The sequence below is a fragment of the Leptinotarsa decemlineata genome, unplaced genomic scaffold (assembly GCF_025532065.1).
Source record: "Leptinotarsa decemlineata unplaced genomic scaffold, Ldec_3_MD MMD2_tig00026282_RagTag_RagTag, whole genome shotgun sequence".
NCBI classification, from domain to species: Eukaryota; Metazoa; Arthropoda; class Insecta; order Coleoptera; family Chrysomelidae; genus Leptinotarsa; species Leptinotarsa decemlineata.
Window position 1 is genome coordinate 3,205,172 of NW_027412668.1, and position 121,896 is coordinate 3,327,067.

Here is a 121,896-nt window from a genome sequence, read left to right on the forward strand (position 1 = left end):
AGTGATTGATTGAAAACAAGCTTTTGTTGGGATTCTTGAAAGAATGATATGGAATAGTCCTATCAACAAGTCAAAAACATGAAAAATAAAGATAAAGGTCGTGAAAATATAAGCGATAGCTCATACGATTCGAATCACCTCTAGAAAAATGTTTTGAAGGATTTTGGTGCAGGTAAAAAAATTGCAATTGTCATAACAAATGAGATTAAAAAAAATGTTATTTGGTTTTTCGTTAATAACTCAAAAAATATTAATATTTAAGCAATTTTGAAAAAAACTTGTTGAAAAGAAGGAAATTTCCGATAAAAAAGTCCCCAACTCTCGAAAGTCTATCTCCAACATTTATAATTTTAATTTAAGAAATCATTTTTTTATGATATAAAATGTCATTTTAAAAATTTGAAAAAAATTTAGTATCTTCTTAACACTTGAATGAATCGATTCCCGTAGAAAAAAAAGTTTCATCATTTTTCAAAAAGCTATTCAACTGTTATCTAACAAATATTTTCCCAATCTCCCTTGGCATAAATAATGGGATGAAAGGTATAAATAATTGGCCTAAAAATGTCAAACTTCGTGGAGGAGCCCTTTTAATATATATATATACTTCATACTATCCTGCTATAAAAGTTCATAAAAATTTATTGATTTGTTAATTATGATTTTTTATAACTATTGCAAAATGAAATATCTGAAAATTGTTGATGAATTTTTTTTTCAATTGATATTGAGGTATGTCTGTTTTCACATTGAACAATGGCAGTTATTAACAGAGGATATGAATTTTTTACGTAATTTGTTTATCAAATAGTTTTTAACAAATAGAGAAATTCAATATTTTTGAAAATATTTTTTTGCTATTTTCTTGTGGTATTAATAATTTTTAAATTTTTTGTGGATAAGACCCACTATTTTCAAAATAGAAAGACATACTAAGGTCACAATTTTTTGCTTCACAAATAATGGGCGGCATGAATCCCTGTAGCGAGCCTTGCCTAAATATCTGATGGATCTTTTTTTGTAGAGAGAATACCATATTGAAACGAAATTGTGCACAATTTCCCCAGAAACAAATTCTATAACGTAAATAGGACTCAATTTGTGCAAAATAAACTGATCTTGTTTTTCTCCAAATTTTCAATTTTAACATATTCCAAGTGTACTTCCCATATGTTATATCTAGACGTGACCACATTTGTTTTGTCGAAGTTGAATGATAAAATATTGAAATCACACCACTCTTTCACTTTTCTTATGTCGACAATGATTTGATCAAGTAAAGTCATTGACATAAATGAGAAACAACACCGGTCCCAAAACGGAACCTTGTGGTACCTACTGCAAATGAAACGTTCCTCTGATGAAATTCTATCTAATAGAACATTCTGCCGCCGATGAGAAAGGTACGTCTCAAACCAATGTAATGCAGATCCTCTAAATCCGTAAACTTTTAGCTTGCGAAGAAGTAGTATGTGGTATACACAATCGAAAGCCTTTGTTAGGTCACAAAACATGGTCGCCGCAGATTCTCTGTTATTAAGATTGGTGTACAGGTTTTCCAGGAGTGAAAATATGATAAATAGTAAATCACTATAATTATAATACACAATCTACACGGTTTTAGTAGCTGCTAGCTAATACTTAAAGCTAATACCTTCCCAAAGACCTACCAATATCAGAATAATATTGAATACAAAACTAGTTTATTTTCCATATACGAATGATAATCAAATATGCATAACATTTCCTTTCAGATCGCTTGGCTCATCTGATTAATGTTTACGCTGAGATAAGAACATTATTGAACAATCTTCATCCTCAATTGACTCGCCACCTTAAAAACAGTTGAAGCACGTTTAATTGGTGCCATCAATTGAGAGAACATTATTTTATCGAAATTGAATAAACAATCGGTGTGACAGTGACCAGTCACTGAGAAATTCAATTGCGAACCGTTCAGAAACTGATTATCAACCAAAATGATGTTGCTCCATTTATTTATTCTCAGTCCATGAGATAACACAGAAAAATCAAAACTTGTCCTCATGAGTAACAAGAATGCTTCGTTTCAAAAAATCTTGGGCAGAAAAATATTCGGATTTTTCAATTTGATTTGCTATCAAGTCATGTGTGCTCGGGATTCGATAAAGTCGATGAAGGCCGTTTCTGCTTGGTTCTAATTGGCGAAGGTTTCACCTGTGAGTTTGTTATCGAAGTTGACCTCCATATAGTAACCATGGTCTCTTCTTAGTGAGTTTTCCCCTTTGGAAAGTGCCTAGGTGGTCATCGATGTCCAAACACTGTTGTCGTTGAAGATCCACTTTTCATCATCACACGTGAAGATCCGATCCAAAAAAGGATAGTTTTGGTTGCCCAAAAGCAAAGAAACGCGACAATTTTTCGTCGATCGTTCAAATCGAGGGTCACCCACTTTTAGAGTTCATTGACTTCTCCAATACGTTTCATAATAATAATATAAATGTTTATTCATCATCACCATTGGTAGCCAAGCGGTTCGACGTGGGTGCTTTCTTCACTCACTCGAATTGACTGCTTTGTTAGTCGGTGGTTCATTGACTTCTCCAATACGTTTCATAATAATAATATAAATGTTTATTCATCATCAGCATTGGTAGCCAAGCGGTTCGACGTGGGAGCTTTGTTCACTCACTCGAATTGACTGCCTTGTTGGTCGGTGGTTCAAGCCCCAGTCTGAACGATCGATTTTCACTTGCTATTGTCCAAACACGTGTTAGGAATCACACGTTAAAAGGCAAGACCTCGTTAATTCTCAGCTCGCACAAGTTTCTACTTCTGAGGGTTGTCGTTCGTAGGGGTGCGACAGCTGGTTAACGGAAAAAACAGATTTTATATATCATACGTGTATACATTTTAAGCGTAAGCCTAATACACTGTTCCAGGTGATAGAGTGGAGCCTATAAAGGTACTTTAGTTATAGGTATAATTCAAGTAAAAGATATAGTGCCCCTTATCTTCCAGCAGTTCCCTTTGATAACACACCCAACGCGGTACTCATCGCTACATTCTGTTGGTCACCATAACATGGCTTCAAATTCAATTTTATGACTCTTCAGCCAATCATAAAACTCGGTTAGTAAAAATTATCCAATACAAACAGCCATTCCTTCAGTCCACGTGGACTAATTCGTTGCGGAATAATTCCTTTGTATGAGTTTTTTTGGCCTTTGACTTCGCCGACACCTTTAAGATTACTATATCGGTTACTTCGACTATACTATCAATAGGTCCATAAGTGATAGGGCCCTGCATCGCTATGGGATTCAGTTATACAAATATGTCTTTCTTGTTATTGTATGTAAATGTTATATTTGAAGCTTCATTGGGTAAATTACTTTTTTGCACTAATTCGGCGATTCTCTCCTTATCAGCTATTGATTTCTCAATATATCCTTCAGCCACTGCAACAGACTTCCACCCACCGTGCCTTTTCAGGCTTAGTAAGTTTCCTCCGTTTTCTGCGAGAAGTATTGCCAAGCTAAGTCTTAGAGAATGACCAGTATAACACTCAGGATTTTCTAATTTGAGATAATTAGCCACGACATATGGTACTTTAGTAATAGTATTGTGTCCAATATTTTGTTCAATATGTTTACCTTCACGGTATGAAATAAATAGTTTTGTAGTGTCAGTTGGCCTATTAGCTGGGTATTTTTTAATAACATTAACCCATTGTAGCTTGTAGCTGTTCTTTGAATTAAGAATATTTATTATGATAATATCATCGCAAATATCTAAATCGTCTAGGAGCATATTGCATAATTCATCTGTTCTGCAGACAACGGCAACACCAATTACCATAACATCCTAAATATCATTCCATTAAAAAATTAAACACAATCCAATAATAAAAAAGTATACCTTTTTTGATAAATATTCGTCATCAGGAGTTTCCTTCCTTTGTAAATACTTTTGATTTTTTAGGTCTATAATTACTGTTTTTTCGTTTTGAAAATGCTACAAGTTTGAAAAACTTTGAAATGTCAATATTGTCTTTTATTGTAAGTGTCGATTTTAGCATGGGAAAATTTACCCATAATGTCGATACCTTTTTGCCTACAGATTTCTCTTTGAAATACGCTAATAAAACATTTTCTGTTACTTTAGCAACTTTCCTTTCTTCACACCATGTTTTCAGTTGGTTATATGCATTCATGTACAGTCTCTTTGATTTTTCTGGCAATAAATCACTACTTGTACTAGCTGCCATCACTCTAACTTCAGTCGGGGTACACATCATCTCTAAATCATCGTCACTTGATTTTTCACCCATTTTTCAATTAATTTATTAACGTTTTACTTATATAGATCTTTTAACTTCTTCAAAATGACATATAAATTTGAATTAAAACCGCATTTGACAAACTGACAGCAATAATAATCATTGTACAGTGTTTGGTTGTCATGGAAACGCCGGCAAACGTTTTCATGGCCTAAGTAGATGTTGCACGCTTATCATCGACATCGTATTCAACATGGAAACTGTACCGTTTCAATTTGACATGCAACAATTCATAGCTGCCTTGGGTTATCATATAACCAAGGAAATTCATTCTCACTATAATGCAGAATTGAGAAATTCTAAGTTCTAAATATACAGAAGCGATAAGAGAAGTGAAATATATCAAAAATGCAATGAGATATTTCCTAGATTCATATCAAAATTTGACACATTTTCCTAGATTCTTATAAAAATGCTCGGTAAATAATAGCTCACTTCTCACCCTAGGTATATAATATACTATTAAGAGTATTTGCAAGTCGATGTTGGGGCATAAGAAGATTGGACGCATCAGCATAACATCGAGTGCCACATGTACAAAACAGTCGTCTTGGACTCCAGAATTTTGTCTACCCGTTAAAAAAAACAGTATATCACGGACTTGTTACGTGAATTACTATCGGAATATTTATTCCCATCCATAACATGTATCTTCATTTTATTGAAATAATCCTCTTCAAACACACAGTGAGATTGATATCAAAGTATTTATGTGGTAATTATCAACAATTACACGATTTGAAATCCGATAAGACGTATTTTTAGCGCTTTATCAGGTTTTAAGCTGCCGCTCTGAGGATTAGAGTGATCGATTGATTTCTTAAAGTGCCATTTCATATTCCACATTAAATTGTATTTAAGGCGTATCGGATTGTTAAACCCGCAATAAAATATATTGGAGATTCACATTGACTATTGATCTTTTTATTTCTCGCCAGAGATAAAGACGTGATAGTTACACAAACAAGCACATAAAATACCTATGAAATGTTCTTATCTCTTATGCGTATCCAATATTTGTTTGACTCTATCTATAATTCGATGTCTTCAAGAGTTGAAACAAAAAAGGAATTTTTGTGCTATGGCTCAAGCTGAATTTTGAACTTCACAAAGGCCAGATTTTCAAAGGATGTGCTAGATTGATATATCAAATTGGTAAGAGTACATTTATAGGAAAGAATATATCTGGATCCAATTCTTCTTATCCTTTTCAATAATCCTCTGATGAAGGGAATTACAAGCACTGGTTGTGACGGATTCTCCTCCTTTCTAAGCTACTGCTGTCTTTCAGCCAAAGTCTGTTCCACCACCCCTTTGGATTAGGTATTCCGTTGAAGATCAATTTTGATGATGTCTAGTTCTTTCTCAAAACCTTCCCTCGTATTACAGAGCTCGTAAACACGGTCTAATACAGTCTTGATGATTCCTCTTTTAGTCGATTGATCGTGGTTGGATTCCTGGTTTCTCCCACGAATTAATAAACCAGTGATACTTTTTTGTTATATTTCATATGATTAATCCTGGTTAATCCTTATATACTAAAATTTGTAACCTGTATGGAATTTCTCGGTAATTAACTACCTCTGTAATAATAGCATTTCCTGTAACTGGGTACTCCTGTTGAAAATAAATCGCTTTTCTCTCTCTATCTAAGCATCAATTCCTGAATTTTCAGGGTTTTCACCACTGAATCAAGAAATGCAAAGCCGATAAGCAGGCAATTTTACGTTTTTATGTGAGAGTATGTCAACGATTAATAGCGATTTTGTAAGGGAGTGTACTCTTTATGGCCCTTAGGGACGCCGTAATTTTAATCTGCGACTAATTTGGAACACAGCGCACTAAGTACTCTAGTGGGTAGCTGTCTAACTGAAACTGAATGCAAGTTATACCAGGTGTTCGAAAAAGTTAGTATACTAACTACCAGATGCCAATTGATTAATTAGCCTTTAGTTTTCATTTCGATTTCCATTGACTCCATAAATATTGTGTTATCAAAACATCCGTCATAATGTAAATATGGCTTCATCTCAATGATAAATTTTATGGAATATCATATATACATTTTGTTTGCCTGAAAGGTCAAAAATAATTTTTTGGAACAACTGTCATTAAAAGCGACATTTTTAATGATTGCCAATAAGATGATGTTTACAAAGTAGCGTGTTGAAAGTATTTTTAATACGATTTTTTTCGACCAAATAGCAATAAACAAAACATGATTATTCAATTTTCAAGGAAGTTTTATTATCAACAATAGACATAGATACAATTAAATTCTGTTACAAATGAATTATATACATTAATTACATTATTATTATTAGCTTTTAACATTAATATGAAGAGTACAATTAGAACAACTGCTGATATTAATGCATTGCGATGTTGAAGAACTTTATAATATAAATAGCTAAGTTGACAATTTCATAGGAATTAACATTTAATTCTTGAAGTGAACAGGATGTTGCTTTAATGCTGGAGCTAGCTGTTGGAACTATTGTTTGGGCAATAGCCTTTTTATCAGAAATAGATTGATCGATGTAAACTTCAGCTATTTTTTTAGACTTCCATCCTCCTTGCTTCTTAATATTCGTTATATTTTCTCCTGATTCTGCTAGCGAAGAATCCAACATTATTGCAACAATAACTGTTAAAAATTTGACAAGTAAATCAACAACTTGACACTACAATAGCATGCATTTTGTTTGTCAAGACCTACTTAAAAATTTTATTCAACGTGATTAAGCATCTTTATCGCCCTAGTTAGTGTTTATAAATAATCTGTAAATACTGAATTTCGAAATTTTAATGTAATTTCAACTCTATAGTAATTTTATTATTACTCATTGCAGTTTTTGAGTTGTGTCTACTTTTTCAAAATTGAAGGTACTGACGTTTTTTTTAAGAAAATAGCCAAGTGATTGAAACTTTGCACCAGTCATGTTAAAATTTTCATAGCACATTTTTAATTTCTCTCTGAAAATGTGCGTATAAGTAAAAATTTATCAGAAAAGTTAAGCTCCATGATGAGTTTGTTATGTATACATGAATTGATGACAATTGACCGAACTTGTTTCTTAAAATAAAGCAAAACGTTAACTCCATCCTAGTTGCATAAAATTTGGCATATGGACATAAAATTGCCATAGACACAACTTTTTCAAAGAACTTTTTGTTAAATTCGATCTAGAAATGCACTTTTTCAATTAGCTCGCACATTCTAGTTTTAATTCTTAGTTTTAATCTTCCTCTTTGAAGATGATCACTTGGTGATCGAAACACGTGTCGAGGTGTTGGAAATAACGATTTGGTGTTGGGAAAAAACTGCAGTAATATTCATTACTACACCAAAGGTTCCAAACAGTGCATCATAAACCGAATGAATAGTTTTTTTGTTATTGGAATCACGCTCGCCTTTTTCAGTTTTTCTACATAACGATACTTGAATCGAATGAAAAGTACCGAAAAAAACACGGAAACCGACATGCAGGAAGACACTTCGTTCAGCACATACATAGGGGTGGGGAAAAGGGCTCGTTTTCAACGGCAATTTGTTCGAATGCCCCACTCGGTGCTACACTTTTAATTAACAGAGCCAAATCGTTTAATGCGTCCCCAGACGTTACTTTAATCTGGTGCTAATTATAACATCCCTTCCACGGTCCGTCCTCCGCCGCATCCCCAGCCGTTGTTGCCGGATATCGCCACCAGCTAACTGTGATGCGTTTCTACACCAAGTCTCTTTCCTCAGACCAAGCTGAATGTCTTTCAATCAAGCAGATGCATTTGAATTGATGTCGACCTGTAACTACAGTTTTCAATTATGAATGGACTGACCCATTACTTGATGAAAATTAATAACACTTATTTTTGATGATGATTATAATGAGTGATTTTTTGCTGGTGTCTTATTGGCAACACTGTGACTAAATTTCGAACCCAGTTAACATTATCGGACATTAAATCACCAACACGCATACGTAGACCGAAGAAAATATTGCGGCTGTATCCGCCAGTGTTCGTGATGACCGTGAAATGTCGATTCACCGCCGTTCGCAGCAACTGCGAACCGTGTGCTACCGTATGATGATTGACGACTTTTTGTTTCCCAAAATAGAAGAATTGAACATACCTGACAAGACGGTGCCACATGCCACACGACACGCGAAATAATGGCCTATATTCTTATAAGTTAGATAACAATTTCATGGGAGCAACCAGAATTTTCACAAACCAATATGCACACACTAGTTCAACTTGTCTAGATTATATGGTTACTAATCTCCCTCAATCTAGCTACGATATCAAGTTAATGCAGCCTAATATAGCTGACCACTTAGCTCACATATTGATGTATCGAGTACAAAATAATACCACTCACTCCAATTGCAATAATTCCTCGTTAATGAGGCGTCAATTACATCATTCAAATATTGATGAACTTCAGTACAGGTTACTGAATGAGGACTGGAGTCAAATTTATCATTTGCCAATATATGAAGCATTTGAACATTTTTCCAATACACTACTCTGGCACTTTGATGTATCCTGTCCATACAAAAAGACTTCCATCAAAAGGCCACGCAAGTGTTGGATATCTAATGATATTATTGAGGAAGGAAGGAATCTAAGGGAATATTCTGGATAGTCTCAAACTCTGAGGAAACTGAGCCTCATTTGCTCGAAGGATATGAATTGAGATTGAGAAATCACAAAAAAAATGTAAAATCAGCAAAAAAAAAAGGTTTTTTAATACCAGAATTTGCGATTCTGAAAATAAAACCAGAGAATCGTGGAAGATAATAAATCATGAACTTGGAAGGAAGAATGGTAAATCAGATACTCAAATTTCTTTACTTAGGGACAGTGACTTAGTAACGGATCTTCATGGTGTTTCGAATCTATTTGTTGAATACTTTTCCAAAGCAGCTGTTAATGCGGCATCAAATCATTTTGGCCAAAATTTGTCTCTTCCATGTACTACCTCTAAGGCATGTAATCCAACGGAACTATTTCTCTTCCTATTACCGACTATGAAATAGTCAGTACTCTTGACGGAATGAAAAACAAAAAATCTGCTGGATATGTCGAACAATCTGTAGTTACCCTGAAGAAAATAATATTTGCTATTATTAAACCATTAACGTTCCTCATGAATCAATCTGTTATACAGGGCTATTTTCCGGAGGCTCTCAAAAAAGCTATTATCATTCCTGTGCATAAAAAAGGAAGTCCAACGAACATTGAGAACTATAGACAAATTTCACTCCTGAGTTCAATTTCCAAACTTTTCGAAAAAGTAATTGCAGTAATTTGGAATATAATAATATACTGTCTGATTCACAACACGGATTTCGGAGAAACAAATCTATCGAGACAGCTTCGTATCACTTACTAAGCCACATACATGATGAAATAAACAAAAACAAGTGTTCTATCTTTATTTTTCGACTTATCCAAAGCCTTTGATATGGTGTGTCCCGAGTTTCTTAGCCGTAAACTTCAAGACATAGGTCTTCCGGGTACTATTAGAAATTGGGTCTTATCTTTTGTGAGTGAGAGAAATATGATAGTCAAGTGTAACGGGACATCCTCTACGGCCAAAAACGTTGAACTTGGCGTACCTCAGGGCTCGGTACTAGGTCCACTACTGTTCCTCTTATATATCAATGACCTACCCCAAAATATAGTAGATGCTCACCTAACAATGTTTGCTGATGATACTACCATAACTGTTTCTGGAAATAATGTTGAACAACTCTTCAGCAAATCAGACATCATAATCGATATATTCAGTGCATGGTGTCAAAGAAACAAACTTATTTTAAACACGAACAAGTCTGTATCGTTGAAGTTTCACTTTAGTAGAGATAACCCAGTAAATCCGATCATAAATGATATCGAAAGCTCTTTTGAAGCTACCTAGACTCTCACTTAAACTGAGAAAAGCAAGTCGATCACACTTGCTCTAAAATGAATACAGGTTACTACGCCCTTAAGCAACTGAAACCAAGTTTAGATGAATCCGGCCTGCTCAGCATCTACTTTGCTATGGCCTACTCTCATATGAGCATAAACATACTTGTCTGGGGTATGGCTAAAGATTTCTCTCGAATATTTCTAGCCCAGAAAAGAAAAGTAAGACTTATCTATAACATAAGCTACAGGGACAGCTGTCGACCTATCTTCATAAAGAAGAAAATTCTTACAGCTCCTTCCATTTTAATCTTCAAATCCATAATGTTTTCCAGATTAAACCTACACCTATTCAGAGAAAACTCCTCCAAGCATTACTATAATACACGTAATGGTGACCTTCTTAGAATTCCCCAACATAGAAAGACACTTTTTAAGAAGTCTCCTCAGTACAATGCCATTACTTGCTTCAACAAGTTACCAACTGAAGTTAAACGAATTAGAAGCGACATAAAATTTCAGGCAATCATAAAAAACATTTTAATAGATAAGTGCTATTATAGTCATCAAGAATTCTTGAATGACAACCTCACAAACAACTCATTGTGAATTTATGTTTATAGATATATATGTGTATGTGTGTAAATATATACCTATATTTTCAAATGGGTGTGTGTGTTTACGTGTATGTGAAATTTTAAGTTATGCGTTTTATAGACCTAGATTTAGGTACCTTATTTTTACATAAATATACCTGTGTGCTTTATATTTCATATATTACATTTTAACATTTAAATTTTAGTTTTTTAACTTATCTATGTGAAATTTCTGGCTGACGTACCATATATACTAATTGTATCATAAGTGGTAAATAAAGATATTATTATTATTATTATTATTAAGAGCCGCCTTCGGGGAACAGTTTATCTCACGTTTCGGCCGCCTAGATCGTGTGATTTAACGCCTTTGGATTATTTCTTGTGGGGTCATGTTAAGGCTCATGTCTACAGAGATAAACCAGCAACGATTGACGCTCTGGAAGCTGATATTGAAGCATTTATACGTGAAATACCGGTCGATATGTTAGAGAGAGTGTGTCAAAATTGAACCTTCCGCATGGGCCATCTAAAGCGGAGCCGCGGACAAAATTTGCATGAAATCATCTTCAAACATTAAATTATATTGATCGTTCTATAGATTCCAATAAAGATTTTTCAACAAATCACCAGTTATAATTCTCACTCGTCTCGAACATTAGATGACAGTTTCAACTGTTTAGCGTGTAGCAAGAAGACACTGTGAAGATACTTTGTGCCTGCCCTGCTGCGGGCCAATCAGGTTTTCAGAGTTTGGCAGAGCCACATTCTTACCCTTTGACCTGAAAAACTACTCACCACATAAACTAGTCGTCTTCGTTGAGAAACCGGGTTCATTTGGTCGAGTATAAATAGGTGTGAGCCACAATAAACCCTTGCGGGTTGCTGTGGAGGGTAGAATAGATCCACTCTCTTTCAAACTAACCCAGCCTAACCCATTTTGTAGTGCAGCATATGTTTTTCGAGATCTACAGACGTTATTGTAATAAATTCATCCGTTCAAGAGAAGAGTATTTTTTGAAAAAATCTTACAAGCTTAATTCTCCACTTTGAAAGTCCTTTCATTGAATTACCTTAAAATAAAAGGCGATATAAAGTCGCAATGTTATGAAACAAATGTAACGGATTGTAGTGTTATCTTAAATGGTGCTGATGGTGAGATGAGACCAGAGTGTCATCCCGAAACTTCGAAGTACATCGTCAAGGATGACAGTGTTCCACGTAAGTGAAATTTTTACTTTTTATTTAATATACTGTGTAGGAATCCTGTGAATGATATCTGTTTCAATTCCATCACGAATATTTGTAGTACAAACTGAATGAGAAAAAGAGTTTTTTAGTGTGAATTTCTGTGGATGATCTACTTGTGAAAAGTTGTCTTTTCTTTCTTTCTTTGGATAGATAAGAGCATTTATTAATATAGGAATCCTAATATACATAATACTGTTATAACAATCACATTTTGAAAATACAAGCAAAAGTATAACAAGAATAATAAAAATAAATAAAATCAGAGGATGGAGTGTACAACTCCCGATAGACCAATGAACATATTTTTCTTTCAGATATTAAGTTAGACGGTTTTTAAAAATTAAAATGGAGTCACTACATTTAATATCATTGGGAAGTTTATTGTAGTCCAAGAGACCCTTGTGGAAAAGAGAATTCATTGTCATGGTATATTTTGTTCGGGTAACATATAAGTTCTTATTCCCTCGTGTAGGGTAATCATGGATTTCATTTTGATAAGTTATGAACTGGTTGAAATAGGTAGGAAATTTTCCAGTAATAATTTTGAAAATAAATATCATGGAAAAATAAGAAAGCCTGTCTTTTACAGATAGCCAATCGAGAACCTGAAGCATGATCATTATAGGGGTGTATCTATTACATTTTAGGAGTATACGCATACATCTATTTTGTAGTTTTTGCAAAGAGGATATAGAGTTTGCATCAAAAAGGTTGAGAAGTGTTGGACAAAATGAGGTCGAATTATCGTACTATAGACTGTAAGTGATGTTTCGTGTTACTAATTTTTGTAAAGAAGTATATTTTTTTAATAATTTTGTTATGAATGTAATTAAAATGTTTTTTTAGGCTCAGAGTGTTGTCTATCAAAAATCCGAGGTGTTTGAATTCCTCAACCAATTCAATTGTTCCACTATATATTTTTATGTTTATGGATTTTTTGTCGATTAGATTATATTTATATTGAGTGGTTATGATCATTGATTTGGTTTTGTTTATATTGAGTTTCATTTTATTGATATTGAGGAATTCGGATATTCTAATAAGCATATTATTATTTTTTAGACAACATTCGTTAAGCTGATATCGCTTGCTGACAGCAAAGTGTCATCTGCAAAGAGGTTTATAAATTCACAGTCCTGAATATGATTGATGTCATTTAGATATAAAATAAACAGTAACGGATCTAATACACTACCTTGTGGAACACCGGATTGATGGCTTTTTTTGTTGAAATGTAGTTGTTTACTTTTGTACACTGTGACCTCTCTTGTAAATAACTAGAGAACCAATTGAAAACGTTGCCAGTCAAACCATAGTACTGTAGTTTCATAAGTAGAATTGAAATATCTATAGTCTCGAAAGCTCGTTTAAAATCGAGGAACACTGCTACAATGTACCTATTTGCATCCATATCAATTTTCCATTTGGAAAGTGTTACTTGAAGAGCAGTTTCACAGGAATGACCAGCTCTAAACTCTGATTGGTATTCCATTAAAAGTTTATTTGTATTGATGTAGTCAAGATTTTGATCGTACACAGCTAATTCAAGTACTTTTTCCAAGCTTAGTAATGTATTCATAGGTCGGAAATTAATAGCCTCGTTTGTATTTATTATTTTGGGAACTGGTACAACTGTACTTGTTTTAAGCTGATGAGGAACAACACCAGTAGTAAGTGACGTATTGATAAAGTTCATGATTATCGGACCAATCACATGAAAGATACTTTTCAGCACTTTATTATTCAGAATATCTGAATTGCACTTGCTTTCTAAACTATTTACTAAAATATTTAGTTCATTCAAGGTTGAAGGCTTGAAAACTACCAGAGTGCATTCGATTATTGGAAGGTTATGGTTTGACCGAGGGTGGGCTAAGGGAATACTATTTTTAATTGATACTATACTATCAATGAAAAAAAATTGAACATTTCTGCCTTGTCGTAATCTAAATTAGCTGTTGTTGTTTCAAAAATTATTTGGGTAGGTATAGGTGCATTATTGGGTTTGATAAGAGTTTTGAGTGTTTTCCACATTTTTCTCGGATTTCTTGAACAATTATCTATTTCTGTTTTATAATAAATTTAATTTTTTTATTTTGAGAAGATTCACCACTTCATATCTGTGGTTTTTATATACCGGGTGTCCCAGAGCTTTTAGGCCAGCAGATATCTCAGTCACCTGCAGAAAAAAATTGAAAAAATATATGTATATCATAGAAGACCACCAGCACTTTCATGTAGCAGAGCAAAATCCACCCCCTCGCGAGCAACCCCTGCGAAACCACCCCTAACTTTTGTTTTTCAAATGGCAACCCCATTTTGTTTGTCGTTCAACTGACAGCTCTTGTTATTTCTCAACCAACGATATATCATAATTGTTCGAGAAAATTGAATACGTTAGTGGGTACTATTAACTGGACTGATCGAATTGTTCTGCATTGTAGACGCCAGAAAAAGTGGACGCTACGCAGAAAAAGAGGCGATAGAATGTTAGAACTTTTTGTGCTTCCTTTCATTCCTCTGATATCTGGATGACACATTGCCATCAGTCGTGATATTGTTGTTGTATATCAAAATGCCTTTTACCTTCACTCCCAACGAATACGTTGATATGCTTTTAATTTTTGGTGAATGCCGAAAGAATAAACGTGCTGCGGAGAGGCTGTATGGGCAGCGCTTTCCTGATCGTCGACAACCAGGTCGTAATACGTTTTCGTATGTAGAAAATACCATGCGAACGGGATCATTTCCAGGAAAAACAGATCAAGTACATCCTACTCCCGTGCGAACTGAGGAAAATTGCATAAATGTGTTGGCCTACGCCGAAGCACATCCTCATATTTCGGTTCGTGCATTGGCGGTAGAGATTGGGATCAGTAAGTCATCTGTGCAAAGAATTTTCAAACAGTACAAGTATCATCCCTTCAAAATTCATTTACACCAAGGACTCAGACCTACCGATTTCGAAAGACGAACGGCATTCATTGCTCACATTCAAGTTTTAGTCCATGACAATCCAAACATCCTCAATCAAATCTTGTGGAGTGACGAATCCCGCTTCCATAATAATGGTACTGTTAATCGACATAACATGCACTATTGGTCACAGGACAACCCTCACTGGATTAGAGAAACCAATTTCCAAACAATGTGGGGTGTGAACGTGTGGTGTGGTTTACATAATGGACGACTCATCGGGCCCCATTTTTTCCAAGACACTTTGACGGGCCACCGATATTTACATTTCTTGGAAAATTGTTTACCTGCCCTCCTGGAAGATATTCCACTTGAAGAACGACAACAAATGTGGTGGCAACAAGATGGTGCTCCTGCACATAACCATAATGTAGTTACTACATTCCTCAATGATACTTTTCGAGACCGTTGGATTGGAAATAGTGGACCTGTGCGATGGCCTGCACGTTCTCCAGATCTCACGCCACTGGACTTTTTCCTGTGGGAATATCTGAAACGAGTTGCCTTCGAAACACAACCAATGAATATTGACGATTTAACCCAAAAAATTTTAGAGGCTTGTCATACCGTTACTCCGGAAATGATTAGGGCTTCCTGTACTCGCGCGCTGATTCGGCGACTTGAAGCATGTGTGGCAAGTGCTGGCCAACATTTTGAACATTTTCTGTAGTATCATGTATCAAAATACAGATGACCTTAAACATTAATATTTCATTTGTGTTTTTATTTTCTATGATTCTGCATGTCATTCTACCTACCATGATACATCATTGACCGAGAAATGAAAAAGTTGAACCAAAACAAACATGGGCGTGCCATTTGAAAAACAAAAGTTAGGGGTGGTTTCTTGCGGGTTGTTTACCAGGGGGTGGATTTTGCTATGCTGCATGAAAGTGCTTGTGTTCTCCTATGATACATATTTTTGTTTTAATTTTTGTTCTGCAGGTAACTGAGATATCTGCTGGCCTAAAAGCTCTGGGACACCCGGTATATTCCAGTTCAATTGTCTTTCGTTTACATCAATGCTACTCCTAAATGCTTTGTAAGCCCTATCTCTGTGGAAGGTTCTCACATTTTCTTTTCACGATGGAGATAACAGATTTCTCCTGAAAATATCCCTTATCTCAATTCAAGGAGAGAGTGTGTTAAAAAAATGAATACTTTGATTTTTGTTCACTTCAATAGTAATAGAACAATACAATCTCATTAACCCTTATCGAATTATAGTGTGAATACTGTGTTTAACTCAAGGGCAAGTAGGAGATGACTCCTTTCTACGAATTAATTAGTAGTTTGAATTCAGATCGACGCTTCGGCGTTATGGCGGCAATTAGCGTTGTGGTATCCGGTAATCAGTCTGAAACCACGGTTGTTGTGCTCCTTACTCTCCCGAGGGAAACATTCGGTTATTATTGATAATGCACGGCGTTCGGGATGATGAACTTCATCTACACGAAGGGAGAACTAGCGAACCCAGCGCCTTCGCCATATTATTCCGGGTTGCCGTTTCGGAATGGGCAGTTTTTTATAACGGCACACGAGTTTTATTCAGTATTGTCGCTCCAAAATCAGTAGTTTTTTATGAAGACTCACAAGTACTATACAGGGTGCAACTGAATAAGTGTAAAACATTTAAGGAGGTGATTCCTCATCGAAAAAAAGATGGGATCTTTCAAATAAAGAAACTTCATTGAAACATCTCTTGTTGAGATACAGCCTCTTGAAGGGGGTACATAAAATTTGTATAACAATTTTTTTCACAAGCATTGAAAAAGTTACAATACTGAAATTAACCTGACGTTTTGTACAACCAAAAAGACACTTAGCCAGTAATTTATTTGGTTTGCCCCATGGTTATAAGGAGTGGAAAACGCAACCCCTAAAATTTATTTCTAATGAAACTTTTTGTCTTATTATTTGTTTACCATTCAAAAATGTATTTCCGATAGCCTGTTTCATTCTGAACAAAAAATGTCTCCTGGGTTTTTTGACCAAAATAAACCAGTTCGCAGCAAAACATTATTTTACAAACAACTACAGAGATATATTGTCGCAAATGCGAACTTGATTTATTGTTATTTTGTAGTCAGTACCTGCATTAAACGATTGAAGGATGATAAACAAAACTAATTCATTAATAACAAAACACACAACTTGTAGAAATCATAGTGAAAGTTCAATATGTCTACCTTCAGACATTGCGCATGCGTCTAGACGTCGGCGCATTGAGCCACGTATTCGCTCAAATATTCCTGGAGTTTCTCTGATTGCCCTGCACGCATCGATGATGCTGTTTCTTAAGTCCTCTACATCGCGAACAGTAGTAAAAGAAACGAAATGCTGTATATGGCCCCAAATAGAGAAATCGAGAGGATTGAGATCCGGGGATCGAGCGGACCAGTTCTGTGGTCCTCCTCAACCTATGCACTGATTTGCATATGTTTCAGTTAAATGCTGACGTGCTACTTGACTAAAATGGGCGGGAGCCCCATCATGCATAAAAAACATATCCCTTCTGACGCCCAAAGGAACTTCCTCCAGCAGTACTGGATGCACTTTTCTTAAAAATTGAATGTATGCCTCACCATTCAATCGAGGAGCTAGAAAATGAGGCCCAATTAAATTATCCCCAATAACTCCGAGCCACACGCTAAGAGAAAACTGTTCTTGATGGTTAGTTTCGACACTAGCGTGAGGGTTTTCATCAGCCCATATGTGGTAATTATGAAAATTAATAATCTTGTCGCGAGAAAAACTACATTCGTCTGTGAATTCTATCGTCATATGCTATCGTCTATGCTAGATAGTGGGGATCCCATCGCCAGTCCATATGTTTGTTTATACATTTTCCCTTCAGATTCGAAATAATTTTGATTAGGTATTGTATCTAGACTGTGTTCCATTTGGTTAATGTAGGTTTTGTCTATGTTTTGATGTTTTAGTTTCTCAGATTCTCAACATACTCAGATTCTCTCTCAGATTCTCTTATACATACTCTGATTCTCAACATACCAGTCAACGAAAGTTGACTGGTATGTTGGAGTACATGTTTTTTATGTCGAACGAGAACAGTTTAGTGTTCGGACTGATATTTATCGTAGAGATTCTGTCTGTGAGTTCCATGCTTCTACTTGGTTCAAAGCCATATCTGTGTCTAAAATTAGACAGAGATGGCTTTGAACGTTGACGATGGACTGTACATATCACAAAACAATGGAATAAGAATAGAACAAATGAAAAAAGAAATTAACGAAATAAATCAAAAACTATGTTTCAGCATTGAGGAAGAACACAACTCAAAACTTAACTACCTGGACATAACCATAGGATATAACTACAACAAAACACAATTTCAAATGGCAATATATAGAAAACCTACACAAACAAGCTCCACCATACCCGCAAGTTCAAACCATCCACCATCACACAAAATGGCTGCCTAAAACGCATTCATCATGGATCAATAAGTCCCGAGACTAACAATGAAAACAACATTTTTTTTACAAAATGTTTTTTTATTCATCAACATAATCTCCTTTTAGGGTGATACAATGGTTCCAACGCTTTTCCAATTTTTCAATACCATGTTTATAAAAAAATGTATCTTTCGCTTCAAAATAAGTTTCAGTTTCAGCGATGACCTCCTCAATTGAGCCAAATCTTTTTCCATGGAGCATTTTTTAAGATCAGCAAAGAGCCAGTAGTCACTGGGGGCTAAATCTGGTGAGTATGGGGGGTGGGGAAGCAGATCAAAGCCCAATTCGTTAAATTTTGCCATTGTTTTCATCGACCTGTGGCAAGGTGCATTGTCTTGGTGAAAAAGGATTTTTTTCTCTGCATGTGTGGTCGTTTTTTTGCGATTTCCTCCTTCAAACGTACCAGTAAGTCAATATAATAATCACTGTTGATCGATTTACCTTTTTCGAGGTAGTCAATGAAAATCACGCCATGCGCATCCCAAAAAACTGACGCCATCACTTTGCCAGCTGACTGCTGCGTTTTCGGACGTTTCGGACGGCTTTCGCCAGCTGTGCGCCACTCAGATGACTGCCGCTTTGACTCTGGAGTGTAGTGATGTACCTATCCATGTTTCGTCCATGGTCACGTAACGACGCAAGAAATCTTTTTTGTTGCGAGTAAATAGCGATAAACAGCTTTCTGAATCATCGACTCGTTGCTGTTTTTGTTCCATCGAAAGCAATCGCGGCACCCACTTAGAAAAAACCTTTTTCATGCTCAATTTTTCATGAAGGATAGTAAATACACTTCCATATGATATCTGTGTCATCTCAGCAATCTCACGGAGCTTCACTTTACGATCTTTCATTACAATTTTTGTCACTTCACTCACATTTTCCGGTGTAACAGCTTCCACAGGTCTACCCGAGCGTTCTGCGTCATTTGTGTCGGTACGACCACGTTTAAACTCGGCAAACCACCGACAAATCGTTGCTTTTGATGGACAAGAGTCCGGGTAACATTTTTCAATCCATTCTTTCGCTTGCACGGTGTTTTTACCCATTAAAAAACAATGTTTTATCAGAACACGAAACTCGGTTTTTTCCATTTTTTAAACAAACTACAAAACGACTTTACTCTAACCTCGATAACTCAGCTGTTTCTGGTCCGATGGGATCAAGCCACCCCAACAGACAAAACAACACAACGATGGACAGCATTTACGTACGTAGGACACCAAACCAAAAAACTAACAAACATCTTCAAACCACTGAACATCAACATCACATACAAGCCGAACACGAAGATAACACAAAAAATAAACAACTATGAAAAAGAAGAAGACAAAGACCAAAACGGGATATACAGTATACAATGCTCGGAATGCAACAAATTCTATATAGGCCAAATCAAGAAAAAACTGATCCAAAGGTACAATGAGCACAAAAAGGCATACATAAATTCAACAGTATATAAATCAAACCTTGCAACACACGCCATGCAAAACAAACATAATTTCCCCCCACCAGAGAACATAAAACTCATAAAACAAGTCAACAAGGGAAACCGCATGGACATTTGGGAAAACTTGAACATCCATAAATTTAACAGTCATAAATCACTTATCGAGGAACAAGTACAAATCAAAACGCAACAAGACCTCACATTCAATATATTAAACAAAACCATACAATCCTAGAGAAGATCTAACACAAAGAAGAGTACATGATGCAGAACAAATACAGGCAAATTTACCTAAAGTACCTGAAATACCTGAGTTAAGACGCTCTGGCCGTATAAAGAGACAGACAACAGGATGACCAGTTCAGTTTGAGGGTGCCTAGAAGATGACAGTACTACCAACTGTCGAAAGCGCTCGCAGATAATTAATAGAAGATATAAAGCTTCAAATCCTTTTTGTAGAATTCAATATTGAAATACTCAAAATAAAGGAAAATTAGTTGCATCAATCAAAATAATAATAATATATAAGAAGGGGAAGTTTGTTGTTAATCTTGGTATAGAACTCTTGTTGCAGATTTACGATATTGTTAGCCTTTTTTAAAATTGTATGTTTATGCTATATTTATTATCGATTTATATTTTATATATTTGTTTTTTTAATATCTAAAAATTTGTTCAGAATTTGTGAGAATTAGATATATATATATATATATATATATATATATATATATATATATATATATATATATATATATATATATATATATATATATATATATATATATATACTGAACACGTAACAGCACACCTTGATAATGACAAATGAGATTTTGTCGAAACGTCGGTGAAATTAGAGATAATATCACATACACGGATCATATACCCGGAAAAACCAGTTCAGCATATTCCTATCCGTGAAAGCTTCAGATTTCATATATTTATATATATATATATATATATATATATATATATATATATATATATATATATATATATATATATATATATATATATATATATATACACATCGGAAAAGTCTAGGGATATTTTTAAAAATGGCAATAATTTTTTTTTAGATCGCTTTAGGGAAAAAAAGTTGACGGGTGATTATTAAACGAATGTAACTTACAACAAAATTTATTAAATGGTCAAAAATACTGAGTGCGCATATAAGCAAAACTAAAAAAAATATGGCTCTTCTTTGGCACCTGGAAAAAAAATCATAATACAAAAAAAATTGAAATCGGTACAAAGTATGGCCTCCACGCTGGTTTATTACGGCCCTACATCTATCGTGCATCGACAAAATGAGATTGTCAATGTCTTGTTGAGGTACATTTGCCCATTCAACGATTAAAAACTCTCTCAATTGAAACGTTGTGTGAATGTTCCCCATATGCGGAGTAATTCTTCGTTGAAGTATGTCCCACACATGCTCGATGGGATTCAGGTCCGGTGATTGTGCTGGCCATGGCAATACATCAACTCCTTCGTTGGTGAGCCAGTCAGTCACTAGACGCGCGACATGTGGACGAGCATTATCGTGCATTAGGTGGAAGTTTTCACCAACAGCACCAGCAAACGGACGGGCGATAGGTAGAAGAATGGTGTCGAGGTACTGTCGAGCTGTGAGGGAGCGATTTGGAAAAACGAGATCGGTTCTGCCGCCGATCATGATTCCGCCCATTGCATTACTGTACCACCTCTGTATGTGTGGACTTCCTGGACGTGTCTCAAACGTTCATTATTTCCAGGTCGTCTCCACAGTCTTACTCGACGAGAATCTGGATGAAATCCAAATCTGGATTCGTCTGTAAACAAAACTGAGGCCCAATCATTTGCATCCCAATTTTGATGTTCTTGACACCACTCTAATCTTCTACCGCGATCGCCTCTCGACAAAGGTGGACATCTAAGTGGCCTTCTGTTGTGGAGATCTGCTTCATGCAGTCGATTTCTGACAGTATCACGACCAATGGTTACCTGGTGCGTCTGCTGCAACACGTTAACCAACTCAGGTGCTGTGATTGTCGGTTGTCTTGCGGTTAAGACCAAAAATCGGTCTTGAACTGCAGTTGTAGCGCGTCCTCGCCCTGGATGTTGTTCGGCTGGACTGCCAGTTTCACGGAAACGCCGCCACAATCGACTGATAACACTTTGGGAGACCCCCAAACGAAGAGCTACATCATTTTGTCGCATGCCACCTTGAAGAAGCCCTACAGCTCTATTCATCTCAGCCAATGGTAAGTGATGGCGTTCCATGTTAAAGCACAATATTTCCAGTTTAATTGCTGAGCAAGAACTGCATAGAATGTACAAACTCGACACTTTCAGATTATTCATTTTAGCCGAAAACCTACAGTTGTAAAAAACTTGATCACTAGACTTTTCCAATGTGTGTATAATCAGTTTTACCAGTGACACCAGGTAGTGCCACCTACTATAACCTACCTATCTATCTATAAAACACCTGTCATTATTTTTATATGGTTTTACAGTACTCCTGAATATGAATTACTCTTAGTGTGGTTTTGCAAAGTTTTGGACTGATTATATAATTCATATAATCACTTCTAGTGCTCACCTTCTTTTATTCATCATCATCCCGTAATTCGCGGACTAAATTCCTCACAGGACTCGGCAAATATAATTTCCTGACGTCTGCTCTCGACAAGAGAGTCGTTAGTTTTAACGACGTCTCTAATGAAACAATCCAAGAAGCAATTATGAGGAATGACACATTTAGTCAGAGTGTGTCCCAGAACGGCCATTTCCGCTGCTCGAATAGACCCACTGCTTTCATTCCACCTCTAATTTGCACAGGATGAATGTCTCTGTTACCTCGTTTTCCTTTGAAAGTGACTCCAAGTTTCACTCGGATGTGAGGAAGATTGAGAAAATGCTGATTTCCGAGTGAGTGCAGGATTGGGGAATAGAATCAGAATTTTAACGAAATAGAATGGGTATATTGTCAAGTTCGCATCTGAAAGTTACTATATTTGTTTTCGAAATATTAAGAATAAGACGATTTGAATCACACCAATTTTTCACTGTCATCATATCGTTGGATATAATTTTAGTTAAATCGTTTGCATTGTCCGATTGCCACAAAATGGTAGTATCGTCTGCAAATAGTGTGAATTTCCTTGAAATATGTATACTTATCAAATCGTTGACGTAGATGAGGAACAATGTTGGCCCTAGTATTGAACCCTGGTGGTTTGTTTCCACCAGGGTTTGTTTCCACGGTGGTTTGTTTCCACCATCTGACAAATATGAGCTGAACCAGCTCAGTATCACTCCTCTGAAACCGTGATAAGGAAGCTTCCTCAGCAGTATTTCGTGATCGAGAAATCGCAAAATACTGCAGCAGCAACCTCGCCACTATTGATTCCAGTATAAACTTTTTCCAAGAGTGAGAAAATTGCATCATTAGTGCCTTTACCAGTTTGAAAGCCAAACTGTTCTTCATTGATGATTTTATATTTTGACAGAAATACAGTTATCCTCAGCTTGACTAGTTCTTTTTTGGGTATTTGTTACCTCAGACAATCTGAAAAATATGAAAATTATAATGGAGAACTTTATGCAAGTGTAGAAGGGCAAACTTTTCAGTTCACCCCGATAAGTTACTGGGTAAAAATCAAAGTATTTTTCACAAAGAAAAATCTCCTATTTATCAGTAACTTGTCGTATTTAACAATTTTGCGTGTCAAAAACATTGTTAAGAAATAATACAATACTTATCTTTACGTTTCGGAGGCCAAAATCTGCCTCATATTTCAAAACTCCTTCGACATCTGTAGAAGAAGTAAAGAAATAAACAATCGAAAAGGAATAACTGCCAATGTGTCGAAATTTTTTGTCTTTTCCTGAAGACGGAGGCAGATTTTGGCCTCCGAAACGTAAAGATAAGTATTGTATTATTTCTTAACAATTTTTTTGATAGGCAAAATTGTTAAATACGACAAGTTACTGATAAATAGACGATTTTTCTTTGTGAAAAATACTTATTTTTACGCAGTAACTTATCGGGGTAAACTAATAAGTTTGCCCTTCTACACTTGTATAAAGTTCTCCATTATAATTTTAATTTTTTTCAATTGTGGAAGGCAACAAATACCCAAAACAGGTCGATAAATAATCTACATATGTATTTGAATCACAAATTTTCGATAAGAAAATGAATATTTCGAAATGAACTATTGAAATATTCATTTCTTCGATTGACGACTTGTTTATTTTGTGGAAATTCATGTTCACTGAGGATACACTACAAAAACACACTTTTGTCTATTTTCCACTATATTTCTTTATTGTTGACCGGTTTCGGCTATTATACCATTTTCAAACCAGTTTTGAAAATGGAGCAAGATATTTAAAATTCTTGCAGAAGGACCCAGTTTCGAATTTGGCTATTTTGTTCCCTTGTCCTATAGAAGCTGACGTCCCGAATGGAAACATCTAGTTTCAACAGGACGGCGCGCCTCCTCATTTTGCAAGTCCTGTCCGTGAGTACCTGAATGATGTATTTCCAGGCAGATGGATTGGCAGAAGAGGACCCTATGACAGGCCACCTAGGTCTCCAGATTCAACATCTTTGGACTTTTTCTCATGGGGTTACCTGAAGAGCAAAGTTTTGAAAACCAAACCGGCAAATATTGAGGATTTAAAAGAATGAATAAGACAGTAGTGTAGGCTAATTTCCGGCGAAGTAATCAGAAATGTTCAAAACGAGTTTCAGTTACGTTTAGGGTATTGTCAGTTAGTAAATGGACATTTTGAATACTTGTTAATGAAAGACTATTGATTTTGAATTCATTTTTTTAATCAGATAATGTTTGTTGAATATTTTTCAAAGGACAAGGAGTAAAAAAATGAAATTTGGCAGGCATGTGCAACTTGTTGAAGTCATTAAAAAAAAAGTTGTCATTTAAAAAAAATTATCGATGACGTTATATCTCATATTTGAGACACACTGTATAATCTTTGTTGCATTAAAATAAGGGACTTTAAAATACTAATCGACGAGTCCGAGCATATTTCCGAAAGAAACAACACCTTCGATTTAGTGAATTTGTTCCATGTTAGAGACTCGCACTGTTCAAAGTATCATTTATATCTTTTTTGAATATCGAGATTGCGTCAAAAAATAGATCTGCTGTAACAAGATATTCTCTGGCAATCCGACAAAGTCGATAAATAGGACTATTATGACTTAGATTTGACTGAGGTGTTGGAGAAACATAAAGAACGTTGTATTATTTTTTTTCAAATTAGGAGATAGCTTAGATAAAAATTGAATACAGTTAACTTTTCCATTGATCACCTTGTGAATGAAAATTAAACTGGCTATTCAGCCTGTCCCCTTCGTAATGTTTTGAGGATTTTCCATTGTAGTTTTATTGGTTCATTTTCAAAAAATATCGCTTTCTAGGTCGGCATCACTAAGAAATCAATAATCGAAAAGCACAATTGTTAATAAGATATTCAATGGTTTACAGTATAAATGAAAAATAATAATTTATACCTACACTTTCAAACTCAAATACAGAACTAAATGTTTTTTTGAGAGTAATGATTGGCATCCTACCCAGAACAACATACTGTAATAAATACTGATTCAAAATACTACAATAAACACTATGGTAGGACGTTTTATCTGTTGAATAACAGTCAGAATTCTGACTTGTATCTCAGGGAATAATAATTATACATTCAGTATTATTAGGCAGTTTTTTGCATTTATCAAAATATGAAGATTATGAAATTTTTCTCATTGTTTATCGCCAAAAACATATGCAGGCATTTCTTCTGCGAAGAATTCTGCACTGACACCTATCGGATACAATCCCACGCCTTTCGTAGTATTAGCCAGGGGAGTAGTTGTGTTCTGACGATCTCACTCCATTAAACTACTATGTAGGTAAGTGAAGACTGGCACACACAAGTCACTTACAAGTTAGAATTCTGAGATACAAGTCAGAATTCTGAAATACAAGTCAGGATTCTGACTTGCAAGTCAGAATTCTGAGATACAAGTCAGAATTTTGACTTGCAAGTCAGAATTCTGAGATACAAGTCAGAATTCTGACTTACAAGTCAGAATTCTGAGATGAAAGTCAGAATTATAGAAATCGGAAAAAAATATTTTTGTGTGACCCTTCAACGCTTTCGTAATAAAGTAAGTAACAACACTAGCAAATAAAATAGAAAACCCATAAAAGGTGAAACCTTGTGCATGGGTATGCTAGTTTTCCTGATTTTTGTCCAACAATGCATCAACCAGTCTCTCATTATTGATACCTGGAACGCATTATCACTATTCAAAAGTGGCAAAACAAAATTGGAATAAAAATCAAATAGATATTTTTCCAATGGAAGTCCGAACTAGTGAAACTTCGGAGCTAGTTTTTTGTACACTTCATTTATATGAGAAGTCCATGTACAGCGTTCATTCACATACATTACTCCCTGTAGCTATGAGGGAGGTGTCGTCTGTTTCATCAGAAAAGTCATTCACATATATCAGATATAACAGAGGACCTAAAACAGAACCCTGGGGAACCCCTACATCATTTATTATTTTCAGCGAAATGTGATTGTTTGCTTGAATATACTGCATCTTGTTTCTCACATAACTTTTCAGCCAACCATGTACTACTCCTCTGAAACCGTACAGTTCTAGTTTTATTAAAATAATTTCATGGCTGACAAGATCGAATGTCTTGCTTAGATCCTTTTATATTATTTCGATAATTGCTAGTCAAAACCTTTTATCGTCCGTGGCATGTTACCTCATTAAAAAACCAACTATTCCGGTCTAATCATTAAAGAAAAACTCACTTTCACGTATGTGAACAATTATTAAGTAATTTAAATTGGTTGAGCTCAATGCCAGATATATATCGAGGAGTGCTCGGGAAATTATTAACATTTCCTACCGAAAGTCCAAGGTTGATGACTATAGTAGTTGAATTTATTTAACAAAATGGGTCGTCGGTAAATGTAATCTACATATGTATTTGAACTACAAATTTTTGATAAGAAAATAAATATCGGAACATTCATCTCTCCCAACTTCCTACATAGTAGGTCCTGGCAAATTACTACCAGAAAACAACTACTTCTCTGGCTAATACCACGCTGGATAGCTATACTTATAAATGCGAAAGTTACTCCCTTCACACATTCATCTCTGTTTCTCCGTAATGGTATAGTCGAAGTAAACAATACTATGCACTCTTAAAGTTTGCGGCATTCTCAAAGGCGAAAAAAACCAATACATAGGAATGAACTGACTGCGAAATAGTCCGCGTCGACTGTAGACTTGGCGGTTCGTATTGGATAATTTTTACTAACCGAGTTTTATGATTGGCTGAATAGTCACAAAATTGAATTTGAAGTCATGTTACGTGACGAATATAAATCGGGGAATGCGGGAATGGTTATCGCAGTTGTGTTCAGTTCAGGAACTGATCGCGATTTGAGTGTTAAAATTCGATATTGGTGAAGTTATAATCACTTAAAATTCTTCTTATCTGCTTAAAATGTGGCGTCCTTGGACGAGTACTAATAGTAATGACGATATTGAAACACATAGAGTATGTTTCAATGTATATTCAATGTATATCTCCAGTTTGGTTTCTGAACTGTACGTAAAATAGTTAAACAAACCTTATAAACGCAAGACGCGATGTGATACAGGATTAACAAAACCTTTAGATGTTTATCTAATGAAATCATTGAAAAAAACAATATACGACTGTTATAAAAGCAATTAGATTCCTGCAACTGCAATCATAAGGAAGAAACTAGTATTTAGATTTAAAATAATGAACAAACGTCTACCAGTCATGGAATGCAGAAGAATAGTGGAATTACGTAACAAATACTTAGAACAAATAACTAAATATAGACAAGAACAACGGCAAATTTTCTATTTGAACGAAACTTGGTATGACACTCACGACACAGTTACGAAAGGGTGGACTGATGGTTCGAGAATGTGTACGCCTAACATGCCTGCAAACAAAGGATCGCGATTAATCATTGTGCATTGCGGAGGAGGTAAAGGATGGGTTCCGAATTCTTTGTAATTATGTGGAAAAAAATTTGATGATAGTCAACAAGAACATGGAAGCTAATATTTTCGAGGAATGGTTCGAAAAAACATTGATCCCAAATTTGGATGCGAATAGTGTAATAGTTCTTGACAACGCTTCCTATCATTCACATATACAAAGTTTTTTATTGGATATCAATTTGTATTTTGAAGATTACTATACCAAAGACCCACTACTTGAAGTTTTACAGACAAAAATATTGAAAAAAGTGTATGCCCTTGAGAGTATTGTTGAAAAGTATGGACACACCATACTGAGACTTCCCCCTATTTTTGCGTTTTCAATGTAGCCTGGGAATTCTGGGTCTTCTGACTGGAACCACAAATGTGCGGTTGGCCCCTGTTATTGACTCCGTACGTATGTGTTGCTTCCTATTTTCGGCAAACAAGTGTTGCCCATCTTTGCACTTGGCTGCACCACGCTGATGAGGCCAATAGCCAGAAACACGTGTCCGCGGTTTGCCCACTATTTTGGAGTGTAGTGTCCATGAATTTTCATTATATATATATATATATATATATATTATATATATATATATATTATATATATATATATATATATATATATATATATATATTTCAATATTAAATTTTACAAAAAGGATTTAAAGCTTTAATTATCTGCGAGCGCTTTCGACAGTTGGTAGTACTGTCGTCTGCCTCTTTATAAGGTCAGAGCGTCTCAATTCAGGTATTTCAGGTACTTTAGGTAAATTTGCCTGTGTTTGTACTGCATCAGGTACTCTTCTTTGTGTTAGATCTTCTCTAGGAATGTGTATGGTTTTGTTTGATATATTGAACGTGAGGTCTTGTTGTGTTTTGATTTGTACTTGTTCCTCGATAAGTGATTTAGGACTGTTAAATTTATGGATGTTCAAGTTTTCCCAAATGTCCATGTGGTTTCCCTTGTTGACTTGTTTTATGAGTTTTATGTTCTCTGGTGGGGGGAAATTATATTTGTTTTGTATGGCGTGTGTTGCGAGGTTTAATTTATAAACTATTGGATTTATGTATGCTTTTTTGTGCTTATTGTACCTTTGGATTAGTTTTTTCTTGGTTTGGCCGATATAGAATTTGTTGCAGTCTTTATGTTAATAAACAACTATGAAAAAGAAGATGACAAAGACCAAAACGGGATATACAGTATACAATGCTCGGACTGTATAACTCCTACAGTGGAGTCCCGATAGTCCGAAACGATCGGGACCGGACCCATTTCGGATTAACGAATATTTCGGATTAAGCGAAATCATGACCAAAATTAATGTTATAATGAAATACAATGTATATTTATACAAAATGGGATATACAATAGTCATAAGCACAGTTTATTTTTGTTTATCCGTCTAAAACTTACACATTATGTTTATGAACTGCGTGACTAGTGAGAAATGTTCCTCATACAGTAATAAATGTTGTTTTCTATATTACTGTATCACAGTTCAAAATACGCAAAATACGCTCAAATTGTTCTGTTCTGTTAATTCCACTTATCTTTGTACATACTGTAATCCTCAGTATGTATATATTGCAATACATTTCTTCTACTTTTCTTTCGGATTAAGCGGACTTTCGGATTACCGAAGTTCGGATTATCGGGACTCCACTTTATTTAATTATATGCGAGCGCTTTCGACAGCTGGTCGTGCTGTCATCGTATAGGCTCTACTCAAACTGAACGTGTCAACCTGTTGTTTGTCCTTTTATGCGGTCCGAACGCCTCAGTGTGGGGTAAACCGCAGACACGTGTTTCTGGCTATTTAGCCTTCCTCAGTACATTACAGGCAAGTGTATAGGTTGTGTATAGGTTGTAAGAAAGGGTCAAAAAAAAAACAAGCGGATCCACCATCAGGGGCCAACTGCGATTTCGTTTCATCGTTGGAAGACCTTGTGATTACAAGGACTAACTCCCAACTTCGTCACGGGTGCAGCTATAGCAACCTGCGTGACATGCCTTTTCTCGGGTTCGAATTTCCTTGAAGTTTTTATCTGTTTAAAATCTGTTTTTCCGTCGCCCCTATACGAACGACAACTCTCAGAAGTTGAGAAACTTGTGCGAGCAAAGGACTAACAAGGTCTTACCTTTTAACGTGTGATTCTTAACACCGTTGCAGAATCATCCCAGCTTCAACCAGATAAATTCTCTCGAGAAAAATATCTTGGTCGAGGCGGGAATCGAACCCACGATCTTCCGATCGTGAGTCGGGTACACTACCACCGCGGCCAATTCCACAACATTGGTTCTATCACTATTTTTGAAATACTCCTTACCAGTTTCATAATCAAATATCACTTTTTCTCATCTATTATCGACTGTATTAAAAACATATCTTTCTTCGAGCTGTTTTAAACATAATGTAGAGAGAAAAATCAAGTAGGTACTTTTTGATACACGTGTTATGAATTAGCCTGAGAAATATTTCAATGCCATCGCTATTATATCTACTATTATCGTTAGTGAGGTGACATTTTCAGTATCATTAGTGACCAACGAAACTTTCAGAATCGACATACCTGATATTTGAAACAATGGAAACGAATTCAGTTTTCTTGTTTGTATTGGTATTGCTTGGAAATGCAGTTGGTGAAAATGTTATTCATAAGTATTTTCATTACTTTGAAGACACTTATTTTCATACAAACTCATCTGGAATATCTGAAAATTGTAGCAAAATCTTCAAAGATGGAATTTTTATCAGATGATATACGTGAGTATCCAAATACGTGGAAGGTGTTTCTGTAATAAGTGAAGTTTTTTTTAAATATCCCAAACAGTTATTTTAACATATACAGGCTGTTAATCAAGTTTGTACCATAAATTTACCAGACGATTCTTTAGGTGATTTTAAGACGAAATGTTCATATAAACATGGGTCCGCAAATCCTTTGTTATCAAGATACAGGGTGTTAAAATAAAAATTAAAAAAAAGTTATTCGTGAATATCTTAAATATCCTTTACCTAATTTTGTTGTAATTCGACAATGATTTTTATAACATTAAGGAGCTAATTTAGCCCGAAAGAGATTCAATTCATTAAGTCCAGTTGCGTCTCGAGCGGGATTTTAACGAATATTTTTCACTTAAAAATGTACGCCACAGACTTTTGTGCAATTTTCATTATTTCATTGGATTGAGCAATTGAAAATACAACTTTTCTGTCTATTGAATTTTTTTCGTATCTTGCTTAGTTTTTAAGAAAAAAAATCGACCTAATTGCATATCCCTGGACCTCACAAGGAATAATATGAGTAATTAAATGTTTCTTTCCGAAATTATCATTTTTTCAATTTTTCATTACTAATTATGTAACAATAACAACAAATATTAAATAATATTAACATCTAGACTAACGAATTGCATTAAATTAACTGTTGGAAATGGCCTCCTTCGGCTTCAATACAACCATCTAGCCGCCGCATCATTGAAATTCGCACTCTTCTGAGAATACCTGGCGTATTTTTTATTGTGTCACATGAATTAATGATTTAATTCCGTAAATCCTCTTCACTTTGAATAGCAGTTTTGTATTTTTGCGCTGTAAGGTGTCCCCAAAGAAAATAATCTAAGGGATTCATTTCGGGCGAGCGAGGTGGCCATGGGTGTGGGCCTGCTCTCCCAATCCAGCGATTATGGTAATTTTCATCCAAAAATTTCCGTGCCACTACACTAAAGTGTGGTGGAGCACCATCGTGCATGTACCACATACGGAATCTTTCCATGACTGGAATTTCTTCTAAAAGTCCAGGTGAAACAAATTATAAAAACCTTCGGTATTCTTCTCCATTGAGTCTAGGTGGAAGCAAGTGAGGCCCAATGAGATAGTCACCGACAATTCCAACCCAAATATTAAAAGGAAACTGTTTTTAAAATGATTTTCTATCAAGGCGTGTGGATTCTTTCCGGCCCAAATGTGATTGTTGTGGAAGTTAATAATTGAATTGCGAGAAAAATAAGCTTCATCTGTAAACAATATACGACTTAGGAAAACTGGATTTCTTCTTATTCTACCGCGTAACCGATTAGAAAAAGCTAGTCTTACAGGCAAATCTCTGGGCAATAGAGTTTGCACACGTTGCATGTGATAGGGATATAGCTGCTGGGCTCTTAAAATCTGCCACACTGTGACATGGGTAATAATCAGTTCTTCATCTATAGGATTAACTTCAATATCATTTAGAACAGCTTCTTTAATTTGAACGGTTCGTACCGTTGCAGGCCTCCCAATGACAACCAACGATCTTTTAAAGCTGCCTGTTTCAGAAAGTCGTGCATGGAGACGTACAAAAGTTCTTCTATTACTACACGCTGAGGAAATCTTTCATGGTAAATGCGTTTTGCAGCATTCGAGTTTCCGTGAGCCATTCCATAACAGAAATGCATATCTGCCAGTTCACTGTTTACAAAAATGGTTCGAAAAATAACCACTATACACACTTTTTTATTAACAATTATAAATTAAAAGCTTATAAAGTTGACAACAACTGTCAAGTTGTTTATTGAATGCTGCAATCGTTTTCCAAGGCAACCTTTGATTATTATTTATGGTATTTTCAAAAGAGTGCAAAATTCAATGATGCGGCGGCTAGACGGTTGTATTGAAGCCGAAGGAGGCCATTTCCAACACTCAATTTAGTGCAATTCGTTAGTCTAGATCAGTGGTCGCCAACCTCTTCAATGTGTTGAGCTACTTTGTTAATTTTGGAATAAACAGCGAGCTACCCACAAGGAAGCCACGTAACGCAACGTAAATGAAATAATCCACAGTTAATTTATCATTATATGTATTTATTTTACTATTTACCTGGTAATACATAATACATAGGTACTAATAATAAACTAATAACAAAATAACTGATATTACTAGTACGTACTTGTTCATAGCTACATTCCTACCTATCAAACGAAGGTGTTTGAAAAATAAACACAAACTTTTATCCAGTCACAACGGCATGTCACATATGATTTAAAAATAGTTAATAATAACAACAAAAAAGTAACGCACTATCATGAACATAAACATTGAAAAGTAAAAAAGCACGTTCGATGAGAAGGCTGACACTCAGACTCATCGATAATGTTTTTAATGTTTGCAGTATAATTTGATGCAGCCATTCGAATACAATTATCCAAATGTTCATCTGGAAGTCCATTGCGATATTTGTTCTTAATAAACTTCATATTGGAAAAAGAAGATTCACACAAATAGGTTAAACTGAATAATGCTTTCACTTCCAAGGCAACACGGCATAGAACTGAATATTTGTCTTTACAATAGGCCAGATACATTCAGTACTTGAGACTAAAGATTTTAAGGCTAAATCATTTTGAAACTCAATGACTTCCATTTCTGTTGCAGCGATGTCTTCGCCAAAGTTCTGCATAACACAAGTTGCAAACTGTTGGATATCAATTTCCATAAAGGGTGAAACAACAAACTGCGCTACTAAAGCCATTTTATTGAAATCCTTAAAACGATTTTTGAAGTTATTCTTCAGAGTAGAAATTATTTCTACATGATATTTGTTGTCATAGGGTTCTAATGGATTTTGAGATATTTTTTCTGAAAGAATAGGAAAATGCTTGGCATCGCTGTTAATTAGGTTTTATTCCCAAAACTCCAGCTTTTTGATAAATGCTTTTATATCAGAAATCATTTCCGCTAGTTCTTTGTCTCTCCCCTGAAGCTGCAAATTAAGTTCGTTTAATTTCTCTGTAATGTCCACGAGAAAACCAAAATCTCTAAGCCATATTGAATTTTCTAGTTTCGGAGTCGGTTCATCGCATTGTTTGAAAAATTGAACAATACCAGATAGGACATCACTAAAACGTTTCAGCACTCGTCCTCTACTTAACCATCGGACTTCAGAGTGAAGGAGTAGGTCCCCGTATTGACAGTCAACTTCATCGGCCAAGGTTCTGAATAATCTTCTTTGTAACGCTTGAGCTCTAATCTTGTTCACAATTTTTACCACCAGTTTCATAACGTTGTTTAGTGTCAGGAAATTTCCACATAATGCTTGCTGACGGATAATGCAGTGGTTACAGAGAAATTGCGGAAAAGTTTCATCTTTACGACATAACGCCACCAGACCCTTATCACAACCCACCATAGCTGGAGCGGCATCAGTTGTCAAGCCTACCATTTTCGATATTGGAATTTTCTCGGAAGAAACAATATTTTTTGAATGAGAAAACAACTCATGTCCAGTAGTGTGTCCTTTAAGTGGAATGAACTTCAAAAGATCTTCTTTAATCGTAAAATCACTAAAAACCATCCTGACGAACACGGCCATCTGGGCAGTGTCAACGACATCTGTTGATTCATCCAGTTGAAGTGAAAAATAAACACAGTTATCTAAGTCAGTTCTTAACTGTAAAAAAATATCATTGCTCATTACTTCTACACGTCTCATTACTGTATTAGCAGAAAGTTGATTTTATAGCTGAAACTATCTCGTCTTTATTTCTAAAGTTGGCGAATAACGAATCAGCAGCTTCTAAAAACGCCTATTTTATCATTTTCCCGTCTTCATAAGGTTTCTTTTTTTTTGTGCAATTATCTGGGACACACGGTACAATGTTTCAGTTGCAGCCTTATTTTTGTCGACTGTTTTAAAAAATTAACTGCTTTTTTAACTGTTTCAGTTTCTCCTTTCTGGCGGCAGAATGTGGTGGGAATGATTTTTCAAAATTAGAATGTACAGTTTTATGATGTCTCTCAATATTTCCTTTTTTAGCAACAGAGACCGAAGTATTACATAACAAACACACATTTTTATCTTTAACTTCTGTAAAAAGGTATTGTTCTTCCCATTCCGAATGAAAGTGGTATGTCTTTACCTTCTGACACCTGCTTGCCATAATATTATTTTTGTTGTTCTCTACTAACCCAACCGCTGGACGTTGATTACGCGTTCAGTTTTAAACTAAGCGCAATGTCGCCGCGCCGTGCGTATTTATCACGTTCAAAGCAATCCAGATCGTTCTCAAACACTAACGCGCTGGTCCGGCTGGTCGGTTCTAGCCGATTCTATCTTGATGGCGTCAGCGGCATATCGCTCATCGCAACGTTGCCGCTGTTTATGTTTAATATTATGACAATAAGATTTTTTTGTGGACTTTTCGGAAGCTTTTCTGATTTTTGCAGTTTGTATTTTTTAAATTAAAATCGTTGTGGGAGCTACCAGAATTGCCTCCGCGAGCTACCGGTAGCTCGCGATCGACAGGTGTGGGACCACTGGTCTAGATGTTAATGTTATTTAATATTTGTTGTTATTGTTACATAATTAGTAATGAAAAATTGTAAAAATAATAATTTTCAAAAGAAACATTTAATTCCCCATATTATTCCTTGTGAGGTCCAGGGATAAGCAATTAGGTCGACTTTATTTTCTTAAAAACTAAGCAAGATACGAAAAAAATTCAAGAGACAAAGAAATGATGAAAATTGCACAAAAGTCAGTAGCGTACATTTTTAAGTCAAAAATATTCGTTCAAATCCTGCTCGAGACGCCACTGGACTTAATAAATTGAATCACGTGCGGGCTAAATTAGCTCCTTAATGCTATAAATACCATTGCCAAATATAAAAACAAAATTAGGTGAAGGATATTTAAGATATTTACGAATAACTTTTTTTTATTTTAGCACCTTGTATCTTGAGAACGAAGCATTTGCGGACCCATGTTTATATGAACATTTCGTCTTAATATTACCTGAAGAATCGTCTGTTGACGATTACCACCCTGTATAACGTTTCTACAATCTACGATGTTGAATCTACTTGGAATCGGTGGACTCCCTGTGTATGAAGGGGCGGATGTAACAGGTAGTAGTGTTGCCTGAACTTTGATCCGACACCGATTCAATGTGAAGGATGAAATTTTGAAAGGGTCTCTTCTGTGCCTGACTTCATATAGAGGGCACGTAGTAGTGATTTAGGTGAAACATTCATGAGAATGAATTCCATTTTTTTTGAGTCCTACCAGGCGAAATCATCAAAATCACAAGCACAAGCACAAAATCGTGAAAAGTATACGAGTACAAGCACAAAACTATCAAAGTTTAAGAACCACTAATAGCATAAGAACAGGATCAAATTGGTAACAACGAGGAGATCGTTTTGGGAGTGTTTGACTGCGCTGTAAAATATAGGTCTGAGGCGGCTAAAACTGAATACTGCCGGAATCCCTGATCTTAACAGGGTTTTTGTCAAGTGTTTTTGTCGATTTCTGGAAATAGGATTTCGATGAGTTGTAACGTTTAGTGCATTAAAACCTAGGGTAAGACCCTGTACTTCGTTATAAATATTTTCCATCAAATCCATCATTGGAAAGAGTAGAAACAGAACCTTGACACTCTGATTATTTCGTCCAGTGACAATGTATGTTCAACAGTGATAATTTATTCTTTTCGAAGGAAAGGATGCGAATCCCTATTGAAACTCTTAGGTAAGCCGTATTTCTTGTTTTACTGGTATGCTTGAAATGTTTTATATCCTGGTGAAACTAAGTTGATCAAGCGCGACAAGTGTTGAAAAGGGATAAGTACAGTATTTCTGGAAAGTCTATAGATGCCTTCCGAATAAGAGCTTTCAGTGTGGTAAATTTTTCCGCACTAATAATTGAATGTCAATAAAAAATCAAGAATTGGCCTGCACCCTGTCTTCATGAGGGGAGTTTTCTATACTATGAAGAAAACCAGTGTTGGCCGGATTACACAAAAATCAGAGCAATGAATTTGAGACAGCATTTCAAAATATCATCTCTTTATAATAGACGGGATGTAACACAAATGATGTTTTTGTACAAGGTTACAGATATAAACATACTCGAACTCATATATTTTAATGTTCCTCAGTATCCTACAAGAAGTCCAATCCTTTTTAAACTACCCAAGGAAAATAAAAAAATAACTGCTCTGAGTCCTGTCTCAACCATGCTTCGTAAAGCAAATGAAATTAATGTTTTGAAAATTTAGATTTCAGTAATTTCTTCTCAGGTTTCAGATATGACGTTATTGATTATTTATTAGAAAAATAAATATGATCGTAGAGAATGATTTTGAAAATAAATCGTTCAGTCTATATGTATAGAAGAAAGCTCACACAATTAATATGTAATAAGAATTTCCATGTAATTAGGCTGTTGAGTCTGTATGAAAAATAAAATAGAATGAAATAAAATAAAATAAAGTGAATTAAAATAAAATGAAATAAAATAAAATAAAATTAAATAAAATAAAATAAAATAAAATAAAATAAAATAAAATAAAATAAAATAAAATAAAATAAAATAAAATAAAATGCAATGCAATGCAATGGAATGAAATGAAATGAAATGAAATGAAATGAAATGAAATGAAATGAAATGAAATGAAATGAAATGAATGAAATCGAATGAAATCGAATGAAATCGAATGGAATCGAATGGAATCGAATGGAATCGAATGAATTTGAATGAAATTGAATTAAATTGAATGAAGTTGAAGAAAATTGAAGGAAAGTGAATGAAAGTGAATGAAATTGAATGAATTCGAATTGAATGAAATTAAATGAAATTAAATTGAATTAAATGAAATTAAATGAAATGGAACGGAACGGAACGGAACGGAATGAAACGGAACGGAACGGAACGAAACGGAACGGAACGGAACGAAACGAAACGAAACGAAACGAAATGAAAATGAAATGAAATGAAATGAAATGAAATGAAATGAAATGAAATGAATGAATATTTTCCACTGAGAACAAGAATGATAGGTTTTTTGTTTCAGTCTATGATGCTAGTGCCAAACTTCCTTCAGGAATATATCAAGGCAACTATTTTGATCTGGGGAATTTCGACGAATGTTACAACTATGTGAATACATCTGAAGAATCTCCTGTTTTTGGAAAATATTGTTTGGGTCAAATGAACACAGAAGTGATAGAAATAACATTAATTCATATGATTTTTCAGTACATGATTTGTTTTCAGATGATACACACGGATGTTAGTGGAAAAATTGAAAATATTAGTCTGCATAGTGGCTTCTGTTTGAATAGCTACTGTTCTTTGGACGACTTCTCTAAAATATTCTACTTACACAATTTCACTGAAGATAAATGCCATTCTAAGCAAACACAAAGTTCAATTTTACGTGAAAATGTCTTTACGTAAGTATTCTGGAAAAACTGAAGCATTTCTAGACCAATATGATACAAGAATACTTTCGAAAAACATCACTTTTCAAATAAACAAGACTCTTTGATATGAAAATGTCACTTCTCACTGGCAAAAAATTGCTATCTTCAAACGAAATATTCATAAGAAATGTAATTCTAATTGATACTTAAGGATTTTCCTGTATTGCTTGTGTTTTTTCCTTAAAAAACTCGATTTGATGTTATAATTTATGCCTCTTTTCAGTAATCAAGTTCCATTTTGTGTGAACTCACTTATTTTCTTTTTTAATAAAAGGAGCTCATCAGACACCCTAATAAGTTCAGTTTTGGTGACTTTACTATCAATGATGAAAGCTGTGAATTCCAGAAAATAAAGATCAACAGGGAATTTCTTACCTGCCACTCGCATTTAAAACAGTATTGTCGTTCACCTTCAAATTTTCACCATTCACTTGGTCCAGGTTGAACAACCCAAATGAGAGTGCAGGGAACATTTCCACTAGATGTTCGGATCCTTTAAAAAAGTCGTTATTGATTCATCTTACCTCTGAGTGACACGTCAGAACATCTCATGACGTGTTTTTCAGTCGGAGCTGTAATATAATCCAAATCCTTCGTATTTTGCAAATGTAAACATGCATTTTTTTCTATTCCCTCCATTTCAAACTAATCATTACGTGTTTGATAGCAGGTAGGTAATGGCTCATTTAGAAAACAAGCAGGGGCGTCGCCAACGGGCAGTTGCCCCCCTTAGAGAGAGCCGCAAAGCGACCAAAGTGCGAGCAATTGACTTCCTTACATATTGATAAATTCCGCAACGTATGACGAAACGTTAATAAATTCACAATGTTCCATGTATATTGTAGAAAGTATTGAAATATTCAGAATAACATCAAGATTTTGACATCCGTTTTTAAAATAACCGCCATTATTATCACGACTATATAAGATTTGCCATTAAACAGGGTAAAAACATATAGGTAAGAGGTAGGTATGGTGTGTGTGTTGTGTGCATTGCATTTCTTTCTACGAAATTTGAAAAAAGATTTGAAAAAATTAATAAATTTGTGTAAAAAAAGTCCCGACTCCCGAAACTGTATCTCGATTATTTATAATTTTTACAGAGCCCTGAAAATATAGCCAAAAGCGGGTAGTCTGGCTTCCGCGCGCCTTTCGTCACTCTGACACAAAAACAAAAAAAATTATTTAAACATATTAAATGTAAATATTAAGGAATGAAAAAATTCATGTAATGTTGAGATACATCAATAAACAATAATCCGCAGTCAAAAAATTTTCATCCCAATTTTAACGTTAATTATAAATTTGTTAATTAATAACTTTTCCTGAATTGAAAGTTGATATAAAAATCCCTATAATTATCAAACCAAAATCCTGGCATTTTTTTCCTTCGGTGAAGTTATCCTAATAGATGAAAAAATTGATTACCGTTGCCAAAATAAAAAAATTGTTATTTTCTATTTTTTTATTAACAATTGAAAATTATAATTTTATAAAAAATACATTACAAATTTTTCAAATTGAGTTCTGACAGATTGACTGAATGAGTTTATTATCCAAAGCCATGATCCCACACAAATATATTGTACATTCCTTTCTACGATCAGCCGTTGAAAAAGTATAGTATGCACTGCAAGGATGAGGCAGGCCAATTACGTCCACTAGTGAATTATCTCACACGGCTGACGACTCGTGCTTACAATTTTTCGCTCGTGGGTAATTACCTTCTTATCCTACTCGGTACATAATACAGGGCTTTTCATGATAAGCATTAATTAGCCGTTTCTGGCAAACTATTCAACGGATCATCCTGAAAATTCCACAGTATGCATAAGTCAATATGACCTACACGCCTAAAATATTTTAGACGGAGCGGCGTTGTCGCTTCTACTATAAAGTAGCGGCTTCTTTGATTTTTCAAATGGAACACCCCGTTTATAATATCATATTTTGATTCATTATCACTTTGTCAACAAATTCATATACTATTTCCCTATACCTATCTATTACCGTTTAAAAGATATAAATTAATTTCAATATTTTTTTTACCAAACATGAACTTTTATAAATGCTGATAATCTTGAACTCTCTTGCACTAAAACGATCAAATTTGAAAATGGATGAGTGGAGTGATACTATGAGAATCTTCACTGCGAGTCATATTTTCAAAAAATGCAGATACTTTGATCTCATGAAAAAATGAGTGGAACTCAATTTTTTCAAATGTAACACCATTTATATTTCAACATTTTTGAGCTCTACATCCAATTTTAGATTAACTTTGTTCAGACAATACTATTTCTATTTTGAACCGTTTTCGAGATGAACTGTGTTCATCACTCATTTTTGTAAAACAGATTTCGTTTGATGTTTCTCAATTAGTCACAGATAATACAATGAAAAGATAATTATTAAAATACTCCTCAACCATCGAATGAAACTTCTCTTCAAACAATAGTTTTATTAACGCTGAAACACGAACTGAAAATAATAAACCCATAAATTAATGAGTTAATTTAATCGTCAGTGTATTTCAGAATATGTTCAAACACATCTCCACCTCTACTCAAACAAACATGTAATCTCTTCAAAAGATAGTCATGTGTAGCGCTTCTGATCAAGTCTGGAGTCAAACTATTGAAAGCAGTTGTAACTCTCGATGGCATATCTTTCATTGTTGTTATTGGAGTAGAGAAAAACATATTTTTAATGAAACCCCACACGAAATAATCTAATGGATTGTCATCTGCTGTTCTAGGAGGCCAACAAAAAGGTCCATTATAACCAATCCATCTGTCTTCGAAGATTTCGGTTAAAGCTTCGCTGACTAAATGAGAATTATGGGGTGGAGCACCATCCATTTGGTACCATACACGTTCTCTTCCTGATCTATTATTTAAAATCATTTGAATTCCATTCCTCAGTAAATCTTCATATTTTGATGCATTCAAATTATCATCATAAAACTCGATATAAAAATTGACTCATTCTTTATGGCACAAAATACATTGAATTGCCATCTTTCTTGAAAACCCCTTTGTCGGACAATTTGGGGATTTTCTGGCGCCCAATAATGACTGTTGTGTCTATTGAAAACTCCATTTTTTGTAAACTTGGCCTCATCTGTCCATATGATATTGTCAAGGAAATGTTCATCCTCTTGAGTCTTGACAAGTAACCATTCAAAGAATTCCACTCTACGAGGTAAATCAGTCTCTTTCAAATGTCGGACACAGTAGAACTTATAGGGATGCCATTTATGCTTATTAAGAATTCGACAAATTGTCACGTAGGGTCTATCTATCTCCCTTTCAGCCTCGTTCAGAGAAGCATTTGGAAATGCATGAAAGTATCCCAAAACTGTTATACCATTGTCATCATCATCCACTTTAGTCTTCTTACGAATGATTTTTGGACGGAAGGTTCCATTCAACCTACAGTTTTTTAGTAGTCGATTTATCACATTATTATTCGGCTTCGGAAGTTGTGAATATCTTTCATGAAATACTCGGCATGTTCTACTTGCAATTCTATTTCACTCACCATAAATTATTAATAAATTCAAGAAATCTTCATTACTGTAACCTAATCTTGACATTATTCTATTATAATTGGTAGCTATCACAATCAGTCAAAACCACCAACGGAAGTCTGACGTTGAATAATTGATTTATTTATTTTTCCAAAGCACACTATTAAAAAATATTAATGTGTACTGTTGTACGTTAGAGACCAATACATCAATGTATATAATTGTAACTTTTTCTAAGGTAGCTACATACCAATTTCAAAGTGACTGATCTGAGACAGGTAAAAAACTGGATCATAAAGAAATATTACTAAGTATAAAAAATGTTGAATATCCAAAATAAGTGATGAATTCAAAAAACGAGCAAGAAAACCACGTCAGTTTCCGTTTGAAACAGTTTATCTCGAAAACGGTTCAAAATAGAAATAGTATTATCTGAACAAAGTTAATCTAAAATTGGATGTAGAGCTCAAAAATGTTGAAATATACAGGGTGTTCCATTTGAAAAAATTGAGTTCCACACATTTTTTCATGAGATCAAAGTATCTGCATTTTTTGAAGACCCTGTATGAGGCAAATGGAAATATGACTCGGAGTGAAGATCCTCATAGTATCACTCCACTCCATTTCAAATTTGATCGTTTTAGTGCAAGAGAGTTCAAGATTATCAGCATTTAGAAAAGTTCATGTTTGGTAAAAAAAATATCGAAATTAATTTATATCTTCTAAACAGTAATAGATAGGTATAGGGAAATAGTATATGAATTTGTTGACAAAGTGATAATGAATCATAATATGATATTATAAACGGCGTGTTCCATTTGAAAAATCAAAGAAGCCGCTACTTTATAGTAGAAGCGACAACGCCGCTTCGTCTAAAATATTTTAGGCATGTAGGTCATATTGATTTATGCATACTGTGAAATTTTTAGGTTGATCCGTTAAATAGTTTGTCAGAAACGGCTAATTAACACTCATCATGAAAAGCCCTGTATACTATTTCTTTATGGATATGACCCTAGATGAAAAGAGTATACCTGAAGAGAATAAACAACGTTGAAGGTTTGCAAGACATGATTATGTCAAATAGCTTATAGTTATTGATCTGTTGCAGAATTGTCATCATAGGAATTGTTACAGCAGTAGTACTTTCGTCAACTCTGTTTGATATGGTGTTATCATATAAAGGAATAGGTAATTATTTGAATATTTAAAAATGAAGTCTACACAAAAGTGCGAAGTGTGGCTAGAAAATAACAGTATTTATTTGTTTGTAGAATGAATTTCACATCGTTCCCTTCAATATTCTTCCTTCCACTACCCCTAAACTTTTCCTTTGAAATGGTTAGCCGTTCAAAACAGTGTTTGAATTCATTTTCTGCAAACATCTTCACAGACTCCGTTGCTAATTGCTTCAAAGTTTCCACTGTATTAAACCTGGTTCCTCTCATTGCTTCCGTTACTTTCGAAAACCTGAAATGATCACATTAACTAGATCTGGCGGGTGGGGTGGATGTTCCAACTAGAGGTCCAGTGTTTGACCGAATGGAGCGTCTCAACGAAATGTTCTTCCACAATTATTTTTGATTTCTTTATCGCTGCTGGACTGTTATTTACATAAAAAATTCCAAAAAAACAATCTTATGGCTTTGAATTTTTCATTTGGATTTGGAAACCAAGGTTCGTCCCATGCAATAACTCTTGCAAACAGTTCAGAATCTTTCTTGATTCATGAGGATCTTAGACACTGTTTTGACACCATTCTGATATTGAAATGTTCATATCATATTTACTCGACTCATTCTTTACTTGTGATTGAACTGTTCAATCATCCTCTTGAAGATGATCACTTGGTGATCGAAGCACGTGTCGAGATGTTGAAATAACGGTTTGGTTTTGGGAAAAAACTAGAGTGATTTTTCTTAACTTATTCTTTGTCGATTCCTACAGTCTCGGTAGTTGTACGTTGATCTCGACAGATTAAATTATCTGTCTTTTCGATGTAGTCATCCATTTTCTAAGTTGAAGGACGTCCTGAGCGTCACTAAGAATCCGTGTACGTGACATACCTTCATTCCCATACAGTTGTGAGGAGGGTTCTCTCGTTGACAAGTTGCTAAGGGCTGTGGCCCAAAACTGAGCAAGCTAGTGTCGTCCAACCGGCTGGAATGTGTGGGGTATGCAAGAGACTCAGCAATATGGCGTGACGTTATTATCTACCCACACCTCGTTTCTTATTTTTTATGATGGAGAAGTTTGATTTTCAGAGACGAGAAAACCAATAATGGTGATTTTTTCGGCCTTGGAAAATACCAAAAAAATGTTTGCAACGTCTAACAGTTCGGATCAAATACTGTGTATTAATGGAATTAAAACCATAAGTATATTCTGGATAATATTCTTCCACGAACATTTAGTTTGGAAAGAGGGCCCTCTCAGTAATCGATACGATTTACCCAATGTAAGTTCAACAAGATTTTTGTTTAGTTCCTCTTCATTTAGAATTATCGATGTATTATTTAAAAAAAAAACTATATATTATATAATCAAGGAAAACTTTATTGTGGGAGTGGGAATTTCACTAAGTAGTTTTACAAAAACGTAACACGTGATTTGTTTTACAATAGCTTTTTCAGGCGTGTCTTCACTAACTAAAATCTTCATATTCAATAAACATAGTATGTATGTATACAGTGTGTCCGCAAAGTATGTAATAAATTCAATATTTCCAAAACCAAAGGTCGTTTTACAAAAACCTGAAACACGTCAACAACACGTCAATTTTTAATTTCAGTATTCTATATTTTACAATAAAATTTCATTATATAAGGTGATCCATAATAATGTAATGACGTCATTGGTAATTTTTTTTAATGCAACACCCTGTATTTGGTGTCAGTTTTAGATAATCCGTAACGAGCTGATTCTGAAAAGGTATGATACTTGGGATCTAACGGACAGAATTTGAGAGATGTGTGCTTAGAAAATAAATTTTATTGATATCTAATAAAAGAAGAACTCAATTAAATATTTTATATTTTTTTCTAATGATTAATTTAACAATGGGAAAGTAATCCAGTAACAAATACATGACTTTATTTTAAATTTTCGAGCTGTAGTTTTTGCTGCATTTGACAGTAACCTTAACGTTAAATAAATTCTTGTTGAACCTTGTTTATGGTTTCTTGAGAAATATTGTTTATTTCTGTTCGAATTCTCTCTTTTAACTCTTGAATATCTGCTGGTTTCCTTTTATAAACAACATTCTTCAGATGACCCCACATAAAGTAATCCAACGGATTCAAGTCTGGCGACCTCGCTGGCCATTCAATACGTCCACGTCTACCAATCCATCGGTTTGTAAACATCTGCAGCATAATGTGGAAGCGCGCCATCCTGTTGAAACCATAAACTTTCATCAAAACTTCCAGGATCAATTCTACTGGGGAATAAATTAATTAAAGTAGGTACAAGATATCTCCTTAAAAACTGAAGGTATGTTGGCCCGTCTAAAGTACCGTCGAAAAAGTAGGGTCCGATGATCATGTTTCTTACAATGCCAGCCCATACATTTACCTTTTGCGGGTATTGTGTATGATGCTAATGCATCCAGTGAGGATTTTTTTGGCCCAGTACCTACAATTATGACGGTTGAGCCTACCATTTAATGTAAAAGTGGCTTCATCAGAAAAAAATATATTTTTTACGAAGATGCGTTCTCGGTGACAGTTATCCATCATGGCTTCACAAAATTCTATTCTTCTATCTGGATCATCCTCGTTTAATTCCTGTAGAAGTTCGATTTTAAAGGGATGCCATTTTTCCAATTTTAATATTTGTGTACAGTTGTTTTACATTGAAATCACGACTAACCTTACGAACAGAAGTGTGCACATCTTCTTCAAAAGCAAGTAGAACAGGTAGTTTTGTATCATTATTTACAGAAGGACGACCTGATTTGCGTGCATTTTCAACTGTACTAGTTTCTTGAAATTTCTTTTCAATATTACTTACTACTGACTGCGTTATGCGTCTTTCTGGATATTTTTCATTAAAGTTACACACTTCCATCTGAGTTCGCGATCTGTCTCCATAGTAAATCATCATAAATATTTAAATTTTTTGCTTTACACTTAAATTCATTACTACTTCAAATTAATTCGAAACAATTCTACAGAAAATTCAGGAATTAATACAATAAATACTTTGCTATTTAACAGTTACTGAACGTCAATCAAAATAATGACATTTCACAATAACAAAAAAAAAAGATGCCTAGTTTTTTGAATTTAATATAAAATACTTGTTAGCACGGTTACTGTCAACTACAGCAAGGACTACAGTTCGAACATTTAAAATAAAGTAATGTATTTATTACTGGATCACTTTCCCGTGTAACGTGTAAGGAATCACACGTTAAAAGGTAAGACCTCGTTAGTCCTTATCTCACACAAGTTTCTTAACTTCTGAGAGTTGTCGTTCGTATGGGGGCGACAGCTGATTAACGGAAAAACAGATTTTAAACAGACAGACTGATTGTTAAAGTAATCATTAGGAAAAATTATTAATTTTCTACTTTTATTAGATATAAATAAAATTTATTTTCTAAGCGCACATCTTTCAAATTCTGTCCGTTAAACCCCAAGTATCATACCTTTTCGAAATCAGCCCCTTACTGATTATCTAAAACTGACACCAAATACATGGTGTTGCATTTAAAAAAAATCCGATGACGTCATCACATTAATATGGATCACCCTGTATAATGAAATTTTGTTGTAAAATTTATAATATTGAAATTAAAAATCGACGTGTTTCAGGTTTTTGTAAAATGACCTTTGGTTTTGGAAATATCGAATTAATTCCATACTTTGCGGATACACTGTATATCTCTCCTCGATAGTGTTCACTTTTGATTTCAGTATTTTTCATCAATATTCTTCAAACTAATCAAATCAAATCAAAATGTACTTTATTGTCGAAGATGAAATCTCATTGACAAATTGTTACTATTCTAAGAAATATAATATACACAACTTAAAAGATATTTTCGAAGATAAAATATTATTGTCAAAAGTGTTATTATTTTAAAGAATATAAGTTATACAAATTGAAAGTAATATTTGAACATTTGGTGATTTCAGCATTTTGGGGTGAAAAAATAGTCAGAAAGTAATAATATATATGCTACATATTGAAATAAATAATAATAATAATAATGAATATTCTCATGCAACACATAAATGTAAGTATGAGAATATAAAAACTATAAAGCATAAAAATATAAAAGTGAATGCATAGAAAATAACAGTAAGTATCAACTCCGTAAACATTCTCAACTATACAGTTCAGAGCTAAATGTAAACATTAAACAAAAAGATAAAAAAGTCACATAGTTTAAATACCAGTAGGTACTGAAACACCTATTGCCTTTCATATACAGGTATATATAGTCTATCCTTTCCCATTGGGAATGGATATATAGAATATATATACCTGTATTAATTTCTACAGGGGTGCTATATAAAGGCTAATGTAATGAACCATTGTTAGTTTAATGTATAAGTTTGAAAATATCCTTATTGGACGAAACTGCAGTAACGTTAGTTACAAATAAAAGTGGTAAAAATCATAGAAAGTTTCAATTATCTTTTCTTCATAAAATATATCATTCTCCATAATTTCAAATATTAGCTGATGATGAACCCATATAGGTTCGAAACATGTACTGATTGATGGTTCTACCGCTCTGACATCTGAAGGTGACATTGAATTGTGGAGACGACTTTAGTTTTTATTCTACGTGTGGCAGCGAAGTTAGTTTCTAAATTTCTGGATTGTGACCAAAAAACGGCTGAGCGTGGCTCAGGAATTGCTGAATGACGTCAACGACAATTCAACCTATGAAAGGATAGCGTTTTCGCTAGGATTGGTGAGATGAAAACCGAATAACTGAGAGAGCTCAAGGACATACCAAAAAGTGTATATCAGAACTGCTTCAGGGGTTGGTTGAAATGCTGGCACAAGTATATTATATCTGAAGGGAACTACTCTGAAGTGAACCAAATAGAAATTGATGAATAAATGGATAGTTTTTGCGGAAAATTTAAATTCACTTTTTTTTAAGAGACCCCGTATTAGTTCAACGAAGGAACTACCTAGTAGCGAAATGCATCTTGAATAAAATATTTGGTGTGAAAATTGTATAATCACTTCACTTCACTCAAAGTTCTTGGCCTTTGCTTCCAGATAGGCGCATTTAGCCAGCTCGATACGTATGGTTACAGCTTGGTCTGATTGTGTATCATGCTGTAATCCAAGACTTCTGTTTTCTCAATCAGCCGGCCTCGAACCGGCGTGAATGAGAGTAGATATATTAACAAGGATTTTGGGTGATCGCTTAGAAATCTGAAAAACACACAAACTGCAGCTCAAAGTCTTATATTACACATTTTTGTAGTTTGACGAAGTAGTTAAGAATGCATACATATTCCAAGCACTTCTTGCTGTGGATACATTTCTGACTGTCGCTGGAATGCTCACTACACTTAGTATGTTGAAGAAGAAAAATATAAATATTTTCACCTGCATTATACACAGATATTTGAGGTGAGTGCAATATGGACTAATTTGCGATTACTTTGATAACATTGTACGTGATGTTTTAAAAGATTTTTGCTCTCACAATTTGACATAAAGATTGTTCGACTTTTTAGACTGACCCCTGTCCTAGCCATCGCAGTTCTAATGCATTCTTCAATTTTGAGATATTTTGGTAATGGCCCATGCTGGAATATCGTCGAAAGCAACCTGATTGAGCCTTGTAGAAACAATTGGTGGATGACACTGCTTTACGTACAGAATTATTTACAACCTACGAGTTGTGTAAGTATTTATTTATTTCATACACTATTCTACAGGTTGACCCCAATTACAGAATAGGGGAGTAACAGTAAAAAATATGTACTTACATAATATAATTTGTAAATATACATAAAAAAATAAAAACAAAAGTGTCAGTTAGCTAAGAAATGTCTTTTGATTTGTATAATCTGGCAGTTGAATATATTTAGGACATGACTAACAGAATTAGAGGTATCGCACATTGTATAAATTGGAAATTTATACCGCGTACATTATATTTGTAGGCGGAGTGTTTAGATAAAATGTAACACTATTCCCAGATGACCGTCTAGGAACCCAAAAATTCAACATATGTAACAGTTGAGAGCAGGTGATGATATTGTTTATGACCTTGAATAAAAAAGAAATGAATAATATTTACGCCTTACTTCGAGACTACAAAAATTCACGAAGAAGTGCACACTCTGTGAACTTTTATCAGTAACCTTACATTCTTTATGGTATTTGACAAAAGCGCACCAACTAAAATGGCGCTTATTTCGATTGAACTGAGATTCACTGAGATATTACAGTTTAAAGTACACTCATATAAACTGACAAAACTTTTGAAAAAGAACTAATATTCATATTTTCAAGATTTTCATTCTAGTCTCTTTAGGAATGCTTTGTAGTTTTCTCTCAATGACAGGTACATACTGCATAACAAGATATTAAATTGCGATATTTTTATTTCGACAATTTCGTATTTCCGTACCGAAATATGCCTATGTTTGTCATGTCAAATATGGAATATTTGTTCGACGTCTCATCAATGTTCAAAAGGGCCTATATGGAACCTTCTATGGATGTAAAATGGATATTCTGTGTTTACTAAGATGAGGGGCATTAGCCTCAAACTGGGCGAGGAGTCACTTTCAGTGAAAAGTCGTCCTGGTTTCGTTCAGGTTGAAGCCTGGCTCCCTTACCCTTTCAACTGATGTTTATCAGAGGGACAAACGGGTCATGACTAATGGTAAGATGGCTACATGAATGTTCTCAGAACATCAGTGCCGCCCTTCACGGTGTACCCCTACCTGGCTGGGGTGAGATAGATGAAAACATTGTTCATCTTTTAACAGGCCCCGACACTCAACAGTGTCAAGGCCTGAGCTTTCCCAACTAACGGATTTTCATGGACTGCCGAATGGAAGGCAGCTGCAAATCTTTGCGGATGGTCTCATTCCGCACGAACCAAGGAGCATTCACAATCATCCTCATCAACTTGTTTTGTAATCTCTACAGAATGGAGATGTTAGACGGAGCCGCTTGTCCCCAGACGCCTGAAGCATACATGATGTCAGGCTTGAACATCGTGTTGTAGAGGGTAATTTCATTTCTAAGAATGATTTTAGATTTTCTATCAATCAGAGGGTACATACTAGGTATCTGGCCCTAGATCCCTGTTTTAACTGATATAATGTGCGGGTTCCAGGTGAGCCTGCGGCCGAGGTACTTTACCCGCGCTTGCCAGTTGATCCCCCTTTCAGAGACCCTCACTTTCCTAGCCGGAGAAGATATCGTTCTTCCCATGGTTATCGCCTGAGTTTTTTCAGGGTTCACTCGGATCTTCCACTCGCTCGAGGTCGTCCAATGCACGTTGCATATAGACGATCCCAAGCTCCCGACACATGGAAGATGAGAGGAGAGCCGTGTCATCGACGTAGAGAGACACCTTTACACGCCCGGACCTCGGGAGCTCGCAGTCTGCTATGTCCGTATACTGACTTGAATCTCTTTGCTTTACAGTGTGTCCCCCAATCATGGTACTTAGCTGTCGACATGCACGGTTTCATTGTTGCTACTATAATTATCGCTCTACTGAAAAAATCCATGAGGAAAATGGTTTTTGTCACAGCCTTCATAACCTTGACAGGTATAGCAGTAACGTATTTTATTTGCTATGGTTTACGATCTACTGGCAAAAGCAACACGTGAGTATTTCTGATGATGTTGAAATATGACAAACTAATACAAAAGGCGATTGAAAAGAGCACCTCGTAATTTACACTGAACCATTTTAGTTGTATCAATCTTGTTGAAGAATACAATATCACTCTATGTATGTATCTATGTATTTTATATACATCATTATTTCGTAGGTCAAACATAATATATGATTCAAGAAGAATGTACTACACACCAACGCATACAAGATTTCCACCTTATATGATCGGTATGTTGTGTGGGTTGTTCATGAAATCGATCCAGTCTTCAAGAGTTGGCAAATGCCGTCTTACGCAGGTACGTGAAATTATGAATTATCCACAAAGAAACAAAATTTAATTATCATTTTTTCGCGTGGATTTCAAATCTATTCCCCTGTCTCTCGACAGCTCTAATTTTTGAGGTACAGTCTTGACCATATTTGTGTAGGTACTATATAGTTATATTCAACTATCATGAAGCCAAATTATTCTTTTACAAATTCATTTTCTGTTACAATGTCTACATCGAAGAATATCTGTAAAAACGATTCCAACTATTTCTGTAATATCTGCGGTGAACATACATTCAAAAATTTTAGACTTAATGTGTCATAGATCGTAAAAGGCGTGTTTCTTGATTACCTTGGATTTCCTATAATAAAACTATCAATAGGGGGAACCCAAGCGGAGATTTCGGGATTTACTAAAGCGCGGCAGATTAATATACAGGGGGATATCTTGTACCCGGTTAAGTACCTCCACCAAATATGAGCATCATATATAAGGCCGCATGTGAGGGATGAAGGATCAGATTAGTAAAAAAAGTTGACCATCAGAAATTCTCGAGCGCGTCCGATTAAGGTAGGGTGTTTTAATTACATGCTAAAACGTGTATATTCCAGTAATCTGACAATTTGAGAGTGATGTAAAGAAAGGGGAGGGCAGCAAAGTTGTAAAAAAAATAACAATTCGACATTCTCGAGCGTAGCTAATTTTTATTATTTTGAAGGAAATAATTCAAGGATAACGAAAAATATATAATCTGACGATTTCCGCAAGCCGAAGTAACAAAAATTCGTCGATAAAGTTTAATGCGTGCAGCTGTGTGATACCTATACCTTTTTATTTGCAGGTTCAATCCTTCGCAGTTTGGAGTGCAGCGATATCTTTCTTAGCCATTAGTACGTTTATGTCATTAGCACTAAGCGATGAGACTACTGCTTTGATTGCTCTGTATGATGCAGTACATAGATCGATTTGGTCTCTAGGAATTTGTTCAATTATTTTGATGTGTTTCACCCACAATGGAGGTACGAAATCTATGAGATTTAAAAACTATGTCAATCAGTAGTAATTATTGCCATAAGAAAAACGTGATTAGATCATAAATGTTTGTCATTGATTGATTTCATGAGTTTGACGGAAATAATATGGAATTCTACAAGGTCCACTTCTCAGTAGTGTTTGGCCATTCTAAATATTTCCATGAAGCGTATTCGGCGACTTTCTGCGATCGGAGAATTTGCATCAAAACAAATATTAAGTGTTCAAAAACACTTGAAACGTTAACAGTGGCATACGGTGACTGTACTCTGAGTCAGAAAAATGTTTACAAGTGACACAAGCTTTTCACAGAAGGTCGATAAGTGGTGAATGACGACTCAGCCACCGTATTCACCAGATTTGCCCCTGCGACTTTTTTCTGTTCCCTAAATCGAAGAGACTCATGAAAAGACGGCGTTTTGCGACGATTGAGGAGATAGAATCCGAATCGCTGAAAGAGCTAAGGAGATACCAAAAAGTGCATATCAGAACTACTTCACGGATTAGAAAAACGCTGGCACTAGTGTATGATATCTGATGGGGGCTATTTTGAAAAGAACAAAATAGAAATTGCAAATTTTCCCGTGAAATTACTTACTTATTTCATTAAATGGTAAACAATGACAGTTTGGAATAGAACCTTCATCCAGGTCCAAGGCTTGTTGAGCGACACAAGTTTTTGCTCGTCTCCGTGCTGCGTGTTCTTTGACACGTGTTTCAATAGCTCGCTTAGTCTGACCGATATAATTTCGTCACAGTTCTCACGGCTCATTTCATATATCCCCGTGCTAAGAATCGCACGTTGAAAGGTAAGACCACGCCAATCCTCAGTTCACACGTTTTCCGACTTCTGAGGATTGTCGTTCGTAGAACGACAATCGGATATGTAAACTTAATATTCGGGTATTTGTTGTTGAAAGTTGAAACAGAGCCCTCTACCTTCGATTTTTTTCTGTAAGTAACCGCAAATAATTTTTCTTCGTATCATATTCAAGTCCGTGGAAAATACCAGCTCTCGAGCAAAGCAGCTATGAAGGGGGGGCAGTTGATTTTCAATTGCCCTATCTTAATGTTGTCAGTAGAAACAGTTTTCGAATTGGAAGCAAGACTTGAACTGAAAGCAAAAGAGAAGAAGCGGCTTTCAACAGAAAAAAATCAGAGATAGAAAACATTGTTTCAAACAGATCCCGCTATCAGAGCTGATAGCTCTGATAGCTTACACCATTGTACAGAACACAAAATGGCATTTTTTAACGTTTTGGTCCGCAGATTTGTTATATTACTCTTGAGTAAAGAAAGGAAGAATATTGAGAAATATGTTATCAGGGGCATAGCTGAAAGCAACATGCATTTTTCAAATATAGTAGATAATCAGAAAACGTAAACAAAGAAGGAATTTTCGTAAATCTTCGACTTTGAGAAAATAAATAAATTCAAATTTCATCGTCCTTACGTATGAATCAAGAAACACAATTAGGTCGTATTTTCGAAACGTTGAACATGGAATTAGCCTTCAAAACTTCCAATAAATTGATGAATGTAGCCGTTACTATGTGGTAGGAGATCATGATGAAAAAAGAAATGAAAATTTCTCTTTTCTCTTTTATTTGTAACTAGCAGTTTCGTCCGTTATTATGACCTATATGTGTAATTGTATCAAATTCCCTAGCTAGATTGTCTGCAGACAAAGGAAGTGAGAATGCTCTGTGCAGCATTGAATTGTAGGCTGCTAATTTATGACTGTCTGGATGGAAAGAATCGCTTGGGATGGTGATGTCTGTATAGCTTAGTTTTCTGAAAACATTGAACTCGAATTTATTCTGATTGTGTGTAATGGCCAGGTCTAAGAAATTTATTTGTTTCTCTATCTCTGTTTCGAGTGTGAACTGAATGTTGCTATTGAGATTGTTCATGAATGTCATAACTTGGTTCAGCTGTCGTGTAGTACCTCTGAAACAGGCAAGAATATCGTCTACATATCTGTACCAAAAATTAATTAGTTGTTCATAAATATGTCTGCTAAAAGTGGACTATGGGGTGAGTCCATTGGTAAACCTGAATCCTGTTTATAGAATTTGTTGTTTAACTGTAGATAACTCTGATTCAGGCACAAATCGAAAGCTGTTGAAACTTCAAAGGAAATGATATGGTCTACTTTGACTTGATCTAATATGTCTAAAATGAGGGGCTTACACTCGTTGTTCGGTATGTTGGAGAACATACTCTTTACATCGAATGAAACTAAAACTGAATTATGTGGTGTGGTTTGGTTCCTTATGTCCTCTACTAAAGTCAGTGAATTTTTAATGCTGTGAAGTGGGACGAAATTGGTAATATTTTTGAACAACTTGTTGAGACGTATTCCTAGTTCTCTTACCGGACTATTTATGTACGAAACTACAGGTCTTATAGGGTTATCCTCTTTATGAGTTTTCAGTTCATTTTGACTATTTTTCGTCGGGTCTTTCTTGATGACAGTAAGGTTTTCATCTCGAATGACTGACTCAATTTTCTGAACATATGCTCCTCATTCAAGGATAACTATGGCAATCAAGTACCTGAATGGTATATATTAGCGAATGTAATGAATCAATCTTAGTTTATTGTTTAAGTTTGGAAATGTCTATATAGGACGAAGCTGCAGTAACGTTAGTTACAAATAAAAGTAGTGAAAAACATAGACATTTCATTTCTCTTTTCATCCTTCAAAACTTCTTACTCACTTCAACAAATGATGGGTAACTCTAAAAACAATATGTTGATAAATAGGAAGTCTAAGATAAATGAAATGAGATCTAAGGACTGTGACAAAAAATATATCTGTCTCTCAACACACCTTGGAGGATTCCATATGGTGTCTGAGGATTCTATACATTGTATAGCTTTTAGTCACAAAGTATATTATGTACATTTACATTTACTTGACTTTTTCAGGAATCATCAACAAGTTCTTGTCCCTCAAGATCTTTCAAGTATTGTCAAAGTTGACATATTGCATATACATATTTCATTTCATGATAATACATTTGAAGGTGGCATCATTGAAGACTGTGGTGCATTTTTCGATATTTGATCTGGTAAGGAACTGATTGCATACCTATTAATCATGCAGTATGAAGATTCTACTGAAATGAATAGTATGAATATTCTATGTTTCACTACCCAACCTATTTGGAATCGAATTGCTGTTTCGGTTTTTGTCTGGCCAAACCACGTATTTTGTTCAGATATTTGATAAATGTTCAGTTATTGTTCAGATATTCCACTGAGCAAGCTAGTGTTGTCCAACCGGCTAGAAAGTAAAGGAAAGATGTTAAGCGACTGAGCCAATATGGCATTCGACCTTAAGTCTCACATTGTTTTGCTCACAGAATACCAATCCCAGTATTTTCTTATCACACCTCATGTTTAGATCAGATATTTTATGATGGTCATTGTCCAATGGTCAAGGTTTTTTTTGTAGAGGTCTCTTCCTAACGGTTTTTCTATATGTGTTTCTGGCTATATTTTCCCAGCCAGGTCACCCAAGGTGATCCTGGCAAGATTACATCCTTTGTTTTCGTCCCATCTCTTTGAGGATTGAGCATGTTCCGCACTAGTTCCGCAATTGTCGAAGTCATCAGGCCGTAGGTGCCACTGGGTCCTAAAATTCTTAGTCCAGCCGCTTCCTTGGCTAACGAGTCGGCAATGCGATTACCTTTACTCCTGTCGTATCCTTTAACCCACCCCAGGATGATGTTATTATTGACCGAGGCTTTCGCTAAATCTTGGTGACACTCTGGTACTAGCCCTGAGGTTATACGTTGTCTGTTCAAGACTAATAGGGCTTGTCTGCTGTTAGTGCAGATTGTTATATTTTTGCCAGAAATTCTTTTCTTGGTTAATTCTTTTGTGGCGATTGAGATACCAGCCAGTTCTGTTTGAACCACGCTGGTATTTCTTCCCATTCCCTACATAATTCTTAGGCCTGGTGATCTGGAGTACACTCCACACCTTGAGCCTTCTTTGGTTTTTGAGCCGTCTGTTCTATGTTCTGCTTAATTAGTATTTTATAGGGTTTATTATACACAAACCTGGGTTCAATTGCATCGCTTGTTGTCTGCAGCAGAGGTTGCGCAGTAAGCGCTTCCGGCACAGGCCCAGCTTTGAGGTTTACACCAGCCGTGCGCAATCGTACCATGGCCATTTACGCAACCTCCTCAACGTACATATCAAGAGGGGTCAGAGTCGTGATCAATTCCATTGCCGCGGTTGGTGTTGTTCTCATGGCTCCTGTGATGTTTAAACAAGCCATTCGCTGTATTTGGTATAATTTTCAAATGGCCGTTGCTTGTAGAACTTTCAGTCCCCATGCAATGGCTCCATACGCTAACATAGGTCTTATCATTGCAGTGTAGATCCAGGTGACCACACGGGGTGAAAGACCCCATGCGCGTCCCACTGTCCTTCGACATGGCTCATAAGCTACGTATACTCTTTTTGCTCTACTCTGTAGATGAGAGTTAAATGTTAGCTTCCTGTCGAGGATAGTATCTAGGTATTTCACCTCTTCAGAGAAGTTCAGTTTGCTTTTGAAGATTTCGGGAGGTTTTAAGCCCGTTAAACTTTTTTTCCTGGTGATAAGGACCATCTCAGTCTTCTTGGGATTGATCGACAGTGAGTGTTCCTTTCACCATGTTTCTATTAATTTGAGCCCATCCTGCGCTCTATCGCACAGTGTGTTTACAAATTTGCCTATCTGCAAGATAACTATTTCATCTGCGTATGCAATTGTGTCGAATCCATTTTTGTTAAGGTGATTAATCAGGGTACCCAGAACTATGTTCCAAAGAAGGGGTAATAAGACCCCTCCCTGTGGACATCCCCTCATAACCAGTCCTTTCACTGTGATATCTTCTACATTAATACTTATTGCTCTACTAGAGAGCATCTTGAGTATCCATTCTCCTACTACCAGGGGTACATTCCTGGAGTGTAGTTGCTGGGTAATTGTTAGAAAGGTTGTTTTATCAAACGCTCTCCCCATATCTATGAATATACCCAGGGTGGATTCTTTATTGTCCAATGATCTCTCGATTTTGCCAACCACATGGTGAAGGGCAGAATCAGTAGACCTTCCCGGTCTACTGATTCTGCATGCTGATTTGGATGAAGTCGGTTGTGAACTAGTACTTCATCTCTTATATACCGCTCACATAGCCTCTCCATGGTTTTTAAGTAAAACGATGTGAGACTAATTGGCCGGAATGTTTTTGGTAGGGTGTAGTCCATCCTACCTGGTTTTGGTATAAATACTACTCTTACTTCTCTCCATTTACTGGAAATATACCTCAGAGCTAGAGAAGCTCTGAATATTCCAACCAGGTGCGGCATAAGAGTGTCCAGTTTTGTCATCATCAATTACTGCACTAGCAGATAGCCAGTCGTATTGTGAGGGTGTTGTTGGTACATCCATCCAGTTCGTCGTTCCAGGAAAGACAGAACATTGGAAGTGAGTTTCCATAAGAATATCAGCACTCTCCTGGAGGTTGGCGGCTTTGTCGCCATTTTCCTTCGTCAAGATACCGAAACTCTTATGCTGGTCATTCTGCCTTCTGTAGCCTAGAGGCTAGCGGGAAGTCTTCGACTGCCTCACAATAGGCCCTCCAGGCTTCTCTTTGCTTTCGTCTGCAGACTTTTTGAACTCTCTGAGGTTGGCTTGATATATAACCCACCCCTCTTCGAGTCTTGTACGTTTTGCCTTGTTAAAGGTCGTTCTCGCTGTCTTCCTGAGGTGTTCCAATTCTTTCTAAATGATCCATTTCCTTATTCGATTCTAGAACAATGATATTAGTAGCTCCACAGCTGTTTATTTCCCACATGGAGGGTGTATCAACAATACGAAAAGATTGTTCATATTATATTGTAACGAGAAAGCCTTAAGTTTTCATTGAACCAATTAGAGAGTTTAGAAATACAAACAGGCGATTTTTTACTAACGATAATTTTGTTACCTGAATGATACCTAGTCTTTACCTAGTTCATAGCTCTCATTCCACATTTTTTATTTCAAAGGCATTCAGAAAGTTGTCATGTGACGGCTTCATCAACAATTTCAAGTGGTCTCAATTATTTTGACCGATACTAAACTTCTCTGGTCTATGAAACCAAATATCTGAAAATGTTCTTGGAAGCGAGCTATGAATCGAGCGAGTTCATCACTATCCTTTATATTATGATCTTTGACTGGGATTTTTTTATAGCTAATCGATACTTGGGGATCAACAGTGATAATGATAGGTGTAGCTTTTTTGGCAAGCCTAACATTCGAATTACCCATATTTACCCTGGAAAACTACGTCAGTGGATGTATCGAAGATAAAATAATACCGGTGTTCTGCAGGAAATGTGGACGAACATGGAAACTTGGAATTTTTTCGAGACCGAAGACGACAAATTGAATTCGATGTGAATTAACTCCATGAATAAATAAGTTACCTTATTTCTGTATTACTTTATATCCCAAGTATATTCTTGCCACGAAATTATTTGATAAGCTCAGCGAATGAATGTTTTCATTGAAAAAGATTTTATGTACATCAAAACTTTTGAGAGTCTCTCTAAAAGTATAAATTGTGAGATATTCACCGAATGTTATAAATGATACGGAAGCTCAAATGGATATTTTGGAATGGTAGTGCACTGCAAATAATTTTTTTTAGTATTATTTCTTCTGATACACCCAAGAAATATACAGGACACTGTTTTCGTATAGATCTTCTGCAACATTGCTTGCCGAAGTAACTGGTATTGTAAATAGTTGAAGATGTCGGCGCCCTCAAAGGCTAAAAAACCAACACAAAGAAATTATGCCGCTGCCAACTAGTCCACGTGGACTGAAGAATTGGCGGTTCGTATTGGATTGTTTTTACTAATCGAGTTTTATGATTGGCTGAAGAGTCATAAAATTAAATTTGAATTCATGTTACGGCGAATGTGAGGATGTTTATACACTTCGTGTTGTCGTTGTTCAGTTCAGGAACTGATCGCGATTTGAGTGTTGAAATTCGATACTGGTGCAGTTATAATTACTTGAAATTTTCGTTATCTGTTCAAAATGTGGCGTCCTTGGCTAATAGTAATAACGAGTGAGATAACAACGCAGACTTTTTTCTGTGTAGTGATTCCAATAGCGATGGTGAACAATGCGAAAAAGAGATATCAGTGAATAAGATTCGCATGCATTTGAATATTGAAACACAGAGAGTATGTTTCAATGGATATAAGAATCTACATCTCAAGTTTGGTTTCGAGGGAAACAAACTATTACAAGCAACAACTGTACGTAAAATAGTCAAAAACAAACCTTCAAACGCAGGACGTGATACGGGATTACCAAAACCTTTAGATGTTCATCTGATATAAAATCATTGAAAAAAACAATTACAAAAGCAATTAGATTCCCACAACTGAAATCATAAGGAAGAAATGGATAACTTCCGGACATAACGTAAGCTGCTATGACAAACTTTTCAGAATTGGAAAAAGAAACTAGGATTTGTATGTGAAATTCAATTCAAATCGGTTTAATGTCCCAAGAAACAATGAATGCTTATAATTAGGGACTATAACTAACTACAAAGTATAATAAAATAACAGAAATAACATACTTTACAATGAACACATATTATATCTAAAAAAATACCAATGAAATGCAGTCAAATAATGAAATTGGTTACAGAAAGTATATGTTGAAAACGTGTGATAGAAATGAAATGCAAACTATGAAATTTCGCTAATTAGATTTTTTTTCAATTGATATTTAAATTTTGTAATGGAGTAATACTTCTTTATTTTTTCTGGAATTGAATTATACAGCGTGACTCACGGTCGATGGTAGGTTAGACGTTTCTGGAAAACTAAAGCATAAGTTTTCTAAAAATTTCACCTCTCACATTTCCTTACCTGTTCTATCGATCTAAAATATTTTCAGCATTGCAGCGATGCCACTTCCATCAAAAAGTCCTAGCAACTTTTTTTTTAAGAGGAACACCCCGTATATTAATACATTTTTGGAATTGCTCTGGTATTTTAATACTTTTTTGTCGATAAGGTCCTATACCTATCTCTATCTGTTTTCGAGATAAAAAATAAATTGTGCTAAATATGGTCCAAAACATAGCCTTAATTGAAATTAAGTACATCAGTACTGTCAATTCATGAAAAGTTGATATTTTGATGATAGTTTGGACAAACTCGAAATATCCAAATAACACCAAGAAATCGACTCCATATCATACAGGGCGTGCTGAAATAACTATTATTTCCATTGTGCATAAAAGTAGTCGAAAGTTCATTTTTTCAAATGAAACCCCCTGTATATTACTCAATAAAGTGAAAGATGGTGAAAAATGCTTCAAGATGATATACATGTCCCTATACCTAAATCGTCAAGTTTTCTTAATAAAGCCGTTTTTGTGGAAAAATAGTTATTCACGTTTTACCTACAAGTGTTGAAAGTGGCATTTTATTTTGTGAGTGGGGATTATTACAAAACGAGCGTCAGCAAGTCGAGCAAACTCACGAGCAAAATAAAATCACTTTCAACAAATGTATCATACAAATTTTTTTGTATAACGTTACTGCTGATAATAAAAAAAAAGGGTCCATCGGATTTGAACACACGATCTTTGGATTACAAGGCATATGTTACAACTACATACGCCAACTCACGTTATTTTAAAGAGGATTATTGGTTAGTCATGAAGGACTTTCTACAGTTGGACTGAATACTACTTCGTGATCGTCAGTAACTTCACAGGGATTTAATATTACCAATAGCACGAACTGCATGTGTGAACTTTTTTTTTAAATGATTTTTTGGTAGGTAATCTGATTGAAGTGTTTCTATCAAAGAGATTCTAGGTAGCCGTGGAAATATCAAGCTTATGACAGTTTGGTGACTTTTATAAGTAATTGATAAATGGTTATTGACGGTGTTTCAAAAAATCGCCAAAAATGAATGCAAATATTGATTATTCAAACGAAGTTCTTATGAAATTATTTATTATACACGGACAGTGTAATCAAATCATTGCCAAAACTTGAAGAGTTCAACCAAATGTATCCTGAATCAACACCAATGAACGAGAGGAAGTTCGTAAGAATACAAAATAATTTCCTTAACTATGGCTCCATGTTAAAAGCGCCTTCAACATTACCAAAACCTGTTACTTCAAATGAGGTCAATACTGTTAAAGTTTTGGCATATTTTTATGCATATCCAGAAGCTTCCATTCGCAGTGCAGAAAAACATTTAGGTGTATCACATGCTTCAGTACAACGAATTTTGAAAAATCACGAAATGCATCCGTATAAATTTACCGAAGTTCAAGCTCTAAAAGCAGAAGACTTCGAACATAGAATGCATTTTTGTAAATCCCTTTTGATTCATACACAGGAAGAGCGGGAATTATTGTCAAAAATAATTTGGAGCGACGAATCAAAATTTACGAGGGATAGTATTTTCAATAGAAGGAATAAACATTTTTGGGCTGATCATAATCCTTATGTTACAGAAGAAATGGGTTTTCAAGAAAAATTTGACCTGAATATTTTCTGTATTCTGAAGAAAAATAATTATTTTTTTATTTATGAAGACACACGGAATGCAGAGAGATATCTCCAAATATTAAGGACGACTGTAACCGATTTTCTTGAAAATTTGCCTTTAGAGGAATATAGGAATTCGTGGTTTCAACTGGACGGAGCGCCAGCTCATTCCACCCAGGAAGTTTCCAGGAAAGTTGACGAACTCTTCGACGATCGCTGGTTTAGGCGTTTAGGGCCGTGGGATTGGCTACCGAGATCACCCGAACTCACGCCACTTGACTTTTTTCTATGGGGTGTTTTAAAAGAAAGGGTATACAGTACTCTAGTGCCTACCAAAGAAGAATTGCGACGGCGAATAGTGCGGAGTATTGAAGATCTGGATCCCCAGGAAATTGAAAAAGCAACCACAAGTCGCGTACAAAAAAACATTTTAAAGTGTTTAGAATGTAATATACAACATTTTCAGTATTTATTGTGAAAATGTGATATTTTGTTTACAATTTTGTTATTTTGAATCATCCTATTCTGTTATTGTCTGTACTTTCACATGTTTTAGCCCACGAAATCTTACTTTCTACCTAGAAATGACTGATTTTTGGTACAGTTATTCCCTGGAAACTTTGAGCCATAGTTGGACATAGTTGGACCAAGAACCAGTTCTAGAAACTCAACCACAATTCGAAAAAGAGTTTTTAGTGAAGAACACCTAAGCAAATATGAAAACGAAATTACCTCGAAAAAAGGAATATTCTTGATTGAATAATTTTTTTTATCTCATTCAATAGAATTTAAACTAAAAAAAATAGCTCGTTCGTAGATAAAATGTTGTGTGTAACGTGTGCAACAAAGATGAACTTTTTGCTCTAGTCACAAAAATGATTATTATCGTCGACTATTCGCTTCTATAGCACCGTTCCAATAATATAATCTACTGCGGTTGCTTTATATTGAACTAAGCTACCTCCTGGAAAATATTCTGTCGTCGCCGCTGTTATCGATTGGCGAACAATATGAGAAACTGTTCGTTAAGCGGCAGTTGACTTGGTGAGAATCAACTTGAAACATGAAAATAAATTTAGTTTTCGTAGCGGTCTTCATGTCATTTCGAAAATCGGATAGTGCAAATTTGATTGAAACCTATCTTGATTACTTCCAAGATGTTTACTTCAACACGAATTTGTCTGGCGTATCTGAAAAATGTAGCAGAATATTTATGGGGAGAAATTTCTCACAAACAGTATGTAAGTAATAATAATAATGACGATGATGATGATGATGATGGTCCCCTTCTTTCCTGCATCTCACTATTGCCATTATATCGAGTGGTCCAACGAAAATTATACACCTTGCTTTTTCCTTTTTTTGTAACTTAACGCAAAAATGCTCGACAGGTCAATTTTGCTTTTGAGGGAGACACATTTTAGATATATTTTTCTACCTGTGCCTTCAACCTCCTAGCGAGGGTGAGTGACAACCCTAAAATTTTAAATGGAAAGTGGGGTCGAGTGATATATCATTTGAAAGGGCACAAAATTCTCTTTCTAATGATACCTAATTTGTTGTATTTACTTGAATAGTAATAAAAAAAGCAAGAACATTTACTCGATATTGTTGGTGTTAATGAAAATGCGGGAAAACGATTTTTTATCACTACTACATTCCTCAATTTCTCTCGTGCGTTTTTTTGGTTCAAATAACAACAGCAGATAAGTGTACAAAAAGAATTTAGTCAAACGTTCATTGATTCAGTTCGGTTGCTTTTGAAATTATTTCAACTTTACTGTAAAAATGGTTTATAACCATTCCTGAACGAGTTGAAATTGTTAAACTTTATATATAAAACATATTAGTTATGCTAGACTTACTGCTCGCCTCTTTAATAACAGTCATCCGGGAAAAATGTGAATGATTCGTACGTTGCCAAGTTAGTCCAAAGTTTGTCGATACCGGATCTGTCTGTAATGTGAAAACACCAGCCACGGAAACCGATCAGAAATGAAGCAGTGGAAGTCGCTGTTTTGGGGACATGTTGAATTTGATCATATTTAAAGTACCGTCAGCTTGCTGCAGCCTCAGGTGTCTCCCGTTCGTCCATAATACGGATATTAAAAGCCTATAAATTTCATCCGTACAAAATTAAATTAGTACAGGAACTCAATGAAGATGATCCTGATAGAAGGCTGCAATTTTGTGAACAACGAGACAGCTACTAATTGATGATCCGCACCTATCATTCAACACGTGCTTTTCCCATGAGAGTACTTTTTTTTAATGGAACTGTGAATAGCATAATTGCCGTTACTGGGATGACAGTAACCCATACTTATTTCGAGAGGTCCATACCCAGTACCTCAAAAAATCAATGTCTGGTGTGGTATATTAGGTAGTCATAGGTAGGGCCACTTTTTATTCCTGGGAATTTAACTGGTGAGGTCTACCTGAACATGCTTGAAGATACAATTGATCGATCCTCTCATAACAGAAATAATTGAAAATGAAAAAAATCATAATGATGATCGGCTTCATTTCCAGCAAGATGGAGCACCTCCTCACATGTTGCTTCGATAAGAGAGTGTTTTAGATGACCGGTTTCCTGGACGGTGGATTGGAAGGAGAGGCCCCATCGAATGGCCTGCCAGGCCACCTGATTTATCGCTTTAGACTCTTTTCTTTGGGGACACTTGAAAAATAAATGTTTTGCTACGCAGCCCGAGTCCATAGAAGATCTTCGCCAACGAATTACAGCAGAGTGCAGAAGTATACACATGATATGCTACAGAATGTTAGGAATAGATTTGAACAAATTTGTATTATTGTATGGAAGCAAATGTGTCACATTTTCAGCACTTGCTGAAGTACGATTCTACAAAGTCAATTATACATTTCAAAGTACTGGGTTGTAGTTGTTTTTTCTCCATAATACCTACATGTTTGAGCTAAAATACAACAAATTAAGTATCATTGGAATATAATTTTGTGCCCTTTCAAATCATATGTCACTCTTCCCCACTTTCCACTTAAAATTTTAGGGTTGTTACTCACCCTCTCTAGGGGGTTGAAGGCACAGGTAGAAAAATAAATCTAAAATGTGTCCCCCTCAAAAGCAAAATTGACCTGTCCGAGCATTTTTGCGTTAAGTTACAAAAAAAGGAGAAAAGCAAGGTGCATACTTTTCGTTGGACGACTCTGTGTGTGTAACTGTGGCACCCCGGAATCCAGAGGGACCTTAAACTTCATGCCTCTAGAGAAAAATACTTTTATCAGATATAAAATTTGGAATAGACAAATGTGCAACGATCCATCTCAACGACGCAGGGATTATGGAGAGGATGTGCAGCTCAACGAGGGAAGCATTTTGCACAATCTAGATGCCGGAGAGACGTATACTCACCTCGAAATGGAAAAACGTCACTCACAAGAGGTAACAGCAGTGACGAACTCTCTCTTCGGCAAGTATGAGCACAAACTTCGACAGATCTGGTCATTGGAACTGTCGGGGAAGAACAAAGTTGCTGCAACGAATATGCCTGCCGTTTCAATCTTACTCTACGCGTTTGGAGTGATGAAATGGATCCGAGAGGAGCTGTATCAAGTCGACGTCAAGACCCGAAAGATGATACAACGGCATCTTCCCCCAACAACAGGGAGGCCGAAGGCTTTTGAATTTGGATCCATCCAGTCCATTAGGTCGACATGGCATGTCTACGTGACATGTCTACATGACAGAATGGTACTGGATAGAGCCTATTGAATCATCAGACATTCTGATTCCTTTCTCTGTATGGTCCGCGACCATGAGAGAGCAGAAACTGAAGCATTTCTCTTCAAAGCAGCTGCCCGAGCTGCTGATGAACTTGGTTCAGTCGACACTGAACTATGATCACTCCTGCGGCAACACAAGGATAAGCCAATGCATGGCTTCAACAGCATTGAAGACCTCAGTCAAATCACATGACCTTCTCCTTCTTAAGGTCGAGTGGACTGAAGTCGGAAACTACGGGATTCATCATGGCTTGCCAGGATGGTGTCTTTGCAACCACAAAGTTTATTTCTTTTGGTCAATGTGATAAAGTTTTGACTGAATGTGTCACAGTAATGTTATTTATGTCTACTAAATGAACAGTTATTTCCAAATTCGACCTCAACGGCTCCAATTTATTTGTTTCGAAAAATTACAGTCGCTGAACTGTTGCGTTGAAATGAGTTCACAAAAGTTCACAGGTATTTTTGCATATTCGAAAAGTGGCTGTGAATCAAATTACAATTCGTTCAGGCCACTCTCAAGTCACCTACATTTTTTTGAGGGCAAAACACGAGCACTACAAGAAAATCTTCTGTGAAGTTCGGGGTGAACTGAGTTGAACCTCAAAACGATGAGTAGTCTCGTCGCGTACTTCTGATATGTACCGCTCTTGGTGGAATCGAATGTGCCAAGTCACTTGAACACCTCCAGTGAAAGTATCTATGGAAGAGAAACAAATCTCCAACTTTTCTTCGATGTTCCAGACTACCAAGGTTGCAAGTAATGTTCGTGACTTGAATCGGGAGGATGGCTCTTTTCTGGACGGAATCCTGCAGCTTCAGGGTATATTTAGGAGCGGAGCTCCATACATGAGAACAATACCTCAAAGCAGGTCTGATCTGAGCTTCAAACCTGCTGCTGCTGGTGAAGATTTAGGTTCTTTTAGATTGTTTCACAGTCAGTCTTCAAGAACGCCCCTTTATTATATGTGAAAGGTTTTTTCCTCACACGAGGAGCTGCGTGATTTGGATATGCTGTTGGTTACCTCATGTACTCTACCTTGCAATGACGAGAGGCAGTAATCCTGAATTGGTATACAAGTGTGTCCAACAATTCCAACAATTAAAAATCTATTCCGGCAGTTGAATCTCCAACAGCATATGCAGGAATTACTTCTATGGAGAATCCTACACTAACACCTGTCGGGTATAATCCAACGCCCTTCGTAGTATTAGCCAAGGGAGTAGTTGTTTCCTGATAGGTGTCAATCTATTAACCTGCACTGTAGGTGAGTTGAGACCGGTCTGAACCAGTTATTCTTTTGGATAATTTAGTTCACAGGTAGTTGAAACTTGCTTCCTATTGAATCCTGCACAGTATAGAATTAATTTATTTATTTATTTATTCTAAATTCGGGACACATACAGGTAAAAGAACCCAAACAAGTATCCACTAAAATACAGATTGTGCTAACAAAACTGGCGTTCAACAGGTAAATGATCTAGATGCTTAATCTAAAACATAAATGATTAAAAATTTAATATTTTCCTTATGTTACTTTTATACATTTGTAAGGACATGGAGAAAACGTCCAAATTGGAACAGTATCTGTTGAATGAGTCTGTAATTCTATTTATTGGAGAGTTTTTCCCCACATTGGTGTTAAATGTGGAAGGAGCTAATAAATATTTATTCCTTGTGTTTCTCTGGGGTACATGAAAGGACATCATTGCTATCAACTCAGGCGAGTCAATAAGATTCGTTAAAATTTTATAGCCAAACACTAGATCCGAAGTGATTCTCCGTTGTTCTAGAAGCTGAATGTTATAATAGTTACGGATTTGATTAATACCGTGAGTTACATAGACATTAGTGATTCGGTAATGAAGATGTCTAACAAACCTATTTTGCAGTCGTTCTAAACGCAATTTGAATGTATTATAGCAAGGATTCCATATAATGCTAGCGAAATTCAACTTGCTATAAACAAATGCATAATAGATAGTTTTAATAACGGCTTCGTTGTTGAAATATCTGCACATTCTATTGAAGAAACCCAGTGTTCTGTTGCTTTTATTTATGACATATTCAACATGGCGATTGAAATTCAATTTTGTGTCAAAGTATACTCCAAGGTCCTTGATATATTCTACTCTATTTAATGCAATACTATTCAACAAATACTGAAACAATATGGGTGAATGATTTCTATAAAACGAAATACATGTACATTTTTCCACGTTGAGTTTCAGCTTATTCATATCACAATATATTACAAATCTAGCAAGGTCTTCCTGAATTTTTAAACAGTCTCTTATGGAGGTAATTGTTTCAAATATTTTCAAGTCGTCCGCATATAACAAAATATTAGAATAAAGAAAACAAGACTGTATGTCATTTATGAATACTAAAAACAACAGTGGACCCAGGTGTGACCCCTGAGGTACCCCTGAGGTAACCACGAAGGGCGTCGACTTGAACCCATTGATGCTAACAAGTTGACTACGATTAAATACATAAGAGGACAGCCACCTAAGATGATCGCCCTGTACACCAATTCCAGCAAGTTTCGACATGAGTATGTTATGATCAACCTTGTCAAAAGCCTAGCTGAAATCAGTATACAGTGAATCAACTTGTTCACGGCTGTCCAGTGCACTCGAGATATATTCGGTGTAAATGACTGAATTTGTTTCGATGGAACGTTTAGCGAAGAAACCATGTTGAATGTCACAGAGTGAGGTCTTTAAACTATAAAATAGTGAATCATAAACTATGCTTTCAAATACTTTACTGAAAATAGAGAGTTTACTTATACCCCGATAGTTATTGACTAGATTTCTACTGCCTGAGTTTTTATATGTCGGGACGAGAAGAGCCGTTTTCCAAATCTTTGGGAAGATACCAGACTGAATAGATGTCTTGAAAAGTTTACAGAGTGGGTGGCATAAACTGACTGCACAGTTTTTAACAAAATACGATGGATAGCCGTCGATTCCTGCACCTTTATTGACGTCTAATGTGTTCATTTTTCCAAGCACTAATTCAGGAGTGAAATGGATAGAATGAATCAAATTGTTGTTGCTAAGATGCGCGAAGAAATTATAAGATTGTTGATATGGACTATAAACAGAACGAAAGTAGTTGGCAAAAAGTATACAAATATCTTTGGCGTTATCTGCAATGGTATCATTAAAATTCAATTTATTAGGAATACCTACACCATTTCGACAACTTGACGCGTATTTCCAAAATTTCTTCGGGCAGACTTTGATATCTGTTTGAATATTATCAATGTATGCTTTGTAATTTTTGAAGATTAGATTCTTGCTCCTACGCCTGAGTATTTTAAATTCCTCATAATAATACTGATAGCCATACTTCTTCCATTTTTTATGCATCAGGTTTTTGCGTTTTATACAGTTAACAGTATCGATAGAGAAATATAGAGGGAACATCTTATTCCTAATAGTAACCTCGGGAACATACAATCTAGTACCTTCCTCAAGAGCTTCATAGAACTTTGTTACAGCTTCGTCAATCGAGAGGTTAGTAAAGAGCTGTTCCCAGTCGCGATTATGAAAGTAATTATTCAACTCATCATAATTTGCTTTCTTATAATTAAAAAATTTTTCAATTTTGGTATTAAGTGGGTACAATTCTTGATAATATACAGTGTCACCGATAAAGTCCGCATCAAATGGGAAACTTTTTTATTTATCGTTTTATGTGAAATTTGATTTTGGCAGTAGATTTTGCTTAAGAAATGATGTCAAATGACGTCTACAAAATAGGTCACGTGATTTCCTTAACCTGTCAAAATTGACATTTAAAAAAAGAAACATCGAAAAATTACATTATTCTTCAAAATATCCAAAAATATCAAAGGATAAAAACATTTCCTTTTGTTATTTCATACCCATACACCAAGTTTCAAACCCATAATAAGTATTTTATATTTTCACTATTTTTCCGCACTCCTGCTTTTTCTACTTATCAAAATTTAAGCACACCTGTACTAAATCATTTATTTTAACTAAACTCGTCATCGAATTTCTTTTTTTGTAATATAATAATATTTTAAGAGCCTCTTTGATGTTAAAAACAAATTTTGAAAAATAAAAGTTGTCAAACTTGATGCAAAGTTCATCTAGTTTCAACGGGGCTTTCAAAACTATACAGTACTTGAGTTTTTTAATCATTCCCCACAAATAAAAATCTAATGGATTAAGATCGGGTGCTCTCGCTGGCCAATTCCATGGTCCCAAGCGCCTCATCCACCGATCGTCAAATAGTCTATCCAGTTCTGCGCTCACTTCTCTTGTGCAATGTGCAGGAGCTCCGTCTAGTTGGTACCAACAGTTTCGATAATCTTCGAGTGGCAGATTATCCACGAAACTGTCTACAGTATTCTCCAAAATATTCAGGTAGCTTCTGGATGTTAATGACTCCTCGTATATCACGTACCTCAATTTGTTGTCCATCAACATGCAGAAGACATTAAAACTAAATTTTTCTTGAAATCCGGCTTCTTTTGTGACGTGAGAATTTTCACTGGACCAATAATGACGATTTTTTCTATTGAAAATCCCTTCTCTCAGTCAAAATAATTTTATTTAAAAAGAGTGGATCTTCTTGAATGCGTGTCAACAACATTTCACAAAATTTTACTCTCTGTTGAGGATCTTGAGGCTACATTGCTTGAATTTTGGTGAATTTATAATCATGCATTTTATGTCTTCGCAAGATTCTTTGAACCGATGAATATTTTATACCCCAATCTTCTTCAGCACTTCTTATCGATGACTCGGGAAATGCGTGAAAATATGCTAAGACATTAATCTGGTTGTCTTCGAAAGTTACGGGTCGAGGCAAGTTTCTTCGTGCTTTTAAAGTTGATCCAAATGCATTGAAATTGTTCTGAATTCGTATAAATTTCTTGAGGTTCATTGGCGGTAGATTCGGATACATTTCATTGAACTTTCTACATGTTCTGCTGATAATTTTGTCACAGTGTCCAAAAATAATAAACAAATTCATAAGAACTTCGTTTGAATAGTTTTGTTCCATCGTTTTGAAGGTATTTGCAACTTCTGAAGTGACGAAAATGTCGATATTATTAGGAGAATGTCACAACGCTACTGTCAAATAGTAATCATGACCTGCTTACCAAATACCGAATGGAAATACCATTCAGAAGGGACATTTTCACAAATAAATGTTCATAAGTCCGAAACTTGACTAGTTAGGTATAGGTATGATATACATAAAAAGAAAGCAAATTTCAGCAGCTTTCCGAATTTTCAATAATATACAGGGTGTTCTATTTAAAATAATCAAATTTCAGCAACTTTTTCAAGCAAACGAAAAAACTGTATTTTTTTACCACCCTGTATTGAAGTAACGGAGATTAGGCTGACGTGTGGGAAGTGTCCAAGTATCACCTAACTCCAAACCAAATTTCGATATCATAGTACTTCTTAACTGAAAGATATCGGCATTTTTAGAAGTCATGATTTTCGAAGAAAAAATTGAAATTAATTTTTATTTCGAAAACGGTAACAGATAGGTACAGGGAAATATCAAGAAAAGTTGTCGGGCAATTGTTGGAGATTCCAAAAATAATATTATATACAGAGTGTTCCATTTGAAAAATCAAAGTTGCTACTGCTTTCTAATAGAAGCGGCAACACCGCATTGTCGAAAATATTTCAGTTGGCTAGAGAATGTCCGAATATGCCCTCTTTTAAATTTTCAAAGTGATCCGTTGTCTGGTTCACCAGAAACGTCTAATGTGCCATCCACCGTGAATCAGCCTGTATATTAAGGGTATTCAGTTTAAATTCAGCAGTTTCAGATCGCAATCCATTTACATTTGGGCCATACACTAACAGTTTATCCATGAGGACCAGATATATTAATCAATGAGACTTATGTGAAAAAGGAAAGTAAAACTACATTCTTGACTTTTGATAGCAATTATTCTGGATGAATCATCCTGCAAAAAATAACACCGTTCTTGACCCAGACATACTTGTATTGCTTGTCCCTGGTAGCTGCCCTGACGTCCTTATGCAACAGTTTTTTCTGAATTATTGTTTCTAATGCGTTTGGTCTTTACCGCCATCAGAAATAGATCCCTCTCTTTCCTAGACGTAAATTTAACAATTATATTCTTTGATGTCGTGCATAATCGACTGTGTGAGGAGTCACATTGTAGTTAATGTATGCTCCTATTTTCTCCACAATATTTAGTAAATCTTCATTCCGTTTTTCAGGAATACCCTGTGTTTCTAGGTTATTCGAACGTGAAGCCTGATCTAGGTCATTCACTTTTGACTGTAGAGCAGCTAAATCAGATTTCAGTTTTTTATTTTCATTTAGGATTTGGTCTGATTTGAATGATTCATGGGAACATCAACATTATGATTACCAACCATCGGTTTGCTTCTTTGAACTCTAACTTTCACAGAATCACGATTTTTGTATGTTCAACCATTTTCTTGAATGTGTGGACAGAACTTGGAATATTCGTCGTTCAATAAAAACTCTTCAATAGAATTCCCACAACAGTCACAACAAATGAACAATAGAAATGAAAAGTATATTCGAATGGAAAATGTCTTGCAGATGCAATTTTTTATATTAAATGAGAAATATGCAAGAAACTATGCGAGACAGGAAAAGTGTGAGATACAAAATCGATCTAGAATTTTATGTTTGAACTAAATCTCTATTGAAATGTAGACGTTCCTTTCAAAACAACAAACTTTGAGCCTACTTCGTTTTACGTTCAGTTTTCATGATGTTATCGTAAATATCTATAGGCGCATTTCCCGGAAATTCACTCTGTGGATTCCTGGCTCCTTCAGTACTTGACAAAGCTAGTCTATCCCCATTAACGCGCAGGAGTAGAGTCATTTCTGCAACTTCAATGTGAATGTTGACTGTGATCGACAGTGTTTGAACCATCTGGTTTTGTGTCAAAAACTAAGCCTACCATTCAGGCAGCTGACTAATGTTTCAATTCTTGCTTTTCTTGGTCATGGACCTTTTACAAAGGAACACCTTTATAGAATATTAAAGGGAACAATTTCAATGCCACTTCATGAATCGATGTGTATATATACTACAAAGTTAAAGAGTTTATTAGTGTTGGATCTTAAAAATAATTCTGAATGTTGTTCATTAAAAGTTATTTGTGGTACATTGACATAAAAAGCGACCATATTTTAATTAGCAATTGCTGTTGATAAATGGGTTGGCTACATTTTAATGATTTAAATGAATATATGCAATAAATGAAAACAAAAGTTGTCAAAACATTGGAGATATGAAATGGAAATTAGAGTAAAAGTGAACTTTGAGTTTTTGATAAGAATGTTATTCCTCACCTCCTGAATATGAATTGTCCAAATAAATAAATGTCCGGAAACGCTTCGTTTCCAAGATACAGGATGTTGAAGTTTTATTTTTATTTTCGTTTTTTTTCAAATATCTTTTGAAATACTGAACTTATTTAAACGAAACTTGGTAATAGGAGATTTTTGAGGTGTCGAATTCGAACCTGATGTTCTAAATATTTGGACTTGAAAACTTCAAGTCGATTATTTGATAATCGATGCATGTTGAAGTTATTACGGATATTTTGCTTTTTTCACAAGAATGCTTTGGAAATGAATTTGACGTTTTACTCGTTTGAAGAGGTCATTACTGTTGGGTACGTTCCTTTATGACATCCTTAAGCGAAATAGTTATTTTTGTATCAAGGGTGCATATTCAGTATTTGTTTTAATAAAATTTGCAAGAAATGTCAACATTTTATTTCAGAAAATTTTGAATATGTAGAATAAACTAAAATAAACGAAACTAAATTGTATTCAAATACACCTTCAGCAGAGATACAGGCAGTTAGTCGTCTAGTCATTGAATCTCGAACCCGCTCAAAAATTATTGGTGTGTTTCTTATTGTTTCACAGGCGTCTACTATTCGGTTTCTAAGATCTTCCTTGTTCACTACTGGAGTCTTATAAACTAGTGACTTCAAATGTCCCGTAAAAATTAAAATCTATCGGGTTTAGATCTGGGGACCTTGGTGCCCACGCCTGATTAGGTTCTTCTATACCCCATCGATTTGGATAGACTGTGTTAAGGAATTCCTTGGCTACAACGCTAAAATGGGCCGGAGCTCCATCATGCATAAACCACATGCGGATACGAATTTCTAATGGTAGATTCTGAAGTAGTCCCGGCAAATCATTTTCTAAAAAGTGTCTGTAAGTTGCGCCATTCAGTCGGAGCGGAAGAAAGAAAGGACCTATCATGTAATTATCAATTATTGCCGCCCATACATTTACAGAAAATTCATACTGATAATGCCTTTCACTAACTGCGTGCGGATTTTCGAGAGACCAAACATGGTTGTTATGAAAGTTTGTGATAGCATTTCGGGAGAAGTTTGCCTCGTCCGTGAAAAGTACATATCTTAAATATTGAGGATTTCCAGCCAATTTTCTCAAAAACCATTGACACATAGTAATGCGTTGGGGAAAGTCTCGTGGCAAAAGAGCTTTTTTGAATATGGTATGGATAAAACTGTTGATCGTGGATAATTCTCCAAACTGTGGACTGAGTAGAATTGACAGCTTCAGCAATTACTCTTGTGCTTGTTTCTGGATTCTTCTCGAGAGAGTTCAAAACAGCTTCTTCCAATTCTGGGGTTCGGACTGCTCGTGGTCTTCCAATAATATCAGCTGCCCTCTTAAAGCTACCTGTTTCTGCCAAACGACGGTGGAGACTAGCAAATGTTGGAGCTGAAGGCAGTGCTCGATTAAGAAATCGCTCCTGGTAAATACGTCTTGCTTCGCGCGCATTGCCATCCGCAAGGCCATAAACGAAATGCATATCGGCTAAATGAGCATTATTGTTTAAATAATCCATTTTTTCAAAATAAGTGTTTTCTACTTCACTTACGGAAACTTCAACAAAACGTCTGTCACAAAATATGTAATTACCAAAACTACTCACAAACGTCAAATTTATTTCCAAAGCATTCTTGTGAAAAATGCAAAATATTCGTAATAACTTCAACATGCATCGATTATCAAATAATCGACTTGAAGTTTTCTCCAAATATTTAGAAAACGGTTGCTTACAGCGACTAGTAACAAGGGTAGCTTATTTACGTAGATATGATAGAGGAATCGATTTTTTTACTGAAAAATGTGCTAGAAGTACGCCCAAAAAAGTTATGAATCTTTAAAAAAGAAAAATACGTGTAGGTGGCGCCCCCTACGAGTAAGAGCAATAAGAACATCAGGTTCGAATTCGACACCGCAAAAACCTCCTATTACCAAGTTTCGTTTAATTAAGTTCAGTATTTCAAAAGTTATTTGAAGCTAGCGGCATCAACCTAGCAGTTGATGCCGCAAAAAAAATAGTCCACTTTTTTTTAACTTTGTTCATCAAGAAGTCAAGTTCTTTCCCAGGCTCTTGGTCTTCTACGAAAGATGTCTTGTATTGTGGAGTGTAGCATCCTCGTTTTGCTTTAACCTGAAATTTGAATTCAAAAATGAAATAATTTAACTTATTTCAATATTATATAATTATATAATTCAATATTATATAATAAACAATTTACCTGAACAATTTCACACATATAAGTGCGGTTCGGATCCTTTTTAAGTTTCTGTTGTGATGTTAAATCTTTCCATAAGTAAAAGTCAGAAAGCGTCATTTCTTCAACATCTACTTGTTTGCTCGCATTTCTCACTGCTACGACAAAATCCTGGGTCATACACTTTTCCTGTTTTTTTGAGCGATTGCTCCACATTGTGGTGGAAGCTATCCGAACTCTTAAAAGTGTGACCTGCCTCGAAATAATTTACTCCTATTGTATCCAAGATATCTCATTTGAATTTATTACTTGAATCAGAAACGTGTAAAAACACCAACTCTTATTTTGGCTCAAGCAATTATCTAACCAAATTATGATGTGTTTGAAGTCTCTCTTTTCTTTCAGAAAAACATAAAATGTGCTTATTAAATCTTCCTTGTGATTACCTCGTGCCACACAACAGCATAAGGTTTAGAAGAAGGCTTATCTCCAACAGGTACACAGCTTTCATGATAGGCTACAAGCCTCTCGGTGAATAAAACTTTTTTTAAAGTTTCTATTCTGGGTAGCATTATGATTTTTTGCAAATCGGCTGACACTACCAAAGTTGTCGGATCTAGAATTTTTTTTTGTGCAAACTTTCCATAATAACATTTTCTTCTTCTACCCAAATCGGTACTGCATCTTCTAGGTCAGTATTTTCACTCGAATTGACTTCAACTTTTAGTCCTTCTTCTATATTAACAATTTCATTGGAATCAAAGTCTATTCCTGCATTGCAGTCACTGTTAGACATGCTAGACCTATCTGTCACTACTATTGAAGTTTTTGTAGAAATTTTGCATTGTTCTTTACCATTTTGTTTCACTCCCTCATTTTCCTTGTCTTTTAGTTCATTCATAATATTACGAGTTCTTTTCCTAAACATGTTGAAGTAATTTCACTAATCCAATATTAATTAAACAACAACTAAACACATTCCTCACTTTCACCATTAACAAAAACCCACACAGCACCAGATATTCATAGAATATTCCCTGTATATCATAAAACGAACGTATATATTCCAAATATTCATAGAATATTCTTGGAATATATACATGCCTTTAGAATATTCATAGAATATGCTTGAATGAATATGGCAGGATTATTCCCGAAAGAATGTGCATAGAATGTCTATAAATGGATTATTCTCCCTTGAATATTCTAAGAATATTGTCGATCAAATATACCATATGGTATATTCTTAGAATATATCCCCACGGTATATTTTGGAATATTCTATACAATGGAATTTTGAATTATCTTATAATAAAGTATTCAAATAATTCAATATTATTTAAAACAAAAATATTTGAAGATCTTAATCGAATGCATAACCTAATGTATATAACCCTGATAGTGTTAACCAGTTTTTTGAATTCAACGCGAAGATTCTAGATGAATTGGTCCAACAGCAACTGTTGGAAACGACAAAAAAATTTGAATGGGCCAATAAATGAACAAATTGCATCAATAAATTGGTTAATTCTCATCCCATTTGTCTTTTTGTATTTGAAATTATTAATTACAAAGCGAAAAATCCTGGAAACAGAGAAATGGGGAAGTGAAGAATTGGAATAAACGTTTCTCATTGGTCAATTGAAGTGTAGCGCGCGACAGTCGAATAAGCTCTGTGAAAGCGGCTGTCCCTTAATGCTTGGTACCTTTGCGTTAAATTCGACATTTGATTCAACATGGCGGTTGACGTGGCAGGTTCGCGTGTGTAATGCATGGTGTGTTGGTGTTATTATCAAAGTATAATTCTGTCACGTTCAGTGTACCATTTATAATTTGGGGTTGTCCAATTTGCAGGACAGCGAATAGTTTGATTTTGGATCTTCAAACAGGAGAGTTGCATATATTCAGTCTTGAAGAAAAGTAAGTAAAATGCAATAGTATCGATAGTAAAGTCATGGTGATTAACCTACTCTACTTCATTTTAGGTTCGAGGAGAGTTGGTGTGTGGGATTTGTTGGTTTGACTAAGTACATGTTTGAACTAGAGTGATTTCAGTTGTGTATCTTCAATAGAGAAAAGTAAGTGAATGACACATTCTTTTGTATCATTTGTTTTCATAATTTTTATCACTCGTTTTCAAGATAGTATCAATTTGCCCAAAAGGAAACAGAGTGGTACCTGGTACAGGCAGGTGCGCCAAGGAACTGAAAACGTAATGAGTACTTTTCAACAAGACAATGCAAGTTGCTCTCCAAGTCATAACATGTTATAAATGTTCATGAGTAACCTATGTGAAAAATATCTATTTGATTTTTATTCCAGTTTTATTGTGCCACTTTCAAATAGTGATAATAAACGTTAATGTACATTTTGTTCCAGGTATTACTATTGAAACACTGGCTGATGCATTGTTGGACAAATATAAGGAAAACTATTCTGGTGAGCAAAGTTTGGATAACTTTGAGTAAGTGAAATTCATTGAAGAACCCATCATACCACTCATTTTAAATACTTCATTTGTGGGTTTATTTTTGTAAGTGAGAAACCTAACCTAACCTATTTCTTGATGTAATACATTTTTTCTTTTTCAATGAAATGATATATTAATTATTTTTTAATTAGTGCTGATGAATTCACAGAGTTGTTATTTTAGTATATTTTTTAGTATACATTCGTTTGAGAGTAGGAACATCCTAATTTGAATACATTTCTAATATTTGTAATATGACAGTATTCAGGAATATTCTATTCAATGAATATTGGTTGAAACGTCAAATATTTCAGTGTATATTGTTTTTAAAATATATTTGTTTATGAATATTATGTGTTTTATTACTTGTGTGAATCTTGCATCAAAATGCAATATATACATGCCTAATAGCGTTTACTCGTCACATTATTGGAATATTCCAAATATTCCTAGAATATTCATAAAATATATATAAAGAATATTCTATGGTGTTTCCCTATTGTATATTCCTACAATAAACTAAGAATATCCTGAATATTTTATGAATATTCCTCGGGTTCTATTCCTGGAATATTCTTAATAGAGTATACCTTACATATTCTAAGAATATTATAAGATATTTCAAGAATATCCCAAGGAATATTCTTAAAATATATCAAAGGTTCGCCAGGAGCACTTCCAGGGAATATTCTCCAGAAGATATATATATCCATGGCATATTCATAGCATAATACAATATCCTTAAATGTATATTCATGAAATATACCTGGAATATCTATTGCTATGTGGGAACAATCAACAAACACCCAACCTTCAAAAATCAACTGATGTAGTTACTACATTTCTGCTTAGCAATCATAAGACTCTAAAATTGATTGCAGTGTACTGTAAAAACACTGCAATCAATTTTATTTATACAGAAAAGAGCTGTACGTTTTCCGTGTAAAGCAAAACCACGAGATTCTTGCAGACCACTGTTCGAGGAAAAGAAAATCCTCACTGTAATATCTATTTTTATTATTGAAACTATATGTCTCATAGCAAAACATCAAAATCGATTTTCAATTAACACAGACGCTACTCGACAAAAAAACGACTTTAATTTGCCCATTCCAAAATATTCCCTCATTAATGACTCTTTCATTTATAATGGGTCAAAAATGTTCAATCACCCTGCATCAAATCTGAAATTTGCATGCAATAATGTGAACTTTAGGGAAGTTGTGAAGGATTTTTTTCGTGAGAGAGCCTATTATAATTTATTCAGAGTATTATCAAGATACTTTTTGATTCGACTTGTGGCTGATTCGTTTTATGTAATCAATATTGAAAATTTTCAGTTGTAGACGATTATTATTACACACCAAAGTTTGATTACATCTAATTCATGTGGTACATGTCGGCAGTCAGTAAAGCCGTCCATTTTATAATATAGTTTCAGGTCGTCTGCAAATAGTAGGCTACCAATATTCAAAGAGGTTGCCAAATGATCACTTGGTGATCGAAGCACGTGTCGAGGTGTTGAAATAACGGTTTGGTGGGGAAAACCGGTTGGGAAAAAACTCTAGAAGCCTTACTGGTGATTATGGGAGCTGAGGAAGGTCGAAAATTTTCAATTTGAATGTGCTCTATTATTTATTATGATTCAACCCTGAATGCATTCCTAGATTTTAATGTTTTTATAAGCAATAGAAATGACTAGACTAAATTACAATTATGCATATAGGTATTATTGTTTTCATGCTTACTTTCTATCGAAACTTTCAGTGTATTCTTCTTCTCACTACTACTAGTGCCCTTAGTATAGATTGAAGGACTAACAGGAACTAATGAACACGCCAGTGGGGTGTTGAACTCCGTGGATTATACACTTACATTTCTTCTATGGAAGATTCTAGTCTGCAACGGATGTATTTAACGGTCTGCTAGGGACTGATGGTACCCAGTGTTAGTCATTGATTAAAATAATTGTAGACATTCAGTATGACACTCTTTTTGTTGTGTGACAAATGGTCCGCCTTCAATATTCCCACTGATTCACAATCACAAGTCAATTCCATATTCGATAAGTTCACTATCAGCTATCGCAGCTATCTCTTCACACGCCTACTGGACAAAACTATATTGATGATAATGAAGGAACCCAAACAAACAATGTAATTCCTGGAAGGACGCCTATGACCGGGTAAATACTGGGTAACCTATTTTAACAAAAGCAGGTAAATACATTTTATCATATCGAAAACGATTGAAATAATTGCTGTTGTATGGTAATTATATATGGAACGACGTTTTACTTGTTATTGTCACAAATATTCATTCCTCAATTTATTCAACTAACAATTTATTTGTTTGAATTTAATTGACTCATGCATTTGTTCGACACATTAAAAACGATTGTTCGCAAAATTTGTTCTATTTTAAATGACACTTGATTTAAAATGTTACATGAATAAAATTGTTATTTGAATAAAAAAGAGTAATGAAATTACTTGAAGCTTTTATTGATTCCGAAGAAAAATATTGTTTCAGAGTATTGGAGAATGGAACGCCAATTTATTATATATTATGCTGAAAAATAATCTATATACATATAGTTCAACTCAGCAATAAACCAACATTTTAATTCAACAATCAGTGGAATGTATTATTCGAGTAAATTTAACAAACGTTTCAATTCTGCATATAATTTTGACCTTTCAATAAAATGTTAGTTATTTGTATGACTGTTGAATTACAATGAAACTTTAAATTCACTTTCTAAAAGTAAGTTTGGGAATAAAATTTCAATGAATATATTTGAATGACTGTCAAAGTTTTTCCATGAAACATTGTTGGTAATAAAAATAGACTTTCGTTTGTCTGAAAATATAGCAAATTAACTTTCCATACTAAATATTTTTCAATGAATAATAAAGATTGTTATATTTCAATTCTATTGAAAGTGTTCAATATTTGCAACATTCACTTTAATGCATTCAATTTAAAATTTGGTTACAACTTTTGTGCAAAACATTCTCAAGCAAGTATCATTTTATTTCATCAGTCTTTTTAAAAAGCTAATTTCTGACAAAAAATTAAATTTTTTGATGATTTAAAAAGTTTCTTGTATTTGAAAGATCCGTTTAAAACGATTGTTGATAATTTTAATTCGGCGCTGGTATCGAGCGGATTTATCAAGAACTTCAATTGTTACATATGGCAACATGCTAGTTCATTTATAGTACGACAACACGCCGTTCAACCGTGGCGCCGAATAAAAATTATCAACTATAAATTTAATTCATGTATCACTGAAATTCAACAAACACAATATTTCAGATCATTTCAAAGGAATATTAATAAAAAGTAAAACGGCGTGGCACGCCATTTTACTTTCTTTTGGTATTTTGTGAAAATGAATTGTTTTGACTGTTGTATTTAGGTGATACATGAATTAAATTGATTGTTGATAATTTTTATTCGTCGCTGCGGTCTAACGGATTATTACCGTACTATGACCAATGCCATACATATATACAGTTGAGTAGTTCCATAAAAATACGCCCGACGACAGCGCCGAATAAAAATTATCAACAATCAATTTAATTCATGTATCACTGAAATTCGACAAACAAAATAATTCAGCTCATTTCAAATCAATATTAATAAAAAGCAAAACGGCGTGCCACGCCGTTTTACTTTTTATTATTATTCCTTTGGAAAGAATTGAATTAATTTGTTCGTTGCATTTCAGTGATACATGAATTAAATTGTTTGTTGATAATTTTTATTCGTCGCTGACTTCGGGCGTATTTTTGCGGAACTACATAACTGCATATAATATGTATGTCATTGGTCATAGACGGGTAATAATCCATTTGACTGCAGCGCCGAATAAAAATTATCAACTATCAATTTAATTCATGTATCACTGAAATTCAACAAACAAAATAATTCAGATCATTTCAAAGGAATATTAAAAAAAGTAAAACGGCGTGGCACGCCGTTTTACTTTCTATTGGTATTTTGTAAAAATGAATTGTTTTGATTGTTTCTTTTAGGTGATAATTTTTATTCGGCGCTGCGGTCGGACGGAATATTGTGTTACTATCACTAAACTATTATGTTGCCAGATTTAAAAATTCAGCTTCTGCAAGAATCCGTTCGGCGCTAGCGCCGAATTAAAATTATCAACAATCGTTTTAATTCATGTAACTATAATTATCAACAAACCATTTTATTCATGTTTCACAGAAATTGTAGTAAATTATTCGATAGTTACAAAAAAAGTATATATGACAAACATTTACTTCCAAAAATTTCAAACAATGAATCTATATTATAACTGTTCGCAACTTTTCATCAAACAAATTAATTCATGTAACATTTTAAATCAAGTGTCATTTAAAAAAGAACAAATTTTGGGAACAATCGTTTTTAATGTGTCGAACAAATGCATGAATCAATTAAATTCAAACAAATACATTGTTAGTTGAATAAATTGAGGAATGAATATTTGTGACAATAAAAAGTAAAACGGCGTTCCATAATTATACGTAGCAAAATATGCACGCCAAATTAGTTTGTTTTCTGAGAATACATACTCATAAATACATAACACACATTCATCTCTGTTTCTCCTTACTGGTGGGTCCTAGGAAGCTGAAATTTGGTATATAGGTGCTTCTTAGGTCTTAGATGCGAAATAAAAAAAATTCAAATATTCCAACTGGTGAGCCTCCGTGAAAGTGAACCGGGGGGGTGTTTACATATGAAAATTATTTTTTCATCACCGTTTCTCCGTACTGCTATATTTTTGGAGCCTGAACCTTTGTATGTAGGTTCGCTTTATGTTGTGAATGTGCAATAAGGAATGATTTCCAAATATTCCCACTGGGCACGCCCCCATGGAGGTAAAAGGAAATCATTTACATATGAAAATTATTTTTGTACAGCTTTTCAAAAGTAGGAAGATACTTGAGAATTATTTCTCTCTCTCTCTCTCTTTTTTGATGCCTTAAGCGAAATATTAACTGGTCGATTTCAAGCATCGCGAGTTCTCTAGTGGTTGCATCTAACGATCTCAATTTTGTTGCTAGCAATTCACCATATAATGAACATTCATCCGGAGTAGTTGATTCGCTTGACACGGCTACTTTTTTTAGGATTTGGTAGGCTTCCTCCATGCGAGTGTCAGTGGTGCCAGTCATAGTTTCCGCTTTTCTTTTCTTGCCTTTTTCTGTATTTATAATAGCAGACTTTAGCTTTACTGGATTTATTTATTTTTTCTCTTCCTCATGTGGTTAATCACACTCGCTTTGGTGGATATTTTCGCTATTTTCAGTAGTTTTATTATCTACGTCCTCTAATATCTGAAACTTAAAAAAAGTTCTCAAAATTTTTTTGGCGAGTAATGTAATTTTTATATAATGAATTAATGCTGCCTCCAGATGAGCCATTACCTTCCTGTGAAGAATCATTGCCATATGTTTTTGTGGGTGATGATACGTTTGCTTTAACTACTCACCTGTTAAAACTATATCCCGGAATCCACGACAAGGGAAGCGAGAAACGAATTTTCAACTATCGCCTTTCGCGGGCACGCAGACTTGTAGAGAACATATTTGGAATAATGGCATCTATTTTTAGATTATTCAGAAAACCAATGCTGCTCGAACCACATAAAGTGACAGAAATTACTATGACTTGTGTGTTACTTCACAATTTTTTACGTAAAAGCAGAACCTCCAGCACAAGGTATTTTTCGCAAGATTCCTTAGACAATGACATTGATGGTGAAGTAACACCTGGTTCATGGAGGGCAGAAAAAGACAAGGTGACTTCGTTCTTACCTCTGTGACAAGTTGCTAGAAGACCTGGAGAGGATGCCAAAGAAGTAAGAGATGGCTATGCAAAATATTTTGCACGTCAGGGCGCTGTAGCATGGCAACACAATGTTTAAAATTGTGAAAAATAATGACATATGGCATATTTTTGGAAATATAAATAAATATAAAAATTACAAAAAATTTTCAGTGACATATTATTTTGTCGATTGATATTGGCGAAGGTGCCCTTTGGGACGCCACCAGTTTATTCAAAATTCATGATAAAATACAGGCTGATTCACGGTGGATGGCACATTAGACGTTTCTGGTGAACCAGACAACCGATCACTTTGAAAATTCAATGGAGGACATATTCGGACATTCTCTAGCCAACTAAAATATTTTCGACAATGCGGTGTTGCCGCTTCTATTAGAAAGCAGTAGCAACTTTGATTTTTCAAATGTATAATTTCAATTTTTTTCTTCGAAAATCATGACTTCTAAAAATGCCGATATCTTTCAGTTAAGAAGTACTATGATATCGAAATTTGGTTTGGAGTTAGGTGATACTTGGACACTACCCACACGTCAGCCTAATCTCCGTTACTTCAATACAGGGTGGTAAAAAAATACAGTTTTTTCGTTTGCTTGAAAAAGTTGCTGAAATTTGATTATTTTAAATGGAACACCCTGTATATTATTGAAAATTCGGAACGCTGCTGAAATTTGCTTTCTTTCTATGTATATCATACCTATACCTAACTAGTCAAGTTTCGGAGTTATGAATATTTATTTGTGAAAATGTCCCTTCAGAATGGTATTTCCATTCGGTATTTGGTAAGCAGGCCATAATTACTATTTGACCGTAGCGTTGTGATATTCTACTAATAATATCGACATTTTCGTCACTTCAGAAGTTGCAAATACCTTCAAAACGATGGAACAAAACTATTCAAACGAAGTTCTTATGAATTTGTTTATTATTTTTGGACAGTGTGACAAAATTATCAGCAGAACATGTAGAAAGTTCATTGAAATGTATCCGAATCTACCGCCAATGAACCTCAAGAAATTTATACGAATTCAGAACAATTTCAATGCATTTGGATCAACTTTAAAAGCACCAAGAAACTTGCCTCGACCCGTAACTTTCGAAGACAACCAGATTAATGTCTTAGAGAGAAGTGATCGCAGAACTGGATAGACTATTTGACGATCGGTGGATGAGGCGCTTGGGACCATGGAATTGGCCAGTGAGATCACCCGATCTTAATCCATTAGATTTTTATTTGTGGGGAATGTTTGAAGAAAAAGTTTACAAAATACCCGTGCGTTCGAGAGATGAATTGTTAGAAAGGATTGCCCAAACATTTGAAGATTTGGATCCCAATGAAATCAGATCTGCCACCACGAAAGCAGTCAACACCCGCATTTTAAAGTGCTTGGAAGTGAACGGCCAGCGATTCGAACATATTTTGAAATATTCCACATGATTGTTTTACTTTTTTATAATTATTCATATCAATATTTCCAATTTCAAGTTTCTTGGTGCTTTTTTAAAGTTTATCCAAACATATTGAAATTGTTCTGAATTCGTATAAATTTCTTGAGGTTCATTGGCGGTAGATTCGGATACATTTCATTGAACTTTCTACATGTTCTGCTGTTAATTTTGTCACACTGTCCAAAAATAATAAACAAATTCATAAGAACTTCGTTTGAATAGTTTTGTTCCATCGTTTTGAAGGTATTTGCAACTTCTGAAGTGACGAAAATGTCGATATTATTAGGAGAATATCACAACGCTACTGTCAAATAGTAATTATGGCCTGCTTACCAAATACCGAATGGAAATACCATTCTGAAGGGACATTTTCACAAATAAATGTTCATAAGTCCGAAACTTGACTAGTTAGGTATAGGTATGATATACATAGAAAGAAAGCAAATTTCAGCAGCGTTCCGAATTTTCAATAATATACAGGGTGTTCCATTTAAAATTATCAAATTTCAGCAACTTTTTCAAGCAAACGAAAAAACTGTATTATTTTTTTACCACCCTGTATTGAAGTAACGGAGATTAGGCTGACGTGTGGGAAGTGTCCAAGTATCACCTAACTCCAAACCAAATTTCGATATCATAGAACTTCTTAACTAAAAGATATCGGCATTTTTGGAAGTCATGATTTTCGAAGAAAAAAATTGAAATTAATTTTTATTTCGAAAACGGTAACAGATAGGTATAGAGAAATATCAAGAAAAGTTGTCGGGCAATTGTTGGAGATTCCAAAAATAATATTATATACAGAGTGTTCCATTTGAAAAATCAAAGTTGCTACTGCTTTCTAATAGAAGCGGCAACACCGCATTGTCGAAAATATTTTAGTTGGCTAGAGAATGTCCGAATATGCCCTCCATTAAATTTTCAAAGTGATCCGTTGTCTGGTTCACCAGAAACGTCTAATGTGCCATCCACCGTGAATCAGCCTGTATAATTCGTGAATAATCGATAATTTTTAATGCCGTGTTATATTACTACTGATAATAAAAATCGATTTTTATAATATATATAAAAATACATACCCGTGAATTTTTTGTTTCGATAGGTTTGTTTTAACAAACCTATCGAAACTCTTGCAACAGTTTTCGATAAGTTGCCATCAGCGTTTCTTTCTTCTTTTTGAGATCTGCAACAGAACATTTCACACTCAAATTGCTTTCAATCCGTTTCCAGCTATCGTGCACCAAATTTCTGTTTTTATGCTTCGGATCCTTTGGGTTCCATATAGCTGGTTCCCCTTCATAAAGTTCCAAAAATTCTAGAATCAAATCGTTACACCACTCCATTCTGATAGTAAAATTAAAGTGAAAATAGGAAAATTTAAAAACATTTGATGCACTAGCCACCTTTTGACAACACAACGCCACTGAGGGAAAACTGCAAATGCAAGCATTCTGTGTGGGAACGGATTCACAAGCTCGGACAAGCCGAGCCTGCGATGCCCGTTCATCCTTTGACTCGTGCCAAATTTACCGACAACCGACGGGAACGCCAAGCCGCTTGGCGAACGGGCGAGCCTTCGCATTTCCAGGGCGCGTGACTCGCCAATTCGCGAGCCAGACTCGCCAAGTCCCGCGCCGTTGGAACCCGGCTTTAGTGGAGGTCCTAAGCCGAGACTTTGAAGTCGCATCCTAGATTTGACAAGATGTGCGTAGGTTCGTTTTATGTTGTAGATGTGCAATAAGAAAGGATTGTCGAATATTTCAACTGAGGCGCCAGCTGCAGGAGAAAAGGATCGTTCATGAAGTAAAGTTATCTTTTCGTCACTGTTTCTCTATGCCCTTGAATTTCCGGTGGGTGAATTTATATTTAGTATCAGCATTACACCCGTGCACTGCTGCAGCTAGTTTACTATACTCTTGAAATATACTAAAACATACATTTAAGTATTTAGAAAATGCTATATTTTGAATTGAAAGGGGTATATTTTTGGTAGAGATTAATTTTTCTGAAAGAAAGTTTCTGGCTTTCTACTTCTCCATCTTCATACAAAAAAATGTGGGAATCTTCCAAAGAAAGGAAGAAATCAACAAATTCGAAAGAAGTAACTTCATACGGAAGAAAAATACTTGGAACACTAGCATCCTTACTTGTGGACATAATCTACATATTTTTGTATTGATTGCTCTATCCCTTTCTTTGCAAGATTCCCATATACTTTGGTTGGTTACCTCGTTCACAGGCAGAAGGGACGATGACGAATATGTTGTTTGTTGTCCGCTTCAGCCCAGTTAGAGGAATGATACTCTGAAGCAATTAGATTTTCAATCATCAGACTTTATGTTGATGATAGACACTACCTTGCACTGACGAGTGGCCAAACAGCCCTAAACTGGTCTGCAAATGTGTTCCAACAATTGAAAATCTATTGAGGCAATTGTATCGCCAACAGCACCTGTCGGATATAATCCAACGCCCTTCGTGGTTTTAGCCAGGGGAGTAGTTGTTTTCTGATAGGTGTCAGCTCATTAACCTACAGTGTAGGGAGTTGAGACTGGCCCGAACAAATTGTTCCTTCAGATTATTTGATTTATAGCCAGTCTTCAATATAAAGTGTCATCATTAAAGTGCGCACCATATGGGAAACTTTTTTTTCGAAAAGTTTCAATGAAGTTTAACTTCGGCACTTGTTTGTGCTTTGAATTTAACTTAAAATGATGCGGCCAACTGCGACCCACTGACGTTCAGTGTTTGTCAAACTCAACTTTTTTTTGAAAAAAATTGAAAAAGGGCATTTCTAGATCGAATTTGCCAAAAAGTTACTTGAAAAAGTTGTGTCTACGGCAATTTTATATCCATATGCCAAATTTTATGCAACAAGGATAAAGTTAACGTTTTGCTTATTTTTGACAGATATCCCCTTTATTTTGAAAAACAAGTTCGGTTAATTGTCATCAATTCATGTATACATAACAAACTCATCATGGAGTTCAACTTTTCTGATACATTTTCACTTATACGGACATTTTTAGAGAGAAATTAAAATTGTGCTATAAAAATTTTAACACGACTGGTGCAAAGTTTCAATCACTTGGCTATTTCCTTAAATAAACGTCAGTACCTTCAATTTTGAAGAAGCAGACACAACTCAAAAACTGCAATAAGTATTAATAAAATGACTAGACTTGAAATTACATAAAAATTTCAATATTCAGTATTTACAGATTATTTATAAACACTAACTAGGGCGGTAATCACGTTGCTTAATCACGTTGAATAAAATTTTTAAGTAGGTCTTGACAAACAAAATGCATGCTATGGCCTTATAAGCCAAAATTCATTAACACATCAAAAGAACGAGATTTTGATGTCCGTTTGGGGTTTTCATTCCGGTTTCAAGGAGAGAGAGAAGAAAATGTAAAGTTTCCGTATAAAATTTTATGGACAGATGAGGCAACGTTCTCTTCAAATGGAACGGTGAGTTCTCAAAATTGCCGATGGTGGGCCCAAGAAAATCCCAATTTCACAGTTGAATATGGTGATCAGTATTTCTTCAAAACTAATGTATAGTGTGGGATACTTGAAGACCAAATAATTGGGCCATTTTTCTTTAGGGAAAATTTATCATCCGTCGGTTATCTCAACCTTTTAAATAATGAGGTTAGTGAAGTTTTAGGTAATATGCCTTTAAATATTAAATACGACCTATGGTATCAGCTTGATGGCGCACCAATACATCACACGGTTGCTGTAAAACAGTCCCTCCAACAAATGTTCAGAGGCAAAGTTATTGGACGTAACTGGGAAGATTATTGGCCACCTAGATCACCCGACTTGACGCCTTTAGACTTTTTCTTGTGAGGTTACCTGAAACAAGAAGTGTACCGAAGTAGACCTTTTACTGACATACAACATCTGGAAAATACCATTAGCGAATGCTGTGCAAATACAAATCCCCGATTTATTAAAAATGCAGTTACAGATGTCAGTAGAAGGACCATAATTTGTATTGAACGTGGAGGACGACATACTGAAATGTATGCTATAAGTGTTTGACAACCCCATTTAGATCAATGAGTAATTTTCTGTACCCATTTGTATTTTCTATAATATTAATGTTGTTTACAATTTATAATAATAATAATAGTTCTATCGAAATTCATTTTTTTTAGTTGCCTCTGGTTTTTCGAAATCAAAGGTTTGTTTAAGAAAATAGCCAAGTGATTTTTATAGCAAATTTTTAATTTCTCTCTAAAAATGTCCATATAAGTGAAAATGTATCAGAAAAGTTAAACTCCATGATGAGTTTGTTATGTATACATGAATTGATGACAATTAACCGAACTTGTTTTACACGAGAATAGAGAAAAATCTGTCTGTCACCATCTAAGGCAAAATTTTTCAAATCTGCAAGCATAAAAAAGTTCATATAAGTTTGTTGAGAATTTAAATTTCATTTCAGTTTTTGATGCATCTAGTAAAATTCCGGATGGAGTCGGTAATGGAAATTTTTTCGATTTAGGAAATTTCGATCAATGCTATAACCATGTCGAAACCATCAATGAAGATAGTCACTTGGGAAAATACTGTCTGGGATACATTGGTATAGGAGACAGCAAAGTAAGTGTTGTAGTTGTAGTTTTTATTTCTTCCCAGGGAAGGCTTAACATTTAGCAATAATTTATTCATGTAGAATTTTCCACTCGTTCATTTGAAATTTGTGCGAAATGATACGTTTGGTATGTACACTGGATTTTGTTTGAGCAATCACTGTACATTGAAGGATTTTTCGAAGATATTCTACAAACATAATTTCACGGAACGACAATGCTATTCCAAGGACACGGAAACGGAAATTTCTGTTGGTGGCTGGATAACTATGTAAGTTACATATTTTCTCCTTTGTTTGCAGATGGTTGACAATGTTTCTTGGTGAATTTCATCAGTTGGGACTTCCATTGTCTTATATAATATAAAATGACTTGAAATCCCTGAAGGAATCAATAAAATCAAAATGAAAAGCTGAAAATAACAATTACAATAAGCAAAATGAACCTGAAATGGAATTACAATGAAATAAAATACAAGCAACAATTGAACATTGAATAATTAAAAATAAATGAAAATCAAAAGATTTCTAGACAAGTTACTTCACGACTTTTTGATTGTTAGTATCTGCAATCGTTTTCGGGTGATGACTTTTTATTTTTTTTTATTTTTATTTCTTTTTGGTGGTTGAATTTTCATTTGTTGCTCGTATTTTATTTCATTGTAATTTCATTTCAGGGTTTTTTGCCTAATATAATTATTATTTTCAGCTATTTATTTTGATTTTATCGATTATTTCAGGGATTTCAAATCATTTTATATCACACTAGTTGTTGCCCGCGGCTTCACCCGCATAGAATTTGGTTTGTCACAGACCATTCAAACAAATTATTACATATTATTTTATTAACCCAAAACTTCAGGTTTTCAACTTCAAAACTGACGAAATTCAATACTATCGTCAAACCGCTATAGTTCCCCCCTGGGGGAGAAAATTCCCAATTCCTTTTGTTGATGCTTATTTACGCTATACAAAGAACCTACCTGCATAATACTAGCTGTTCTACGGTGTTTTATCCGAATTTCGGGCTAATAAAAAAATATTTATTTATTTATGTATTTATTTATTCATATATTTCATACACTATTCTACAAGATGAATCCAATTACAGAATAGGCAGTAACAGTGGCATTTACAAATATGTAGGTACTTACATAATATAATTTGTGTATCTAAATAAAAAAAAATGAAAACTGAACTGTCAGTTAGCTAAGAAATATCTTTTGATTTGTATAATTTGGAAGTTGAATATATCTAGGACATGACTAACAGAATTAAAGGTATCGCACATTGTATAAATTGGATATTTCTTCATTATAAGATAATTGTTGAGATAAAATGTGACACTATTCCTAGATGACCGTCTGGAAATCCAAAAATTCAACATATGTAACAGTTGAGAGCAGGTGATGATATTGTTTATGACTTCGAATAAAAAAAAGATAAGGATAATATTTACGCCTCACCTCGAGACTACAAAAATTATGAGTTACAAGCAATTCATAATAGGGTATTTCTACAGTAGGATACGTGCCGTCAAGTTTGAAAGACATATATTTTTGGAAGCGCCTCTGTAGGGCTTCTTTTTGATTTATATGAACCTGATAGTAGATACTCCACACGACAGATGCATATTCCAGCCTAGATCGAACAAAAGTGAAATAAAGTAATTTCAATGTTGAAGCTTTTTCGAAGTATTTTGTATTTCTAACTAGGAATCCATACATGCGATAAGCTGCTGTTAGAGTAGTGTCAATATGTTCATTGCACGAGAGGGATGGACGAAAAGTAACACCTAGATCAGTGAGTGTGTCAGGACGCTCCAGAACTTGATTGTCTATGACAGGGGTCTCCAAACTACGGCCCGCGGGCCAAATCCGGCCCGCCAGTGTCATCAATCCGGCCCGCGACAGCCAATGATTACCTAATTGTTGTTACTATTGCTGTGATAAGTTGAAGAAGAAAACACAGAATGATAATTACTCGGTTTTATGACAAAGAAAACTTAACTTAAGTATCTAAGTTTAAGCATATTAATAACTAACAAATAATTGAAATGAATCACAGTAAAACAAAAACACTAATGAGATTTATGTAATTGTGATTTTCCACCGACAATACTTTGTAGTTGTGGATCAATTTTACTCGTACCAATTATCAAAAGAAATTTAAGATGCACATCGGTTAATTGAGATCTGTAAACATTCTTTGTGTACTTCATCTTGGAAAACGTTCTCTCACACAAGTAAGTTGTACCAAAAACAGAAAACAACCCACGAGCAAATTTATGCAAATTATCGAATTGTTCCAGTGGAAGACTCTTATAAAATTCCAACAAAGATGAATTTTGATATTTGTTCTTAAGCATATCACTGCACCGTAAATCAATAATTTCCATTTGGACTTCCGGAGCCAGGGTTTCAATGTCAGAATCGAAAGGCTTTTGAAAAAGCTCAATTTCATTCGCAATGACATCAAAATCTGAAAAACGAGTATCAAAATTTATCTTCAAAGCACTCAAAGTTTCGATTGCAAAATTGACGGGAAATTCAGTCTCTGTAGTGTGGCTGAATATTTCACATGTTTCAAAATGTGTGAAACATTTTTTACGTAATTGCGGTTGAAATATTATTATTTTCTGCCTGATGTATTTGATATTGGTGATTAAATCAGGGAGAAGCTGATTTTCTCCTTGCAACCTCCAATTCACTTCGTTCATATGATTTGTCAAATCGACATAGAAGGCTAACTTCCACATCCATTCACTATTTTCTAAATCAGCAAAAGGGCGCTGCTTCTCATTTAAAGAAATTTCGATCTCTGCTCGAAGTTCAAAAAAGCGCTTAAGGACTTTTCCGCAACTAAGCCAGCGTTCGGCAGTATGATATGGTAAATCATTTTCTCCAATCTGTTGAATAAATTCGCGAAATTGTAGGTGATTCAGCTCAGTGGATCTGATGAAGTTAACAACTGATATGGCTGGTTTTAGAACTTCAGACATATCCAAACATTTTCCGCACAAGGACTCCTTTATTTTTACCATACATATTTTTGCCTCCATCAGTTGTTATAGATTTCAAATTTCTCCATCGAAGGTTCTTTTTATTAATGGCATTTTCAACTCCATTAGAAATATGTGCCCCAGTTGTCGTGCCGTGAATACTATCAATATCAAGAAGTTCTTCATACACTTCATAGCTTTTATCTACTCCGCGAATAAAAATCAACACCTGAGGAGTATCTGACACATCCGTTGACTCATCCAATGCTAGAGAACCCACTCATTATGTCCATTTTTGTCAAACAGTTGAGATGATATATTTTCTGCGATGTCTTGCACCCTCCGAGCCACGGTGTTTGCTGACAAACTGACACTTTTAAATAAATTTACCTTTTCGGGGCATATTTTTTCGGCTACTGCAATCAAGCATTATTTTATCATTTCTCCATCGGTGAATGGTTTGCCACGTTTTCCGATTTCAAGAGCCACACGAAAGCTGGCGCGAGTTGCAGACTCTTATTCAGTATTTGCTTTGGTAAACAAAGATTGCTGCGATTTGAGTCCACGTTTCAAAGCTTCAAATTTTTCCTCCCGCAAACTTCCTGTATACTTGGAGTAACTTTGAATATGTTTCAATTCATAGTGTCGTTTAATGTTATAGTATTTGAGAACAGCTATGGTTTCATTACAAATTCAACATAGCGCCTTATTACTGGACTCAATCACAAAATACTGAAAGTTCCATTTTTCTTGGAACGTTCTCCATGCACTGTTGATTTTTCGCTTCTTTTCCATACTAACGAATCACACATAAAAACAATAAGTCAAATCAAAATACTTTTATTGACGGGTGTTACTTTATTCACTCTATTTATAGACAGTTTCGCTTCCTTCGCCCTTCCTACGAAGACTAACTCGCAGTTGCGCCGCTAGCCTTTTTATATGCAATTATTACTGCCATCTCGAGGTGATCGGAATGCACCAGCTAGAACCAGAACTTTCTCGAACCAACGCGGTAATTCCAAATATTTAATTACGCCTAATGCCACCTAGCGGGTAGCTGAAAAAGATAGTACATAGTACCACTACTCGCCACTAGATGTCGTTAAGTGTCACAATACACAATAATAATTGAAATGCAAAAAAAGCGTAAGTTTGCTTAGGTCACGCACTTTGCGACTATCCTAGTCTAGAAATATAGTTAAGGGCAGAAATTGGCCCTTGGAACAAACTGAAAAAATCATTATGGCCCGAAGGCTTCAAAGTTCAGAGACCCCTGGTCTATGACGTAGTTGTGTAAATTCAAGTTCGTTTTCAGTGAGTAAGAAATTACATTACATTTGGATATGTTGAGAGATAGATTATTCTTCCAACACCATGTAGCAACGCGATTTAAATTCAGGGCGAGACGTTCGCAATCATCAGAACATGTTATATTGTGATAGAGTTTCAAGTAATCTGCGTATAAAAGGAAATTGACATCAATCTCAGCTTCGGTATCATTAATGAACATATTGAACAGTAGGGGTCCTAAATTTGATCCTTGTGGTACACCAGATGTGGCTATATATTCGATAAACCTGAGGCCATTGAGTTGGACGTACTGCTTACGGTTGTGAAAATACAATTTGAAGAGGGTAATTAATTCATTGGATAACCCAAAAGTCGAAAGCTTGTTGAGCAGGAAACTATGTTCAAGTCTGTCGAACGCTATACAAAAATCAGTGTAGATGACATCAGTCTGAGACTGACAATCAATACCCTCTGCAATACATCGAGTGATTGTTACAAGATTGGTGGTGGTTGAACGTCCTTTCATGAAACCGTGTTGATTGGGGCTAATAATGTTGTTGACATGACAATAGATTTTCTTTTCAAGAAGCATCTCAAACACTTTACAAAAGTTGCATATGACAGAGACTGGTCTGTATTTTTTTATCTCACTTTTATCTCCTTTTTTGAAAACTAGGCAGAGTTTCGACATTGTCCATATTGATGGTGAAGTTGATGTTGCAACAATAAGCCGTTGATATACAATAGAAAGAGGGTTGGAGACAATATAGATACCTGAAGGAAAACAGCGTTGATGGTGAGAGTAATCGAGAGGAACGTTCTTTCAGGAAGTTGAAGAGGAATACACAAAAATGATCCGACAAGTCATAGCTTCAAAATTTAGCCAGCAAACCCTCATACCACATACGGTCAAAGGCCTTAGATATATACAGCTCTTGACTCTCCTACTCATTGTTCAAATGGAAGTAGTTGTTCCTGAAGAATAGTTTTTTTACAGTTCGTATCTGAAAGAAATCTCAGTGCTAAATATCTTTGTAAATATTTTTTTGTAGGGCAATTTCATTTCTACTTTTCTTCGTGAGTAGGTTCCTAGGTAATTAACCTTCACCAACTTCTCATATCATTAGAGTGTTTAAATAATGCTTTCTTTCATTTTTCAGACTCATCATGTGTACCTTTGCAGCAATTATCATTTGCTCCACTGTGTATGATTTATCGCTGTCCTACACTGAAAAAGGTATTGAGAATATTATTTACTGAAACTGAGGTAACAATGTGAGTTCAAGAATGAGAAATTCTGTCATAATTTATTATGTTATTATGTATTGCGCCTGTTACTAATGACAGGGGCATTTACTACACTACCACTTTTTTGCACATTTGCAATGTGTTAGTTGAGTCGTGTTCTGATAGCTCATCTTGTTTTACTGACATACTTTTTCCACATTTTATTTTTAAATATTTCGCAATATTTTCATATATTAAGTAATAATTCATCAGTCCCAATTCGAATAAATTTTTAAGCCAAATGAACAACAAGCATTTCAACAAAATGGAAAACTATTTTTCACGCAAATTGTCAATCTATTAACAAAACAAATCAATGATAAAACTAAAACAATTTCAGTGTTCCTATATCCTCTATTCCTTAATACACTGATGTAAGAAAGAAATAAATATGCTCTAGTTTATTCAATAAAAAACGCAATAAATCGTAATTATATATTAACAGCATGATTTGTCAGCAGCATCAGAATTTCAATATAGATTTTTGGAAAATATTGATGTTTAATGATTGCTTTCAGATCACCAATGAAAGTATTTACGTAATAGAGAAAACCTGTCCAATAGTGAGTAGAAAAATTGAAGAAAGTATCAGGTTGTTTCAAAACTTTTATTCGTTTTTACAAGTCTACTTTAAACTGAATTTCATTAGTTCGGACTTCCATTGCCTGATATTATATAAAATGATTTGAAATCCCTGAAACAACTAAAAAAGAAATCAAAATTAAAGAAGAAGAATAAAAATGAATAGCTGAAAAAACAATTATATTAAGCAAAAAAAACTGATATGAAATAATTGTAAAATAAAATACATGTAAAAATGAAATGAATTGAACAAAAAATAAATAAAATGAAATTGAAAAGTTAAGAGATTCCAAGTCAAGTCAATTCACGACGTTTCGATTAGTATCCACAATTGTCTTCGGGTGATCACCCGAATAAACAATGAAAAATTTGTTTTAAAGAAATTAATTTTCAAGATATATATTTTATCAAATATCCCAAAAAAACCATGTGTCACTTTATGTGTAAAAAATTTTTTCTCTATTTTTTATAATTTTTTTAACATTTTTCTATTCTTGCGTTTGGCAATTCCTCATGGTTCTCAATCATTGTTATTGAAGTAACTCATAAACCAATGGAGATGGGACAAAGACACTCCAAGTCTTTTTTGTTCTCCTTTTTGTAGTAAATAAATTAGATTTTGAACAAATGCTCTAACCCTATTATTTATCAAACTTTTTGACAATTGTTTACTAAAATACCCCCTTAATCTTTTTTTATGGCTTTCAAATCTTTATAACTCATAAACTATTCGAGATACGACAAAGACACTTCAAGTTTTTTTTGTTCTTTTATCAATAAACAAATAACATTTCAAACAAATGATATTACCCTATTATTTATCAACTTTTTTGACAATTATTTCAAAAATACCTCGAAACCTCTTTTATACGACTTTTCAACTCAATTATTTCTTAAATTATTAATAAAAAAATATTATTCCTAATTTTTTAATCTGAAGTAGTCTATTACCTGCAAGTAAATATATAATAAAATATAATTTTCATAATTTTATTGATTTATTACAGATTCAAAATTGACAATTTTTGTTAGCTTCCTCAATTTTTTTTTGGTAATCTCTTTGATATCTTTTGCGGTGGTGACTCGCAATTTTTTGAACAAATAGAGCTAAAAATTTTGGAAAATAATTTTTATGTAACTGATTATTGAAAAAAACTTCATTGCTTCAATTGAATTCTTCACTTTTTAACGTCTTTGATTATTAATAACAAAGTGGAAATTCAAAATTTTTTAATTTTTCCAATGGGAATCTTTATTGAAGGCTTTCAAGAAAAGCTCCCAGATAAAATATTTTTAGGTTTTAAGTTTAAAAATTATTAGGGTTTGTACGTTAATTTAAATTCGAATTCGTAGAGAAAAATGGACCGATGACATCATATAGTGATAAGCTAAGAAAAAATGAACAGCACCAATAAATAGAGTACAAAACTCTCTATCAAAAAAAAACAAGTGATTTATTTCCAACAGGAATACCCACTTACAGGAATGCTAGTATTACAGAGTATGTGTGAAATAAATACAGTGTGTAACAACGAAAACTTAACAGAGCTGTTTTTTAATATAAAAAGTAAAATTTTTGAAAAAAGCTCGGATACGTCGATTTCTAAGGGGGACACCTTTCAGACTAATCAGATTTTTTGTAGTACGCACCCCCTCGGAGGGGTACGTCCGACGACCCTTATTTAGATAGGGAAAGTAGATCGAGTGGCACCTTGTTTTTAAGGTCTTTTGAATACCTTCACAACTCTGTTAAAAGAAAATTTTTGTAACGATTAATTTTCGAGATAATTTGAAGTTAAAATTGCCATGTCAATAATACATTAGACAGACCACTCGGTAACTTGTATGTCTAAATAAAACATTTTCGAGCAGTTCTTCTTATCAGTTTTTTGTTCAATAAAATCCCTTTTTTAAAATCAATACACACTCCTCTTCTTCCAGTTTTCATTAGTACATCGTTCGATTGTTTTGTTTAAACGGGTTGTGTATTGTTATTTGTTTAAAAATACCTTACACTACTGCTGAAAGGATTTCAGTCAATTTTTTGGCAACGACCAAAATGCTAATAGAACATTAATTTTATTCTACTTTTCTTGAATAAATAAAAATAAAGAAATGAAAAAAGAAAATAAAAATGAAAAGTGGAGAGATTCCAAGTCACGTTAGTTCACGACGTTTCGATTGTTAGTATCTTCAATCGTCTTCGGTGATGACTGGTCTGATTCCTCCGAGAGATGACTATTTATAGGTCGTTCGAGTACTTTCACTTATCCCCGCTTTCCATTTTCCGCTTCACTGGTTCCGTGGGAGATGACCGTTTTGGCGGGAGTTGGCCATTTTTGGCTTGATGATGGGTTTCCATATGTTGCGTATTTCTACGCTGGCTTGGCTGAATATGTTGTTGGACAACATGTATGCGGTAATTTACTGTCGTATGTTATATCAAGATCTTTTATCTCATGTAAGCGATAGATTGTAGTATTTTTAATTGAATAATCGTACATTAAAGTTCGCATTTTTTTTTGTAAGAAATATTATTTTACACGACACAGTACAATCGATATTTATTGAAATATGGAGCTTCTAAAGCACATGGAATCAAAACGGACAAAACTTTTGAAATAACCTAATATAATTTCATACATTTGTGTTAATTCCTTCTTGAAGTTGCTCACAATTTGAAATTACTGAAAGTACCTGATTCTGTACTTGTACCAAAACTAGCCTCTGAATATCCGAAGTACTCATCACTTTATAATTTTCAGAGCCTCAATACCCATCATTACTAGTTTTCTCGGCTGTTAAAAACGGAAAAAAATCTTAGCCACTTCCAACAGTCCACATCAAATACTATGCTTGAATGGAATAAGGTCGCTGAGTATGGCTTGGATTATATGCCATCATGAGTTTTTGATTTCCATATTGGGCCCTGTTGGAAATTACTATGATATTGTAGAGGTTGGTATTCAGAAAGGGCAAGAAAAATCTCCCAAATAATTATAGACCAGTCGTTTTGCTATCAATAATATCAAATATAATTAATATTTGGATTGCCGTAACATCTTGAGCGATCATATATGGCTTTTGGAAATAAAGATCAACAGTCGACCTTCTGTCGTATGTCACCCATATTTGGAATAACCATATTTGAACAAAACTAAGTTGCTAGTAACTTATGTGTGACCTCCTTATTTCTACAGTGATATATGGATGCGAATGATCTTCAACAATATCGAAGTCATCATCTTATTCAACAATCTGATCTTTTGGTGTTCAAGAACATCGCCACATGTAGTAATGGGGCTGAAGGTTTCTTACACCAGGTGCAGTCCATGACCATATATTTATTCTTGAAGAAGGTTTGAACTGATTTCCTGTGAATCATGATTGAGTGATGCTCTATGGAAGGTGCAGTTACTCATGATTGGAAGTGTAGTAATAGGGGAGCCCAAGAGGGGATTTTGGGATTTACTAAAGCACGGCAGATTAATATACAGGGGGATACCGGTTAAGTACCTCCACCAAATATGAGCCCCATATATAAGGCCGCCTGTGAAGGATAAAGGATCAGATTAGTAAAAAAAATTGATCATCAGAAATTCTCGAGCGCGTCAGATTAAGATAGAGTGAGTTAATTACCTGCTAAAAAGTGTATATTTCAGTAATCTGACAATTTGAGAGTGACGTAAAGAAAGGAGAGGGCAGCAAAGTTGTAAAAAAATAACGTAATTTCGACATTCTCGAGCGTAGCTAATTTTTTTATTTTGGAGGAAATAATTCAATGATAATGAAAAATATATAATGTGACGATTTCCGCAAGCCAAAATAACAAAAATTCGTCGATAAAGTTTAATGCGTGCAGCTGTGTGATACCTATATTTCCGTCTAAGAGTTTCTATTCCTCTATTCTCTATTCACTTTTTCTCTATTTATTACTCCCTAACTCCGTACTCTGAATTCTGTTGCCATGACACCATCACAACTGATCACAGATATTCGTTCGTGATGAAGATGAAAATGATGATCAATTAATCAATTAATTGATGGATGTAGCCATTACTACATGGTAGGAAATCATAATAAAGTAAAGAGAAATTAAACTTTCTATGTTTTTTAACACTTTTATTTGTAACTAACGTTACTGCAGTTTCGTCCTGTAAGGACATTTTCAAATTTATACAATATATAAGGACATTTTCAAACTTATACAATATATAAGTTTGAGAATGTCCTTATAGGACGAAACTGCAGTAACGTTACTTACAAATAAAAGTGGTAAAAAACATAGGAAATTTTCATTTCTCTTTTCTTCATCAATTAATCAATTGATTATCAAAAATTTAATTTTTGTGAACATTTTTTTAAAATAATTTTCTTATAAATACAAGTATTTTACTTAAAAGGCATACACTTATTTATTTGCATGCTATTTCCTGAGCTTTTCAATTAGTTAAGTTCAATGAATTTTTTTTAATATTGTTTTTGTCAGATTAAGCGAATCTCTCTAGATCATCATCAGATTATGAGACAGCACGTCGAAAACATAAAGATGAACCATATATATCTTAATCTGACGCGCTTGAGTATTCCAAAATGGCGAATATTTTTTGCACATTATAATAATGGCCGCGAGTTTGCGTCAGATCGAAATCGTCAGATTATTGAATGAGAGATTTTTTTTGTTGCACTTAAACCCCCTTAGAAAATCTGTCGCGCTTGATTAAATTTTATTTCTTTTCACTTTCCACCCTTACGTACAACCACCCACATCATGCAAATGATCAGATTAACATACCAACATTATTAAAAATATGTAGGACATTGATGCTTTCAATATCTGACGCGCTCGAGTATGTCTATGCAGCAGTATTTTTTTACATATTTAAAAATCTATAGCCGCTTCCTCCACTGATGAAAAGGTATATATTATACAACATTTTTTTCTTCTTATCATCTAAGCTTTGCAACCTAATATGTCTCAATGACGCTCGAGTAAATCCCCATTTTGCATCGTGGGCTCCCCTGCTATAGGTTCATGTGCACAAAATTTACCTCTAATATTGGAACTATCTGCTCACTGATCATTGTGCATACCGTGATACACAAAAATCCAGATCCACCACCCTTTATAAACATCAATCTCCTCCAACTCAACTTCTACTGCAGGCACATCCCTCTGCTGCAGACACCTCATCTTCTCACATTACGGGCTGAACCCTCCACCATCTCAGTCTCATAATCTTAGGATAAAAATGCATTAACTACTACAAGACATCACATCTAGTTCCACAGAGATCTCCTTTCCATCTAATCTCATCTGATTACATGATGATGTAGTTCAATTACTCACTGATGATCTTTCTTTACTTTTTCAGTTCTTTTATTCCGCCAAAACAATGTTTTTGAATCATCAACTCCAGTTTCTGTGGATAGTTTCCTCACCCTAGCAGGTATTTTAACAGCATACACTTTGATGAAGAGGAAGAAGATCAAGGTTATTGAGAATTACGTGCACAGGTATTTCAGGTGAGAATCGACATTCATGTATTTATTCAAATTCATTAAATCAATTCATCGTTTCATTCGATTAGAATAAACTCTGAATCAAAATACCAACATATTAACATGTTAATAAATGCACTGTCTGACGTTGGTTTGCGAAATTCTGTTCCGGAAAATTTAGCCTCGGAGATAAACCCTGAAGTGTTCGACCTACAGGACCAGGGCAAGGATATGAGGACCCTGGTGGAGACTAACCATCAAAAAGCTCGAGAAGTGGGTGCTGCACGATTTGAACTATCGACAGGAATTGTCACATTTCGAGGTCTGTTTTCCTTGCTATTGCACCACCAAAACCTTCCTTTTTCGGATCGGATCTTTACGTGTGATGAAAAGTGAATCCTCTACGACAACAGGAGATGTTTAGGAGATGTTCAGGACACCGATGAGGCACTTTGCAGAGACGTAAACCCTCACCAAAAAAGGACAATGATTACTGATTCAACAAAAACCATCAAAATGGGAGCTATTCCATTAGCAACATAGTCGAAGGTTTCCAATGCCTCATTCTCTTTCATTTTGGAATGGCTAAACAATGCAAAAGTCATTTCGAAAATATGGAATTGAAATAAAAATGAACCATCTCAATGTTGCTGTCATGCTCTCCTAATAAAATGCAAGCACATGCTTTTGAAAGTAATACGGCTCTTACAAACCCAGATTAATATAATGATTGCACAGAAAATTTGGAAAAAAATTTAGTTTTCCGGAAACTGACCACTTCATGCAAAAATAATGAATTATTGTACGATAAATCAGTTTTCTTTATACAGGGCTATTCAAACTCGTTTCTGTACATGAGGATCTCGTAAACGACAAGAGATAGTGTCGGTTGAATCATAGCAAAGTTGCGTATTTTAGAGACCTATTCAATGATGTAAAGAAATCGAATATAGCTCTTTTGGTTTTGGAGATATACAGGAAAAACCAAAAAATCCCAAATTATTTTTTTGCCTATATCTTCTTTATTCGCAGACATATTGAAAATCTAGCCACATTTTGCTATTGGCACTTGATGTGGGCTCTCAGAATATATCAATGAATCTTTTATACAGGGTATCATCTGACTTGGGCCACTCCCATCTTTGAATTTTTCAATACGGACCTGTATTTTTTGTTGTAATTTTTGGATCGTAGACGTTCACTTCATACTGAGGAATTAAATTCAATTTTATACTTTGGGATGTTTCGGTAATATTCGATTATAATTGTGTGAATTATTCCCTTTTAAATTACAGCCCTGGAAATTGGTTGACTGAGTTGAAAAAAAACATAATTAACTTTCACGTCTCCCTATGTATCGTAGAATTTTTCGAGAATTTTTTTTTCATTTTTAGGTAACCATTCATATTTTTTCCATTGCTCTGAACGTTTTCTACAATGAACTTCGAATAAGAAAACCTTTTATGATTATCTGAAACATCTGTTTTAATAAGCAGAAAAAGAAATGATAGCAATGATAACATCCGAAACGAAAACTATAATTGTGATGAAAATTGAAATGAAGTAATTTATATAGGTACCCGAAAAAATTATTGGCGCAATACATGTTCGAATTAGAGTCCTTCCATTTCGAAACATTTTCTATCTCTCAAATCAAAATAGTAAGATCTGGTGATCTTGCCGACCATCTTTTTGTCCCATTATTTGTCTCGAAATGGAAGGACTTAAAAGGGAATAATTCACACAATTATAATCTAATATTACTGAAAAATCACGAAATATAAAATTGAATTTGAGTTCTCAGTATGAAGTGAACTTCTACGATTCAAAAACTACAACAAAAAATACAGGTCCGTATTTAAAAATTCAAAGATGGGGGTGGCCCAAGTCAGATGACACCCTGTATAAAAGATTCATGGATATATTCTGAGAGCCCACATCAAGTGCCATTAGCAAAATGTGGAGAGATTTTCAATATGCCTGCGAATAAAGAAGATATAGGCAAAAAAATAATTTGGGATTTTTTGGGTTTTCCTACATATCTCCAGAACCAAAAGAGCTATATTCGAATTATTTACATCATTGGATAGGTCTCTAAAATACGCAACTTTGCCATAATTTAACCGACACTCTGTTTCTCATCGTTTACGAGATCCCCATGTACAGAAACGAATTTGAATAGCCCTGTATAAAAAGGGGCGTATACAGCTCCGAAGCTTATACAGCTTAAATATAAGAGGCCCATAGCAGAACAAAAAATACAAAATCAATGCATTTGTTTTATAAAAGCGGTCACCCCTTCAAGCACACATCACTACACATTTTAGGAAACTGCAACTTTTGAAATTGGATGAATCGCATGTCGTTCACCAATATTGTCTTGTCAACAAGATCTTGGCTACTGGACTACCCGAATACCTTGCCTCAATACCTTGCCAAAGAACATGAATGATAGATTTCTGTTCCTGTCCATCGTTCTTTATTTTTCAAGGCATCCTTTTTTTACTTAGTACCTCATCTGCTGAATGATATGCTCTCATAGTATCTTTATTCCATCTGCCCCCACTTAAATAAAGTCCCAAAAACGCTGTCCTGAATGGGCTGCTGAATTCGATAAATTTAAGCAAATTTCAAACTTCTAGAGAAAACACTTTTCCAACACCAGAACATAAATTACGGTCTCTCACTGCGCGTTTCGTCAACCAAGTTAGCGTCCTCAGGAGGTCATTATGACTCAAAATGAGGTTAACCTAGCTCCCTCAGTAGATCATTATGACTCATAATTATGACTCACAATGGACGCTGAGGTCGAGAGTCCGTAATTTTTGTTCTGGTCTGGTCTTTTACGCCAGAGGTTCCAATACGAACCATCAAATTTCAATCCTGTCAATTTTTTTTTCATCACATGATTTTAGCCTATTTTTTCGGCTTGGTTGATATCATTTCAGATGTAGTTGGTACTCTCGTGTGTAATTTTGTATTTTATAAGACAATGAATACTTACGTCAAGTAAAGAGACACGCGGTTTGATTCATATGTTTGTTATTTGTTTTTTGTAGATTAACACCAGTCCTAGCAATGGTTGTTCTGATGATAACCACCCTGTCCACAAACATCGGTGAAGGGCCTTTATGGGGAGACCTCTCAAGTATTCCTGATGATTGTATAGACCATTGGTGGGCCTTTTTACTCTATATTCCGAACTATTATCCTCAGGAACAGGTAATAATACCTACAACATACCTGTCACCTGTCATTCTTATGATTTTTTGTAGTGTTTGCTTCCGGCTTGGTATCTAGGAGTAGACATGCAGTGTTACATCGTAGCAGTCGTGATAATGGTGTTTTTGAAAAGATGGAGCAAACTTACCTTGACTGGTATGGGGTTATTGGTTTCACTTAGTGCTGCAGCTTCATTCTGGAGCTGCTATATCCATGCGTTGCCAACTGTGAGAATAGACTATACGTAAGTGTCTCTCTACGTAAGTACCTCTGTTTAACGCTGATCTAGATGTGATCAGTTAATCCTAACAAAACAATGATGATGCATTTTAGATCGCAGAAGAATCGTAAATTTGTAGAAAACAATATCCAATTAGAACTAGGTCATACTATCTTGACAATTCAGCTAAAAACTTGGGGGTGAGGCTCGACACCGAATTTAGTTAGACTCACCGGTCATGTGCAGAGCACAAAGTATGTTCTGCTGTTTCATCATTTTCCAAACAGAGGCGACACACACTGTCTTTCGACAGTCCAAATCTCTGCATATGATAACATCGTAGTTCATCCCTACTGTAGTCCAACAACTGTTTGGTTTAGTATTCCCAATACCAATTGGAACAGCACAGAGAAGGAATTCCCGCCTCGACATAGGCGTCAGCATATTATTTTTCAATGGTAGTTTTTCAGTTACTTATTATTACAATCATAGCAATTGATCACCCCATGAAAAAGTTATCTGAACTGAATTTTTCCACCATGGGTAATTATGAGAAACTTCGAAATTTAAAGTAGTTGATTTTCGAGTCGAAAACTCTAAAATACAATGAAAACACAAATAATCACACCAAATTCTCGTCAAACATATATTTACAAAATAATAGAGGCCAACAAAATTGCTAGAAAAATCAAAATTCTTCTTCGCTATATTCGGATGAGGTGGAATCATCATCGGGTTGAATAATGATCAGATTTATGGAACTTTGCACAAAATATTTGTTCTCTTCTTTCATAACGTGGGCCACACAGTTCTTCCACACATCACTATTACCTACTTCATTCACCACTCGCCTTATATTGTCAAGCACTACAGCATTCAAAGTTGGTGACTGATTACATTTCCGCAAGCTTTCTTTCATTGTGACCCAAACCATTTCAATTGTATTGATCACACAATAGTACGGAGGCAAACGTAAGAGAAGATGACCACGTGTTTCACACTTCGAATAAATAATATAGTCTTTTTTTTTAAATTACGTTGTTTTATGGTCGCCTGTAATACCTTTTTCGTTGAAATCTTTTCGGGTATTTCCATTTCATTATTTCGCATGAAATCAACAATATCTGCTTTTTTTGTGTTATTGTTCGGTATTGTAGTCAATAACCGAGAATGATACGAAGTGTTATCCATAACAATAACCGAGTTTGGAGGAGTATTTGGGAGAAGCTGCTCACTGAACCAGGTTTCGAAAAAAGCCGCTGTCATATCTTCGTGGTGATCAGCAGACGAATCTTTTATATTTTTGGCCGACAGAAACAAAGCATTAGGTACGAAACCACTTTCATTCCCGGCATGCAAAATTATAACACGTTTTCTTCTTGAAGAAGCACAATATTTAGTTTCGTCTACCCAGCCATATTTGACAACATCATGGGTGTCAAACCAAGTTTCGTGGAGGTAGATTATATGTCTGCTGGATTCTCGGTAGCTTTTCATTCGCTTCAAATATTCTTGTCGGAGTTGAACAATGCGTGTCGATTCCATTATGACCATCCGATTGTTCAATTTTTTTATCTGAAACCACAAGACAATAAGACACCTCGTACAGTTTCCAAAGATTTGTAATTGTAATCAGGATAGTCGAGTAATTTATACCAAATCATTTCCAAGGTTGGTACTTCATTTTTTTGGTAAATACCATAAATTGTTTGCCGAATCACATCTTTTGTAGCACCATCAACGTTTACGAATTTTTTATTCCTTTATTTTCGTTTCATTGCATGGTCAATGACATACCCTATTTTAACGACTCGAAGAACTGTCGAACGAGATAGTTTCGTTAACTCGCATATTCTATTCACAATAGCATTGTGTGAAGTGTGACAGTTTTCCTTCTTCAAGCATTCATGAATATTTAAAATTACTCGCTGAACTTGAACATGTAAGTCCTTATTTTCAAATTCCTGATCCCTGTCGATTGACACAGATTCCTCACATGTAATGTTATCATTTGTTCCAAAAGGTCTCCAGAAAGGCATATTGAGGAATGTACCCAAAATCACTAAGATTTTCACAAAAATTGGTTCAAACGATGAGATTGGAACCTTTGGTGTAGTAATTGAAAACTCTTTCTAAAGATCAATTACCCTAACACCAAACAGATATTTTTGCACTCGACTCGCGTTTCGCTAACAAGGTCAGCATCTTCAGGAGAAGCAAATTGATACTGAATCTAAAGACAAGGGTTAGCTGTTTACCTACCTAAAGTTTTTGGGTCCGATGTGGACTTTGTTTGTTAAATGATGATTATCCTAATTGATTTTTCAGTAATTAACTAGTGGAACCACTACCTGCAAATTAATTTGTCCGCTTTTTAATCTATTGTTGACAAATTATTTTGCAGGTGGTGGTTCCACTAGTTAATTACCGAAAAATCAATTAGGATAATCATCATTTAACAAACAAAGTCCACATCGGACCAAAAAACTTTAGGTATATAAACAGCTAGCCCTTGTTTTTAGATTCAGTATCAATTTGCTTCTCCTGAAGATGCTAACCTTGTTAGCGAAACGCGCGTCGAGTGCAAAAATATCAGTTTGGTGTTAGGGTAATTGATCTGTAGAAAAAGTTTTCAAAACCACTCACTACCTCACCTAACCCCACGAACACACGGCACTGATAAATAAATATTGTGAAACGAACAGAAAATTAGTATTCAGCCAGTTCAGCTAGCCGAGCCTTTATTCTTTAACTACATTTGATAGCACGTTTACTAACTATCTGGGCGACTAGGGGCCACATGCAAGAAATGTTTATGACTGTACTCTTATTTTCATTGCCGTTCCAATTGGGAATGGATAGACTATATCAAGCGTCGAAAGGTAAATAAACGCATTGGGGTGAGCCAATCTTGGAAGATTCTGCCAGAAGTCTATAAATCTCCTTGCCATTCAGGTGTTTAATCTTTGTTTGGCATCCATCACCTTGCAATACCAAGGGAGTCAGCAGCCTCATTGCCTTCCACACCAATATGGCTGGGAATCCAGACCAGAGACAATATGTTGAGTCTTCCTATCGAGGAGAATTGTTTTTGGTAATTTGCTACCAATTTAGACGTTGCTCAGTAGGATCCAAGAGCTTCTAACGCCGTTTGACTGTCCGAGAAAATTTTATTGACTTGTGTATGAGGTTGGATTCTTGCAATCTCTCCGCACACAATTCAATAGCGTAAATTTCCGCTTGAAATAGAGTCGCATAGGTTCCTAGGCAGGTTGATATCTCTGTCCTGGGTCTGCGACTGACAGTTGGAGGCATCAAGTCAGAGGTCATTACCAGAATGCTGTGACTTCCAGGGTCAACTAGCAGCCTGTTGCACTCCTTTAAAAAATGCTCTGTGATAGTTTGGTGTTAAGCTACTTCAACTAGTGTGACTTCATATACGAGCAATACTTATATGATTCAGAAAAAAAAATAATACAAAAAGTTCAAAATTCTTGTTGCTGTCTAATTTATGGAATTCGTAAGTATGATTCAATTTCTGGGTTGTTTTGTTCATGAATTGATTACCATTTCGCACTCTCACCTTTGAATACAAAAACTGATTCTGCGTGAAGATATCCATTCAATACATATTAGAAATAGAAACAAATTATCTATGCCAGGACATCGCACTGCACAGTTTCAGAGATTATTTTTTTGGTGCTGTAAAACTCTACAATTCATTGCCAGAGCAATTGAAGAGATTCATTGTCAGGAAATTCTAATACAAATATAAAAATTATGTCTATGATATCTAATATTTCGTTTGCAGGGACAAAACAGAAGATTATAACAGATATTACTATAAACTAACGCATACTAGATGTGGACCTTACATCATTGGAATGATATGCGGATATATAATTTATAATATAAAGTCCAGTCCAAGAACGTATAAGCTGCCGATAGTAAGTATTGTAAGAAGTGAGGAGGTTCACTTATTACTCGGTCGAATTACATCAAAAAATAGGAATGAAGGTACAAAAATTCGCACCCAGCTCAAAATTGGTAGGATTATTCAAAACACTATCATAAATGAAATGTCAAAAATCCTCATCGATCCGATACCTGGAAAAAAATTTACTTGGGGTCAAAAGTAACAAACACGGATTTTTCGCGAATTTCAGCTAAACAGCTAGTTTTATCATAAAATCAATTCAAACTAAAAATGTAGATCAGATCACGACACAACAAAAAAATATTTTTTGAATGTTTCCTTCACTAAATTAGTCAATTTCTACTAATTTTGGGGTGATAAAAACGAAAATAACAATGAAAAATTTTTATTAGCTCTGGTTTTTGAGATACACAGTACTTAATCTTAAAGAGTAGTTATACTATACGTGAAAAGTGAAAGTACATAAAACAATATTGTTATGTTTCTTTTAGAATATTTTAAGTACAAAATTAATAGAAAAAACATTATTCTTAGTGTTTTGACAAATAAAAGAAGTTTGTACCACCAAATTTCAATTAAGTCCATCCGATTCATTGTAAGATCGCTGTCGTTTAGCTTGTCTTTTATAAAACACTTCTGGAGCATCCCTACACACAGACCAGCAGTAGTCTGCAAGCATTGCTTCATGAGAGATGAGAGTGAAGAAAATGAATTTTTAAGGACATGTTGCATCCAAGTTGGTGGTAAGCTTGAAGAAGCTCTTTAACCAATGCTGTGAAGTTATCATCTCTTTTGTTACCTACAAACCCATGTACAACCCCCTTAAAGGCTTCCCAGGCTCTTTTTTCATTTCCTGTTAAAATCATGTCAAAAGCAGGATCATTTACGATCTCACGGATTTGAGGCCCAATAAAGATGCCTTCCTTGACTTTAGCATCACTCAACCTGGGAAACTTTGCTCTCAAGTACTTAAAAGCTTGTCCTTCCTGGTCCATGGCCTTCACAAAATTTTTCATTAGTCCCAACTTAATATGTAATGGGGGAAGGAGAACATCCTTAGGATCTACAAGAGGCTCGTAAACTACATTTTTCTCATTAGGGTTTAGGTCTCGTGTAGGCCAGTTCATTTTTTTATAGTGAGATTTTCTATCCCGACTGTCCCACAGACACAAAAAACAACAGTACTTGGTGAACCCTAATTGCATTCCTAGGAGTATAGCAATGACTTTCAGATCACCACAGATGTGCCACTTGTGTTGTTCATATTTGATTGATTGGAGAAGTGTTTTCATATTTATATACGTTTCCTTCATGTGAACTGCATGACCTATAGGAATAGAGGGTAGCTGATTTCCATTATGCAGAAGTACAGCTTTTAAGCTTAGTTTTGAAGAGTCTATAAACAGTCTCCATTCAGATGGAGTGTGATCCAAATTCAAGCAGTCCATCAAACCATTAACATCAGAACAAACTACGAGGTTTTCTTTTTGACGCTGTCTGTACTGAGATATTTTCACATCATGTTTTAGAAGATTCCACTGTTGTAGTCTTGACCCTAACAGCTCAGCCTTTTCCTTAGACAAGCGAAGATCTCCTATAAGGTCACTCAACTCTGTTTGACTAATTCTGTGCGGATCACTAGACCTATCGCTTACCTCAAAATCAGGGTCATAGGATGTAGAAGGATGGGTTGCTCCTTCTAAACAGTCTTCATCACCTTCCTCTAAAATTTCATAGTTTTGGGGTGGAGAAGGGACTGGCAAATTGTCTGAGTGTGGTACAGGCCGAAGAGCAGATGGGAGATTAGGGTATTTAACCATTCCTCTTTTCTTCATAGATAAACCTTGCTTAATGGGAGGAGTTAAGCAGAAATAACAGTCGTCTGTATGATTGGTAGGCTCACGCCAAACCATAGGTACTGCAAAAGCCATTGCCCGGTTTTTATTTTTCAGCCACTCTCGCAATATGACGGAACAAGAATTACAACATATATGAGGAGCCCATGATTTATCTTGGTCCCCAACTTTCACACCAAAATAATGTTCATAGGCTGTCTTAACGATAGGTGTCATTTTACGTTTCTGAGCCTTAAATGTTATTTCACCACATATATAGCAAAAGCTATCGACAGAATTCACACACTTTCGAGGCATTTCAGATCAGCACGTAAATTAATTTAAAAATCAACTTCACACGATAATTTCAATAGCAACCACGTGCGTACAATTGACAAACTCACATAGGTTATGTTTACTACTTAAGAACAGCTGATGAGAGGGGTGTTATGTAAACAAACATGTGTACCAACTGTTGGTGATGAAATATTTCATTTGTTGAAAACTCAATATACATATATATATAATATAATGATACTATATCTTGAAAACAAGAGCTAATATATAATTTTTATGGTCACTTTCGGTTTTAACACGTGGAAATACATTAAAATCATCTAATTTCAACCCCGAAACAAAAACTTTGTTGTGTTGTGAACGATCAATAACTTTTTTTGCAACCACATTTAGACTACATCCCTTTTCACAGTTACAAAAAATTGTGTTCAGCAGTTATTCCGGCGCAGGTGCGGGGTCTGAACTGATTCTAATGTGTTGTCGACCAACTTGCTACTGAGCAGCTGCTGATGTTAGAGGAAGACAAACTAGTTGCACTTGTTTTTTATTTCGAGTATTTTTAACGAAACATGCATTTCGAAACTTATCTAAGCACGTAGCTTTTTTAGGAGCTCCATACATAGAGAGGAGCAAGCGAATTCAGTTGGTGATAACTTCTTGTGTGGAGTTGGGTTAATCTTTTCGAAAACTTCAACACATTGAACTGAATTTTGTTTCTCAAACATTTCAAAAACTGTCGTAGCACAGCTAGCTATTGCATGTAAAAATAGTACATGATTTTGACATGAAGAAGTTGGACTGTTTAGTTCTGTTCTATGTACAAATTGTCAAGGCCGGTCGTGCTTCAATGTTGAATCACTAACAGTTGAGGATTCATTTAATACCAACGAGGAGATATGCAATGTATCACTATTGAAGCAATTTACTTGCACTCAAGATGAAGAAGAAGAACAATGAGGAGAAGAAGAAGCAGAAGTATTAGGAAATCATGCATCAGAGGAATAAATTTTCTTATTTTTTTTCTTTATTTACGCTGCTTTCATCGTTTCCAATCCTTGCCAATATATTTTATTATTCACATATGGTAGTGGGCATACTCGCAGACTGGCTATAAATCAAACGACTCTTTCAGGCCAGTCTCAACTTGGACTGACACCTATCAGAAAACAACTACTCCCCTGACTTACACCACGACGGGCGTTGGATTATATCCAACAGGTGTCAGTGCAGGATTCTTCACTGAAGTTATTCCTGCATATGCTGTTAGTATAACAACTACCGCAATAGATTTTCAATTATTGGAACATACTTGCAGACCGGTTTTGGGCTGTTTGGTCACTCATGAGTGCAATGTAGTGTCTATCATCAACATAAAATTGATAATTTCCGATAATTGAAAATCGAATTCCTACAGAGTATCATTCCTCGAACTAGACTGAAGCGAACAACAAACAACAGGTTTGTCATCGCCCCATCTGCCTGTAAACGAGGTAACCAACCGCATATCCGAAGTTTGTCCGTGCCCACCGACTATATGTGAAATTCCTTATACGAGGAATTGGGCAAAGTTGAGGTTTGAGCTTTGAAGATAGTACGACCAGCTGTCGAAAGCGCTCGCATATAATAAATAGAAGTTATGAAGCTTCAAATAATTTTTGTGACATACGTTAATATTAAACAAAGGAAAATTAGTTGCATCATCCAAACTATTATATAATATATCACTATATTTGTTGAAATATTATTTCAGGTTTTGAAAATTCTCTACTGGATAATTTGCCTTGCACTCCTAGCCACATGTATTTTCGTACCTTTGAGTCTGAATGAAGACACAGTTTGGCAAAACGCCCTTTTCATTTCGCTTCACAGACTGGTCTGGTCAATATGCGTTTGTTCTATTATAATAATGTGTGTTACGAATAATGCAGGTAGGATTTTTTTATATACACACTCTACTAACAATTTTTAGTGATTTTCAAAGTCTCTCAACCAATAATGTGATAGAAATAACCGATATTTGATGAAAATTCATTATAACGTTTTCAAAACACACATCCTCGAGCGTCGCAATACTGTTTTTATAAATTCTGTGTCGTGCTATAATATTAATTTGAATCATTATGGATATTACTATCTACCAAATTTCTACATGATGAATTATTTACCTATCTAGGAACAACTCATAAGACTGGAGAATAAAATAAGTTAGAAAAAAATATGTTTAACGGTTTTAATGTAGTAAAAAATAATTCGGAAGGTCCCAGGTAGCAGTCATCACACCACTCTTCTCAGCAATCTGCGGTATTGATGAGTAAATATGTATAGAATATGTAAGTATGTGAATAAATAAATATCTAGGTAAAGTTAGGTTAGGTCCAAAATGAGTGGGTCTATTCGGGTGGGTTATTGGAGTTCGGCTCTGCCGAACTCTAATAACCTGATTCGGATCCCAGCGGGGCAGGCAAAAAGTATGTGATCTGCTGTTTCGTAATTTTCCAAACAGAGGCGACACACACTGCCTTCCGACAGTCCAAGTCTCTGCATATGATAATTCAAATGACAGTGACCTGTGAGAAAGCCTGTTAGATATCGTAGTTCATCCCTACTGTAGTCCAGCAACTGTTTGGTATCAAGCTCCATAGGGTGAATAAACCAATACTGGAAGATTCTGCCAGAAGTCCATAAATCTTATTGTCATCCAAGTGTTCAATCTTTGTTTGGTATAGCCTAAAGTGATGCCAATGACAGGTTCTGGTCCGACGAAGCTGCTTGCAGCACCTTCCAACGCCTCTTAACTGTCCGAGAATATTTTTACTGACTTGTGTATGAGTTTGGATTCTTTCAATCTCTCCGCACACAATTCAATAGCGTAAATTTCCGCTTGGAATACAGTCGCTAAGATCCCTAGGCGAACTGATATCTCTGTCCTGGGTCTGCGACTGAAAACACCTGCACCGGAACCAGAAGGTGTTTTTGATCCATCTGTGAATCAACAACTATCTGCTCTTAAAATTTCCTTCTCCCGGAGGACCCAGTGCTATCTACTCGGGAACAGTACTTCATAAGGCAGTTCGTAGTTGACAATTGGAGGCATAAATTCAGAGGTCATTCCCAGAATGCTGTGACTTCCAATGTCGACCAACAGTCTGTTGCACTCTGCATTAAGTTGAGTTGTGCAATTGGTAATGTGCAGAAGTCTATATGCAGTCCATCTAGCCTCTCTCTCCAGAAAAATGTGGAGAGGAGGTAGATCTAATCTAAAAGGATCTCCATGGGCGATGAAGTTGTGGTACTGATGGCACTTCTGATGGCCAGACAAGCCTATCTCTGAATAAATAAATATGTAAATATTACGCCCAACGATTTTATTATTTTTTTATGTGATCAATACCATAGAGTGTTGTGATGACTGCTACCTAGGATCTCCCAAATTATTTTTCAGTTTTTAGTACATTATCTACATCATTATCTTTTTCTTTTCAATAAAATATTTTAACATAAAAAACCATAACATCAAAAATGCCACTAGTTTGCCCATTTAACCGAATTCGTAGCATCAATAATAATGGAGTTGGCAATGGTGCCGACTTAATTCGGAACACCTTGTATATACAAACATATATACATATTACATTGCCTGAATATCTAGTCAAATGGTTTTGTTGGTGATTATTGATATTTCAAAAGTCAGATTCAAATGTTTGAGTTTATTTTTGACCAAATGAATGAAGGTACGTGATTCGAATTAATGCAGAGATGACATATCTGATAGTTTTTCTGGCTCATTCAGCCACTAGACTGCGACCTTTGCAGATCTATTGTGTGTGCCCTAATGTATGCTAGAGTTCCTTGTCCAGGCCCGTCCTTGTAACTAGACTCCATAGGCCAGACCTCAAGTTCCCCATATATTGAGAGGGTCGTGGTTTTTCCTCCCCTAATGTTGCAAACCTTATCCTTGACAGGCCTTCGCAATAGTATGTGTACGGAGGTTTCCTCATCCTCTTGACAAAGCCTACATAGGGCTGCGTCTGCCAGTCCGATGTTGTTCATGTGTTTGTTGAGTCTACAGTGTCCCGTCAATAGCCCGACCAGATCTCTAGTTGATCGCCTATTCAGACTTAGTAGGTACTCCGTGAATTTTGGCGATCGCTCTTTAATGAACTCTTTGGCCTGTCTCATACCCGGCACCTTATTCCACCATTTCTGAGATTGTTTTTCCTTCCAGTTGTTGTTACAAGTTTTTTGCAGCGCTTTTGCTGTACCACAAAAGGGTTCTGGGCCAAAGGAAATTGCAATTATGGGCGCTATTTTTTTTTTTCATTCTTTCAATATGTTGTCTCCATGATACATTGCCATCCAGACTAAGACCAAGAAATTTAGCACTAGGATATTATTTATTGACAAGCATAATCATTCAAAACATATTTAAAACTTGAAGAAATATTCTTATTCCACTCTTTCGATAGTGACTGAATTTGTATGTACCAACTCTTCAGATTTTGTGAACAGCTTCTTGTTAACGCCATTCTTTCAAGTGATAGCCAGGTTATCCCATTGTACATACATCATTCACTGTTGAGAGGACTGTTGACTGGAGTGAGAGGACTGATCATGAGGGGATGTCCAAAGGGAGGGGTCTTATCACCCTTCTTTGGAATATAGTTCTGGATACCCTAATTAATCACCTCAACAATAATGGATTCTACACAATTGCATATGCAGATGACATAGTTATCATGCAGATGGGCAAATTTGTGAACACACTGTGCTGTAGAACGCAGGATGGACTGAAATTGATAGAAACATGGTGTAGGAACACTCACTGTCAATCAATCCCAAGAAGACTGAGATGTTCACCAGGAAAAAAAGTTTATCGGGCCTAAAACCTCCCGAAATCTTCGAAAGCAAACTAAACTTCTCTGAAAAGGTCAAATACCTTGGTACTATCCTCGACAGGAAGCTTACATGGAAATCTCACCTACAGAGTAGAGCAAAAAGAGCATATGTGGCTTATGAACAATGTCGGAGGACAGTGGGACGCGCATGGGGTCTTTCACCCCGTGTGGTTACCTGGATCTACACTGCAGTAGTAAGACCTATGTTAACGTACAGAGCGAAAGTTCTATAGGTTCTCTGGGCCTATACGTTAAGGAGGTTGCGTTAATGGCCATACGATTGCGCACGGTTGGTGTAAACCTCGAAGTAGAAATGGGTCAATGAGCCTTTTTCCTGAGAGTAGTACAGCGAATGTGTCACGAGAGGCAGCACTAGTAGTAGGGACAAACATAAACTATTCACAAGTAACACAGTGTTATTTACGTAATATTAATTTATTATTTAAAAATATGAATATGATATGAAAAATTATTTGGTGCTAGTATGATGCCAACAAAGCATTACTCTTTTGAGAATTGTACAGCGGATAATAGATATCCCGAAGAAAACGTGTTTTTTTATACCATTTATGAAATCCCATATTAATGAGGTTAGATGTAAAAAATGGATACATGCTTCGAGGAGAAGGGATTTAAGAGTGCAAAAAATAAATAAATATTCATATGTATGCTCTAAACATGAAATTAATAGTAATTTTTTCATAGTTGATTACCATTGATTAGAATGAGATATAATCTCAATCATTCATTAAATCATATTCATTTATTTTAATTGAATAATTTTATTTCATTACTATCTATATGTATATGATATCTATACAACGTGACTCACGGTGATGGTAGGTTATAGACGTTTCTGGAAAACGCAAAGCATGATTTTTCTGAAAATTACACCTCTCACATTTCCTTACCTATTATATCGATCTAAAATATTTTCAGCATTGCAGCGTTGCCACTTCCATCAAAAAGTCCTAGCAACTTTATTTTTTCAAAAGGAACACCCCGTATATTAATACATTTTTGGAATTGCTCTGGTATTTTAATACTTTTTTGTTAATAATGTCCTATACCTATCTCTATCTGTTTTCGAGATAAAAAATAAATTGTGCTAAATATGGTCCAAAACATAGCCTTAATTGAAATTAAGTTCATCAGTACTCTCAATTCATGAAAAGTTGATATTTTGATGATAGTTTGGACAAACTCAAAATATTCAAATAACACCAAGAAATCGACTCCATATCATACAGGGCGTGCTAAAATTACTATTACTTCCATTGTGCATAAAAGTAGTCAAAAGTTCATTTTTTCAAATGAAACCCCCTGTATATTACTCGATAAATTGAAAGATGGTAAAAAATGCTTCAAGATGATATATCATGTTCCTATACCTAAATCGTCAAGTTTTCTCAATAAAGTCGCTTCTTCTAGAAACATTATTTTTTTTTAGAATTTGGATTTAGGTAGCAGTGGAATTATCAAGCTTATAGCAGTTCGGTTACTTTTATGAGTAATTTACAAAGAGTTATCGAAAAACATTCTTTTTTAATTGTATTTTACCATATGTTTATATGAGGATTAGGAAGTGTTTGTCCCTACCGAACTACTAGCGCTGCTAGTGAGTGATTTTTCGTACTTCAGGAAAAAGATTTATTGAGGCTGATCTAATGCCGAGAAGCGCTTACTGCGCAACCTCTACTGCAGGCAACCAGTGATGCAGTTGAATCCAGGTTTGTGTTTAATGAACTCTACAAAATACAAATAAAACAGAACACTACAGATGCTACAAATGCAATACGCATATATACAGACGTCTCAAAACCAAAGAAAGCTCAGGATGTGGAGTGTACTCCATATCACTAAGCCTAAGGATTGAGTGGGGATGGGAAAAGAAAAATTTCCAGTGTGGTTCAAACATAACTGGCTGGTATCTCAACCGCCACAGAAGAAATAACCAGGGAAGGAATGTCTGGCAAAAACATAGCAATCTGCACTTATATCAAGCAAGCTCTATTAGCCTTGAATAAACAACGTGTTGCTTCAGGGCTAGTACTAGAGTGTTACCAAAATCTACCGTCAAAGCCTCGGTAGATAATAACATTATCCTGAGGTGGATCAAAGGGCACGACAGGAGTAAAGGTAATCGCATTGCCGACTCTTTAGCCAAGGAAGCAGCTGGACTAAGAATTTTAGGACCTACTGGCACCTACGACAATTGCGGAACCAGCCAAACGTCACACTCATGTTCAATCCCTAAAGAGATGGGATGAAATCAAAGGATGCAATTTTCCCAGGATCACCCTGGGCGACCCTGAGAAGCTGGCGCCGAAGAAATATCTGGCGATGACCAGGAAAAATCCACGCAGTAGGATTTCTGACTGGTCACTGTCAACTAAGGAAATGCCTCCAAAATATAGGGCTAGTGGACACACCTGAACAGGAAGATGAAACTATCAGGCATGTCCTATGCAAATGTCCGGAGTCAATAAGAGAGTGTGTGTTCGGCGAGTCTTGGCCTACACCTGCCGACATAAAGGAGATGTCGTCCAGAGACCTGTCCACCTTCCTGGAAAGGACAGGGTGGACGATGACCTAGGAGGAACACTTCTTGAGAGGATGTACAATGGGTCACATGTCGCCTAAGTGTTGTGGGCCTACATTCAACTTCCCTACTCTAAAGATACAGATGTCTCTATGATACATTTTCATCCAGATTAAGACCAAGAAATTTAGCACTGGGATAGTATTTATTGACAAGCATAATCATTGAGAATACATCTAAAATTTGAAGAAACATTCTTATTCCATTCGTTTGATAGTGACTGAATGCTTGTGTACCCATTCTTTTTTTCAGATTTTGTGAACAGCTTCTTGTCAATGCCATTCTTCCAAGTGGTAGCCAGGTTATCCTATTGTGCATACATCATTCACGGTTTATGGATTTTAGCAAAAGTCTTTTCTACGAAAACAGTGGTGAATTACTCCATAGTTCAAGTGGTGAGCATGTAGGAAAAAAATAGTTGAATTTTTGAACGTTGTCAATTCTCTCTTTTCTTGTCATTTGTACATTTCAAATATAATGGTAATGAAGGTGGGATCAAACTGTTTGATCTTCCTCTTGAAGATGATCACTTGGTGATCGAAACACGTGTCAAGGTGTTAAAATAACGGTTTGATGTTGGGAAAAAAACTCCAGTAATATTCATTGATAGTGGAAGAGGATTTAAGGACCCCAGTGGAGACTGACCCATCACAAACGATGTGTGGGGGCATCAGCTCTCATATGTTTGAAACTTATTGGAAATATCAAAAAGCTCGAAAAGTAGGTGCCTCTCAAATTGAACGATCGACAGAAATTGTCATGTTTCGAGGTCTTTGCTTTTGAGCAACCAGAACGATCCTTTTTTGGATCGGATCATCACGTGTGATGAAAAGTGGATCCTCTTAAAGGCAAAACCTAGTAGCACTAGTAATGATTACATGGTAACCAATTTCTGTAAAGAAATAACTGTGTATTGGTACAACCAAACATTGCAGATCATCTATCCCACATATTAACCGTTAAAAAACAAAAAGTAAATAATAATGAAAAAAAAGTTCTGTTAAATCAGTTATAGTAAAAAGACGTGTCAATACTAGCAGTATCAATGAATTAGGAACTAGACTCAGTACTACAATATGGTTTCCAACGTTATATAATATGACTAATCATGATGGGTTCTATTTTTCTTAGAGTCCCTCTCTTGGTGTTTTGATGTCTCATGTCCCAAAAAAACAAGGGCATTAATAATAACTGGATTTCTGACGATGTTGCCCAGAAAGGAAAATATCTAAGAGATACGTTCCCTCTAATAACAACTGATCGAGAAGTTGACCCTATTAATATGGCTGTATACAAATCTGGGCTGAAACAACACAAGAATAACGTTAAGCACTAAAATTGACAATGTCAGTAACAAAACTAAAGAAACGTGGAATATAGTAAACAAAGAGTTGGGAAGAAAAGAAAGTGTTATGCTGATAATGTTATCACTCTCCGTCATGAATCAGTTGTGGTTAAACACCTTTCTGCTGTGGCAGACCTATTTGCCCATCATTTTGAAAATTCTGCTAAAACGGCTATTTCCACACACTTAGGTCAAAATGTAACATTACCCTGTACAACCAGTACGAATGTTAATATTGTACACACATTTGCAAATGGACCGATTACTGAAGCTGAAATTCATACTGTCAGATGACATGTTAATACCAGTTGTTAAAGACATATTTGAACTTATTGCATCTCCTCTCATTTATCTAATGAATCAATCCTACATGCTAGGCTACTTTCCAGAAGAGTTCAAGAAAACCTTAGTCATTCCTCTTTTTAAAAAGGAAATGGAAATGACCTGAATAACTACCGACAAATTTCATTAATTTGTTCTCTTTCGAAATTGTATGAAAAAGTGGTGGCTACTAGAATAGTGAATTATTTAGAGTCAAATAATATACTATGTAATAATCAACATGGATTTAGGAAAGACCGTTCCATAGAAACTGCTGCCTATGATTATCTCAATAACATATACTTCGAAGTTGATGCCAATAGTTTTGTAATTAATTTTTTTTTGATCTGTCAATGGCATTTGACACTGTTTTATCAGATTTTCTGTATATAAAGTTAGAGAGGCTGGGTTTCCACATAACATTCTGACTTAGATAAAATCCTATATGAGTGATCAGCATTTGACAGTCAAATATAACAATATTGTGTCCAAGGAACATGATGCGACATCAGGAGTACCTCAGGGATCAATACTGGGATCTTTACTTTTTGTGGTATTTGTTAATAATCTCTCAGAACATGTTAACAATTGCCACATAACTATGTGTGCAGATGATACCACAATGACAATCACTGGGTCTACACTGGAAAATGTATTAACAAGAGTCAAAGAAGTTATTTATAGATTTACATCATGGTGTGAATTCAATCACTTAATATTAAATACCTCCAAATCTGTTTCGATGGAATTTTATAACAGAAAAAATAACATTCAAGATGGAGTTGACATTACTGATGGAATAGCGATATCACATTATGTTAAATTTCTAGGAACCATGTTAGATGAATCTTTAAATTGAGATTTACATATTGATGTGGTTTGCAAGAAACTTAATGCAGCATTCTTCGCGACTAAGCAGATGAAATTGCTTGTAGATAAAAAAAATCTCTTAAGTATATATTTTGCAATGACATATCCGCATATTTTCTTAAATATAATGTCATGGGGATGTGGTAGAGATCTCAATAGAATATTTGTTGCACAAAAGCGCATTATAAGACTGATTGCTTGCATATATATTCAAATGTGTGACTTATGTAAGAAATAATCTTGCATCTTTTGAAACGAATGCTTCTACTCATAAATGTCTTTATTTTTGCACGCATTAATTCCAATTTTTTGAGTATCTCTTTTCTTTCTGATTAGTTTTGATTTGTTGATTGATCCAATGAAACTATTATCTTTGTATCTACATGTGGAATCAGTTAGTGAAAATAAATTATGTGAAATTGAATCAAATTGCAGGTGTGTGATACATTGAAAATTATTTTTAATAAAGAGTTTTTTTTTTATCGAAATATACAGTTTTAGATGTTTATTGAAACATCTATTGAATATTTTGATGAGAGTGTTGCATATTATTGTAACACACCGTATACATACAACTATTGAAAGTCTTTTGAGGTTTGTTATATCAAATCATACAACAACATTTTCGTTGTGTGTTCGAAATGAGTACTACATTTTTCACTCTCCAACCGACTCAATTATGCCCGCCTATGGAACTTTTACTGAAAACGACTCATTTCTCCGCTGCTCAAGAAATAGACTATAGGGTGTGTGTTTTTTTTTTTTTTTTTTTTTTTTCATTATCAGATCCGCGAATTTCATTATACTTTTTCCTCACTCCTTGCCTATGAGTTTGCCTTTTGAATTTATAAACAGCGCAGAAACTGTCCATTTATTTACAGGTTGTGAATAGTTGGGGAACCACCGCAGTGTCACTACTTCTTTCGTTTATTCTGAGTCTGATGTTTGAAATGCCCGCTCCGGAAGTTGAGAAGTATTTTATAAAATTTTTGAGAAATATTTTTGGTGTGATGTCGTCTGCCGGTGGTATGAAATGGAAACCACCTAGTTCCTGAAATGAATTAGAAATAAATTGTAGATATCTCAGTGCCGCATGTATGCAAATGATTTTTTTTATGATCTTGAATAAAATGTTTCATTGAAATGTGATATTTTATCTATCCCGTTCCTGAAAGATTCAATTCTTTTCATTTGTCAAATATGAAAAGGCTGATTACTAGACTGAATTGTATCTAAATATTATGTGTTATTTGTTGGATTTATGAATTATTTCTAGCATCTATGGGTTTTCAATCCTCTAGTCCGGGACTATGCCGGGAAATGCTACTTTCTCGAAGAAAAATCGTCCGAGAAGTGGACCCAATCGATCCGCG

General features: G+C 35.1%; 2 protein-coding genes across 3 annotated transcripts; both read left to right on the plus strand.

The window, feature by feature from the left end:
• The first annotated feature begins 30,588 nt into the window (after positions 1–30,588).
• On the plus strand, positions 30,589–58,457 carry LOC111516794 (nose resistant to fluoxetine protein 6). Its single transcript, XM_074179622.1, has 12 exons — positions 30,589–30,816; positions 37,884–38,032; positions 38,087–38,265; positions 42,939–43,018; positions 44,092–44,285; positions 48,285–48,433; positions 48,541–48,709; positions 50,474–50,658; positions 50,827–50,968; positions 51,785–51,962; positions 54,910–55,052; positions 58,218–58,457. Exons 1-12 carry the CDS (start codon positions 30,684–30,686, stop codon positions 58,413–58,415), a joined length of 1,899 nt encoding a protein of 632 aa, XP_074035723.1. The 5' UTR covers positions 30,589–30,683; the 3' UTR covers positions 58,416–58,457.
• A 4,129-nt stretch (positions 58,458–62,586) lies between these two features.
• On the plus strand, positions 62,587–121,667 carry LOC111515673 (nose resistant to fluoxetine protein 6). Of its 2 annotated transcripts, XM_074179625.1 has the most exons (12): positions 62,588–62,807; positions 89,168–89,325; positions 89,399–89,586; positions 94,769–94,845; positions 98,243–98,435; positions 100,853–101,003; positions 104,039–104,201; positions 104,255–104,445; positions 108,233–108,368; positions 112,241–112,418; positions 118,240–118,382; positions 121,405–121,667. In XM_074179625.1, exons 6-12 carry the CDS (start codon positions 100,951–100,953, stop codon positions 121,576–121,578), a joined length of 1,038 nt encoding a protein of 345 aa, XP_074035726.1. In that variant the 5' UTR covers positions 62,588–62,807; positions 89,168–89,325; positions 89,399–89,586; positions 94,769–94,845; positions 98,243–98,435; positions 100,853–100,950; the 3' UTR covers positions 121,579–121,667. The 2 variants fall into 2 exon arrangements, with proteins under 2 accessions (XP_074035727.1, XP_074035726.1); XM_074179626.1 differs by lacking the exon at positions 118,240–118,382 and having other exon boundaries at positions 62,587–62,807; positions 121,405–121,548.
• Positions 121,668–121,896: the final 229 nt, after the last annotated feature.

What these genes read in the sequence shown, in the direction of transcription:
- LOC111516794 (XM_074179622.1), top strand. Translation starts at nt 30,684, where the DNA reads ATGCAGTTGGTGAAAATGTTATTCATAAGTATTTTCATTACTTTGAAG. An exon ending in TTACGTGAAAATGTCTTTAC is followed by an intron (nt 38,266 to 42,938) that starts GTAAGTATTCTG and finishes GATCTGTTGCAG; the next exon opens with AATTGTCATCATAGGAATTG. An exon ending in ATTTTTCGATATTTGATCTG is followed by an intron (nt 55,053 to 58,217) that starts GTAAGGAACTGA and finishes ATTTTTTTATAG; the next exon opens with CTAATCGATACTTGGGGATC.
- LOC111515673 (XM_074179625.1), top strand. Translation starts at nt 100,951, where the DNA reads ATGAAGAGGAAGAAGATCAAGGTTATTGAGAATTACGTGCACAGGTAT. An exon ending in ACTATTATCCTCAGGAACAG is followed by an intron (nt 104,202 to 104,254) that starts GTAATAATACCT and finishes GATTTTTTGTAG; the next exon opens with TGTTTGCTTCCGGCTTGGTA. An exon ending in GTGTGTTACGAATAATGCAG is followed by an intron (nt 112,419 to 118,239) that starts GTAGGATTTTTT and finishes TCTTTTTTTCAG; the next exon opens with ATTTTGTGAACAGCTTCTTG.